Source organism: Pristiophorus japonicus, chromosome 5 (assembly GCF_044704955.1).
Source record: "Pristiophorus japonicus isolate sPriJap1 chromosome 5, sPriJap1.hap1, whole genome shotgun sequence".
Classification (NCBI taxonomy): domain Eukaryota; kingdom Metazoa; phylum Chordata; class Chondrichthyes; family Pristiophoridae; genus Pristiophorus; species Pristiophorus japonicus.
The window spans coordinates 295,742,403-295,886,581 of NC_091981.1; the positions used below are offsets into that span (position 1 = coordinate 295,742,403).

Sequence of the window (144,179 nt, forward strand, 5' to 3'; positions counted from 1 at the left end):
TTTTGAGCGATAAGGGAGTAAAAAGTTATGGGGAGCGGGCAGGGAAGTGGAGCTGAATCCATGATCAGATCAGCCATGATCTTATTGAATGGCGGAGCAGTTTCGAGGGGCCAAATAGCCGACTCCTGCTTTTATTTCTTATATTCTTATGTGCTCAAGGTCTCTGGAATGGGGCTGTGAACCCATGACCTTTTGACTCAGTGAGAAGAGTGCTACCCACTGAGCCAAGGATGATATTTAAACTTCAGTCCCCTCTGGGCTAGAGAGGGGGCAATCAGGAAGCATTGCCTCTCCTGTTCACTGTCTAGTATAACCTGCTGCCGTGAGTGCATTTACAGATACAATTTGAGGACAGAGATGTATTTAGTTCTGATGTCATGTTTCACGTAATAATATTAGACACATTGGCTCAGTGTGAGAGTGGAACTGTACCCTAGCAAGAAGTCGATCCCTAATGGGGAGAAATTTCCTTATGAAAGAGAAAAGGAAGCGCTCACTGAAAGGATTCATTAGACTGGAATGAGTATCATTAACTGGAAAGGAATAGATTCTCCCATATGTCGAACATCTGTCCTTTCTTCAGTCGATTGGTGTCTGTATGAAGTAGTCTCAATTATCTGTAGAACATTGGAGGTCTGCGATAATTCACCCTCATTGTATTAATTCTAATACACCCATTGGTCTCCATTCATCCCATTCTCTTCGCATTCAATACCCCACTCTATAGATTCCAATTTAACATTTCATTTCCTATTCACACCCATTATGTAGCTTCCAATAGAACATTCTCCTCGACATTCCCTCCGATACACTGGAATTCTTCTAGACCGAGTTAATCTCCCATTCACTTCCATTCTAATCGATTGCAATGGAATTATTTATGCCCAACTGTTAGACTGTAGATCTTGTCGTGACTCAGTGGGGTGCACTCTCATCTCTGAGTTAGAAGGTCGTGGGTTCAAGTCCCACTCCAAAAGACTTGAGCACAGAATCCAGGCTGACTCTCCCAGTGCAGTGCTGAGGGAGCGCTGCACTGTCAGATGTGCTGTCTTTCGGATGAGACGTTAAACCGAGGCCCCGTCTGCTCTCTCAGGCGGATGTTCTCCCCGGTGTCCTGGCCAATATTTATCACTCAACCAACATCACTAAACCAGATTATCTGGTCATTGTTACATTGCTGTTTGTGGGAGCTTGCAGTGCACAAATTGGCCGCATTACTTCCTACATTACATCAGTGAACACTTCAAAAAGTGACTGTAAAGTACTTTGCAACATCCTACGGTCATGAAAAGCATTATAAATGCAAGTTCTTTTTTCCATTAGGGCACTGTCTCTCAGTGTCACAGAACAGGAGCAGGCTCAAGTCTAGCTCCCAATCTGAGCCACACTCAACTAAGAGGCCCTTGTTCCTAGTTTGGATGTGATTATGTAACTGTATTGTTCATTTACTGTGTTATAATTTTACTATGTTACTATGTTAGATACATCCCAGTATCTCCAAAATCCTTATTAATAAGTGCTTTCAGGCTCATAATAACATTAGGAACAGGAGGAGGCCATTCAACCCCTCAAGCCTGTTCCACCATTCAATTAGATCATGGCTGATCTGCGACTCAACTCCATTTACCCTCCTTTGCTCCATATCCCCTGATACCCTTATCCAATAAAATCTACCAATCTCAGTCTCGAAAGCTCCAATTGCCCCCCCAGCACCCACAGCCCTTTGTGGGAGAGAGTTCCAGATTTCCAGTAGCCTTTGTGTGAAGAAGTGCTCCCTGATTTCACCCTGAACGGCCTGGCTCTAATTTTAGCATTATTCCCCCTTGTTCTGGAGTCTCTCCCCTGCCCCGACCAGAGGAAATAGTTTCTCTCTATCTACCCTATCGAATCCCTTCATTATTTTAAAGAACGCAGTCAGATCACCACAACAGATTCTAAACTGAAGGTTCTGATCAGGGATCACTCCCAAATCCTTTCCCACTTGGTGGTGGTGGTGGGGAGGGTTGGGGGGGGGAGGGGTGTGGAGGGCTCTGTTGATCAGCTGACAGATAGAATATCTGATGCTCGGAGACACGATCCGAGCTTCACTCATCTCCTCTCTCCCCGCACCCCCCTCCACCCCCCACCCCACCCCCGCCTCCCCCCCCTCACCCCACCCCCGCCTCCCCCCCCTCACCCCACCCCCGCCTCCCCCCCCCTCACCCCACCCCCGCCTCCCCCCCCTCATCCCACTCCCGGCCGATATGAACAGGTGAATAGCAAAGACCCAGCTGAATGCAGGAAATGGGTCGGCAACCCTCCAGGATGGTCCTGAAGTCTCTGGGAACGAATCTCCAGGATACAGTTACAAGCAGGAAAATCAGAAGAGAAAAAATCATAGGGACACTAAAAAAAATGGTGTCTTTTTTTGTTCATTTTCTTTGAACACTTTCGTTTATTGACTATGAAAATATTGGAGACGGGAAAACAGGTGGTTTGATTGGGTGGAGGTGGGAGGTCAGGTGATGAAACCTCCAGGAATATGTCCAATCAGAGTTGGAGACACGAGGAGACTCAAGCAAAAAGCATAGCGGCAGGTCTTAAACCAGACACGGGGCATGATATTTAACTAGCAGGCTCACAGATTGATGCACGCTAAACGTTGCAGTTTTATTTTTGTATACAATAACAGTAACTAAAGTGGCCGTGCGTTTTGAATTATCATTAGGCTGGACAATGACTGCAGTCTCATATATAATTAATCTCTTCTATTTATCTGATGTTATGAAGCCAATTTATTCCAACATCTTATAGGAGAACTTAAAGACACAGGTGGGGCTGAGCTGGTGGAAGCTTGGAAAAGGTAGCTTTTAAGGAACGTCTTAAAGGAGAGAGGCAGAGAGGGAGTGAATTCCAGAGCTCGGGGCCTAGGCAGCTGAAGGCATGGCCACCAATGGTTGAGTGATAATAATCAGAGATGCTCAAGAGGAAAAAATTGGAGGAGCGCAGACATCTCGGGGCTGAAGGATGTTACAGAGATAGGGAGGGGGCGAGGACATGGATGGATTTGAAAACAAGGATGAGAATTTTAAACTGGACGCGTTGCTTAATCAGGAAGTTTACGGAGGATGGAAGATGGGTGGCTGGTCAGGAGTGCGTTGGAATAATTGCGTCTAGAGGTAACAAAGGCATGGATGAGGGTCTCAGTAGCAGATGAGCTGAGGCAAGGGCGGAGATGGGCGATGTAATGGAGGTGGAAATAGGCAGTGATGGAGTGGATTTGTGGTTGGAAGCTCAGCTCAGGGCCAAATATGATGCCAAGATTGTGAACAGTCTGATTCAGCCTCAGACAATGACCAGGGAGAGGGATGGTGCCAGTGGTTAGGGAACGGATTTTGTGATGGGGATCGAAGATAATGGCTTCAGTCTTCCTAATCATTCATTGAAGAACATTTCTGCTCATCCAATACTGGATGTCGGACAAGCAGTCTGACAAATCAGAGGCAGTGGAGGGTTCGAGAGAGGTGGTGGAGAGGCAGAGCTGGGTGTCGTCAGCGTACATGTGGAAACTGACGTTGTGTTTTCGGATGATGTCACCTAGGGGCAGCATGTAGTTGAGAAATAGGAGGGGGCCAAGGATAGATCATTGGGGGACACCAGTGATAATGGTGCAGGGGTGGGTAAAGAAGCCATTGCAGGTGATTCTCTGGCTCCAACTGGATAAGAATGGAACAAGGCGAGTGCAGTTCCACCCAGCTGGATGACGGTGGCGAGGCTTTGGAGGAGGATGGAGTGGTCCACTGTGACAAAGGCTGCAGACAGGTCCAGAAAGACGAGGAGGGATAGTTTACCATGGCCACAGGCACATAGGATGTAATTTGTGACTTTGACCAGAGCATTTCAGTGCTGTGACAGGGACAGAAATCTGATTGGAGGTTCAAACATGGAGTTGCGGAAAAGATGGAAACGGATTTGGGAGGCAACAACATGTTCAAGGACTTTGGAGAGGAAAGGGAGGCTGGAGCTAGGTAGTTTGCAAGCACAGATGGGTTTTTTGAGGAGGAGGTGATAACTACAGATTGATGGAGAGGGGAACAGACCATTAATGGTATCAGCTAACATGAGGGCCAGGAAGGTCAGCAGTTTAGTGGGAATGTGGTAGACGGAGCAGGAGGTGGATCTCATGGACAAGTTGAGCTCGGAGTGGAGAATGGAGAGAAACTAGAGAAAGATGCGAGTTTAGGGCTAGGGCAGGGGGGAACCTTAGAGGAAGTTTGGTCCGGTGGGCTAGGGGAAGGAAGGGAAGTGGCAGAGGCAGCTGAAGGGATGGACTCAATCTTATTGACAAAGAAGTCCATGAGCTCCACGAACTTATTGTTGGAGGTGAGGGTGTAGGAGGCAGGGGAGATGGGTTTAAGAAGAGGGTTTGTAATTGGGAAGAGAAGCTGGGGTTTATCTTTGCTTGGAATAGTGTGCAGTTCTAGCAGAGCGGAACAGGACTCAATAGTATTTTATGTGGTCCTGCCAGATTTAGCACTGAATAGTTAAATTAGGTGTCCGGCATATGCATTCAAGTCTGCATCCCTTGGACTTAAGGGAGCAGTGATGGGGGCCATACCAGGGGGAACAACCAGGGGGAGAGAGAGTAATAGTTTTAATGGGGACAATTGACCAAAGATGGTGGTGAGGGTGTGGTTGAGCTGATCGGTAGTGTAATGTCTACACCTGGGAGTATGCTCACAGGTTTGTAGAGCAGCAAGATCAACTTACTAAAATAGTTGTAGAGTTGTTGAGTTGGGAGTGGCATAGCCAATCACGTGATGTTCACAAGACTCAATAAAACCCCAGCCAGTTGGGTTTAGGCCATCCATGATGAGGTATGCAGTTGTGAGCCTGGTGGATGAAATGGTAATGTGTAGTGTGATTGTTAAACCTTTTGCTAATAAACCAACTAGTTCTTAGTGGCAACGTGTTGCTGTGAATTCTTAAGCAAAGAACCCATGAAGCAAATACATTGCAGGTAGCTGCACAAATGTCATGGTGAATGGTGGGCCAAAGGCTGCACAGTTTGGAATTTGAAAGTGCAGTTGCAAGTGACTTGGGGAATTTTTAACAGGGCTGGACACAACAGGGTTGGGAGGGGGAAGGGGAGATGGATGGAAAGCCTTTATCTGTGATTGGCAGGATGGGAGTAGCGAGACCATGTAAGGTGGCAAGGTTGAGGAGCTGGTCATGAATGTGGGTACGGAAGTGTATATGGAGGGAGAGATTAAAGGGAGGATAGGAGGGCAGTGAAATCAGAGGAGAGAGAGCACGATGAATTGAGAGGAGGGTGAAATCACTGAGGGTTAGAAGTCGCTCGGTGCAGAGGCTGAGGGAGGAAAACGGTGAAGATATTGCAGAGAAATTGGGCGTGGTACTTGGATGGACCGTAGAGAATGTGGAGAAAGTGCTGGAGGAGTCGGGGGACAGACCAAGCCATGATTTGGTGATGAGAGCCACACCGTCACCACACCGGTTTGGGTAGGGCAGGTGGTGGAGGGTATAGCCAGGTGGGGAGGCCTCATTTAGGGATAAGGTATCTTCACACCTCAGCCAGGTTTCCGTCAAGGCCGTGATGCTGATGCAACCATCCACGATAAGCTCACGGATGGTCAGGGCCTTGTTCACAAGTGAACGGGGATTGTGGAGGGAGATGAGTAGAGGGGCAGTGATAGCTGGCCCACTGGCAGAGTCCACAAGGTCACAGTCATGCATTTACACATTCACTCACACTCACTCACATTCACATACGCACACTCACATTTACACACTCGCACATTTACACACTCACTCGTTTACAGACTCATTCACACTCACTTACATTCACATACTCACATGTACACACTCATGTATTTACACGCTCACACATTTACATACTCACTCGCACTCACTCACACTCATGCACACACACATTTACAGACACACATTTACACACTCACTCACGCTCACTCACATTCACATACTCACGCACATTTACACACACACATTTACACACTCGCTCACATTAATATACCCACACTCACATTTACACACTTACACCTTCACACACTCACACTCACTCACAGTTACACACTCCCACTACATTTACACACTTGAACTCACATTTATACATTCGCACTCACATTTACACACACACACTCAAACACACTCACACACACACTCACATTCACGCTCACGCTCACACACACACACACACACACTCACACTCACACATGCTCACACACACACACACGCTCACACACTCACTCACACACACACACACTCACACACACACGCTCTCACACACACACACTCACACTCACACACACACTCACACACACACACACTCACACTCTTACACACACACACACAAACACTCACACACACACACACACACACACACACACACACTCACACATACAGCACATTCAAACTCACATCCACATGTGAAGCGGCTGCTATCTTAGCCTCCGTCTAACTAAAAACAAAAAGCTTTGTCCCCTGTTTGTAAATGTTTCTTTCATATTTCACTTGAGAAATTTGATAACAGGTGCAACAATTCTGGTCAATCGCAGGGTGATCAACACATTGAGGAATCTGCTACCTTTACCTTTAATAGCTCAGCTCCCAGTGTGATGTCATCAGGAAATCAGAGCTGTCTGGCCTGCTCACTGTTAGCACTGTAGTATTGTTTAAATCAATAACTAGTCCTTCAGCAATAAGCTGACTTGCACTTTAATATCTGTGTCATAACAAGGTTACAATCCAGAGCAGTAAAATAACCCATATCAATTATAAACAGTGGTTTCGCGAACTGCATGGGTCCCATCAAACACTGCCAGAGTATGGGTTAGATACAGAGTAAAGCTCCCTCTACACTATCCCATCAAACACTCCCAGGGCAGGTACAGCAGTGGTTAGATACAGAGTAAAGCTCCCTCTACACTATCCCATCAAACACTCCCATTGCAGGTACAGCACAGGTTAGATACAGAGTAAAGCTCCCTCTACACTGTCCCATCAAACACTCCCAGGGCAGGTACAGCACGGGTTAGATACGGAGTAAAGCTCCCTCTGCACCATCCCATCAAACACTCCCAGATCCCCCTACACTAAACTAGTAATCCACAATCATCTAATGTAAACGAGTAACCCTCACCCACCTATAAATTAGCAACATACATCCACCTAATATAGACTGGTAACCCATACCGATCAATTGTAAAATCACTGAAAGAAAGAACTTGCACTTCTGTAGCGCCTTTTGACCAGAGGACATCCCAAAGTGATTTACAGCCAATGAAGTACCTTTGAAGTGTAGTCACTGTTGTAATGTAGGAAACACGGCACCCAATTGGCGCACAGCAAGCTCCCACACACAGCAACATTTAGTGTCATTGATTGAGGGATCAATATCGGCCAGGACACCGGGGATAACTCCCCAGCTCTTCTTTGAAATAGTGCAGTGGGATCTTTTACGTCCACCCGAGAGAGGAGATGGGGCTTCGGTTTAACGTCTCATCTGAAAGACGGCACCTCCGACAGTGCAGCGCTCCCTCAGCACTGCACTGAGCGTGTCAGCCTCAATTTTTGTGCTCGGGTCTCTGGAGTGGGGCTTGATGTGGATTGTGACTGTCCAGGACAGGACAACTTTAGGCAGAGACTTGAACAAAGCCATACTAAGCAATGCTGCCTCACACTCTGTGCACGAGATCCATCAATCTTTCCCGCGGGTCAAGAAAGCAGAGTGGAAGGACAAACCATCCTTATCAATGATGGTTTCCCACCTCCGAGTTCTGCCCCTAGTTTCGAACTCTCCCACAAATGGAAACATCGTCTCGACGTCTACTCAGGAGAACCCCTTCATCATTGTAAGGACCTCCATCAGGTCACCCACCCCAGCCATCTCTTTTCTAGAGAAAAGAGCCCCAGCCTGTTCAGTCTTTCAAATAGTAATAACCTTTCAGTTCTGGTATCATCCTTTTAAATCTTTTTTTTGCACCGTCTCCAGTGCCTCGGTATCCTTATTATCATAAGTCGACCAGAAGTATGTACTGTAGGAGCAAGGGTTCTCACACCCAGCCTCCAGGTAATGCATTTAGAGACTGGTGGCTGGTCTCAGTCTGCTCACATCGGTTATTGAGGTGTCTTCCTAAAGCGAGAGATTGTCAACGTCATGTTGGTCAGACAGAACCTCTAACCTCAGTAGCTTGGTTTGGGCAATAATTGATTTCCCCCCCACATTTCTTAAGATACCAGATCAGCCACGATCTTATTGAATGGCGGAGCAGGCTCAAGGGGCCAGATGGCCTTCTCCTGCTCCTATTTCTTCTGTTCTTATACAATAGAGGATAAGTAGGAAGGGACCAAAGATGGAATCCTGGGAACATGCTGGAGGCACGTGAGGGGAAACCATTAGAGATGTCATTACTGCACTGGGGAGAGATGGGAGCAGGAGCAGAAGATTAAGTGTGGAGAAGAGCTGGAGATGAGAATGGAATGGCCTATAGTGCAGAAGACTGAGGACTGGCCGTTGAGGGCAATCAGGGACATAGACCCACAGTTGCTGTCATGGAGAATATTACGGATATTTTTGACCAGGATGGTGCCAGGACCAACACAACAACAAGAACTTGTATTTATATAGCACCTTTAGTGTAGTGAAACATCTAATGGTGCTTCACAGGAGTGTTATGAGTTTAGAAAATTGACACCAAGCTGCATAAGGAGAAATAAGGAGAAATTAGGGCAGGTGACCAAAAGCTTGGTCAAAGGGCTAGGTTTTAAGGAGTGTCTTGAAGGAGGAAAGAGAGGTAGAGAGGCGGAGAGGTTAGGGAGGGAATTACAGAGCTTGGGGCCCAGGAAACAGAAGGCATGGCCACCAATGGTTGAGCGATTATAATTAGGGATGCTCAGATGGGCAGAATTAGAGGAGCGCAAACATCTCGGGGGGTTGTGGGGCTAGAGGAGATTACAGCGATGGGGAGGGGCGAGGTCATGGAGGGATTTAAAAACAAGGATGAGAATTTTGAAATCGAGGCATTGCTTAACCAGGAGCCAATTGTGGGTCAGCGAGCACAGGGGTGATGGGTGAGCGGGACGTGGGGCGAGTTGGGACAAGGGCAGCCGAGTTTTGGATCACCTCTACTTTATGTAGGGTAGAATGTGGGAGGCCAGCCAGGAGTGCGTTGGAATAGTCAAGTCTAGAGGCAACAACGGCACGGATGAGGGCTTCAGCAGCTGATGAGCTGAGGCAGGGGCGGACCTGGGCGATGTTACGGAGGTGGAAATAGGCAGATAGTTATGCTGCAGATATGTGGTCGAAAGCTCATTTCAGGATCCAATATGACACCAAGGTTGCGAACAGAGTGGTTCAGCTACAGAGTTCACATTTCAGTAGGATCATCGACCTGAAACATTAACTCTGTTTCTCTCTCCACAGATGCTGCCTGACCTGCTTGAGTATTTCCGGCATTTTCTGTTTTTATTTCAGTAACCCAGCATCCGCAGTATTTTGCTTTTGTATTGAGTAACTTGCCATTATTGCTTTCTGGTCTCGACATTTTGACTTCAATCTCATCGGACACGTCTGAAATTTTGGTAGCCAAAATTAACAAATGGTTAGCCAAAGTTTCAACTGCGGACTGGTATGGCCTGTTCTGGCCATCATAATTGGTCATCATTTATTTGGCCAATCGCAAATATTGGTAGCCATGTGGGCCACCAAAGTGGTGCCCAGAATTCATATCTTATAATCAATAATCTATCTATGTTATCATCATGATACATCTAAAAATAAAATCCAAACTGTTAGAATTAATTTTCTGTAGAGATCTTGTTCATTGTGAGGCCTACATCACAGACAAATTCGGCCAGCCTAATTACTGTTAGCAGAAGCATCCAATTATTCTGCCTGAAAAAATAATATACATATTATTGCTTATAGGAACTGACTGGATGGCCCTTTTTACCCAATTCAAGACAGTATCTCTTGACACCTGCCTCATCTGCCAACTGTATTATTCTGAGATTAAGTCTCTCGTTAATGTCAAGACTAGTTTCACACCCATGGTATTACAGGCCTCAGGCTTCAACATATGCTCAACCTGTATGGGTATTGAGCACCAATTAACATGCAGCAAAACTCAGCTGCAGATGTATACACACACACGATCAAATTCTGTGTGAGAGATGCACACTAGGCTAAGGATATTGGTTTGTTAAAAAAAAGACTTGGATTTATATAGCGCCTTTCACGACCACCGGCTGTCTCAAAGCGTTTTACAGCCAATGAAGTACTTTTGGAGTGTAGTCACTGTTGTAATGTGGGAAAGGCGTTTGCCAACTTGCGCACAACAAGCTCCCACAAACAGCAATGCGATAATGACCAGATAATCTGTTTTAGTGACGTTGGTTGAGGGATAAATATTGGCCAGGACACCGGCGATAGCTCTCCTGCTCTTCTTCGAAATAGTGCCGTGGGATCTTTTACATCCACCTGAGAGGGCAGACGGGGCCTCGCTTTAACATCTCACCTGAAAGACAGCACCTCCGACAGTACAGCACTCCCTCAGCACTGCACTGGAATGTCAGCCTAGATTTATATGCTCAAGTTCCTGGAGTGGGATTTGAACCCACAAATTTCTGACTCCGAGGCGAGTGTGCTACACACTGAGTCACAGCTGACAATTGAGTTTAGAAGGTTGAGGGGTGATCTAATTGAAGTGTTTAAATTGATGAAGGGATTCGATAAGGAGAGATGCAGAGAAACTATTTCCTCTGGTGGGGGGGAATCCAGAACAAGGGTTGGACAATCTTAAAATTAGAGCCAGGCCATTCAGGAGTGAAATCAGAAGGCACATTTTCAAACAAAGGGTAGGGAAAATTTGGAATTCTTTCCCCCAACTGTCAGTGGATGCTGGGGGGGTCAATTGTAAATTTCAACACAGAGATCGATAGTTTTATTAGGTATGGAATATAAAAGCAGGGAAGACCACACCAGGAGTACTGCTTACAGTTTTGCTCTCCTTATTTGAGGAAGGATATACTTACGTTGGAGGTTGTTCAGAGAAGGTTCACGAGGCTGATTCCTGAGATGAAGGGGTTGTCATAGGAAGAAAGGTTGAGCAGGTTGGGCAGGTTGGATTTCCAGAAGGCACTTGACAAGGTGCCACATAAAGGGTTACTGCACAAGATAAAAGATCACGGGGTTGGGGATAATATATTAGCATGGATAGAGGATTGGCTAACGAACAGAAAACAGAGAGTGGGGATAAATGGTTCACTCTCAGGTTGGCAATCAGTAACCAGTGGGGTGTTGCAAGGATCAATGCTGGGACCCCAACTATTTACAATCTATATTAATGACTTGGAGGAATGGACTGAGTGTAACGTAGCCAAGTTTGCTGATGATACAAAGATGGGAGGAAAAACAATGTATGAGGACAAAATCTGCAAAAGGACATAGACCAGGCTAAGTGAGTGGGCAAAAATTTGGCAAATGGATTATAATGTTAGAAAGTGTGAGGTCATGCACTTCGGCAGAAAAAAATCAAAGAGCAAGTTATTATTTAAATGGAGAAAGATTGCAAAGTGCTGCAGTACAGCCAGACCTGGGGGTACTTGTGCATGAAACACAAAAGGATAGTATGCAGGTACAGCAAGTGATCAGGAAGGCCAATGGTATCTTGGCCTTTATGGAGTAAAAATAGCAGGGAAGTCTTGCTACAGCTATATAAGATATTGGTGAGGCCACACCTGGAATACTACGTGGGATTTTGGTTTCCATATTTACGAAAGGATATACTTGCTTTGGAGGCAGTTCAGAGAAGGTTCACTCAGTTGATTCCGGAGATGAGGGGGTTGACTTATGAGGAAAGGTTGAGTAGGTTGGGCCTCTACTCCTTGGAATTCAGAAGAGTGAGAGGTGATCTTATCAAAACGTATAAGATTATGAGGGGGCTTGACAATGTGGATGCAGAGAGGATGTTTCCGCTGATAGGGGAGACTAGAACTAAGGGGCATAATCTTAGAATAAGGGGCTGCCCATTTAAAACTGAGATGAGGAGAAATTGTTTTCTCTCAGAGGGTTGTGGATCTGTGGAATTTGCTGCCTCAGAGAGCTGTAAAAGCTGGGACATTGAATAAATTTAAGACAGAAATAGACAGTTTTTTAAACGATAAGGGAATAAGGGGTTATGGAAAGCGGGCAGGGAAGTGGACCTGATCGGATCAGCCATGATCGTATTAAATGGCGGAGCAGGCTCGAGGGGCCGTATGGCTTTCTCCTGCTCCTATTTCTTATGTTCTTATGTTCTTATATTCATTGGAGTTTAGTAGAATGAAAGGAGATCTTATTGAAATGTATAAGATTCTGAGGGGTCTTGACAGGGTAGATGCAGAGAGGATGTTTCCCTTCATGAGGGAATCTAGAACTAGGGGGCATAGTTTCAGAACAAGGGGACACCCATTTAAGACAGAAATGAGGAGGAATTTCTTCTCTCAGAGGTTCGTGAACCTTTGGAATTCTCTACCCCAGGGAGTTGTGGAGGCTGGGTCATTGAATATATTGAAGGAGATTGACATATTTTTGAATGATAAGGAAGTCAAGTGTTATGGGGAGCGGGCAGAGAAGTGGAGCCATGATCTTATTGAATGGCGGAGCAGACTTGAGGAGCCAAATGGCCTACTCCTGCTCCTATTCCTTATGTTCTTATGTAAGGATCTGGAGCAACGATGGGTAAATAGAGTTGAGGTACAGATCAGCCGTGATCTAATTGGATGGTGGGACAGTCTCGAGGGGCTGAATGGCCTCCCTCTGGTCCTACGGTATTTATATCATGAGAATGGGTTGCATGAACATGAAGTAACTCCCCTCCAATAGCAGAAGGTAAAGCAGTGATCAGAGAACCGACACAGATCAGAAAGGACTGAGGTTCAATCCCACGGCCAGTGGTGAGTTAGCCAATCTCAGTACTACACTTGGCACCATTGACCCTGGATTATGGAAGGAAGAACATCCCTGATTGGGACCCAGTGCTACCCCTTCTGGAAGTGCGCACATGCGGGACATCTGCTGAGGCCAGCGATGCCCCACCCCAGCTCATTGCAAAATAGCCCACTACCAAAGAACGGTCACTTGAGAAGGTTCACCAGACTGATTCCCGGGATGGCGGGACTGACCTATCAAGAAAGACTGGATCAACTGGGCTTGTATTCACTGGAGTTCAGAAGAATGAGAGGGGACCTCATAGAAACATTTAAAATTCTGATGGGTTTAGGCAGGTTAGATGCAGGAAGAATGTTCCCAATGTTGGGGAAGTCCAGAACCAGAGGTCACAGTCTAAGGATAAGGGGTAAGCCATTTAGGACCGAGATGCGGAGGAACTTCTTCACCCAGAGAGTGGTGAACCTGTGGAATTCTCTACCACAGAAAGTTGTTGAGGCCAATTCACTAAATATATTCAAAAAGGAGTTAGATGAGGTCCTTACTACTAGGGGAATCAAGGGGTATGGCGAGAAAGCAGGAATGGGGTACTGAAGTTGAATGTTCAGCCATGAACTCGAATGTTCAGCCATGAATTCATTGAATGGCGGTGCAGGCTAGAAGGGCCGAATGGCCTACTCCTGCACCTATTTTCTATGTTTCTATGTTTCTATGTAATGGAGGGTGAGCAGCGCCAACACAACTGTAGCCCAGCTTCAAGACAGAGGGACAAGGGGACAGGCGGAGGACATTCAGCCCCTGGAGCCTGTTTCACCATTTAATTAGATCATGGCTGACAGGAGGAATGGGTTCAGTTGGGAAGAAATTCTTTTTGCAAATTGCCCTGTATTTTAAGTGCAGGCTCCACATTCCTTGGTGCTGTGACCACATGACTTACACCAAAATCTACATCATCAGCGCTGTGCAATGTGTTAACCCTTTCATTGATAAACCCTCTCCCATCGCTCCCTGCCCACGTTATTAATATTTTTTCTTTATTTCAGCCCAGCCATTTATCCTAGCACTGTTGTGAAGAAATGTTCCATTAACATTCGTCACTCAGTCTCACTCCCACACCGCTGCTGGTCCCCTGAAAGTCAGACTTGCATTTCTATAGTGTCTTTCACAACCTCAGGATACCCCAAACTGCTTTATGGCCAATGAAGTACTTTTTGAAGTATAGTCGCTGTTGTAATGTGGCAGACAATTTACGCACAGCAAGCTCCCACTAACAGCTCCTCACCCCACCCTACCTCTGTAACCTACTCCAGCCCTACAACCCTGTAAAATGTCTGCAATTCTGGCCTCTTGCGCATCCCCTATTTTCATCGCTCTGCCGGCGACCATGCCTTTAGCTGCCTAGGCCCTAAAGTCTGGAATTACCTCCTTAAACTGCTCTGCCTCTCTATCTCTCCTCCTTTAGGATGCGCCTTAAAACCTACCTCTTTGACAAAGCTATTGGTCACCTATCCTATTTTCATTTTTTTTTGTGATATTGGTTGAGGGATAAATATTGACCAGGATACCGGGGAGAACTCTCCTGCTCTTCTTCATAATAGTGCTATGGGATCTTGTATATCCACCTGAGAGGCTAGATAGGACTTTGATTTAATGTCTCATCTGAAAGATGGCACCTCCGACAGTGCGGCACTCCTTTGATACTACACTGGAGTGTCAGCCTAGATTTTGTGCTCAGTTCCCTGGAGTGTTCCCTGGAGTGGGGCTTGAACCCACAACCTGTTGATTCAGAGGTGAGTGTGCTAACAACTGAGCCCATAGGTTAGGTACCCATTTATAATTCTATGGTTTAATCTGAATTTAAACTGCTGACATCATCATTCCTTTTAGCATTTTTAACACCTGCAGTATGCTCCCTCTCATTCTTTTCTCCCAGTTCTGCCCAAGAGTTTTAGGCTCCTACATCGTCCTCATCTCCATGCAGAGGCTACACATGTGCTCTTTCTTGGTCATCAGGGCCATCTGGGGAACAGATGTGGGCTGAAAGGAGAGAAGGTGCTGCCGAGGTGATATAGCACAATAGAAGCAGAATAATGTTGGGATATAGAACAATGACTGTCCACCTCGCTAGTCCCCTCCCCCACCACCCTCTTCAGACTCATCTGTTTGAGACCCAGCTCACGCTGCCTCAATCCTCTTCCCATTCAATTCCTGACCAACCAGCCCCTCTTCCTGAACACTATACCTGCTGGTTGTCAATGGTTCCTTTTCCTCAGGCACCACTCTCTCCCCTTCAAAGCCACCATTATCATCCCCTCCTCAAAAAAAAATGGACAACTCCATTCTTGCCAATTATCAACCTGCCTCCAACCTCCCTATCCTCTCTAGGATCTTGAATGTGTTGTAACCTCACCTCCTAGTTCCATGTCCATGACTCCATTTAAATCACTCCAAATGGTCCGAACCAAACTCATGAGCAACATTCTCTGTGACTGTGGTTTTAATCCCCACTCATTCTCTCTGCATATCAATCACGCCATCCTCCGACAAAGACTCTCCTCCGTTGCCCAACTCTATCAAACTGGCCTTGCATGATCCTACTCCTACCTACCTGAACGTAGCCAGACATCTCCAGCAATGGCGTCTCTTCCCACCCTTACAGCATCAACTGCAGTCCCCCAAGGATCTATCCTAAGCCCCTACCCCTTCATTTACACATTACCCCTCAGCGACATCCTTCATAGATATAGGATCAGCTTCCACTCTCTCCCCTTCAAAATCCCCATTATGATTCCCCCATCTAATAAAAACACCATTGACAATTCCATCCTTGCCAATTATCAACCCACCTCCAACCTCCCTTTCCTCTCGAAGGTCTTGACTATGTTGTCACCTTAGTTCCACATGTGCCTCTTCTATCGCTCCATCACCTCTCTCGACCTCAAATGTCTCTGTACTGCCAGTCTGCTTGTCCGACATCCAGTCTTGAATGAGTCTTCCAGCTCAACATCTGCAAACCAAAACCATTGGTTGGGAATTTCCTCAGAGTGGCTGCTGCTCCACCACCATAACTTCGCCAGCAGTGTGGCAGAAACCCCCTGTGTGTCACACTATTGGCGGTTAGGCCACCAGGAGCCCCCGCTCTTGGATTTCTTCCATGACTCCACCTCCACCCTCTGCTCCTACAAAAACCTCCTCAAAACTTAACTCTCTGACCAAGGAAACATGGCAACAATGTGATAATGACCAGATAATCTGTTTCCTGATAATGTTGGTTGAGGGAAAAATATTGGTCAGGACACCAAGAACTGCCCTGCTTTTCTTTGAAATAGTGCAATGGGATCTTTTATGTCTACTTGAGAGCCCTTGGTTTAATATCTCATCCGAAAAACAGAATGCAAGTTGCTGTAGACACCTTTATGGTTACCATTTAATACAAAAACATATGGAAGCAAGGAAAATGGGATTTTGTTTAATAAAATCAAAGTCATATAACATCTGGTTCTTTATTGAAGCTTTCGAATGCTAGATGGAGCTCGATGGGACAGTTTTATTGCACATATCAGACTCCCTGCTGCTCCACAATTCTACAAGCTTAAGAAGCAAACATCAAAGTGTTTCAAAATATTTATATACATCTGAATCAACGGTGAGTATCAACAGGTTTTTATCTCTACAGCATGCGATAAATCCTATCATATGTGAGGTGGCAGGGGAAGGTCATTTTCCACCTGGTGACCTTAGACCTACCATATCGTGTGGCATTCTTCATAAAGAGGCTCCATGATGAGACACCAGCAACGGAATGCGCCTGTTCCCAGCAGTAATATTAATTAACAATCAAGTTCTTGCAGGGTCACCATTGCATTGGAGGTAAGGACAGCACTGACCACAGATACCAATACAGATATGGCCTAAGTGCATCCCGACCTCGGACCCCATGTGAAACCAGGATGACAGGTCTGCACGAGCAATCTTGGAACTACAACTTGTTTTCCATCCGAAGCGGCGAGGGGGGGGGTGGGGGGGGAGGGTTGGGGCAGCCACGCTACTGTCTTCACTGGTCCTTAAAATACAACCAGTTTGAAAGGAATATGTTCTCAGTATGCAACAGTGAGCCACGATCAATATTCTACAGGCGGTCAGCATCAATAATAATTCCAGGCAGCTCAGCATGTTGGCAAACACAATGGAGATAGTTTCTTCCATTCCTGCCAATTCTCTCCCCTTTCTTCCTGCAGCCGCTGCCCTCTGGTACGTCCCGATATGTTTGTGAGTCTGACCTCACCCAACACATGTACATGTACTCTCCAAGTGGTGTGGGGAGGGCCATTAAGGAGAGTCGCTGGATCCTGGCTAATTGCTCTCCCCCAGAGCCCAGAGACTGGTCATTAGTAGAACCCTAACTGGTACCCCAGCTAAGAGCAATGAACAGTGCCCAACACAACATGGCTGCAGTGTATACCATCTACAGGATGCACTACAGCAACTCACCAAGGCTTCTTTAACAGCACCTGTCAAAAACACAATCTCCGCCACCTCGAAGGACATGGGCAGCAGGTGCATGGGAACACCAATAGCTCCAAGTCACACACCAGAATGACTTGGAAATGTATCGCCGTTCCTTCATCGCCACTGGGTCAAAATCCTGGAACTCCTTCCCTAACAGCACTGTAGGAGCTCCTTCACCACACAGACTGCAGCGGTTCAAGATGATGACCCACCACCACCTACTCAAGAGCAACTTAGGATGGGCAATACATGCTAGCGGCAACCGTCCCAAGAATATATATTTTAAAACTCATATCTGGGACCTTCTGAGTCTTTATTATTGAGGCCACACCTGGAGTATTGTGTACAGTTTTGGTCTTCTAATCTGAGGAAGGACATTCTTGCTATTGAGGGAGTGCAGCGAAGGTTCACCAGGCTGATTCCTGGGATGGCAGGACTGACATATGAAGAAAGACTGGATCGACTAGGCTTATATTCACTGGAATTTAGAAGAATGAGGGGGGATCTCATAGAAACATAAAATTCTGACAGGATTGGACAGGTTAGATGCAGGAAAAATGTTCCCAATGTTGGGGAAGTCCAGAACAAGGGGTCACAGTCTAAGGATAAGGGGTAAACCATTTAGGACCGAGATGAGGAGAAACTTCCTTCACCCAGAGAATGGTGAACCTGTGGAATTCCCTACCACAAAAAGTTGTTGAGGCCAATTTATTAAATATATTCAAAAAGGAGTTAGATGTAGTCCTTACTATGAGGGGGAATCAAGGGGTATGGCGAGAAAGCAGGAATGGGGTACTGAAGTTGCATGTTCAACCATGAACTCATTGAATGGCGGTACAGACTCGAAGGGCCGAATGGCCTACTCCTGCATCTATTTTCTATCTTTCTATGTAAGCCATTTAGGACCGAGATGAGGAGAAACTTCTTCACTCAGAATTGTGAACCTGTGGAATTCTCTACCACAGAAAATTGTTGAGGCCAGTTTGTTAGATATATTCATAACATAAGAATTAGGAACAGGAGTAGGCCATCTAGCCCCTCGAGCCTGCTCTGCCATTCAACAAGATCATGGCTGATCTGGCCGTGGACTCAGCTCCACTTACCCGCCCACTCCCCGTAACCCTTAATTCCCTTATTGGTTAAAAATCTATCTATCTGTGATTTGAATACATTCAATGAGCTAGCCTCAACTGCTTCCTTGGGCTGAGAATTCCAGATTCACAACCCTCTGGGAGAAGAAATTCCTTCTCAACTCAGTTTTAAATTGGCTCCCCCGTATTTTGAGGCTGTGCCCCCTAGTTCTAGTCTCCCCTACCAGTGGAAACAACCTCTCTGCCTCTATCTTGTCTATCCTTTTCATTATTTTAAATGTTTCTATAAGATCACCCCTCATCCTTCTGAACTCCAACGAGTAAAGACCCAGTCTACTCAATCTATCATCATAAGGTAACCCCCTCATCTCCAGAATCAGCCGAGTGAATCGTCTCTGTACCCCCTCCAAAGCTAGTATAACCTTCCTTAAGTAAGGTGACCAAAACTGCACGCAGTACTCCAGGTGCGGCCTCACCAATACCCTATACAGTTGCAGCAGGACCTCCCTGCTTTTGTACTCCATCCCTCTCGCAATGAAGGCCAACATTCCATTTGCCTTCCTGATTACCTGCTGCACCTGCAAACTAACTTTTTGGGATTCATGCACAAGGACCCCCAGGTCCCTCTGCATCGCAGCATGTTGTAATTTCTCCACATTCAAATAATATTCCCTTTTACTGTTTTTTTCACAAGGTGGATGACCTCACATTTTCCAACATTGTATTCCATCTGCCAAACCTTAGCCCATTCGCTTAACCTATCTAAATCTCTTTGCAGCCTCTGTGTCCTCTACACAGCCCACTTTCCCACTAATCTGTGTCATCTGCAAATTTTGTTACACTACACTCTGTCCCCTCTTCCAGGTCAGCTATGTATATTGTAAACAGTTGTGGTCCCAGTACCAATCCCTGTGGCACACCACTAACCACCGATTTCCAACCTGAAAAAGACCCATTTATCCCGACTCTCTGCTTTGTTAGCCAGCCAATTCTCGATCCATGCTAATACATTTCCTCTGACTCCGCGTACCTTTATCTTCTGCAGTAACCTTTTGTGTGGCACCTTATCGAATGCCTTTTGGAAATCTAAATACACCACATCCATCGGTACACCTCTATCCACCATGCTCGTTATATCCTCAAAGAATTCCAGTAAATTAGTTAAACATGATTTCCCCTTCATGAATCCATGTTGCGTCTGCTTGATTGCACTATTCCTATCTAGATGTCCCGCTATTTCTTCCTTAAATGATAGCTTCAAGCATTTTCCCCACTACAGATGTTAAACTAACCGGCCTATAGTTACCTGCCTTTTGTCTGCCCTCTTTTTTAAAAAAGGGAGTTAGATGTGGCCCTTACGGCTAAAGGGATCAAGGGGTATGGAGAGAAAGCAGAAATGGGGTACTGAAGTGCATAATCATATTGAATGGTGGTGCACACTTGAAGGGCCGAATGGCCTACTCCTGCACCTATTTTCTATGTTTCTATGAGAGGGGGAATGAATGCTTAGCATTTCTTAAACCACTTATTTATATGCTCAAGATGTCCAATCCAAGAGTTGGCCTCAAGCACAGGTGGATGAAACGTGAAGATACGTGTCCTCTGCCCCAGCAAACATTTCCACCCCAGGACACCGGGACTTCCCCACCCCCCTCTATTTCCAACATTAACTATCCCACAGCTTTTCTGAGACAAGACATCGAGGGGAGCCCATACCCTAACTAGGAAGTGGATCAACACTGCCCAAGGTTAAAGCCGCAAGACACAAGATTCCATAATTCGGGGCTGGATTTAAATCTAGGTTCCCAAGGGGAAAGTCGACCACACACGGTCACTGATTGGACACATCGCGGCCCCACTGCACTTCCATGAGCCTTGACTGCCTTTTGCTAGAGCATGTCATTCCAGCTTGTCTGATCGTTCTTGGCAGCTCAGCCCATTTTACTCTTGTGTCTTGGTGCTCTGTTAACATGGGTGCCCAGCTCCCTATACATATTGGGCCGGATCTTGCTGGAGCAGGGCATTTCACCTCCTGCGCCATTAGTTAAGACTTTTTTTCATCCCCGTTCAGCCAGGTGAACAATTTTTGCACCATAACTTGCTGGAAGTACGAGCTATAGCGGCGAGGGCAACAGGGACCTCGGAACGGCGGGACGAACACTGCATCTCCTTAACCCATGAGATTTAAGGATTGAGAAACAGGAACAATGCAGAAGGGAATAGGGTACATTATTTCTCTTTCTGCACTTAATTTAACTCGAAAGAGTGGCAACAACGAGTGAAAGGGAGACAGAAAAAGAAAAACACACATTTGACATTTTTTAATCCGGAATGAGGATGACAGTTCCAACTGTCCCCATGCTGGGTTGGAGAGGTTGATTGTATCAACAATTACCACGTCGCTAAAAAGGCACTTGCACTCTTAATTACCAGACTTAACTTTCCGCGCCGGGTTTAATGGGCAATTAATGTGCAAGCCAGCAAGTTCTTAAATATAACAGGGAGGCTAAACGCAAAGCAAACGACGGAGCGGCGTAAATCGACCAGCCAGTTCCCGAGATTCACAAGTCACACCGTAGCTCAATCCTCTGAACTTGCTGGCCCAATTGCCTATCAATAACACCATGCGTCTTGAACAGGCCATTCTTTTCCCAGCAAGACCCAGCCCACCTTGGCTGGTGAGAGACCTGGCCGTCACGCTGGGTTGACGGATGCAACCGCTGCAGAATTCGGCGCAAGCCTTCCGGCTAAATAGCCGCTATCTGCCGAATGTACTGCCGCTGTGGATTTAATTGCTGGCAGCTTTGGGAAGAATGAGGGTGCAGAGTACAGTGTGTATACAGTGCCCCGAGGGCGTGTCTCAGAAGCGTGAACCCTCAGTGAACTGTACAGTACAACATAACTCATGTCACTGCACAGCCCCCTTGCGCCAGAAACAGCGTTGGAAGTTTAAAACACGAACCGAAGGAGCCCAGTTAGTGCAGACCAGACACCCTCAGGGTACAAGTACAAGGAGGGAATGGGAAGAGTTATAGGCACCCAGTGATGGTTACAACGCGCTGGTTGTAATCGCCTACACAACGCATGAGGTCATCCTCATCCCGGAAATATAAATAGGTGCATGCTTCACGCTTTCACCCGCCACCAGCATACGGCAGCTGCAGGAACAGATCCACTTCAGGTAACTACCACACGCAGTTTACTATGAATCGCTAGAGAGCATTATGTGCTTAAAATCGCGGGGTCCTTTCAGTTCAGCTACGTTCCGACTGATTTTCAGAAATTCCTGCGATGGAATTCTTTGCTGGGGGCCCAAGTTTGCATACAGGTTTCTACACACCCAAGATCTGGAATCTAATCGAGGGGTTTATATATAGAATACCAGATACCTAGGAGTGAATTACAGGCTGGAATCTAATACAGGGGTTCAGTTTTTTAAAATAAATAAATATATATTAGAGAATAGGGGATACCTGGGATTGAGTTACAGGCTGGAATCTAATCGAGTTGTGTCTCTGTTGCTATAAGGGTCACTTTTGTCCCAAGTTCGAGAACATAAGAATTAGGAACAGGAGTAGGCCATCAAGCCCCTCGAGCCTGCTCCACCATTCAACAAGATCATGACTGATCTGGCCGTGGACTCAGCTCCACTTACCCGCCCGCTCCCCGTAACCCTTAATTCCCTTATTAGTTAAAAATCTATCTGTGATTTGAATACATTCAATGAGCTAGCCTCAACTGCTTCCCTGGGCAGAGAATTCCACAGATTCACAACCCTCTGGGAGAAGAAATTCCTTCTCAACTCGGTTTTAAATTGGCTCCCCCGTATTTTGAGGCTGTGCCCCCTAGTTCTAGTCTCCCTGACCAATGGAAACAACCTCTCTGCCTCTATCTTGTCTATCCCTTTCATTATTTTAATTTTTCTAAGATCACCCCTCATCCTTCTGAACTCCAACGAGTAAAGATCCAATCCACTCAATCTATTATCACCTGGTGCAAGGGTCAAGGATGTCTCGGAGTGGGTGCAGGACATTCTAAAAAGGGAGGGAGAACAGCCAGTTGTCATGGTGCACATTGGTACCAAAGGCATAGGTTAAAAAAAGGGATGAGGTCCTACGAAACAAATTTAAGGAGCTAGGAGCTAAATTTAAATAGTAGGACCTCAAAAGTAGTAATCTCGGGATTGCTACCAGTGCCACGTGCTAGTCAGAGTAGGAATCGCAGGATAGCGCAGATGAATACATGGCTTGAGCAGTGGTGCAGCAGGGAGGGATTCAAATTCCTGGGGCATTGGAACCGGTTCTGGGGGAGGTGGGACCAGTACAAACCGGACGGTCTGCACCTGGGCAGTACCGGAACCAATGTCCTAGGGGGAGTGTTTGCTAGTGCTGTTGGGGAGGAGTTAAACGAATATGGCAGGGGGATGGGAACCAATGCAGGGAGTTAAGAAGGACATTAGCTTGGATGATGTGGAATCTATATGGGTAGAGCTGCAGAACACCAAAGGGCAAAAAACGTTAGTGGGAGTTGTGTACAGACCTCCAAACAGTAGTAGTGATGTTGGGGAGGACATCAAACATGAAATTAGGGGTGCATGCAATAAGGGTGCAGCAGTTATAATGGGTGACTTTAATATGCACATAGATTGGGCTCACCAAACTGGAAGCAATACGGAGGAGGAGGAGTTCCTGGAGTGCATAAGGGATGGTTTTCTAGACCAATATGTCGAGGAACCAACTAGGGGGGAGGCCATCTTAGACTGGGTGTTGTGTAATGAGAGAGGATTAATTAACAATCTCGTTGTGCGAGGCCCCTTGGGGAAGAGTGACCATAATATGGTGGAATTCTGCATTAGGATGGAGAATGAAACAGTTAATTCAGAGACCATGGTCCAGAACTTAAAGAAGGGTAACTTTGAAGGTATGAGGCGTGAATTGGCTAGGATAGATTGGCGAATGATACTTAAGGGGTTGACTGTGGATGGGCAATGGCAGACATTTAGAGACCGCATGGATGAACTACAACAAATGTACATTCCTGTCTGGCGTAAAAATAAAAAAGGGAAGATGGCTCAACCGTGGCTATCAAGGGAAATCAGGGATAGTATTAAAGCCAAGGAAGTGGCATACAAATTGGCCAGAAATAGCAGTGAACCCAGGGACTGGGAGAAATTTAGAACTCAGCAGAGGAGGACAAAGGGTTTGATTAGGACAGGGAAAATGGAGTACAAGAAGAAGCTTGCAGGGAACATTAAGACGGATTGCAAAAGTTTCTATAGATATGTAAAGAGAAAAAGGTTAGTAAAGACAAACGTAGGTACCCTGCAGTCAGAATCAGGGGAAGTCATAATGGGGAACAAAGAAATGGCAGACCAATTGAACAAGTACTTTGGTTCGGTATTCACTAAGGAGGACACAAACAACCTTCCGGATATAAAAGGGGTCAGAGGGTCTAGTAAGGAGGATAAACTGAGGGAAATCCTTATTAGTCGGGAAATTGTGTTGGGGAAATTGATGGAATTGAAGGCCGATAAATCCCCAGGGCCTGATGGACTGCATCCCAGAGTACTTAAGGAGGTGGCCTTGGAAATAGCGGATGCATTGACAGTCATTTTCCAACATTCCATTGACTCTGGATCAGTTCCTATGTAAACCCACTTTTTAAAAAAGGAGAGAAAACAGGAAATTATAGACCGGTCAGCCTGACATCGGTAGTGGGTAAATGATGGAATCAATTATTAAGGATGTCATAGCAGCGCATTTGGAAAGAGGTGACATGATAGGTCCAAGTCAGCATGGATTTGTGAAAGGGAAATCATGCTTGACAAATCTTGTGGAATTTTTTGAGGATGTTTTCAGTAGAGTGGACAAGGGAGAACCAGTTGATGTGGTATATTTGAACTTTCAGAAGGCTTTCGACAAGGTCCCACACAAGAGATTAATGTGCAAAGTTAAAGCACATGGGATTGGGGGTAGTGTGCTGATGTGGATTGAGAACTGGTTGTCAGACAGGAAGCAAAGAGTAGGAGTAAATGGGTACTTTTCAGAATGGCAGGCAGTGACTAGTGGGGTACCGCAAGGTTCTGTGCTGGGGCCCCAGCTGTTTACACTGTACATTAATGATTTAGACGAGGGAATTAAATGTAGTATCTCCAAATTTGCGGATGACACTAAGTTGGGTGGCAGTGTGAGCTGCGAGGAGGATGCTATGAGGCTGCAGAGCGACTTGGATAGGTTAGGTGAGTGGGCAAATGCATGGCAGATGAAGTATAATGTGGATAAATGTGAGGTTATCCACTTTGGTGGTAAAAACAGAGAGACAGACTATTATCTGAATGGTGACAGATTAGGAAAAGGGGAGGTGCAACGAGACCTGGGTGTCATGGTACATCAGTCATTGAAGGTTGGCATGCAGGTACAGCAGGCGGTTAAGAAAGCAAATGGCATGTTGGCCTTCATAGCGAGGAGATTTGAGTACAGGTGCAGGGAGGTGTTGCTACAGTTGTACAGGGCCTTGGTGAGGCCACACCTGGAGTATTGTGTACAGTTTTGGTCTCCTATCCTGAGGAAGGACATTCTTGCTATTGAGAGAGTGCAGCAAAGGTTCACCAGACTGATTCCCGGGATGGCGGGACTGACCTATCAAGAAAGACTGGATCAACTGGGCTTGTATTCACTGGAGTTCAGAAGAATGAGAGGGGACCTCATAGAAACATTTAAAATTTTGATGGATTTAGACAGGTTAGATGCAGAAAGAATGTTCCCAATGTTGGGGAAGTCCAGAACCAGGAGTCACAGTCTAAGGATAAGGGGTAAGCCATTTAGGACCGAGATGAGGAGAAACTTCTTCACCCAGAGAGTGGTGAACCTGTGGAATTCTCTGCCACAGAAAGTTGTTGAGGCCAATTCACTAAATATATTCAAAAAGGAGTTAGATGAAGTCCTTAGTACTAAGGGGATCAAGGGATATGGCGAGAAAGCAGGAATGGGCTACTGAAGTCACATGTTCAGCCATGAACTCATTGAATGGCAGTGCAGGCTAGAAGGGCCGAATGGCCTACTCCTGCACCTATTTTCTAGGTTTCTATAAAGGTAACCCCCTCATCTCCGGTATCAGCCTAGTGAATCGTCTCTGTACCCCCGCCAAAGCTAGTATATCCTTCCTTAAGTAAGGTGACCAAAACTGCACGCAGTACTCCAGGTGCGGCCTCACCAATACACTGTACAGTTGCAGCAGGACCTCCCTGCTTTTGTACTCCATCCCTCTCGCAATGAAGGCCAACATTCCATTCGCCTTCCTGATTACCTGCTGCACCTGCAAACTAACTTTTTGGGTTCCAAAAAGAGTTTCATGCACAAGGACCCCCTAATGAGCCACATTGCAGACTTGCCCATAATTCAGCACACCAGCAGTATGAGACACACCATTGTGATGTGGGACCAAAATCTCTCCAGGGCAATGCGGTGAGGCGCACTTTTCTGATTCTGGACATGGGAGCATGGTTAGGCTGGAGGGAATGTTACTGCATCTCACCCATCCTATAGAGGGCAGAGGCCGATGAAAGTCATAATACGAAAGGTTCATTAAATTAGGCTTTTTTATCTTGGGGCTGGGGATATAACTGCCATTTTGAAGGCGAAGAGTTGGCATGGTTGATTCAGGCAAATTGTGAAGGTCTCAAAAAGCAGGGGCTCCTGCTAAATATTGGAAAGATCGGGAACTAGAAGGGAAGCCAGACAGAGAGACCGCTGGAATAACTGAACAAGGAAACCCATCAATAGTGAGTTAAAGACAATCAGGTGTATTTCTAGAGAAAGAAGGGCAAAAAGGCAGGAACATAGAAAGTGCTAGGCGGGAGAAGACCAAGGTACATCCTGTTCATCTTCTACCATGCTGGTAGTCGCACGATACAATAATGGAATTGTTAACTAATCCTTGCAATCAATCCCCAACAATGAGTCTAGAAGAGAGCCAGACAAAAGGCAATGTAAACCCCAGGGGTGGTGAGCTTTGGGAACCTTGGCTCCAAAGTCATCTGTTCCGCCCAAGCCTGCAGCACTGAGCACATCATGTTTCAAATTACTCATGTACCATGTCCCTAAATATTGTTTTCTGAAAAGGCAGGGGAGACGGACACACTTTTCCTGTTCTAATAGCCAAGATCCAGCGGGAAGCTGTACTGGGCTGTAACCTGATTGGAAGCTTTACTGTGTCCATCAGTGGGGGCAGCAATGTACTGAGCATCAGCAGGCAGCAATGTTCGAGCAATAAGAACTTTTGTTACACGTTAGTGACAGACAATTAAACTTCAAAAGAATTCAATGATTCACAAAGGATTATCTTGGTTGATAGTGTTTCTCTTGCTGCATTCAATGTAATCCCATCTCCTCTAGACTCCTGATAGAGCAGTGTAGGAGCAGCTCTTTTACTTACTGAGGGAAGTACCTCCAATTAACCAAGCCCCAAACACCAATTACACTGTTCATATAGCTCACCTCCACTGCCAGCTGATCGCTTCAGTGAGATTATCAAGATGTTCTTGATGCTAAACGTCCCTAGGAGCAGAGGACACCTTTCAGTCGCTCTGCTTTTGCGATCTACAGCTCCGGCAATAACCCAAACCGGGCAACATTCATGGCTTCAATGCCAATGTCCAGAAAGGAGGCAAATTTGGTTCTACAACATTGCGCATTTCTTTTTTACTCAAATTAACATTTATATAGCGCCTTTAACATAAAAGCCCCAGGGCGCTTCACAGGAGCGTTACAAAACACCGAGCCACAAAAGGAGCTATTAGGGCAGATGATCAAAAGTTTGATCAAATAGGTAGGTTTTAAGGAGTATCTTAAAAAGAGGAGAGATAGAGAAGCAGAGAGGTTTAGGGAGGGAATTCCAGAGCTTATGCCCTTGGCAGCTCAAGGCAGGGCCACCAATGGTGCAGCGACTGAAATCAAGGATGCTCAAGAAGCCAAAATTAGAGGAGCGCAGATATCCGAGGGTTGTGAGGCTGGTGGAGATTACAGAGCTAGTGAGGTGCACATGGAGGGGTCTGAAAACAAGGACGAGAATTTTAAATTGGAGGTGTTGCTTAACGGAGAGCTAATGTAAGTCAGCGACAGGCAATGGGTGAGCAGAACTTGGTACGAATTAGGACACGGGCAGCAGAGTTTTGGATCTCAAATTTACGGAGGACAGAATGCGAGACTCTGGCCTGGACTGCGTTGGAATAGTCAAGTCGAGAGGTAACAAAGGCATCGATGAGGGTTCCAGCAGCAGATGAGCTGAGGCAGGGACAGAGTTGGGTGAAATAGGCAATCTTCGTGATGGCGCAGGCTCAACTCGGGGTCAAATATGACACCAAGGTTGCCAACAGTCTGGCTCAGCTTCAGGCAGTTGCCAGGGGGAAGGATGGAGTCGGTGGCTAGGGAAATGTGGCTTCAAATGTGATTTCTTAGGGCCAGCTCAATAAAATGTAGTATGCCCTTGTTGTACAAACCCTTGGCTTCTGTTGTACAGCCTTGGCCAGACCCCAGCTGGAGCACTGCATTCAGACTTGAGCACCACACAGTAGGAAGGATATATTGGCCTTGGAGCGGGTGCAGTGCACATTTATTATAACAATATGGGGGCTTAAAGGGTTAATTTATCAAGACAGGTTGCATAGACTTGTCTTGTATTCCCTTGCGTTAAGATTGAGGGGTGCTCTGATCGAGAGGTTCTGAATGTTCAAAGGATCTGATAGGGTTTTCCTCTAGTGGGGGAAATCAAGACTATGGGGACATCATAAAATTAGAGCTAGGTCATTTAGGAGGGAAATCAGGACGAGCTTCTTCACACAAAGGCAGCAGACATCTGGAGTTCTCTTTCCCCCACACCCCCATCTAAAAGGCTGAGAATGCTGTGACAATTGAAATTTTCAACACGGAGTTGGATAGATTTTAATTAGATAAGGGCATCAAGAGATATGGAGCTATGGTGGGCAAATGGAGTTGAGGTACAGATCAGCCGTGATCTAACTGAATGGCGGAGCAGGTTCGATGGGGCTGCATTTCCTCCTCCTGTTCCTATGTCCCTACACTCATTGTTCAGTTATAACACTATCTCCGTTGTACACCCCCTCCCCACCCCCAATCCTACTGTAAGTTTGTCACTCGCTCCATTATACACCCACCCTCGATTTAAAGCTCTTGGTTCAAAACCAAGATGAGGACAGTGGTTCGTTCATAAAAAAAATATAGATACGGTACAACAATTGCAAGCACAAATATCTAGATCACAAAATGTGTCAATGTGGTTGCTGGTGGCAAAGGATCCTTGAATCAACACTCGGGCACCAAGAGGCAAGCAATGAGCTTTTGCACGATCCAATAACCTGGTCTTCAACTTCCATGAAAAGCGGCAAACTCCCCATGATCCATCACAGTCACACTACAGATGTGCCCACCCTTAGAGGGTGCTTTGTACTTTAAATAAAAATATATGTACAATCACATTAAAGGACTTGTAAATTTATAGGGCCTTCATATTTCCTCAGATAATGAAGCAGTCCGTACCTGCATACAGCAAGACCTGGATATTTAGGCTTGGGCAGATAAGTGCCAAGTAAAATTCATGCTACACAAGTGCCAGGCAATAACTCCTGGGGGTAACCATTGGCCAGAAACTTAACTGGACCAGCCACATTAATGCCGTGGCTATAAGAGCAGGTCAGAGTCTGGGTATTCTGTGGCGAGTTGCTTACCTTCAGACTCCCCAAAGCCTTTCTACTACCGACAAGGAACAAGTCAGGAATGTGATGGAATACTCTCTACTTACCTGGGTGAGTGCAGCTCCAACACTCAAGAAGCTCAACACCATCCAGGACAAAGCAGCCCGCTTGATTGGCATCCCATTCACCACCTTAAACATTCACTCCCTCCACCATTGGCACACCGTGGCTGCAATGTGTACCATCGGCAAGATGCACTGCAGTAACTCGCCAAGGCTTCATCAACAGCACCTCCCAAACCCGCCATTTCCACCACTTATCAGAACATCCACCGCCAAGTTCCTCTCCAAATCACACGCCAACCTGACTTGGATTTAATATTGCCATTCCTTCATGGTCAATATTCTGGAACTCCCTACCTGACAGCACTGTGGGAGTACCTTCAGCACAGACTGCAGTGGTTCCAGAAGGCCCATCTCCACCTTCTATGGGTAACTAGGGATGGGCATTAAATGCCGCCTTGCAGGCAGCAGCCACATCTTCAGCATTATTATTTTTTAAATGAATGCCTCAGCGCAGCCCCAAGTGCTTTACAGCTAATTAAGTACTTTTGAAGTGTTGTCTGTTATAATGTAGGCCATTGCAGGAGCCAATTTGCACACAGCAAGATCCCACAAACAGCAATGATAAGATGATATTGGTTGAGGGATAATTATTAGCCATGTCACCTGGAGAACTCCCCTGCTCTTCTTCAAATAGTTCCATGGGATCTTTTATGTCCACCCAAGAGGGCAGATGGGGCCTTGGTTTAACCGCTGATCCACAAGATGGCAAGACAGTACTTAGCTTCATCTCAGAACAGTCACAGGCATGAAAACATACACCTCTTCTCAAACTCCTTCAATCAATTAAAAATCAATTTTTACACCCCAATTGGTTGCAAGACACTTTGGAGACACACTTCACATGAAAGTTTCCAAGACCCAGTCTACAGTAACAGCTAAATGCCCCGTAGACGTGTGTGACACGAGGTGCCCTCGGACCAAGAGTGGACACACAGGGACTCGCCCCCTAGTCCCCCATCTGGGTGCTTGCAAATATAAGAAAATGGAACGAGCAACCATTAAGTGCTTTCTTTCTTCTAACTTCTTTAACGTGGCTGCACAATTAGCAAGGTCGGAGGTGGAGGGCCAGTTCACCGGGAGGGGGTAGGCAGGGTACTGATCCTCCAGTACCCCTCCCATATTTGGCTGAGATTGGAAACTGTTAATGTAAAGCCCACAGCTCGCTGGCACAGGTTTGTGGTGCACTGCGCCAGTGGGCGGCGAGTTGTGATTGCTGCGTTGCGTCAGGGATGTCTCCCCCTCGGTTCAGCAGGCCGCTGATGCACTCTGCCTCGGTCACCGGCTACGGAAACAGCTGCAACACAAACTCCGGGGCCCACTCCACCGCTGTGTTCACCACGGCAAAAGCGGCTGCTCCCAGGGTCGCCGTCAGGCCCCACACCGCCATCTTGACCAGCTGGTTGGCCCCCGTCGGTGGAGCTGATGCCTCAGCGCGGGTGGCCGGCGAGCGAGGTTTCTCCCTGAACTGTTTGCGCAGCACGGTGTCAGGACGCTGCTGAGACGTCGCCACCTGGAAGTCCTGGAAGGTGCTGATGGCGATGCTGCAGAGGGAGAAGGGAAGCAGTTAACGCACAGCAATTACTGACAGCGACAACAAGATTTAGACCACAGGCAAAGCTCTCGATGCCAGGCCTCATCTACAGGTCAAATCCCACTCACAACAGTGTCTGGATGGGGTCTTCAAGAGGAGATTTACTCGAATGATAGCAGGGATGAGAGACTTCAGTTACGTGGAGAAGCTGGGATTATTCTGAGAGCAGAGAAGGTTAAGGGGAGATTTAATAGAGGTGTTCAAAATCAGGAGAGGTTTTGATAGAGTAAATCAGGAGAAACTGTTTCCAGTGGCAGAGGGTCGTTAACCAGAGGAAACAGATTTATGGTAATTGGCTAAAGAACCAGACGGGAGATGAGGAATTTGTTTTATTCAGTGAGTTATGATGATCTGGAATGCGCTGACTGAAAGTGCAGTGAAAGCAGATTCAATAATAACTTTCAAAGGGGAATTGGAAATATACCTGAAAGGGAAAAATTTGCTGGGCTGTGGGACTAATTGGCGAGTTCTTTCAAAGAGCATAGATGGTCAGAATGACCTCATCTGCTGCATGATTCCATGATTCAGGCTCTTGTGCTCGAATTTCAAGAGGCCTGTGTTTGATTCAAGGAGTTGTAGGAAAATTTGACACAGTAACAATGCTCTACAGCCAGATATCTTTGGTTTGTAAATGTGACTCTGTATTTGCTAATCGTGTTGCCTGTGATAGAACACCAGTACTGCACTTATCTTTAGAAACAGAAATTTGCAGCGCAGAAGACCATCGTGTCTTCGCCAGCCGACAAAGAGCCGCACAGCCCTCGGTCAGCAGCCCTGAAGGTTACATATAAATCTATGAACGATGAACAATGGCGGAAAGGTAAAGAGCACCCAGCCCAACCAGTCCGCCTCACACAACTGCAACACCCCTTGCACCGAAACATTCTACACTCCACCCCAACCGGAGCCATGTGCTCCTGGGAGAGGCAAAAAACAGATAAATACACAGGCCAATTGAGGAAAGAAAATCTGGGAAAATTCCTCTCCGACCCAACCAGGCGATCGAAACTCGTCCAGGAGATCACCCTGGCCGTATTAGATTCCCAGCAGTACTTACCATCGTATCTGCGCCAGCCAACAAGAGGTTATCCAATCTAATCCCACTTACCAGCTCTGGGTTCATAACCCTGCAGGTTACTGCACTTCAAGTGCCCATCCAACCACCTTTTAAATGTGGTGAGGGTTTCTGCATCCACCACTCTTCCAGGCAGTGAGTTCCAGACCCCCACAACCCTCTGCATAAAGAAGCCCCCCCTCAAATCCCCTCTAAACCTTCCACCAACCACCTAAAACTATGCCCCCTCATAATTGAACCCTCCACGAAGGGAAATAGGCCCCTATCTATTATATCCAGGCCCCTCAAAATGTTGTACACCTCAATGAGGTCTCCTCTCAGCCACCTCTGTTCCAATGAGAACAAATCCAACCTATCCAATCGGTTCTCATAGCTAAGATTCTCCATTCCAGGCAGCATCCTAGTAAATCTCCTCTATACCCTCTCCAATGCAATCACATCATTCCCATCCTACAGCGACCAGAGCTACATGCAGCATTCCAGCTGTGGCCTAACTGGAGTATTATAACAATTTAAGTATAACCTCCCTATTCTTGTATTCTATGCCTTGGCCAATAAAGGCAACCATTCCGTATGCCTTCTTAACCACCAGAATACCAAAGGGCAAAAAACGTTAGTGGGAGTTGTGTACAGACCTCCAAACAGTAGTAGTGATGTTGGGGAGGGCATCAAACATGAAATTAGGGGTGCGTGCAATAAAGGTGCAGCAGTTATAATGGGTGACTTTAATATGCACATAGATTGGGTTAACCAAACTGGAAGCAATACGGTGGAGGAGGATTTCCTGGAGTGCATAAGGGATGGTTTTTTAGACCAATATGTCGAGGAACCAACTAGGGGGGAGGCCATCTTAGACTGGGTGTTGTGTAATGAGAGAGGATTAATTAGCAATCTCGTTGTGCGAGGCCCCATGGGGAAGAGTGACCAGAATATGGTGGAATTCTGCATTAGGATGGAGAATGAAACAGTTAATTCAGAGACCATGGTCCAGAACTTAAAGAAGGGTAACTTTGAAGGTATGAGGCGTGAATTGGCTAGGATAGATTGGCGAATGATACTGAAGGGGTTGACTGTGGATGGGCAATGGCAGACATTTAGAGACCGCATGGATGAACTACAACAATTGTACATCCCTGTCTGGCGTAAAAATAAAAAAGGGAAGGTGGCTCAACCGTGGCTATCAAGGGAAATCAGGGATAGCATTAAAGCCAAGGAAGTGGCATACAAATTGGCCAGAAATAGCAGCGAACCCGGGGACTGGGAGAAATTTAGAACTCAGCAGAGGAGGACAAAGGGTTTGATTAGGGCAGGGAAAATGGAGTACGAGAAGAAGCTTGCAGGGAACATTAAGACGGATTGCAAAAGTTTCTATAGATATGTAAAGAGAAAAAGGTTAGTAAAGACAAACGTAGGTCCCCTGCAGTCAGAATCAGGGGAAGTCATAACGGGGAACAAAGAAATGGCGGACCAATTGAACAAGTACTTTGGTTCGGTATTCACTGAGGAGGACACAAACAACCTTCCGGATATAAAAGGGGTTGGAGGGTCTAGTCAGGAGGAGGAACTGAGGGAAATCCTTATTAGTCGGGAAATTGTGTTGGGGAAATTGATGGTATTGAAGGCCGATAAATCCCCAGGGCCTGATGGACTGCATCCCAGAGTACTTAAGGAGGTGGCCTTGGAAATAGTGGATGCATTGACAGTCATTTTCCAACATTCCATTGACTCTGGATCAGTTCCTATGGAGTGGAGGGTAGCCAATGTAACCCCACTTTTTAAAAAAGGAAGGAGAGAAAAAAAACAGGGAATTATAGACCGGCCAGCCTGACATCGGTAGTGGGTAAAATGATGGAATCAATTATTAAGGATGTCATAGCAGTGCATTTGGAAAGAGGTAATATGATAGGTCCAAGTCAGCATGGATTTGTGAAAGGGAAATCATGCTTGACAAATCTTCTGGAATTTTTTGAGGATGTTTCCAGTAGAGTGGACAAGGGAGAACCAGTTGATGTGGTATATTTGGACTTTCAGAAGGCTTTCGACAAGGTCCCACACAAGAGATTAATGTGCAAAGTTAAAGCACATGGGATTGGGGGTAGTGTGCTGACATGGATTGAGAACTGGTTGTCAGACAGGAAGCAAAGAGTAGGAGTAAATGGGGACTTTTCAGAATGGCAGGCAGTGACTAGTGGGGTACCGCAAGGTTCTGTGCTGGGGCCCCAGCTGTTTACACTGTACATTAATGATTTAGACGAGGGAATTAAATGTAGTATCTCCAAATTTGCGGATGACACTAAGTTGGGTGGCAGTGTGAGCTGCGAGGAGGATGCTATGAGGCTGCAGAGCGACTTGGATAGGTTAGGTGAGTGGGCAAATGCATGGCAGATGAAGTATAATGTGGATAAATGTGAGGTTATCCACTTTGGTGGTAAAAACAGAGAGACAGACTATTATCTGAATGGTGACAGATTAGGAAAAGGGGAGGTGCAAAGAGACCTGGGTGTCATGGTACATCAGTCATTGAAGGTTGGCATGCAGGTACAGCAGGCGGTTAAGAAAGCAAATGGCATGTTGGCCTTCATAGCAAGGGGATTTGAGTACAGGGGCAGGGAGGTGTTGCTACAATTGTACAGGGCCTTGGTGAGGCCACATCTGGAGTATTGTGTACAGTTTTGGTCTCCTAACCTGAGGAAGGACATTCTTGCTATTGAGGGAGTGCAGCGAAGGTTCACCAGACTGATTCCCGGGATGGCGGGACTGACCTATCAAAGACTGGATCAACTGGGCTTGTATTCACTGGAGTTCAGAAGAATGAGAGGGGACCTCATAGAAACGTTTAAAATTCTGATGTGTTTAGACAGGTTAGATGCAGGAAGAATGTTCCCAATGTTGGGGAAGTCCAGAACCAGGGGACACAGTCTAAGGATAAGGGGGAAGCCATTTAGGACCGAGATGAGGAGGAATTTCTTCACCCAGAGTGGTGAACCTGTGGAATTCTCTACCACAGAAAGTTGTTGAGGCCAATTCACTAAATATATTCAAAAAGGAGTTAGATGAAGTCCTTACTACTAGGGGAATCAAGGGGTATGGTGAGAAAGCAGGAATGGGGTACTGAAGTTGCATGTTCAGCCATGAACTCATTGAATGGCGGTGCAGGCTAGAAGGGCCGAATGGCCTACTCCTGCACCTATTTTCTATGTTTCTATGTTTTATCCACCTGGCCTGCTACTTTCAGGGATCTGTGGACAAGCACTCCAAGGTTCCTTTGTTCATCTACACTATTAAGTGGCCTACCGCTTAATGTGTATACCCTTTCCTTATTAGCCCTCCCAAAGTGCATTACCTCACACTTCTCCGAATTAAATTCCATTTGCTACTGCTCTGCCCACCTGACCAGTAGACTGATATCCTCCTGCAGTCCATGACTTTCTTCATTATCAACCACACAGCCAATTTTAATGTCTTCTGCAAACTTCTTAATCATACTCCTTATATTCAAATCTATATCATTGATGTACACCACAAAAGCAAGGGACCCAGTAATGAGCCTTGCAGAACCCCACTGGAAACATCCTTCCAGTCACACAAACATCCATCAACCATTACCCTTTGCTTCATGCCTCAGCCAATTTTGGATCCAACTTGCCACTTTGTCCTGGATCCCATGGTTTTAACCTACGTGACCAATCTACCATGTGGGACCTTATCAAAAGCTTTGCTAAAGTCCATATACACTACATCGTACACACTACTCTTATCGACCTTCCTGATCTTCCTTCAACAGATTTGTGCTGACTGTCCCTAATTAATCGTTGCCTTTCCAAATGTAGATTTATCCTGTCTTTCAAAATTTTTTCCAATAATTTTCCCACCACTGAGGTTAGGCTGACAGGCCTGTAATTACTCAGCCTATCCCTTTCTCCCTTCTTAAATAAGGGTACCACTTTAGCAATCCTCTGGCACCATGACCAAATCCAAAGAGGATTGGAAAATGATGGTCAAGGCCTCTGCTATTTACTTTTACTTCACTTAACAGCCTGTAATGCATTTCATCCGGGCTTGGCGACTTATCTACTTTCAAAGCTGCTAAACCCCTCAATACCTCCTCTCTGACTATGTTTATTTCATCCAGACTGTCACTTCTCCTTGATAGCAGCATCTGCATTGTCCCTTTCCTTTGTGAAAACAGAAGCGAAGTATTCATCAAGAACCATACCAACATCTTCCACCTCCACACAAAGATTACCCTCATGTCTTTAATAGGCCCTAACCTTTGTTTAGTTATCCTCTTGCTCTTAATGTATTTATAGAACATTTGGGTTTTCCTTAATTTTACTAGCCAAGAATTTTTCATGCTCTGAGCATTCCTAATATCCTTTTTAATTTTACCTCTGAACTTTCTGCATTCCTCCAAAGATTCTACAGTATCCTAGACATCCAGGGGGTTCTAGAATTGTTATACCCACCCTTTTTCTTTAAGGACACATGTTTGGCCTGAGCCTTCCGGATCTCCTCCTTGGATGCCTCCCACTGTTCAGACACTGATTTAACCACAAGTAGCTGTTTCCAGTCCACTGTGGCCAAATCACTCCTCAACTTAGCAAAGTTAGCTTTTCCCCAATTTGGGACTTTTATTTCTGGTCTATCCTTGTCCTGATCCATAACTAACTTGAATCTGACTGAATTATGGGCACTGACACCCAAGTGCTCTCCCACTAATACCCCTTCCACCTGCCCAGCTTCATTCCCCAAAACCAATTCCAAAACCACCCCCTCTCGTGTTGGGCTTGTTACATACTGACTAAAAAAGTTCTCTTGAATGCATTTTAGGAATTCTGCATACTATGGGCCCAAGTTTCCACAGGATAAAAAACGGGCGCCCCTCCAAGCTGGGCGCCCGTTTTTCGTGCGTAAAACGGCGCCAGAAAAAAAACGCGCTATTCTCAAGCGCTTTGCAGCTCCTTGTCTGATTGGCGCAGCGCCCAGGGGGGCGGAGCCTACACTCGCGCCGATTTTGTAAGTGGGAGGGGGCGGGTTATAATTAAATTAGCTTTTTTCCTGCCGGCAACGCTGCGCGTGGGCGTTGGAGCGTTCGCGCATGCTCAGTGTGAAAAAAATCATTGGCACTCGGCCATTTTTGTAGTTCTTTGTAGCTGTTTAATTTTTGAACATTTTTAAATAAAATCACATTGCCATCAGCACAATCTCCTGCCCCTCCCTCCCCTCCGTGGCAACAAACAGCTGTCTCTTTCCCCTCCCTCCCCTCAACAACAACCCGCTGTCTCCTTCCCCTCCCTCCCCTCCGCGGCAACAAACCGCTGTCTCCTTCCCCTCCCTCCCCTCCACAACAACAACCCGCTGTCTCCTTCCCCTCCCTCCCCTCCGCGGCAACAAACCGCTGTCTCCTTCCCCTCCCTCCCCTCCACAACAACAAACCGCTTTCTCCTCCGCCCCCCCCCCCTCCCGCTCAGCGGCGCGAACAGCTTTCTCTCCTCCCCCACTCCCGCTCAGCGGCAACGAACGGCTGCAGAATTCTCCCTGGCTGAAGCACTTTCACACAGGTAGGAAGATGGTTTATTTAATCTTTTCTTTGCTTAAAAATGTTTATTCAGGTTGGATTTATTTGTAGAAGTATAAATAAGGATTTATTGTAGAATTTAATGACTTCCCTTCCCCCCCCCACCTCATTCTGGACGCCTAATTTGTAACCTGCGCCTGATTTTTTAATGTGTAGAACAGGTTTTTTCAGTTCTACAAAAATCTTCACTTGCTCCATTCTATTTAGTTTGGAGTAAGTTTTCACTGTGAAAACTTTCAAATCAGGCGTCAGTGGCCGGACATGCCCCCTTTTGAAGAAAAAATTCTGTTCCAAAGTAGAACTGTTCTACCCGACTACAACTGCAGAAAAAAAAAATGTGGAGAATTGCGATTTCGAAGATAGTCCGTTCTCCACCAGTTGCTCCTAAAAATCAGGCGCAAATCATGTGGAAACTTGGGCCCTATATCCTTCACACTATATTTGTCCCAATCAATATTAGATAGTTAAAATCTCCTATTACTGCCCTACAGTTTTTGGACTTCACAGCAATTTGCCTACATATTTGCTCTTCCATCTCCCTCCCACTGTTTGGGGGTCTACAATACACGTCCAGCAGCGTGATCGTCCCTCTTATTTTTCAATTCGACCCATATGGCCTCATTGGATGATCCCTCCAACATATCATCCCTCCTCACCGCTGTAATAGTTTCTTTAATCAGTACCGCAACCCCCCACCCTTTTACCCCCTTCTGTCTTGTCTAAAAATTCTGTAACCAGGAATAATGATCCTGCCAAACCTGCCCCTTTTTCAGCCATGCTTTTGTAATGGCTATAATGTCATACTCCCGAGTGTCTGCCTGTGTGTGCTCTTAGCTTATCCGCCTTAGTCGCTATATTCCTTGCATTAAAGTATATACCATTCAGCACAGGTAATGAGTCGTCTGGGCTGAGAAAGATACATGGCACACTGAAGCTCCGCCCTCTGCTACATTATGGCAGCTTGTTGCATTGAGTAACCCCAAGGTTTCTTTCCTCTATTATCTTACTGCATATTAAAAACTTCATTTTCAACTATCAGACATCTGTTCCAAACATACGTTTCACTTAATTTATAGCCTCTGGTGCTACTTTCTTGGCGTATTCTGGTTTCAGCTTCTCTATACAATGTTTATTAAACTCATGCATTTTGATTGGGTCCCACTTCTATATTGTAAAGACCAAGCTTCTCTCGTCTTTCAGTCATCGTTTTACTCGATCAGTCTCGGTTTTAAGGTTAAAAACTCCTGGGAGAGGCAAGAAGAAATCTAATCTGGTCATGTTGCCCATAAGGGGAACAACTGGTGTCTTTAATGTACTAAAACCTCCCAAGGCGCTTCGCAGGAGCGTCAACTAAAATGACACCGAGCCACAAAGGAGATATTAGGAGACGTGACCAAAAGCTGGGTCAAAGAGATGGGTTTTAAGAAGTGTCTTAAAAGGAGGAAAGAGGAACCGATGCATGAGATATGGACATCGCTGGCAAGACCAGCATTTATTGCCTATCCCCAATTGCCCGTGAGAAAGTGGTGGTGAGTCGCCTTCTTGAACCGCTGCAGTCCATGTGATGAAGATGCTCCCACAGTGCTGTTAGGGAGGAAGTTCCAAGATTTTGGCCCAGTGACGATGAAGGAATGGCAATATATTTCCAAGTCAGGATGGTGTGTAACTTGGAGGGACATTTTCAGGTGATGGTGTTCCCATGCAGTTGCTGCTCTTGTCCTTCTAGGTGGTAGAGGTCGCGTATTTGGGAGGTGCTGCCGAAGAAGCCTTGGCGAGTTGCCACAGTGCATCATGTAAATGGTACACACTGCGCACAGCGGGTGCAGAAACGAACCAAACCATGTAAACTGGAAATGCATCATCGCAGTCACATCGGGGAGGGGCGATTCACCTGCTCTGTATGTGCATCAAGGTCCAGGTCAGTGATTGGAACGTGGGCAGATACAGCAGGAGCGGCGAGGTCAGGGCGAAGGAGCAGTGAGACTGTGGAGGGGTATAATCGGGGCCCATGGGAGGCACGAGTTCGGGGCCAGGGGTCGAACGGGCCAGCCCACACTGCGATGTGTGCGCGCACTAGGTCCGTGCAGCAGAGCAGGTCTCCAGTCATCTTGGGTAATCCTTCCCACTGGATCAAGACCTAGCTCTGTCAAGCCCATGTGGTGGCTGGAGTGCAACGGTCACCACACATTAAAAAAATCCACGCACAGGCATCTTCCACCCTTCAGGATGCAGTTCAGGACCTGGAATTTTAGGGCCTTCATTGGAACACCTGTGAACTTATCCTTTTTTGGCGTGGAAGCAAATCATCCTCGTTTCGAGGGACTGCCTATGATGACACACTGCAGCCACGGTGCGCCGATGATGGAGGGAGTGAATATTTAAGGTGGTGGATGGTGTACCAATCAAGCGGGCTGCTTTGTCCTGGATGGTGTCGAGCTTAAGAGTGTTGTTGGAGCTGCACTCATCCAGGCAAGTGGAGAATCTTCCATCACACTCCTGACTTCTGCCTTGTAGATGGTGGAAAGGCTTTGGGCAGTCAGGAGGGGAGACACTCGCCGCAGAATACCCAGCCTCTGACTATCTCTTATCGTCACAGTATTTATGTGGCTGGTCCAGTTAAGTTTCTGGTCAATGGTTAGCCCTAGGATGTTGATAGTGTGGGATTCAGCGATGGTAATGCCGTTGAATGTCATGGGGCAGTGGTTAGACTCTTGCTTGTTGGAGATAGTCATTGTCTGGCTCTTGTGTGGTGCGAATGTCACTTCCACATGTCAGCCCAAGCCTGAATGTCATCCAGGTCTTGCTGCATTCGGGCATGGACTGCTTCATTATCCGAGGAGTTGCGAATGGAACGGAACGCTCTGCAGTCATCAGCAAACACCCCCTCTTCTGAAGAAAGGTCATTGATGACGCAGCGGAGGATGGTTGGGCCTAGGACACTGCCCTGAGGAACTCCTGCAGCGATGTCCTGGGGCTGAGATGATTGACCTCCAACAACCACCTTCCTTTGTGCTGGGTATGACTCCAGTCAGTGGAGAGTTTTCTCCCATTCCCATTGACTTCAGTTTTACTCGGGGGTCCTTGATGCCACACTTGGTCAAATGCTGTCTTGATGATCATTCTCACCTCTGGAATTCAGCTCTTTTGTCCATGTTTGGACCAAGGCTGTAATATGGTCTGGAGCAGAGCGATCCTGGTAGAACCCAAACTGAGCATCGGTGAGGTTATTGGTGAGTAAGTGCCGTTTGATAGCACTGTCGATGACACTTTCCATCACTTTGCAAATGATTGAGAGTAGACTGATGGGGCATTATTGGCCTGATTGGATCGGTCCTGCTTTGTGTGGGCAGGACATACCTGGGAATGTTTTCCACATTGTCGGGTAGATGCCAGTGTTGTAGCTGCACTGGAACTAGAGGCATGGCTAGTTCTGGGCTCATAGACTTTGCTGTATCCAGTGCGCTCAATCGTTTCTTGATACCACGTGGAGTGAATTGAATTGGCTGAAAACTGGCTTTGGTGATGGTGGGGACCTTAGGAGGAGGCCAATATGGATTATCCACTCAGCACTTCTTGCTGAAGATGGTTGCAAACGCTTCAGCCTTGTCTTTTGCTCTTGCGTGCTGGGCTCCGCCATCTTTAAGGGTGGGGATATTCATGGAGCCTCTTCATCCTGTTAGTTATTTAATGGTCCAGCACCATTCACAACTGGATGTGGCAGGGCTGCAGAGCTTCGATCTGATTCTTTGAATGTGGGATCGCTGAGCCTGTCTGTAGCATGCTGCTTCCAGTGTTTAGCATCTCTCTCATCTGGAGGGAGGAGAGCACGCCGGGAGATCTCAGATGCAATAATCGTGACCATTTTTAAAAAAGGGGACAAGTCCGACTGCGGCAACTACAGAGGAATCTCCCTTTTATCAGCCACTGGGAAGGTCATCGCTAGAATCCTCCTCAACCGTCTTCTCCCTGTGGCCGAGGAGCTCCTCCCGGAGTCACAGTGCGGATTCCGTCCACTACGGGGTACAACAGACATGATCTTAACGGCACGACAACTGCAACGGAAATGCGGTGAACACCACCAACCCTTGTACGTGGCCTTTTGACCTGACAAAGGCCTTTGACACTTAAACGCGAGAGACTATGGAGCGTCCTCCTCCGTTTCGGCTGTCCCAAAATGTTTGTCGCCATCATCCGCCTACTCCACAACGACATGCAAACCATGATCCTGGCCAACAGATCCACCACAGACCCAATCCACATCCAGACCGGGGTCAAGCAGGGCTGCGTCATCACGCCAACCCTCTTCTCAATCTTCCTCGCTGCCATGCTCCACCTCACACTCAACAAGCTTCTCGCTGGAGTGGAGCTAAACTACAGTACCGGTGGGAACCTGTTCAACCTTCGTCGCCTCCAGGCCAGATCCAAGACCGTCCCATCCTCTGTCATCGAGCTACAGTACGCGGACAACACTTGCGTCTGCGCACAGAGAACTCCAAGTCATAGTCAGCATCTTCACCGAGGCATATGAAAGCATGGGCCTTACACTAAACATCCGTAAGACAAAAGTCCTCCACCAACCTGACCCCGCCACACAGCACTGCCCCCCCCGGTCATCAAGATCCACAGCGCAGCCCTGGACAACGTGGACAACTTTCAATACCTCGGAGGCCTATTATCAACAAGGGCAGACATAGACGACGAGTTCCAGGTCGGGAGCTCCAGGTGCGTGGAGAAAGTCAGGAGGTGCGACGCTGAGGCCTATAAAAAGGCCCAACGCGTCGGAGGAGGCTCGGGAGTTCCAGGTGTGTGGAGAGAGTCAGGAGGTGCGTCGCTGAGGCCTATAAAAAGGCCCAACGCGTCGGAGGAGGCTCGGGAGTTCCAGGTGTGTGGAGAGAGTCAGGAGGTGCGTCGCTGAGGCCTATAAAAAGGCCCAACGCGTCGGAGGCGGCTCGGGAGTTCCAGGTGCGTGGAGAGAGTCAGGAGGTGCGACGCTGAGGCCTATAAAAAGCCCCAACGCGTCGGAGGAGGCTCGGGAGTTCCAGGTGTGTGGAGAGAGTCGGGAGGTGCGTCGCTGAGGTGTGCTTGTGCAGCTACAGGGAGAAGGCAAAAAAGAAGTAGAATGAAATAGAAAGGTGACTTCACAGTCAAGAGGGTAAGTGATTGGCTATCCTGCAGTGGTGCAGCAGGGAGGGATTCAAATTCCTGGGGCATTGGAACCGGTTCTGGGGGAGGTGGGACCAGTACAAACCCGACGGTCTGCACCTAGGCAGAACCGGAACCAATGTCCTCGGAGGAGTGTTTGCTACTGCTGTTGGGGAGGAGTTAAACTAATATGGCAGGGGGATGGGAACCAATGCAGGGAAACAGAGGGAAACAAAATGGAGACAGAAGCAAAAGACAGAAAGGAGATGAGTAAAAGTGGAGGGCAGAGAAACCCAAGGCAAAAAACAAAAAGGGCCACTTTGCAGCAAAATTCTAAAGAGTCTAAGTGCATTAAAAAGGCAAGCCTGAAGGCTCTGTGCCTCAATGCGAGGAGTATTCGGAATAAGGTGGACGAATTAACTGTGCAGATAGCAGTAAATGGATACGATATGGCTGGCATCACAGAGACATGGCTCCAGGATGACCAAGGCTGGGAACTCAACATCCAAGGGTATTCAACATTTAGGAAGGATAGACAGAAAGGAAAAGGAGGCGGGGTGGCGTTGCTGGTTAAAGAGGAAATTAATGCAATTGTAAGGAAAGACATTAGCTTGGATGATGTGGAATCGGTATGGGTGGAGCTACGGAATACCAAGAGGCAGAAAACGCTAGTGGGAGTTGTGTACAGACCGCCAAACAGTAGTAGTGATGTTGGGGAGGGCATCAAACAGGAAAATAGGGGTGCTTGCAATAAAGGTGCAGCAGTTATCATGGGTGACTTTAATATGCATGTAGATTGGGCTAACCAAACTGGAAACAATACGGTGGAGGAGGATTTCCTGGAGTGCATAAGGGATGGTTTTCTAGACCAATATGTCAAGGAACTAACGAGGGGGGAGGCCATCTTAGACTGGATGTTGTGTAATGAGAGAGGATTAATTAGCAATCTCGTTGTGCGAGGCCCCTTGGGGAAGAGTGACCATAATATGGTTGAATTCTACATTAGGATGGAGAATGAAACAGTTAATTCAGAGACCATGGTCCAGAACTTGAAGGGTAACTTTGAAGGTATGAGGCATGAATTGGCTAGGATATATTGGCGAATGATACTGAAGGGGTTGACTGTGGATGGGCAATGGCAGACATTTAGAGACCGCATGGATGAACTACAACAATTGTACATTCCTGTCTGTTGTAAAAATAAAAAAGGGAAAGTGGCTCAACCGTGGCTATCAAGGGAAATCAGGGATAGTATTAAAGCCAAGGAAGTGGCATACAAATTGGCCAGGAATAGCAGCGAACCCAGGGACTGGGAGAAATTTAGAACTCAGCAGAGGAGTACAAAGGGTTTGATTAGGGCAGGGAAGAGAGAGTACGAGAGGAAGCTTACAGGGAACATTAAGACGGACTACAAAAGCTTCTATAGATATGTAAAGAGAAAAAGGTTAGTAAAGACAAACGTAGGTCCCCTGCAGTCAGAATCAGGGGAAGTCATAACTGGGAACAAAGAAATGGCAGACCAATTGAACAAGTACTTTGGTTCGGTATTCACTAAGGACGACACAAACAACATTCCGGATATAAAAGGGGTCAGATGGTCTAGTAAGAAGGAGGAACTGAGGGAAATCCTTATTAGTCGGGAAATTGTGTTGCGGAAATTGATGGGATTGAAGGCTGATAAATACCCAGGGCCTGATGGACTGCATCCCAGAGTAACTAAGCAGGTGGCCTTGGAAATAGCGGATGCATTGACAGTCATTTTCCAACATTCCATCGACTCTGGATCAGTTCCTATGGAGTGGAGGGTAGCCAATGTAACCCCACTTTTTAAAAAAGGAAGGAGAGAAAACAGGGAATTATAGACCGGTCAGCCCGATATCGGTAGTGGGTAAAATGATGGAATCAATTATTAAGGATGTCATAGCAGCGCATTTGGAAAGAGGTGACATGACAGGTCCAAGTCAGCATGGATTTGTGAAAGGGAAATCATGCTTGACAAATCTTCTGGAATTTTTTGAGGATGTTTCCACTAGAGTGGACAAGGGGGAACCAGTTGATGTGGTGTATTTGGACTTTCAGAAGGCTTTCGACCAGGTCCCACACAAGAGATTAATGTGCAAAGTTAAAGCACATGGGATTGGGGGCAGTGTGCTGACATGGATTGAGAACTGGTTGGCAGACAGGAAACAAAGAGTAGGAGTAAATGGGTACTTTTCAGAATGGCAGGCAGTGACTAGTGGGGTACCGCAAGGTTCTGTGCTGGGGCCCCAGCTGTTTACATTGTACATTACAATTAATTGCCTCGTCTAAATCATTAGTGTCTCCAAATTTACGGATGACACTAAGTTGGGTGGCAGTGTGAGCTGCGAGGAGGATGCTATGAGGCTGCAGAGTGACTTGTATAGGTTAGGTGAGTGGGCAAATGCATGGCAGATGAAGTATAATGTGGATAAATGTGAGGTTATCCACTTTGGTGCTAAAAACAGAGAGACAGACTATTATCTGAATGTTGACAGATTAGGAAAAGGGGCGGTGCAACAAGACCTGGGTGTCATGGTACATCAGTCATTGAAGGTTGGCATGCAGGTACAGCAGGCGGTTAAGAAAGCAAATGGCATGTTGGCCTTCATAGCGAGGAGATTTGAGTACAGGGGCAGGGAGGTGTTACTACAGTTGTACAGGGCCTTGGTGAGGCCACACCTGGAGTATTGTGTACAGTTTTGGTCTCCTAACTTGAGAAAGGACATTCTTGCTATTGAGGGAGTGCAGCGAAGGTTCACCAGACTGATTCCCGGGATGGCAGGACTGACATATCAAGAAAGACTGGATCAATTGGGCTTGTATTCACTGGAGTTCAGAAGAATGAGAGGGGACCTCATAGAAACATTTAAAATTCTGACGGGTTTAGACAGGTTAGATGCAGGAAGAATGTTCCCAATGTTGGGGAAGTCCAGAACCAGGGGTCACAATCCAAGGTTAAGGGGTAAGCCATTTAGGACCGAGATGAGGAGAAACTTCTTCATCCAGAGAGTGGTGAACCTGTGGAATTCTCTACCACAGAAAGTTGTTGAGGCCAATTCACTAAATATATTCAAAAAGGAGTTAGATGTAGTCCTTACTACTAGGGGGATCAAGGGGTATGGTGAGAAAGCAGGAATGGGGTTCTGAAGTTGCATGTTCAGCCATGAACTCATTGAATGGCGGTGCAGGCTCGAAGGGCCGAATGGCCTACTCCTGCACCTATTTTCTATGTTTCTATGTTTCCAACACCGCCTCCAGTGAGACAGCGCAGCCTTCGGCCACCTGAGGAAGAGAGCGTTAGAAGATCAGGCCCTCAAATCTGGCACCAAGCTTAAAGTCTACTGGGCTGAATTGATACTCGCCCTCCTGTATGGATCTGAGACGTGGACCATGTACAGTAGCCACCTCAAGTCGCTGGAGAAATACCACCAACGATGTCTCCGCAAGATCCTGCAAATCCCAAGGGGGACAGACGCACCAACGTTAGTGTCCTCGACCAGACCAACATGTCCAGCATCGAAGCAATGACCACACTCGACCAGTTATGTTGGGAGGGCCACATTGTCCGCGTGCCCGACACAAGACTCCCAAAGCAACCACTCTACTCTGAACTCCTACACGGCAAGCAAGCCCCAGGTGGGCAGAGGAAATGTTTCAAGGACACCCTCAAAGCCTCCTTGATAAAATGCAACATCCCTACCAACACCCAAGAGTCCCTGGCCAAAGACCGCCCTAAGTGGAGGAAGTGCATCCGGGAGAGCGCTGAGCACCTCGAGTCTCATCGCCGAGAGCCTGCAGAAAGCAAGCACAGGCAGCAGAAGGAGCGTGCAGCAAACCAGACTCCCCACCCACCCTTTCCTTCAACCACTGTCTGTCCCACCTGTGACAGAGACTGTAATTCCCATATTGGTCTGTTCAGTCACCTGAGAACTCACTTTTAGAGTGGAAGCAAGTCTTCCTCGATTTCGAGGGACTTCCTATGATGAGTCCTGTGTTGTAACTTCCCCAGGTTGGTACCTCAGTTTTCGGTACGCCTGGTGCTACTCCTGGCATGCTCTTCTGCACTCCCTATTGATAACAGGGTTGGTCCCCTGGCTCGATGGTAACGGTAGAGTGAGGGATATGCCGGGCCATGAGGTTAAAGATTGTGGTGGAATAGAATTCTGCTGCTGCTAATGGCCTACACCACCTCATGGATGCCCAGTTTTGAGCTGCTAGAACTGTTTTGAATCTATCCCATTTAGCACGGTGCTGGTGCCACACAACACGATGGAGGGTGTCCTCAGTGTGAAGATGGAACTTCATTTCCACAAGGATTGTGTGGTGGTCACTGCTCCCAATGTTGTCATGGATAGATGCATCTGAGACAGGTAGATTGGCGAGGACGAGGTCAAGTAGGTTTTTCCCCTCCTGTTGGTTCTTTCATCACCTGCTGCAGGCCCAGTCTGGCAGCTATGTCCTTCAGAACTCGGCCAGCTCGATCAGTAGTGGTGCTACTGAGCCACTCTTGGTAATGGACATTGAAGTCCCCAACCCAGAGTACATTCTGTGCCCTTGCAACTCTCAGTGCTTCTTCCAAGTAGTGTCCAACATGGAGGAGTACTGATTCATCAGCTGAGGAAGGGCAGTAGGTGGTAATCAGCAGGAGATTTCCTTGCCCATGCTTGATCTGAAGCCATGAAACTTCATGGGGTCCGGAGTCAATGTTGAGGACCCCCAGGGCCACTCCCTCCCGACTGTATATCACTGTGCCGCCATCTCAGGTGGGTCTGTCCTGATGGTGGGACAGGACATACCCAGGGATGGTGATGGAGGAGTTTGGGACATTGGCTGAAAGTCATACACTCAGAATTATACCTATGTCAGGCTGTTGCTCGACTAGTCTGTGGGACAGCTCTCCCAATTTTGGTACAAGTCCCCAGAGGTTAGCGAGGAGGACTTTGCAGGGTCGACTGGACTGGGTGTAACATTGTCGTGTCCATAGCCGGTGCCGAGGTCGATTACAAGTGGTCTGTCGATTTTCTTATTGTTTTTCGTAGCGGTTGTGTACAACTGAGTGGCTTGCTAGGCCATTTCAGAGAGCAGTCAAGAGGCAACCATATTGCTGTGGGTCTGGAGTCACATATTGGCCAGACCGGGTAAGGACGGCAGATTTCCTTCCCTAAGGGACATTAGTGAACCAGATAGAATTCCACGATAATCCAATAGCTTCATTGTCACCATTACTGATACTAGCTTTTTATTCCAGATTTATTTAATTAACTGAATTTAAATTCCCCAGCTGCCGTGTTGTGATTTGAACTCACGTCTCCAGATCATTAATCCAGGCCTCTGGATTACTGGCCCAGTAATATAACCATTATGGTATCATTCCCGAGGGAAGGGAATTTCAGAGCTTAGGGCCTAGGCAGCTGAATGGTGGAACAAAGGGAGTGGGAGGGATGCTGAAGAGGTCAGAACTGGAGAAGCACAGAAAGCCGGACGAGGTTAGAGATGGATGACAGTTTCAGAAGATGAGCTGAGGCAAGGGCAGAGACACGCAATGTTAGCGAGGTGGAGGGAGGCAGACTTGGTGATGGAGAGGATATGCGATTGGAACCTCAGCTCAGGGTCAAATAGGATGTCAAGCTTGTGAACGGTCTGGTTCACCTTCAACAACCTGATTAAGTTCCACAATTTGCTCAACTCACAAAAAATGCTGAAAGGTTCTATCAAGGCAATGGAAGGAACTTTGTCTTCCTTAAATCAGGGGAGCAATACCTAGTGGTGGGGAGGTCATACATAACCAGAAGAACCATAGATGGGCTCTGGGGAGACACGGCCTAATGGAAAATTCTTACTCAATTTGTTCTTGTGATGTGGGCGACCCTCATGAAGCCACTTTTAATGCCTACGCTAGGCCAGTTGAGAAAGTATCTAGTGTCGATCATGCAGTGTATATCTGGAGTCGCGCTGGGGTGATCGATTGCCTTCTCTGAAGGATGTTAGAGAACCAGTTGGGTTTTTAGTCAGTCAACTTTCAGTCATTTTTATCCTTCATAAATTTCACAACTTGCCATGGTGGGGTTTGAACTCACCAAAGTTACTAGGTCCAGCACCCTAATCACTAAACTACCAATCCCATTTGCAAGGTAATTCGGTAATAACCAGACAGTGCGTTTGTAAATGATCTGCTCACCTGGGATTTATGCATAAATCCACTTGGCAAAGAGCAAAACTCTAATTCAATTCAATCTTTTTTTAGAACAAGAGGGGAGGGTCTCGGCTGTCACTTGTCACTCTTACAGAATGGAGAAAGCGAAGGGATAATATGCACTACATTGTGTGGCAGACAGGAAGCAGCGAGTCGGGATAAACGGGTCCTTTTCAGAATGGCAGGCAGTGACTAGTGGGGTGCCGCAGGGCTCAGTGCTGGGACACCAGCTCTTTAAAATATACATTAATGATTTAGATGAAGGAATTGAGTGTAATATCTCCAGGTTTGCAGATGACACTAAGCTGGGTGGCAGTGTGAGCTGTGAGGAGGATGCTAAGAGGCTGCAGGGTGATTTGGACAGGTTAGGTGAGTGGGCAAATGCATGGCAGATGCTGTATAATGTGGATAAATGTGAGGTTATCCACTTTGGGGGCAAAAACATGAAGGCAAATATTATCTGAATGGCGGCAGATTAGGAAAAGGGGAGGTGCAGCAAGACCTAGGTGTCATGGTACATCAGTCATTGAAGATTGGCATGCAGGTGCAACAGTGAAGAAGGCAAATGGCATGTTGGCCTTCATCGCTAGGGGATTTGAGTATATGAGCAGGGAGGTCTTACTGCAGTTGTTCAGGGCCTTGGTGAGGTCTCGCCTGGAATATTGTGTTCAGTTTTGGTCTCCTAATCCGAGGAAGGACTTTTTTGCTATTGAGGGAGTGCAGCGAAGATTCACCAGACTGATTCCAGGGATGGCAGGACTGACATATGAGGAGAGATTGGATCGACTGGGCCTGTATTCACTGGAGTTTAGAAGGATGAGAGGGGATCTCATAGAAACATATAAAATTCTGATGGGACTGGACAGGTTAGATGCAGAAAGAATGTTCCCGTTGTTGGGGAAGTCCAGAACCAGGGGTCACAGTCTAAGGATAAGGGGTAAGCCATTTAGGACTGAGATGAGGAGAAACTTCTTCACTCAGAGTTGTTAACCTGTGGAATTCCCTGCCACAGAGAGTTGTTGAGGCCAGTTCATTGGATATATTCAAGAGGTAGTTAGATATGGCCCTTACGGCTAAAGGGATCAAGGGGTATGGAGAGAAAGCAGGAAAGGGGTACTGAGGTGAATAATCAGCCATGATCTTATTGAATGGTGGTGCAGGTTCGAAGGGCCTACTCCTCCACCTATTTTCTATGTTTCTATCAGATGCACAGCAGGGTGCTCAGCATCACGAGGTAGAATGATGAACATTTTGACGAGAAAGCCTTGTCCAAACAGTTCCTGTCCAGATGTTAACCCTGCCTCACTCTCAAAGTACCAGGAATTTCTGCCATTTATAATAACAAGCTTCACTAGTTAAAATAGTTACTGGGAATTCATCACGATGGAAGTTTACTTTTACAGCAGGTAGTGGGTTAGGTTTCAGCTTCCTGTGTAATGGAGAGTGATGACGCTGCTTTTCTTTTCAGCAATATCAATGACATTAGGGTTAGATCAATATAAATCCAGTTCAAATTACACAAACTGGCAAAATTGAAGCTTCACTTTTTATGTTAAGAAAAATGAACCAAAGAGGATGCAATTGCATCATCAGCTTAGAAACAATGACAGTTCAATGACAACACAAAATGGCCGACAAGGACATCATTGCCTCCGGAACAGCTCAGGCCCACGGGAATCCTGACAGGACTCTCTTCAATATAAGAGTACAAGACCCACGACTGCACCGATCGCCATTCTCATCAACTGATCAATGCAAAGACTCACTACCACACTGATCTCCGCCCTCATCAATACAGGGACTCACGACACCGATCGCCATCCACATCACTGGTCAACATTCCTTGTTCAAATCAATCATACTGCAGGAGAAGATGCCTGGGTGACAGATATTCCATCAGGCTTCACACCCCAGATTTAGGAAGGGTGGGAGGCAAGAGAGAGGGTGTGGGAGAATAAATAAAAATTGCCAGGGTTCTTGCTCCAATTGCTATCCAAAGATCTCTGCTGGAAACGGCCACTTGAGAATGTCAGGCAAGTACAGGACAGAGCTCAGTAATACCCTGCTGACAATCAGTAATAATCACAAAACAAACTATCACTGCGCACCCAGCATCGCGAGGAGAAGCAATTTGCGGTGCTTATTTGCTTTTTTAAAAAAAAAATCATCCCTTGCTACTTTTTATTCCTCCACCAAACAGAACAGAAATGGTCACTGCGCAGAATTCAAAGACCCGACGTGTTATATTAAACTGCAGTTGAGACAAGTGTTTCCCAAGTTGATTGTGCTGACTCGGCAGTGACAGGCCGGATGCTCGGCGATGTCCCAGTTATTGCTGCGTTCTGAAGGTGAAGCTGCAGCAGGGTAGTGTGCTGTAGTGCAGTGCGCAAGGAGATTAAATTCGAGAGAGAGGAAGAATGGGAGAAGGCACAATGAATGAAGCTCGCAGTGAATAAAGCTGAATAAATGAAGAGGTTGAATCAGAGCCAAGTCAACGCTCATTGTGATCTGGCTCTTTTCCAACTCATTTTCTTATTACAATACTCTGCCCAAGAGTGCATGCAGATACAGCTTGACAAAAAACACACAATTAACTTCCCTGGTCATTGCTGTATTGGCTGATCTCAGCCAGCAGTGCTACAGTTAGTCTCGGTGCCTCTGCACCAGGGAGGTAGAAAAGACAAACAGGCAAGAGTTTGTATGCAGTGCCCCCCATTTCTGCAATACGAGATGCTGACTTCCCACAGTTAGTTAAATAGATTGCTGACAATCACCCACCAGCAATGGTTACTTGGTCAGCACCCAGTGGGACAAAGGAGAAGAAAATGGCTTTTCTTTTTAAAGTACAAAAAAAAAACAAGGGCCATTTGACTCTTTGTCTTTGTGTCAGTGCAGTCTCCCCCACCGGACCCAATGACTCGAAGCCCACTCCTTCGCTCTTTAGCAGTATAATTTGATATTTTTCTTGAATCTCGTAATCAACTCCTCTTCAATTCGACATTAAAATGCAGTCCATATTCTAACAATCTTACAGCACAGGTGGCCATTCTGCCCATTGTGCCTGTGCCAGCTCTTTGAAGGAGCTCCCAATTCATCCCACTCCATGCTCTTTCCATAAAGCCCTACAAAATGTTTCCTATAACTATTTATCCAACTCCCTTTTGAAAGTTACTATTGAATCCTTCAGGCAATGCATTCCAGATTGTAACAATTGCTGAGTTAAAAACATTTTCCTCATCTAATAAGAACACTGAAATAAAATCCTCCAGTACCACCTCCAAGTTTGTAACCAACTCACTGACTAAGATCATTAAACAGACACAGGTGAGGAAAGGCCATTTGGGTCAGAGTCACTCATCTCCAGACCAGAATCAAAGGATATGGCGATAGTGCAGGCAAGTGGAGTTGAGGTTGAAGATCAGCCATGATCTCATTGAATGGCGGAGCAGGCCCGAGGGGCCGAATGGCCAACTCCTGCTCCTATTTCTTACGTTATGACCTCATCACAGCCTTGATCCAAACATAGACACAAGCGCTGAATGCTAGAGAGGGGAGCAAGTAGCTGCCCTCAACTTCAAAGCAACATTTGACCGAGTGTGGTATCAAGGAGCACTTGTAAAACTGAAGTCAATGAAGGTAAAAGGGCTGGAGTCATACTTGACTCCGAGGAAGATGCCTGCGCTCGTCAGAGGCCAGTCATCACAGCACCAGGACATCAGTTCAGGAGACCCTGTCCGTGGCCCAACCAACTCCAGCTGCTTCATCCATGACCTTCCCTCCATTAAGGTCAGGAGTGGGGCTTACATTGACAATCCCAGTGTTCACCTTCATTCACAACTCCTCGGATGCTGAGGTAGCTCATGTTAGCCTAGTACAGGACCTGGATGGTTAACACCATGGCCTGTGCTGATAAGTGGTAGGTAACATTTACGCCACATAAATGCCACGCAACTATCATCACCCGGACGTCTGCCCCTGACCTTCAATTCCACCATCACCGAGTCTCCATCCATCAACTTCTTGGGGTAACCCCACGGACCAGGTGGTGAACTGGAACTGCCATATTAACATCATGGCAACAAGAACAGGGCAGAGGCTGGGTGCTGTGCGATGAGTGGCTCACCTTCTTCTGACCCCTCAAAGCATATCCACCATCTACAAGGTTCAAAGTGCCAATACTCAGCCCGAGTTCACTACACAATAGGTAACAGTGCGCGTGCACACACACACGCACACACTTTTAAAAAGAAAAATCTTGCCTTTTGCGTAGTTGAAGTGCTGCTTGTTTTGCAAGCTCTGGGGGTGGGTAGTTGGAAAACAGCTCCTCCGCTTTGATGATCAGCACCTCGTAAGGAAGGTCCTGTGGTATCTTGGACAGTAGCTGATGGACGCTGGCCATGTCACAGTCGCACGTCAGAACTTCCTTCTCCCTGTGCAACACAATCTGAAACAAGGCAGTCAGTCAGTCTCAGGGTTGTGCCTTTCACATACCGCACAATTGACAAGTTTCCCTCAATGACTTGTCAGGCTCCCCATTGGGGTAATTGGGAAAGGTATCCAGTAGGGTCTCCGGTTCCATTCTCAGTCTACACCAAGTTAACTGATCTCAGCGAGGGCTGCAGTTTGCATGTCATTATGAAGGAAGAATATTCGGCTTAACTTCGTTCATTCATCTAGCATGACCTTCAAGTCCATCCATTGCAGCATCCAGCTGGTTCCATGATCCCAGGGATTTTGCCCCCACCACTCTATCCAGGTCATTTCCCGCTCCCTCAAAGTCACACACCGTTTCCCGCTCCCTCAAAGTCACACACCGTTTCCCGCTCCCTCAAAGTCACACAATGTTTCCCGCTCCCTCAAAGTCACACACCGTTTCCCGCTCCCTGGCTGAGAGGCAGGCAGTCGTGACAAATTTCAACTATTGTTCTGTACCCAAACCAGTGTTTTTTTCCCCTATCCTCCCACTTTGATCTCCGGATGTGGGTGATGCTGGCAAGGTATTGCCCATCAGAGAGAGGATGGTGATGGGCTTAGTTGGGTAGCAATTGTTTTTATAGTGCTGGGCCACTGCAGAGGTGTTAAGAGTCAGCCATGTATTGTGGGACTGGAGTCACATGTAGGCCAGACTAGGTCAGGGCGGCAGGTTCCTTTCCCTGAAGGACATTCGTGAAATAGTTCGGTTTTCATGACAATCGGCCAATTTGAACTCATGACCTCTGGGTTGCTATAACCACTATGGGTGCTGCACCATTCCTCCTGCCCCTACATTAGAAGTTACAACACAAGAACAGGCCATTTGACCCAACCAGCCTGTGTCAGCCTTTACCCTCCATGCAAGCCGCTTGGGAAGCCTACGCTAAAACTCTGCTCTCCTACAACAAAGCTTGGCCAAGTGATGATTGTTCTTTGGGAGTATGGCGGCTGGGGGGGGGGGGGGGGGGGGGCGGGGGGGTGGGGGGCGATTTACAGTCAAGCCCTATTTCGTTCGCATGCCACACCCACAGTGCAGCAGGTGCCATTCGGTTGTGATCAGAAGCAGTAACCCTTGCTGCGTGACGCCTCCCCCACCCAACCACCCCCCCACCCATCACCCCAAACCAGGGGTGCCGAGGCCAGCTATGGTGTCACTGCTACTGGCCCCAGCTGACATCAGTTAATTCACCATAGTCTGCTCCATGACTTTGCACCACACTGGGCCCCGCCTCTTGTTCACTCGGTTACCATTAACTACCTATTTGACAGCTGCAGCCTTTCACAGGTTGAAGAGAGAACCCTGGACTGCCCATATGCCGCAGACACCAGCCTTAAGAGTAATGGACAGAAACAATCTCTTCCAAGGTGCCATACATGGGCTGCAATGCCACGCGTCATTCCCGTCCGCCCAGCGACCAGGCACGGACACGCAGCCGCCCCTTGGAGTACAGTGAACAGTTCTGGTCTCCACATTACAAAAAGGATAGAGAGGCACTGGAGAAGGTGCAAAAAAAGATTTACAAGGATGAGATCAGAATTGAGAGGTTAAAACTATCAGGAAAGACTGTACAGGCTGGGACTCTTCTCTAGAAACGAGAAGGCCGAGGGGTGATCCAAGAGATCTTTACAATATGAAAGGTTAGGCATAGAGAAAATGTTTCCACTTGTGGGGCAGTCCAAAACTAGGGCCCATAAATATAAGATAGTCACAAATAAGGAATTCAAAAGAAACTTCTTTAAGCAGAGAGTGGTGAGAATGTGGAACTTGCGACCACATGGAGTGGTTGAGGCGAATAGCACAGATGCATTTAAGGGAAAGCTATACAAGTACAGGAGGGAGAAAGGAATAGGTGGTTAGGCTGATGGGGTTAGATGAAGCAGGGTGAGAGGAGGCTCGAGTGGAGAATAAACAGTGGGATACACTAGCTGGGACAAAGAGCCCGTTTCCACGCTGGAGATTTGATGTAATTCCGACAAGCCGCTGAACACAAGGAGCAGAGAAGTACCAGGCTGGGTGTTCAGGGACTCAGGTGGGCACACGCCACTACGTACCGCTGCCGCAAAGTAGACCGCCATCAGTGGGTGACTCGCCAGGAAGAAGTCGTAGAGCCGGACGGTATGCCGGAACTCGGAGAGGACGTGACCGTACCAGGTGATCAGCCAGCTCAGGGCAAAGATGGTGCCAACCTCAGCCCTGAATCGGAGACACAAGACAGCTTCAGCCAGGGAAATTACTCTCACTTAAAGCAAGAAAGAACCTGCATTTATATAGCACCTTCCACACCCTCAGGACCTCACAGCATTTCACATCCAATGAGTTACTTTGAAGTGTAGTCACAGTCGTCGTGTTGACAAGTGTGGCAGCCATTTCCAACACTGCAAGGTCCCACAAACAGTAAATCAGATAAATGACCAGCTAATTTATTTTTGTGGTGTTGGTCCAGGGATCAATGGTGAGCAGGACACCCTGCTCTTCTTTGAATAGTGTCATGAAATCTATTACACCCCTGCACAGACTGACTGACAGGTCTAGGTTTAATGTCTCATCCAAAATACGGCACCTCCGACAAAGCAGCACTCTCTCGGTGTGCTGAAATGCTGACCTAGGCTATCTGCTCATGTCTCTGGAGTGGGGCTTGATCCCATGACCTTCTGCCTCAGGCCAAGATCATTTATTCAGATGTTAGCATCTCTTACCAATGTTGTCACTCAGTTTGTTTAGCGCAGTGGTACAATATCCTTTTGGGGGGGGGGGGGAAGGGAAAAGACCAGATAAAAATAACGCTAGAATATTGGCAATATCCTTGAGTGAATCTTATGAGGAAAGGCTGGGCCTGTACTCATTGGAGTTTAGAAGAATGAGAGGTGATCTTATTGAAACATACAAGATTCTGAGGGGGCTTGACAGGATAGATACAGAGGATGTTTCCCCTCATGGGGAATCTAGAATTAGGGGGCATAGTTTCAGAATAAGGGGTCGCCCAATTAAGACGGAGATGAGGAGGAATTTCTTCTCTCAAGAGGGTCGTGAATCTTTGGAATTCTCTGCCCCAGGGAGCTAGGTCATTGAATGTATTCAAGGCTGAGATAGGCAGATTCTTGAACTATACGGGAGTCCAGGGATATGGGGAGCGGGCAGGAAAGTGGAGTTGAGGTCAAGATCAGATCAGCCGTGATCTTATTGAATGGCGGAGCAAGCTCGAGGGGGCATATGGCCTACTCCTGCTCCTATTTCTTATGATATTCTTAACTAACAAGGGCATTAACACAATCCCAGGGTTTGTAAACAATAGGTATTTCACTGCAAGTTTAGGTTTGGATACAAAAGCCATCAGTTGTATTAAAGCTTCCCTCCCCTCCCACATTCCTCCTCCTGAAAACATTGACCCATGCCAAGGTGCAGTCCCACAAGGGCCAGCCATCCTCCACTGCCTAGCCCAAGAGGCCCTACTTTGCATACGAGCTTAGTGTCCAGGAGCAATATGACTGTTGTCGTAGTAGTTTTCACTGCTTATAATGGGCGTTTTGGGATCAATGCAATTAGCCTGCTATAAACACTGGATGATGCATCATCTTTGAGAGAGTGAGAGAGCGAATTGGAAGAGAGAAGGAAAACAGCTGACTGGATTCCAATTCTATCCCAACAGTTACTGTTAGCAAAGTTTAACTTGGAAAGCGATCAACAGATGGTCTGTCTGGTTGAAGAATCGGGAGCTAGTAAACTGCAGGAGGGACAGGATTTCTATAACTGAGCCATGCATACGATTCTAGTTCAGAATAGGTGATTGTTAATAATGAAATAGACAGTGGGTGCAAAACCAACAGAATGAACCATAGAGGGATTTAAATACATACAGGTTGAACCTCCCTTATCCAGAACCACCCCTCGTCCAGAACCATTCCCGGCCACTGGGTGGCGCACGCGCAGAACTCCGACATGAACAAATTGAAGTCCTTCCTCGCTGCTGACTCCCACAGTCTACCGCCCTCCCCCATGATCTCTCTGCCGCAATTCCAGCCCTGATATCGCCTTGCTCAGGATCTGTACCATCCAATTGAACATGACCACCCCTCATCCGGAAAAATCCCTTATCCAGAACAGGCCAAGTCCCGAGGGCTCCAGATAAAGGAGGTTCAACCTGTATATTAGAACAAGGTGCAAAGGACTTCTTGACCTGGCCAAAATAGCTGGCGCGCTCAACATGTTCCAGTCAGCGGCTGTGTCATTTCATGGCAAATGGTTAGCGCTATTGGCATCTGTCTGTGATAAGCGAGGATGGTGAAAGTGGTAGGGACTGTATCAGTCAAATGCATGCCGCCCAACCTTTTTTGTTCGACTTAATGTTCACATGCGCATACATCCAGCAGAGCTCACTGACCTTGTCTTTCTGCCCTCCTGAGCCCATGAACACAAAGCCAAATAATGCTCCCACAACTGACCAGATACCGATCAGTCAACTCTGCACAGGCCACACACTGACCCCATGTCCTTCCCATATCTCACCACTGTACCATGTGAGATATTTACCATCGAGCCTTGGGAGAGCCATGCTAAAGCTTTGGAACACATTTTATTGCTTAAACTGGTCCAATAGCTAAATTGTCCAAGTTATTAAGGTCGTTTTTGAATTTTAAAGATTCAGTTCATGGTACATTACAACAAATGTTCAAAAGTATTTAATTGGCTGCAAAGTGCTTTGGGATGTCCTGAGGTCAGGAACGACACGAGAAATGTAATTTTTAAAATACACCAGATTCTGGCATCCCAGCCTCCAAACTCAACCTAAAGCTCTTGCCGTATCCTCTCTGTACACCAAGTCCCGCTCATCCATCACCCAGTCCTTCCTGTCCCCCACCTCATCAAACTTAAAATTCTCATCCTCGTGTATAAATCTCTTTATGGCCTCTCCTCCTCTCCATGTCTGTAACCACTTCCAGCCCAACAACTCCTCCCAATTCACTGCTCCTCCGAATTTGGCCTCTTGTGCAAAGCCCTCCTTTTGCCCCACCATTGGCAGCCATGCTTTCAGCCACCTGGGCCTTCTGCTCCCGAACTTACTTCCTAAAGCCTACGGCCTTTGCAGCTCTCTCTCCTCCTTAAAGGCCACCTCTTTGGACAAGCTTTTGGTCATCCCGCCCAATATTATCTTCGTTGGCTTGGCATCTTCTTTATTGCCCCCTTGCACCTCTGAAGTGCCTTCAAATATTTTTCTATGTTAAAAGCGTGACTTAAAATAGGGTTGTACTGCTGCAGTACTAGGTCTCCACACTGGAGGCAGACAGTGAGGTACATAAACAGTAGATCTCCATCTGCAGGCATTTAATGGGTAGAGCAGTAATTCAGATTCATTAGTTTGATTTTTTTCCATTTGGCACTAGCCTCCTACACTTTTGCCCACTGCAGCAGTCTGTAGAGTAAGTACCAGCGTGCTATTTGAACACAGAGGGCATCGCAACCAAGTTCAATCTTATTCTCACCGGACATCCACTTCCACCACGATAACAAGAATGTTTTCCTCTCCCTGGCCAAATGTAGCACTCCAACCCCTGCACAGTTCAACAAGTCATAGAGTCGCATACATAATCAAGGCTGATACTGCAGTACAGTGCTGAGGGAGTGCTGCATTGTTGGAGGTGTTGTCTTTCGGATGCCACATGAAACCGAGGTCTCTCAGGTGGATGTAAAAGATCCCAAGGCCACTATTCAAAGAGCAGAGCAGTTCGCCCCTTGCTGTGAGCAAATTGACTGCTGTATTTCCAGTTACAACAGTAACGCCTCTTCACAAGTACTTCATTGGCTGGAAAGCGTTTTGGGATTCCCCGAGGGCATGATAGGTGCGATAGAAATGCAAGTTCTTTCTACTTCTGGTTTCAAGAGCTCTCTTTCTCTTGAACACCCCAGAGTAAGAAAGTAGTCCAAAATCCACCCACCATCGCAGGCTGCTCTTCCAGACTCCCTGGTGAATGGTTATGGAAGGGTTATGGAATGGCAGTAGGGGGCGGTGGGGCAGATGGATAGCTCCTCTCCTTAGCCAAGAAGATGGGTTACTCAGGACAACTTCTTTTTTTCTCCTTGTTTGGGTAAAGTTCTGATACCTCTCCAAGTGGCCATTATTCGGGGTGGGGGGGGGGGGGTGTTAGTCTCCATGGTGAGGTGAGCATATGCAGGCTATTTAATCGCTGGCACATCACAATCAAACCCTATTCAGTCTTTGCCCACACACGTACACTCACTCTCTAGCACTAACACTTACTCAGCCAGGCACCGAGACTATCTATAATATGCCTTGCCCAGATCTGGGATCCAATTGGAGGCCCTGGTCTGTACGATCCAGCCATTCACTGAGCACATTGGTGGGGTGGGGGAGGCCCAGTCAGGAAGAGATAAGGTTACTAAAGAAAGTTTGGCAAAAACAGAAGCCTCACCTCTGCATGAAGTTGTGGAGTGCTGGCTTCACTCGCTCCAGAATTGGCATTAGGTAGTTTAAGATATGTTTAGTGCTGTCCATTGTCGGATCCATAAAATCCCTGTACAAAAGAGAGAGAAGAGTTACCCTTTACCTCACTCGTCACCACTAAGCACACACTGTGCCCTGCAGCAGGCATGTGCTGTACCAGGATGGCATGACTGGCATCAGTACTCATCATGATCCTCCCAGCAGGCTTCAAACCACCATTCCTCATTGCCAACTTCCCCCACTCCTATTCTCAAGCCGTCGATTTCTTGCCAGGTTATATCGTTTCTCAGGTTCCCTCTGGTAATTCGCCTATTATCCATGCGTTGACCTTATTTGTCTATTCCACTGCAGGAGCCATCACACTCCAGCCTGATCCTCGTCTTACCCGCATGCGTGCATCTCTAGCAGAGCGGAGCACAGTTGGTCTCCCCCACCAACCCCCCTTCCCATTCCTGATCCAGGGATTCGCAGAACAATTGTCTGGCTCAAATCGCATTACACCACAGACTAAAGATCAAATGTGGGGCTTAGAACATATGAAATAGGAGGAGTAGGCCATATGGCCCTTCGAGCCTGCTCCGCCATTCAATAAGATCATGGCTCCCCTGCCCACTCCCCATAACCCCTTATTCCCTATCGTTTAAGAAACTGTCTATTTCTGTCTTAAATGTATTCAATGTTCCAACTTCCACAGCTCTGAGGCAGCGAATTCCACAGATTCACAACCCTCAAAGAAATTCCTCCTCATCTCAGTTTTAAATGAGCGGCCGCTTATTCTAAGATTATGCCACCGAGTTCTCGTCTCCCCCATCAGTGGAAACATCCTCTCTGCATCCACCTTGTCAAGCCCCCTCATAATCTTAGACGTTTCAATAAGATCATCTCTCATTCTTCTAAATTCCAATCAGTAGAGGCCCAACCTCCTCAACCTTTCCTCATAAGTCAACCCCCTCATCTCCGGAATCAACCTAGGTGAACCTTCTCTGAACTGCCTCCAAGGCAAGTATATCCTTTTGTAAATATGGAAACCAAAACAGCACGCAGTATTCCAGGTGTGGCCTCACCAATACCCGATATAACTGTAGCAAGACTTCCCTGCTTTTATACTCCATCCCCTTTGCAATAAATGCCAAGATTCCATTGGCCTTCCTGATCACTTGCTGTACCTGCAGACTAATCTTTTGTGTTTCATGCACAAGTACCCCCAGGTCCCGCTGTACTACAGCACTTTGCAATTTTTCGCCATTTAAATAATAACTTGCTCTGTGATTTTTTTTCTGCCAAAGTGCATGACCTCACACTTTCCATTATACTCCATCTGCCAAATTTTTGCCCACTCACTTAGCCTGTCTATGTCCCTTTGCAGATTTTGTGTCCTCCTCACACATTGCTTTTCCTCCCATCTTTGTATCGTCAGCAAACTTGGCTACGTTACACTCAGTCCCTTCTTCCAAGTCGTTAATATTGATTGTAAATAGTTGGGGTCCCAGCACTGATCCCTGCGGCACCCCACTGGTTACTGATTGCCAACCCGAGAATGAACCATTTATCCCGACTCGCTGTTTTCTGTTCGTTAGCCAATCCTCTATCCATGCTAATATATTACCCCCAACCCGTGAACTTTTATCTTGTGCAGTAACCTTTTATGTGGCACCTTGTCAAATGCCTTATGGAAGTTCAAATACACCACATCCACTGGTTCTCCTTTATCCACCCTGTTTGTTACATCCTCAAAGAATTCCAGCAAATTTGTCAAACATGACTTCCCCTTCATAAATCCATGCTGACTCTGCCTGACTGAATTATGCTTTTCCAAATGTCCTGCTACTGCTTCCTTAATAACGGACTCCAACATTTTCCCAACCACAGACGTTAGGCTAACTGGTCTATAGTTTCCTGCTTTTTGTCTGCCTCCTTTTTTTAAATAGGGGCGTTACATTTGCAGTTTTCCAATCTGCTGGGACCTCCCCAGAATCCAGGGAATTTCGGTAAATTACAACCAATGCATCCACTATCCCTGCCGCTACTTCTCTTAAGTCCCTCGGATGCAAGCCATCAGGTCCAGGGGATGTATCCGCCTTTAGTCCCATTATCTTACTGAGTACCACCTCCTTCGTGATTGTGATAAGTTCCTCCCCCCCCCATAGCCCCTTGACTATCCACTGTCGGAATATTGTTAGTGTCCTCTACCGTAAAGACTAATACAAAATATTTGTTCAGAATTTCTGCCATCTCCATGTTCCCCATTACTAATTCCCCAGTCTCATCCTCCAAGGGACCAACATTTACTTTAGCCACTCTTTTCCTTTTTATATATCTATAGAAACTCTTGCTATCTGTTTTTATATTTCGTGCTAGTTTACTTTCATAGTCTATCTTCCCTTTCTTAACCATTTTTTGTGTCATTCTTTGCTGGCTTTTAAAAGCTTCCCAATCTTGTGTCTTCCCACTAGTTCTGGCCACTTTGTAAGCCCTTGTTTTTAATTGGATACCGTCCTTTATTTCTTTCGTTAGCTACCGATGGCTCTTTTTTTTTATACCCTTTCCTCTTCACCGCAATACATTTTTCTTGAGAGTTGTAAAATATCTCCTTAAATGTACACCACTGTTCATCAGGCTTCCTGGCTTCTACTCTTTATGCAGAGAGTGGTTAGAATGTGGAACTCACTACCACAAGGAGCTGAGGCAGATAGCACAGAAGCATTTAAGAGGAAGCTGGACACAAAAAATTAGATCTTGTTTTAGCATTACCTGCGAAAAACACAGAAAAATAGCAGCAATGATAAACTGTGTCTTTTTACAGTAGTAAAACTTTACTTGCTCTTGGTACAATAGAAAATAACAGTTTGTAACTATGTGCTGAAACTAACACATAATTCATTCTCTTATTTTTTTCAAACCACCATGGGAGTTATCTGCCACAATAACTCTCTTTAGAGATTCCAGACAGTCTGTCGTCGCTCCAATGCTCCAGAATAAACCTGTACGCATATCTGAACCAATCACACGATATTCATATCCGAATTGAGTGTCTTAGCTCCACCCTGAATTCACTGCCTGGTGACCAACTGATAAATTAGTTAAGCTGTGATAATTTTCGGAAGGATGTCATTGCCATGGAGAGGATGCAGAGCCGATTTACCAGAATGGTGCCAGGGATGAAGGACATTAGTTGTATGGAGAGACTGGATTGATCTGCTAAGTGCAGAGAAGGTTAAGGGGTGATTTAATAGAAACGTAGAAAATAGGTGCAGGAGTAGGCCATTCAGCCCTTCGAGCCTGCACCGCCATTCAATAGGATCATGGCTGATCATTCACCTCAGTACCCCTTTCCTGCTTTCTCTCCATACCCCTTGATCCCTTTAGCCGTAAGGGCCATATCTAACTCCCTCTTGAATATATCCAATAAACTGGCATCAACAACTCAATGCGGCAGGGAATTCCACAGGTTAACAACTCAGTGAAGAAGTTTCTCCTCATCTCAGTCCTAAATGGCCTACCCCTTATCCCAAGACTGTGTCCCCTGGTTCTGGACATTCCCAACATCGGGAACATTCTACCCGCATCTAAACTGTCCAGTCTCGTCAGAATCTGATTCTTTTCTATGAGAGCCCCTCTCATCCTTCTAAACTCCAGTGAATAAAGGCCCAGTTGATCCAGTCGCTCCTCATATGTCAATCCAGCCATCCTTGGAATCAGTCTGGTGAACCTTCGCTGCACTCCCTCAATAACAAGAACGTCCTTCCTCAGATTACGAGACCAAAACTGAACACAATATTCCAGGTGAGGCCTCACCAAGACCCTGTACAACTGCAGTAAGACCTCCCTGCTCTTCTACTCAAATCACCGAGCTATGAAGGCCAACATGCCATTTGCCTTCTTCACCACCTGCTGTACCTGCATGCCAACCTTCAATGTCGAGAACTGAATCATGACACCCAGGTCTCGTTGCACCTCCCCTTTTCCTAATCTGCCGCCATTCAGAAAATATTCTGCCTTCGTGTTTTTGCCACCAAAGTGGATAACCTCACATTTATTCACATTATACTGCATCTGCCCACTCACCTAACCTATCCAAATCACCCTGCAGCCTCTTAGCGTCCTCCTCACAGCTCACACCCCACCACCCAGTTTAGTGTCATCTGCAAACTTGGAGATATTACACTCAATTCCTTCATCCAAATCATTAAATGTAAATTGTAAAGAGCTGGGGTCCCAGCACTGAGCCCTGCGGCACTACACTAGTCACTGCCTCCCATTCCGAAAAGGACCCAGTTATCCCAACTCTCTGCTTCCTGTCTGCCAACCAATTCTCTATCTACGCCAGTACATTACCCCCAATACCATGTGCTTTGATTTTGCACACCAATCTCTTATGTGGGACCTTGTCAAAGGCCTTTCGAAAGTCCAAACACAACACATCCACTGGTTCTCCCTTGTCCATTCTACTGGTTACATCCTCAAAAAATTCCAGAAGATTTGTCGAGCATGATGTCGCTTTCATAAATCCATGCTGACTTGGACCGATCCTGTCACTGCTTTCCAAATGCGCTGCTATTTCATCCTTAATAATTGATTCCAACATTTTCCCCACTACTGATGTCAGGCTAACCGGTCTATAATTACCCGTTTTCTCTCTCTCTCCTTTTTTAAAAAGTGGTGTTACATTAGCTACCCTCCAGTCCATAGGAACTGATCCAGAGTTGATAGACTGCTGAAAATGATCACCAATGCATCCACTATTTCTAGGGCCACTTCCTTAAGTACTCTGGGATGCAGACTATCAGGCCCTGGGGATTTATCGGCCTTCAATCCCATCAATTTCCCCAACACAATTTCCCACCTAATAAGGTTCCTCCTTCTCACTCGACCCTTGGTCTCCTAGTACTTCCGGAAGGTTATTTGTGTCTTCCTTCGTGAAGACAGAACCAAAGTATTTGTTCAATTGGTCTGCCATTTCTTTGTTCCCCATTATAAATTCACCCGAGTCCGACTGCAAGGGACCTACGTTTGTCTTCACAAATCTTTTTCTCTTCACATATCTATAGAAGCTTTTGCAGTCAGTTTTTAATGTTCTTAGCAAGCTTCCTCTCGTACTCTATTTTCCCCCTCCTAATTAAACCCTTTGTACTCCTCTGTTGAATTCTAAATTTCTCCCAGTCCTCAGGTTTGCTGCTTTTTCTGGCCAATTTATATGTCTCTTCCTTCAATCTAACACTATCCTTCATTTCCCTTGTTAGCCACAGTTGAGCCACCTTCTCCGTTTTAGTTTTACTCCAGACAGGGATGTACAATTGTTGAAGTTCATCCATGTGATCTATAAATGTTTGCCATTGCCTATCCACCGTCAACCCGTTAAGTATCATTTGCCAGTCTATTCTAGCCAATTCACGCCTCATACCATCAAAGTTAGCTTTCCTCAAGTTCAGGACCCTAGTTTCTGAATTAACTGTCACTCTCCACCTTAATAAAGAATTCTACCATATTATGGTCACTCATCCTCAAGGGGCCTAGCACAACAAGATTGCTAATTACTCCCTTCTCATTACACATCACCCAGTCTAGGTTGGCCAGCTCTCTAGTTGGTTCCTCGACATATTGGTCAAGAAAACCATCCCTTATACACTCCAGGAAATCCTCCTCCACCGCATTGCTACCAGTTTGGTTCGCCCAATCTATGTGTAAGTTAAAGTCGCCCATGATAACTGCTGTACCTTTATTGCACACATCCCTAATTTCTTGTTTGATGCTGTCCCCACCTCACTACTACTGTTTGGTGGTCTGTACACAACTCTCACTCGCGTTTTCTGCCCTTTGGTATTCCATAGCTCCACCCATACCAATTCCACATCATCCAAGCCAATGTCCTTCCTTACTATTGCATTAATTTTGTCTTTAACCAGCAACGCCACCCCGCCTCCTTTTCCTTTCTGTCTATCCTTCCTGAATGTTGAATACCCTTGGATGTTGAGTTCCCAGCCTTATTCAGCCTGGAGCCATGTCTCTGTGATGCCTATTACATCATATACATTAACTGCTATCTGCATAGTTAATTTGTCCACATTATTCTGAATACTCCTCGCATTGAGGCACTAAGCCTTCAGGCTTGTCTTTTTAACACACTTTGCTCCTTTAGAATTTTGCTGTAATGTGGCCCTTTTTGTTTTTTGCCTTGGGTTTCTCTGCCCTCCACTTTTACTATTCTCCCTTCTATCTTTTGCCTCTGTCTCCCTTTTATTTCCCTCTGTCTCCCTGCATAGGTTCCCATCCCCCTGCCATATTAGTTTAATCCCTCCCCAACAGCACTAGCAAACACTCCCCCTAGGACATTGGTTTCGGTCCTGCCCAGGTGCAGACCGTCCGGTTTGTACTGGTCCCACCTCCCCCAGAACCGGTTCCAATGCCCCAGGAATTTGAATCCCTCCCTTCTGCACCACTCCTCAAGCCACGTATTCATCTGAGCTATCCTGCGATTCCTACTGACTAGCACGTGGCACTGGTAGCAATCCTGAGATTACTACTTTTGAGGTCCTATTTTTTAAATTTAGCTCCTAGCTCCCTAAATTCAGCTCGTAGGATCTCATCCCGTTTTTTTTACCTACATCGTTGGTACCTATATGCACCACGACAACTGGCTGTTCACCCTCCCTTTTCAGAATGTCCTGCACCCGCTCCGAGACTCCTTGACCCTTGCACAAGGGAGGCAACATACCATCCTGGAGTCTCGATTGCGGCCGCAGAAACGCCCATCTATTCCCCTTGCAATTGAATCCCCTATCACTATAACTCTCCCACTCTTTTTCTTGCCCTCCTGTGCAGTAGAGCCACCCACGGTGCCATGAACTTGGTTGCTGCTGCCTTCCCCTGATGAGTCATCCCCCCCCCCCCCCCACCCCCAACAGTATCCAAAACGGTGTATCTGTTTTGCAGGGGGATGACCGCAGGGGACACCTGCACTACCTTCCTTGCACTGCTCTTCCTTTTGGTCACCCAATTCCTATCTGGCTGTGTACCTTTTACCTGCGGTGTGACCAACTCGCTAAACGTGCTATTCACGTCATTCTCAGGTGTATAGAGTAAATAAGGAGAAACTGTTTTCACTGCAGGATGATCGGTGAAAGGGTGGTGAAAACAGATTCAATAGTAACTTTCAATGGGGCATTGGATATACATTTGAAAATGAGAGATTTGCAAAGCTCTGGAGAAAAAGCTAGAAGTGAGGCTAATTGGCTATTTCCACATGCACAGTGGGCAAAATGACCTTCTGTGCTGCATAATTCTATGATTTCTGTGATCAAAGCTGCTTTTTATTTTAAAAACCTTTACGTACAGATAACATAAAATGTGAGGTGTTAGAAGTGGAAAAACTCTCAGTGGTGTGGTGGGGGCACAAATCGGAGGTTATGGCTGAGGCATATTGTCGGGACAGTGTAGAGGGTTCTTCACTCTGACTATACTGATCTGGACATTTGGCACAAAAATTCACACAATTTCTTTTTAAACTGTGATTATCCCTAGTATTGGTACGATTAGTGGTCATGAGATATTTTATGACCCACTAGAATTGGCGGTCAAGACCGTATTTTAATGTTGCAGCCAAAGGAACAGGGTATCCTTCAGAGCACCATGGTGTCTGACTGCCCGCACCCATCCTTCAGAGCACTATGACTGCCTACGTTAGATATTTCCCCAGGTCTGTGTCTTCCCCCCCACCCTTCAGAGCACCATGGTGTCTCGACTGCCTACGTTAGATATGTCCCCAGGTCTGTGTCTCTCCCCCATCCCCTCACAGGAACACAACGATCCCACAAGATGATCGACCGATCGTTCCCAGCACACGTCACTGAAGTCCACATCTCGTGGTGTAAACCGCACTGGACTGGTGTTGACAGGGCTCAGGGTGGAATTCTAGTCCCAGTTAGTGGCTCTTCACCTGAGGTGATGGGAAGAAAGTATCTCCATCAGTGCGATGGCCATCCTTTCACCGACGACCAGCAGGAAGGTCACGACGATGTCGTGGTAGCCCTGATAATAGTGAAGCTGGAGGTTCCCTTGTAAGATGTAGAGAATGACATTGATCAGCTGCTCTTGGAGGACTCCTCGCTGCTCCGACCGCATGCCTGTGAAGAACAAACGTGTGAAAATAAATAAAAATGGGGAATAAAATCAGACATTTACAGCACAGAAGGAGGTCATTTCAGCCCATCGTGTCCGCGTCGACTAACAAAGAGCTATCCAGCCAAATCCCACTTTCCAGCTCTCAGTCCGTAGCCCTGTCGGTTACGGCACTTCAAGTGCCTATCCAAGTACTTTTTAAACATGGTAAGGGTTTCTGCCTCTACCACCCTTTCAGGCAGTGAGTTCCAGAACCCCACCACCCTCTGAGTGAAAACATTTCCACTCAAATCCCCTCTAAACCTCCTACCAATTACTTTAAATCTATGCCCCCTGGTTGTTGATCCCTCTGCCAAGGGAAATAGGTCCTTCCTATCCACTCTATCCAGGCCCTTCATAATTTTATACACCTCAAGCTGTATACATATTTAGTTTCAATCTGGTTCACAAACGGGATAGTTTCTGTCTACATCACAAAAACTGCATTCAAATCTGACCCACGTGTTAGCACTGTCAACTTGTGGATTCAAACACATTCCAGACCTAGAATTTGAGGTGTAATATTCCAGACTTTTCACAGCCATCACAGAGAATAACACGAGCCAAACAACTTCCCTGTCCTTCGCATTGTACTGAATTCCAACTGACCAAACTTTCCCCCATTAGACTTCTAATATATTAACCCCCCAACCCCGCCCCCCCGGTCACTCCCTGTACAATCCCAATTCGAGAAAGAACAGCAGGGAAAGACCGTGCTGCACTCTTTGTTTCTTCTCCCAGTCTCTGCCTCACCTATTCATATATAGATAGGGTAGTACGATGGTCTGGTTACTAGGCTAGTAATCCAGAGGCCGAGACTAATGACCCAGAGAACAAGAGTTCCAATTCCACCAAGGTAATTTGAGAATTTGAATTCAGGTTACAATTAAAATCTGAAAATAAAAAGCGGTCAGTAAAAGTGACCATGAAGATGTCGAATTGACAAAACCGCAACGGGATCACTGATACCCTTTAGGGACAGAAACCTACCGCCGTTACCCGTACTGGTCTACATGGAATTCCAGTCCTACAGCAGCATGGCTGACTCTTAACTGCCCACAGAATTCAATTGATCAAACTGCCATGACGGGATGTGAACTCGCATTCTCTGGATTATTCGTCCAATAACGAAACCACTACACTACCGTACCGTACCCCAAGTCTATTTATCCCCTCTCCCGCCCTGTGGATTGAAAGGAGGGAGATCTAGCCTCCATTCATTAGTTTCCCCAACAGTACGGCCAATATCAACACTTCACAACACAGGGTATCACGGACACGCATCCGTTGCCCAGTGCTCCGCAGCAACTCCCAATTCTGCGCAAGGTCTCATTCCACCCCGCCGGCTCCTGCTCTGCTCCGCCCAGCCCAGCCCCGCTCAGCCCCCCTCGTCCCCCACCCTCGCTCGCCGATCCCCGCTCCGCCTCGCCCATTCCCACTCCACCTCCACCTCCCCGACCCCCGCTCAGCACCCCCTCCTCACCCCCGCGCTCAGTCCCCCTTCCCCCCACTCAGCCCCGCTCTGCACCCCCGACCATTCATGCTATTCGCATTAACCACTCCTTGTGCTCCACAGTCTAATAACTCTCTCTGGGTAAAGAGGAGTTTCCTGAATCCCTTATTGGATTTATTAGTGACTGTTATGACCCATAGTTTTGGACTCTATTACAGTGGTTCATTATTCTGCATTTTAAGATTACTAGGAATGAATCATTAAATTACAGCTATCATTACAAATGTACCAAAGGACACACTCAAAATTCAGCAAGAATCCACCAGACAACACAGGCCAGGCTTGTTTAGACAAGCGAAGATTATTTGTAAAGCAGAGCCCAACGTTAGAGACTCCACAATGAATCTTGGCGTGCTTACCATGTGGAAACCTGCGCAGCGACCGTTGGACATCCATGAGCACCTGGCTGTAGTCTTTGTGGCCTTCCCTTATGTCTTTGCCTTAAAAGACAATTATACGTCAGATTTCAAAGCAGGACAGCAGCCACACTTACAACACCTTGGGTTTTTTTTAATATAAAGTGGGGATTTCCTTCAAGGCATGCAGCCCTCCCCAACCTGATCCCAGACCTGCAAGAGCATGTGCATGAGCTGTGCCTCGACTCTCTGGTTGTCCCCGACTTGGTCAGGGGAAGAATACAGTTGTCTCCCCGTGACAACATGGCTGGGAACAGCGCTCGCAGTGCGAGGAACTGCCCGACCGCATGTGGGCAGCCCATGATGCTGATCTCTGTGCCGTTATTTATGTTGGGATTTAAGGATGTCACTTGGATAAACTATCTGCAGGATGATGCCAAGGATGGGAAGCTATACTTCTGAGGAGAGACTCGAGATAATGGAACTATTTCCACTGGAGCAGAGAAGGCAGAGAGGAAGTTTAATATAGAGTTTTTCTAAATGATGAAGGAGTTTGATAGTGAATAGGGAAAGACTAGTTCTTCTGGTTGGAGAGTCAGTGATGAGGGATCAGTATTTTAAAATTGTTACTGAGAGTGAGAAGTACTAGAAGCAGTTTTGTTAGTGGGAGATTTGAGCATGGACTGCTTTACAACACGAGCGGTTGATGCGGAAACATTTGTATCATTTCAGCATAAAATGGATAAATATTTCAAGCAAAGGAAGCTGGAGGGCTGGGGAGGGGGGGGGGGAAGGGGGGAGGGAAACACCAGGGAGTTGATTTAGGGTCAGTCATAAAGTCATTGTGTCATTATGGCACAGGAGGCTGCCATTCAGCCCATCGAATCCATGCTGGCTCTGTAGAGCAAACCAGTTAGTCCCATTCCCACGCTATACCCCCATAACCCTGCAAGTTTATTTCCCTCCAGTGCCCATCCAATTTCCTTTTAAAATCATTGATCATCTCTGCTTCCACCACATTTGTTGGCAGCAAGTTCCAGGTCATTACCACTCGCTGCATAAAAAAGTTGTTCCTCACATTCCCCTGTATCTCTTGCCCAAAACCTTAAATGTGTGTCCCCTAGTTCTTGTACCATCAGCTAATGGGAACATCCTTTCTCTGGCTACCTTATCGAAACCCGTCATAATCTTGCTATCAAATCTCCCCTCAACCTGCTTTGCTCCAAGGAGAACAATCCCAGCTTCTCCAACCTATCCTTGTAGCTAAAATCCCTCATTCCTGGAACCATTCTGGTAAATCTCTTCTGCACTCTCTCAAGGACCTTCACATCCTTCCTAAAGTGTGGTGCACAGAACTGGATGCAATACTCTAGTTGTGGCCTGACCAGAGCTTTATAAAGCTTTTGTAAATACCTCTATTTATGAATCCCAAGATCCCATATGCTTTGCTAACTACTCTCTCAATATGTCTTGCCACCTTGAAGCATCTGTGCACATGAACCTCCCAGGTCCCTCTGTTCCTGCACACTCTTTACAACTGTGCCAATAACTATACAGAGCCTCTTCCTATACCTTTTGCCAAAATGCATCAACCTCACACTTCTCTATTAAATTCCATCTGCCACTTGTCTGCTAGCCTATATGTCGATTGGTATCATCCTCACTGTTTGTCACATCTCCAAGTTTGGTATCAGCAAATTTTGAAATATTACTATGTATTCCAGTATCAGTCATTTATATATATCAAAAAAGCAATGATCCTAGCACTGAGCCTTGGGGAACACCACTAGTCTACCATCCTCCAGTCTGAAAAACAACCATTTATAATTCGCTGTTTTCTGTCCTTAAGTGAATTTCTTATCCAAGCTGACACTGACCCTCCTATTCCATGAGCCTCAATTTGTTAACCAGCCTTTTATGTGGTACTTTGTCAAATGCCTTCCCGAGATCCATATCGACAACATCCATTGCAATCTCTTCATCAAAAAATGCAATTAGATTAGTCAAACACGATCTGCCTTTTACAAATCCGTGCTGGCTCTCCTTAATTAGCTTAAACCTCTCCAAGTGCTGGTAATTTTTTCGCTTACTATTGCTTCTAAAACCATACCCACCCATTGATGTTAAACTGACTGGTCTGTAGTTACAAGGATTGCCCTTGCACCCTTTCTTGAACAAGGTGTCATATTTGCCACTTTCCAATCCTCGGGCACCTCCCCTAGTATCTAGAAGATTATAGCAAGCCCTTCCACTATCTCTACCTCCACTTCCCTTAGCAACCTGGGATACAAGCCATCCAGGCCTGGCAACTTATTCACTCTAAAGCATATCCAGCCATTGCAGTACATTCGGCCTATCAATTTTCACTCCAACCATTACCTCTACCATCTTTGCTTCTAACAATATTTTGTCAGCATCCTCTTCCTTAGTAAACACCAATACAAAGTACTCATTAAGTATTCTAGCCTTGCCCTGCGACTAAGCGTATATCACCTTCTTTGACTCCAATACGCCCCACCCGCCTCTCACTATTAAACTGCTGGTAAAATATTTTTGGGTTACACAACATAAAAAATAGGAGTCGTCGGCCATTTGGCCCCTCGAGCTTGCTCCGCCATTTAATAAGATAATGGCTGATCTAATCTTGGACTCCGCTCCAATTTCCTGCCCGCTCCCCCCAACCCTTCACTCCTTTATCATTCAAAAATCTGTCTATCTCCACCTTAAATTTATTCAATGACCCAGCCTCCACAGCTCTCTGGGGCAGAGAATTCCATAGATTTACAACCCTCAGAAGAAATTCCTCCTCATCTCAGTTTTAAATAGGCGTCCACTTATTCTGAAACTATGCCCCTTCGTGCTAGATTCCCCCATGAGGGGAAAACATCCTCTCTGCATCTGCCTTGTCGAACGCCCTCAGAATCTTAAGTTTCAATAAGATCACCTCTCATTCTTCTAAACTCCAATAAGTATAGGCCCAACCTTTCTTTATAAGTCAACCCCTTCATCTCAGAAATCAACCTTCTCTGAACTGCCTCCAATGCAAGTATAGCCCTCCTTCAAGGAGGCCCTCAAAGCCTCTGATAAAATGCAACATCCCCACCGACACCTGGGAGTCCCTAGCCAAAGACCGCCCTAAGTGGCGCTGAGCACCTCGAGTCTCATCGGCAAGCACATGCAGAAGCCAAGTGCAGGCAGTAGAAAGAGCGTGCGGCAAACCTGTCCCACCCACTCTTTCCCTCAACCACTGTCTGTCCCACCTGTGACAGGGATTGTGGTTCTTGTATTGGACTGTTCAGCACTTAAGAAATCATTTTTTTTTAAAAAAGAGTGGAAGCAAGTCTTCCTCGAATCCGAGGGATTGCCTATGAATGAATCCCTCCTTAAATAAGGAGACCAAAACTGTATGCCATACTTCACGTATGGTCTTACCAATACCCTGTACAGTTGTAGCAGGACTTCCCTGCGTTTATACTCCATCCCCTTTGCAATAAAGGCCAACATTCCATTTGCCTTTGATTACTTGCTGTACCTGCATACTCATGTATAAGGACTCCCTGATCCCTCTGTACTGCAGAATATTGTAATCTCTCACCATTTAAATAATAATTTGCCTTTTTATTTTTCCTGCCAAAGTTTTTCCCACATTATTTTCCCACATTATACTCCATCTGCCCAATGTTTGTGCACTCACTGAGCCGGTCTATATCCCTTTGCAGATTTTGGGTGTTATCACAACTTGCTTTCCCACCCATCTTTGTATCATCAGCAAATTTGGCTACATTACACTCAGGCCCTTCATCAAGTCTCACTTCCCATCACTGGCATCGCTCATCTTGGGCACAAAAATTCACAAAAAAACCCCCACAAGTAATTAACACACAGCGGGAGCCCAAAATGGATCGGAGCAGGATTGAATCGCTACAGAGGAAGCTCTGTAAAACAATAACGGGGCGAGGAATTTCCCCACGCTCTCGCCTTACCTGGTTTGGGAGGTAGGTTGTAAACATTTACGTTCAGCAGCTTTGGCCAGACCTTTCTGCGGATCTCATCGGTCAGGAGCCCACCCTCACTAACCGCAGACCGCCGGAGAGTCTCCACATCCACCGGATCATCGTTCAGGGCCTGGTGGATGGCCACCAACTTCCGCTTTTTCTTCGATTCAGGTTCTGTTGAGTGAAGAATGTGGTCAGTACTCAATGCAGAATGTGTCACTAGAATTTCAGTAAAGCACAATCGCAGATGTGGGAAATTTTCACACAGCGCCCATATGAACTGTGGCAGCGCAAGTGCAGATTCTTCCAAACTTCAGTGGTGTCTGGAGAGTATTTAGAGCTGTTCAACTCAATGTGTAGCACTCTCACCTCAGAGTCAGAGGTAGTGGGTTCAAGTCCCACTCAATAGACTTGAGCACATTATCTAGGCTGACACTTCCAGTGCAGTGCTGAGGGATGGTACACTGTCGGAGGTGCCGTCTTTTGGATGAGATTTGAAACCGAAGTCTCATCTGCCCGCTCAGGTGGCCGGAAAAGAACTCATGGCATTGTTCAAAAAGGCACTGGGACTTCTCCACGGTGTCCTGGGGCCAATATTTAGCCCTTAACCAACATCACTAATCTCTGGTTATCAGATTGTCTTGCTGTGTTCAAATTGGCTCCCATGCTTCCTACATTACAACAGTGACTGCACTTCGAAAGTATTTCATTGTCTGTGAAGCGCTTTGGGGCATCCTGAGGTTGTGAAAGGCGCTATACAAATGCAAGATTCATTCTCTCTTTCACAACTGATCTCTGAGCTAAACCAACCAAGTCCCTTATCACTATCAAGTGATTCTTGCTGGAACAACACCTCACGCTTGACTGCGACACAACACTGCCGCGGATTCTGCATGAAGAGCGTCCAAGAGATAGGGTGGCAACCAGTGGCCGTGGAACACTAGCTCAGTGAAGCATCAATGCCTCCGGCTGAGGAGGAACTGAGGGCAGGTAAGAGAAAGGCGGGGGGGGGGGGGGGGGGGGGGGAGAAACTAACCACATTCACAACAAACCCATTCAACCTTGAAAGGACAACGACATTTCTGTGACGGACTATCTGCCAGCATCAGGCAAGCCTTTGCTTTTCTTAGAAATCCAGGTGAGGTGTCGACAGCTCAAGGTCGAAAAAGGGTGGAGAGAAACTAAAACCAGAACGTGTGACTAGGCTACATCAAATTTGGGGTTTAAAAGCCTGAAGATTCATCAGGAAGGAAAGGCTGATTGAAGTAAGGACTTCCAGACTTTTAAGATGCTGTAAATGAGCAGGGGCGAGCACAATTATTTTTGATTCAAACACAAGACAGGATTCAGGGAGAGTAATGACATCCACAAGGGAATATTTCAGTTTAGAGGGAGTAAACAAAAAGTAACGAGGAGCACTGACCCCAGCAGTTTCAGTGAGAGAGAGGAGAGAGAGAGAGAGAGAGAGAGAGAGAGAGACAATTGTAACAGAGCAAAGGCAGTAAGACGTAGAGGTGAGCGATATTGCGCTTTAATGTACTAAACTATACACTAATACAAGGGGAAGCTAATAACACTGCCCAATCCCTTCAAATGAATTACTGTTTTATAATGCACTCCTGCCTTGGTATATATTTCTTAGCAATATTATGCTTAATATCTAAAACGAAGCATTGAAGCAATTAGCTGCTCTGTCCCCGACCTTCAAATGCTCCCTTTGAGAGAGAACTACTGACATTCCAAAAGAAGGTGCCTTTCGATCGTACTTTATCATATCCTCAGGCCGTCCCAAAACATCACCTTATGTATCACGTTATTTGCTATTTCAATATCAAAAAATTGCCATATTATGTCCTAGTATATTTAGTTTGCATGCTATGTATCAATACACTTACTGTTTGCATATTGTATATCAATACTATTTACTTATTATGCTTTACAAGAATTTTTTCTAAAATATTCAGTTTCTGAATGTGGACGTCACTGGCAAAGCCAGCGCAAGTAACCCACCCGGAGAGACTCTATTAATAGATTACTGGACCAGTGTCATAACCACGACACCACAGAACCGCTGTTTGCATATGATGTATCAATACATTTACTGCTTAACTATCAATATATTTACTGTCTGCATTTTATATCCCAATATATTTACTACTCGAGGCAACCCCCTCCCCCTCTCCTTACCCGAGCTCCCCTCCAGAGACCCCCACTTCAACTCCCCTACCGAGCAGTCTACCTGAACTCCCACTCCCCTACCGAGCCCCCTACCTGAACTCGCCCTCCCAAGCCCCCTAGCCCCCTACCTGAACTCCCCCTCCCCTCCCGAGCCCCCTCAGGAAGCATTTACCTACATTTGGTAAAGCATGGTTCAATCAAGCAGAGTCATCGTGGTTTTATGAAAGGGAAATCATGTTTGACAAATTTGCTGGAGTTGTTTGAGGATGTAACGAGCAGAGTGGATAAAGGGGGAACCAATGGATGTGGCGGATTTGGATTTCCAGAAGACATTCGATAAGGTGCCACATAAAAGGTTACTGTACAAGATAAGATCTCATGGGGTTGGGGGTAATATATTAGCACGGATAGAGGATTGGCTAAGTAACAGAAAACAGTGAATCAGGATAAATGGGTCATTTTCCGGTTGGCAAACAGTGACTAGTGGGGTGCTGCAGGGGTCGGTGCTGGGGTCTCAACTACTTACAATCTATATTAATGATTTGGATGAAGGGACCGAGTGTAATGTAGCCAAGTTTGCTGATGATACAAAGATGGGTGGGAAAGCAAATTGTGAGGAGGACACAAAAAATCTGCAAAGAGAGATAGACAGGCCAAGTGAGTGGGCAAAAATTTGGCACATGGAGTACAATGTGGGAAAATGTGAGGTTATCCACTTTGGCAGAAATAATAGAAAAACAAATAATAATTTAAATGGAGAAAAGTTGTAAAATGGAGAAAAGCAGTACAGAGAGACCTGGGGTCCTTGTGCATGAAATACAAAAAGTTAGTATGCAGGTACAGCAAGTAATCAGGAAGGCAAATGGAATGTTGGCCTTTATTGCAAGGGGGATAGAGTATAAAAGCAGAGAAGTCCTGCTACAACTGTATAGGGTATTGGTGAGGCCACACCTGGAGTACTGCGTGCAGTTTTGGTCTCCATATTTAAGGAAGGATATACTTGTATTGGAGGCTGTTCAGAAAAGGTTCACTAGGTTGATTCTGGAGACGAGGGGGTTGACTTATGAAGATAGGTTGAGGTTCAGAAGAATGAGAAGTGATTCTATTGAAACATAAGAGAATGAGGTGGATGCAGAGGGGATAGTTCCACTCATAGGGGATACTAAAACTAGGGGACATAGTCTTAGAATAAGGGGCCGCCCATTTAAAACTGAGATAAGGAGACATTTCTCCTGAGGGTTGTAAATCTATGGAATTCTCTGACCCAGAGACCTGTGGAGGCTGGATCATTGAATATTTAAGGCGGAGATAGACAGATATTTGAGCGATAAAGGAGTAAAGGTTACAGGGAGTGGGCAGGGAAGTGGGGTAGAGTCCATGACCAGATCAGCAATGATCTTATTGAATGACGGAGCAGGCTCGAGGTGCCAATGGCCTGCTCCTATTTCTCATGTTCTTATGTACTGATCTCCCCCTCCACTCCCGAGCTCCCACCCCTTCCTGAATTCCTCCTCCCCCCGCACCCCCTCTTTTCCCCCCTCCAGAGTTCCCACACCTTCCTAAATTCCTCCTCCCCCCCCCCAGCCCCCTCTTTCCCTCCACCCCCCCTCTTTCCCTCCACCCCAACCCCCACCCCTCCCTCCCTCTCGATCCCCCGAGCACCCCCTCTCTCTCTCCCCCTCCCCTCCTCTCCCCTCCCCACCCCCCTCCCCTCCTCTCCCCTCCCCACCCCCCCCCCCTCCTCTCCCCTCCCCTCCCCACCAACTCTCCTCTCCCACTCCCCTCCCCACCCCTCTCCTCTCCTCTCCTGTCCCCCTCCCCCCCCAACCCCTCTCCTCTCCCCCTCCCCACCCTCTCCTCTCCCCCTCCCTCCCCACCCACCCCTCCCCCGAGCTCCCTCCCCACCCCCGAGATCACTCCCCTCCCCCGAGCTCACTCCCCTCCCCCGAGCTCACTCTTCCCCCCCCCCCCCCCCCGAGCTCCCTCTTTCCCCCCCCCCGAGCCCCACCCCCCCCCGAGCTCCCTCTCTCCCTCCCTCCCTTCCCCCCGAGCTCCCTCTCTCTCTCCCTCTCCTCCCCCCCCCCACCGAGCTCACTCTCCCTCCTTTCCCCCCCCCCCACAACCGAGCTCCCTCAATACCCGAGTCCCCTCTCTCCCTCAATACCCGAGTCCCCTCCCTCTCTCCCTCATTACCCGAGTCCCCTCCCTCTCTCCCTCATTACCCGAGTCCCCTCCCTCATTACCCGAGTCCCCTCCCTCATTACCCGAGTCCCCTCCCTCATTACCCGAGTCCCCTCCCTCATTACCCGAGTCCCCTCCCTCTCTCCCTCATTACCCGAGTCCCCTCCCTCTCTCCCTCATTACCCGAGTCCCCTCCCTCTCTCCCTCATTACCCGAGTCCCCTCCCTCTCTCCCTCATTACCCGAGTCCCCTCCCTCTCTCCCTCATTACCCGAGTCCCCTCCCTCTCTCCCTCATTACCCGAGTCCCCTCCCTCTCTCCCTCATTACCCGAGTCCCCTCCCTCTCTCCCTCATTACCCGAGTCCCCTCCCTCTCTCCCTCATTACCCGAGTCCCCTCCCTCTCTCCCTCATTACCCGAGTCCCCTCCCTCTCTCCCTCATTACCCGAGTCCCCTCTCTCCCTCATTACCCGAGTCCCCTCTCTCCCTCATTACCCGAGTCCCCTCCCTCTCTCCCGCATTACCCGAGTCCCCTCCCTCTCTCCCTCATTACCCGAGTCCCCTCCCTCTCTCCCTCATTACCCGAGTCCCCTCCCTCTCTCCCTCATTACCCGAGTCCCCTCCCTCTCTCTCATTACCCGAGTCCCCTCCCTCTCTCCCTCATTACCCGAGTCCCCTCCCTCTCTCCCTCATTACCCGAGTCCCCTCCCTCTCTCCCTCATTACCCGAGTCCCCTCCCTCTCTCCCTCATTACTCGAGTCCCCTCCCTCATTACCCGAGTCCCCTCCCTCTCTCCCTCATTACCCGAGTCCCCTCCCTCTCTCCCTCATTACCCGAGTCCCCTCCCTCTCTCCCTCCCTCATTACCCAAGTCCCCTCCCTCTCTCCCTCAATACCCGAGTCCCCTCCCTCTCTCCCCATTACCCGAGTCCCCTCCCTCTCTCCCCATTACCCGAGTCCCCTCCCTCTCTCCCCCATTACCCGAGTCCCCTCCCTCTCTCCCTCATTACCCGAGTCCCCTCCCTCCCTCTCTCCCTCATTACCCGAGTCCCCTCCCTCTCTCCCCATTACCCGAGTCCCCTCCCTCTCTCCCTCATTACCCGAGTCCCCTCCCTCTCTCCCTCATTACCCGAGTCCCCTCCCTCTCTCCCCATTACCCGAGTCCCCTCCCTCTCTCCCTCATTACCCGAGTCCCCTCCCTCTCTCCCCATTACCCGAGTCCCCTCCCTCTCTCCCTCATTACCCGAGTCCCCTCCCTCTCTCCCTCAATACCCGAGTCCCCTTCCTCTCTCCCTCCCTCAATACCCGAGTCCCCTCTCTCCCTCAATACCCGAGTCCCCTCCCTCTCTCCCTCATTACCCGAGTCCCCTCCCTCTCTCCCTCATTACCCGAGTCCCCTCCCTCTCTCTCTCCCTCATTACCCGAGTCCCCTCCCTCATTACCTGAGACGCCTCTCCGCCCAGCGCTCGAGGCGCTAACGGCCGCCGGGTATATCCCGCTCACACTGGTCTTCCTGCCTCGCTTTCCGCTCATTTGGCCCACCTTCTACTGTTACTTTATGCAGGAATATTTTACAGAGCGGCTGGCGGAGGGCTCGTTGCCGCCATCCCTTGCTCCCCCTCTTCCCCGCCCGGCTCCCCTCACCGGCCGCCGCGACCCGCTGACCAACCGAGCGCCCGCCCCTTTACCGCCCTTTGATTGGTGGAGCCCACCCACTCCCTGCCGAGCTTCTTGGTGAAACTTCGAATCTCCGCATGTTGATTGGGCATTCCCCGTGTCAATCATTCGCGGCGGCCTCGCCCCTTTACGCCGCGCGGTCTCAAAGGTTTCTGACAGTTGCAGTGCCCATCCTTCGACGGCGTGACGTTGAGCCCATTTTAGTCACAACCATCACATAATGTCAAAATTAATATTTGTAGGGCTCCCTGGATTGCTCAGTCGTCAACTCTGCTACTGAATCATTCTGCACAGCTGTTATTGCAACTGCCCCGAAATTAATTGACCAGAAGACCTACGTAAAGGGGATAAGAGTTCCTATAATGTGCACTTCTAAACCAGTATGTAAGAAGCTCAACAAGGGAGGATTCGCTCTGGATCAAGTAATGGGGAATGACCCAAAGCATAAAAGAAAAGTAGAGGAACGTCTAGGCAATAGTGACCATAATATAATATGCTTCAAGATAAGAATTCAGAAGTACATAACAACTTGTATTTATATAGCGCCTTTTACATAGTAAGATGTCCCAAGGCGTTTCACGGGAGTGTTATAAGACAAAATAAATAAATCTGACACTGAGCCACACATGAAAAAATTATGGCAGATGAGCAAAAGCTTGGTCAAAAATATAGGTTTTAAGGAGCATCTTAAAGGGTGAAGAAGAGGTAGAGAGGCAGAGAGGTTTAGGGAGGGAGTTCCAGAGCTTGCGCCCAGGCAGCTGAAGGCACGGCCACCGATGGTTCAACAGTTATAATCAGGGATGGTCAAGAGGGCAGAGTTTGAGGAGCACAGATATCTCGGGGGGTTGTGGAGCTGGAGGAGATTACAGAGAAAGGGAGGGACGAGGCCATGGAGGGATTTGAAAACATGGTTGAGAATTTTGAAATCGAGGCGTTGCTTAACCGGGAGCCAATGTAGGTCAGCGAGCACAGGAGTGATGGATGAGCGGGACTTGGTGCGAGTTAGGACTTGGGCTGCCATGTTTTGGATGAACTCAAGTTTACGTAGAATGTGGGAGGCCAGCCAGGAGTCCGTTGGAGTAGTCAAGTCTAAAGGTGAGAAAGACATGGATGAGGGTTTCAGCAGCAGATGAGCTGAGGCAGACGGGCAGAGGCGGGCAATGGTAGGGAGGTAGAAATAGGGCGGTCTTAGTTATGCTGCGGATATGCAGACGGGAGCTCATTTCAGGATCAAATATGACACCTAGGTTGCGAACAATCTGGTTCAGCCTCAGACAGATGTTAGGGAGAGAAATGGAGTCGGTAGTGTAGGATTTCTGAATCTCTTTGGGCTTACATTTGACAGCAAGATGATTCTTTCAGAACAATTGGCACAGTTTACTAAAAACACATACATGCATTTAACAGCAGTCGTCAAATATCCTATAGATCTACCTTAGTTACAACAGAGATACAATGAGGTTATAATAAAAAGCGATATATGTTACACCCCTTTTGCTGGCTGGTTTGGACACACGGCATGCTGATTTGGCTGGTCTTCAACAGGAGGTCTTTTGCCGTGTGTCCAGCAGGGAGAGAAGAGAGAGAAAAGTTCCTGGTTTGCGTTTTTTATATTCCTCAAGGCCATTGTCCTCAGAAAGTCTCCCGATTGGACTTTGATTCCAGGGCAGCTTCTTATTGGCTCTCCTCACATATGTGGCTGATTAGTTTAAATGGCTTTCCAATACACAAAACCCATGCGGCAGCTCTGGGAGCTTTCATTTTGTCTCTTACAAAACTTAGCCCATGCTGGCAATCTGTGGCCTTCCATTTTATCGCAACACAAATAGGTCTTTCAGTTAATCTACACTTTTAACATTTATACATACACATAATCAATTTTAATCATTAATAAACACTTTTATTCTTACAAACTCCCCACCTTGAGGGGGAAAATATCCTTATTGACCCCTCATATATCGTAAGCATTGAGGGGAGAGGAAGAAAAGTGGGTGGCCTGTCTTGGTCCCCACTTCGTAAGGTGTAGGGGATTTACTATAGTCCGATAACATCTCCAGCGGAGACTCTCCCCTTCCCGTATCTTCAGTGTATCGTCACTTCTCGAAGCACATTGATGATTGATGATGTTCGTGAGTCATGCTGCAGCTCCCGGTTCTCCATCTTCCCTCCGCTTCGATCTTGGCCAGTGTCGCCCTGACAACCGTGAGGATCCGTAACATGGTCTGTGGGAAACAAGATCAGTGCTGTATTTACTCTTTGCCAGTTTTTAACTGATTAATGTGAAACCACTTCTTGTACTTAACACACTTCTTCCCCGGTAACTGAACCAAATAAACCGCGGGGTTCAATCGGTCTATAATCTTATGCGGTCCCCACCACCTGGGCTCAAAGCAGCTTCTTTTTCCCATAATTTGAAATCATTACTGAGTCTTCCACCTCGTATACAAAGGGACGTACTTTCTTGTCAAAGTACCTTTTAATTTGTCTTCTTGACTTATCCAATGTGGTGGCCACAAATCAATTGATCTGATCGGTGTGATCTATCGCTTGTTCCAGCCACTTGGTATTCCAGCCTGGTGTTCTCGAGAGCCTCCCTGTAATGGCCTGATATGGGGAGACCCCTGTTGTTCTATGAGGTGTGGACCTCATTGCCATTAAGCACATTGGCAGCATGTTAGCCCATTGAGTGGGGTGGTCCGCGCACAATTTTTTAAACATTAACTTGAGGGTCCTGTTCCCCCTTTCGACCCCTCCGGACGACTGGGGGAGCTGAGCAATATGTAATTTGTGTTTTATCCCCAACATTTCCTGCAGGTGGGTAAAAATTTTACCGGTAAAGTGTGAACCTTGATCGCTGTCCACTTGTACTGGTACTCCCCACCTACAAAACACATGATTCAATTGTGTTTTGTCTGCTGTGATTGCGGTGTTGGAGCGGCAGGGGAATGCTTCGATTAATTTAGTGAATTGATCCACCACCACTAGAGCATGCTGAAAATTGCCTTGCGCCTGTGGAAGTGGCTCAATGAAGTCTATCTGGAGGTGAGTCCATGGCCCTTGAGGTGGGGGTGTGCTTTGAAGCAAGGCTTGGTTAGTGCATGCGGGAGGATTGTGTTGCAGGCACGGTAGGCCTTGTGCCACATATTGGTCGATTGTTTCCCTCATGGAAGGCCACCAAGCTGTGAATGCTACCTTGTAGAAGGTTACCAGGGCCGAATAGTGCCCTGCTGTGGGTGGGAGTGAAAGAGGGAGAGCAGTTCCTGACCCACCTCTGGTGGAACACACACCACCGGGCAGGCGTTTGGCTTTCTTTTGAATATCAGTAACTGCCCATCTGGGTCAGAGGCAGTGGCTAGTATGGTACTGGGAGCCCAGGCTGTTGGTTGAGGAAGGGATCTGCCTTCCTCGTGCCAGGTACTTACAACAGCATATGACCAGTATTGCTGCTGCAGGGATTTAAATCTAGGTGATCTTTTGTGGAGGCCTTGCTAACAGCATTGCAGGGCTCAACAACTATATCCTCTATCTCCCCATCAATCGCAGCATCCTTGGCTGCTCTGTCTGCTCTGGAATTCCCCTCACTATGTGGACCCCCTTTTCTATGGGCTGCTACCTTTCCTATGAAGCAGGGCTGGGATCGCTGTTCAAGGTATGACCTGAGCAGGCGTAACCAGGGCCTTACCGTCTATTGTACGATAGTCATTTTTGTGGTATAGGGGCAAGGAGAGCATTGTGTTTATAGCATAGGCACTATCTGACCAAATATTCACCTGTCTATCTGAGGTTTCCTTCACAGCAGTTAGCAGTGCGGTGATTTCTGCACATTATGAAGACTGTGTCTGTTGCATCTTTGCTGGATGGTTCTTTCTGGCAATGCCACAGCATACCCGGTGTGAGGGGATCCTTCAATGTGATATGAGGACCCATCGATGTAAACATCTGGGGCACCCTGTATGGGCTCTTTCTGCACAGGATGGGTCTCAAAGTTAATCAGGGGTAACGGACATTCATGCGGGTCCCCCTCATAGATCAGAAATTGTGGCAGCAAGGTGGTGGGTTTGGAAATGGTATCAATGTCTCTTTCCATAAATTCCAATGTCCATTTGCTGAGGCGCTGAGAGGAAACTAATGAATCTCCAGGTTTCATCAGTAGTTTCAGAGGTGTGTGTCCGCTGTGCAGGATTGTAGCCTGTAACCCAGTAATAAAGGTAAAGTGATGTACCGACCAGAAGGCGGCCAGTAGGTGGCGCTCGCATGCGGTATACATCTTTTCTGCCCCCTGCAGGATTCGAGACGCATATGCAATGGGCTGAAGTCGATCAGCTCGCATTTGGCTCAGAACTGCAGTGAGGCTTTGCCCCGACCTCCAAATGGAAGGGCTGCATGGGGTCAGGAGGGACCAGACATGCAGCCTGTATCACTGCAGTTTTTAATTTAGCCACAGACTGGGTGTGGGCATCAGTCCATGCCGGGCGTATGTCATCACCCTGCAGTTTTATTAAATCATAGAGGGGCTTAGCACACTCTGCAAAGCCTGGGATAAAGTTCCTTTGGTACCCCACCAAATCCAAGAATGATTGTAGGGCTTTTCGAAGTGGGTAATGGCAGTCACTGTATTATCTCCACCTTGTGAGAGTCAGGGGATGATCCCTCTGGAGAAATGGACACTCCTAGAAAGGGGACCCATTCTTTTACTAATTGAGCCTTACGGGGATTCACCTTTAGTCCCGCCTGAGCCAACAATGTCAAAAGTTCATGCAAAAGGGACAGATGCTCCTCCATGCTGTCAATTGCCAGCAGTGCTGCAGCAAGCAGGTAGGGCGGGAAAAGTCTTTTAAAATTGCAGCCATTCTTTTGTGGAATATCGTGGGGACATTGTGGAACCCCTGAGGCAAGCATGTCCAGGTGTAGCCCTGGTCCTCAAATGTGAATGCAAATTTGTACTGGTCTGCCCCTTTAACAGGGATATTCCAGAATCCATTGGCGATGTCGAGGGTCGAGAAGTACTTGGAACCAGCAGGAATTTGAGATAATATGGTGGGAGTTTGTCTTACTACCGGTGAGCAGGCTGGTGTTACAGAATTTAACTTTCTGTAATCAATAGTCAGTCGCCAGCTGCTATCAGGCTTTTTAACCGGCCATGCGGGTGAATTGGTCATGAAAGTGCATATCCTAAGCACACCCTGCTCGACTAGGGATTTTATGTTGTCTCGGATGTAAGGGTGACTCTCCCTTGGGATGGGGTACTGTTTAGTGAATGAGTGGGGGGTGGGTCCCTCAATAGATTCCTTGCCTGCCATTTCTCCACAGTCATGCTTGCATGTGGCAAAAACCGCTCGGTGTTCCCGAATTAATTTTGCCGCAGCTTCATTTTCGCAACCTGGAGCGTCATACTCCGATGACTTTTTAATAGCAAAAACCGAGTGAGCATCTGAAATTTCTATCACTCCTGCCTTATCTCCCAATCCCATCCAAACACAGTCCTGGTTATAGTCTATCACCGCGCCATACCGATCCAACACATCAGTGCCTAAAATTCCCCTTCCGTCGGGGGTGGTCATCAGCATCGGTGCTGGGACCTGAAGTTCAGTGGCCTTCCCTGTATATGCGGTGGTTGTATCACCGTTAAACCCTTTAAGGGTCATATCAACCTTGCCCGCATGGCGTTCAGGGCATGGGGTGTGGATGATGGTAACGGCTGAACCAGTATCGATAAGCATACTCTGCTGTCTGCCCCCAAGAGCTACTGGTCTCCCGCTACCATCACGTCGGAACCCCACTTCCGACCAATCTTTGGGGGCCGAACCCTGTCATAAGGTCGATCCTGGAACGGGTCTCTCTAATGAGTGTACCGGTAAATGATTTTGCATCCTCCCCGTGGCAATTTGAGTTTGTGTAAGGGTTATCAATTGATCCAATCTTTGATCTGTCCCAGAGGGCTTGGATTCAACCCTCGGGAGGTATCGATGTGTTGCATCATGGTTCGGTGCTGGTCTGGGTCTGCTGCAGTCTTTTGCTAGGTGGCCGACCTTTTTACAATCAAAGCACTGTGCCTTAAAGGGATAGTTTCGAGATCCCTCCACCATTGACACTGGTTTATTTGCAGTGGGCGGTGACTTCCCCTTTAACTGGTCTTTTACCATCTCCCAGGCAATGTGAGCGCTGGTCTCTATATCTGTCCACTGATTGGTGGGCCTCATGGCTATTCCCAGGGTGGTTTTAACGAAAGGGTGGAGTTGAGTCAGGAACATCGATTTAAATTGTTCCTGATTCTTTCCTACTGTGGCATTTGCGGGTGCCTGGTTCTGCATACGTTGATAGATATCGTACAGGCGATTACTGAAGGCTCTAGGGGTCTCTTCTGGACGTTGCTTGGTCTGATTAAGCAGAGCCACAAAGTTCAAGTTTCGGATCCCTAAATGGTTTAGGATCTCGGTCATGAGTACATCGGCCACAGTGGCAGGCTGGAGAGCTGCTTCTGGCAGATTATCTTTTAGGGAAGTGGAACAGGCCACAAAGAGGACTCGTGTTAAATCTCTCTCTTCCAACTCGGGGTGACCCCTCCTGAAATTTGCCCACCTCCTATTAACTTCCAGTGGGTCGTCCCCATCATTAATGGGCCCCAACTCGTGGTTACACACCGTGGCGTCAGCACCAGATGTGGGTCATGAGTCAGTATGATTACTGGTGATGTTGCCGTGCGCATTGCATCCTGGTGGTTACTGTCGTGTATTTCACCATCTTGCAATGACAATAGTTATGTAACTGTAACTCATGCACACTGTACCTGTACCCTTGAAATGCACACCCTGACCACAGGGGGTGAGCTTGCGGGAGACACGCCTCACCTGGGTTTCCAGGTACAAAAGGGGAGGTCCCACCCAGGGTCAGCACTCTTTGGTCCTGGGAATAAAGTGAAGGTCACAGAGTGACCGTGTCTGATATATAAATGCCTCGCATGAGTTTGTAACAAGGTGCAGAGACACTACATCTGGCGACGAGAAACGGGAATCACCAAACCACGAGGATGGCCACCGGTGGCACAGAGGAACGTTACTGTGTGGGTGAGGACTGGGACGACTTTGTGGGAAGACTCCAGCAGAGCTTTGTCACAAAGGATTGGCTGGAAGAGACAGCGGCTGAGAAGCGGAGGCTGCATCTACTGACCAGCTGAGGACCACAGACGTATGCGCTGATGAAAGACCTGCTCGCACCCCAAAAGCCAGCAGACAAGTCTTTCGAAGAGCTCAGCCAGCTGATCAGTGAGCATCTCAAGTCGACAAGTAGCGTACACGTGGCCCAGCACTGGTTCTACTCTCACCGGCGTCGGGAGGGTCAAAACGTCTCTGACTTCGTGGTGGAACAGCGGCGTTTGGCCAGTCTCTGTAAGTTCTCCGATGCCTGCAGGGGGGAGATGTTAAGGGACTTTTTCATCGAGGGCATTAATCATACCGGCATTTTCAGGAAGCTCATAAAGACTAAGGATTTAACTTTAGAATGGGCGGTGTTGATAGCTCAGACCTTTATGGCAGGGCAAGAGGAGACCAAGCTAATTTACACACGCAGCCCTGGTTTTAACATTGCGATGAACCAGGGAGTTAATGTTGTAAAAGTGATACAGAACCCCGCAAACAGGCAAGGGCAATTCGACACTGCTCAGGCAGCAACAAGCTCGGGTGGGCCTGCAACAGGGACAATGGAAAGGGGATCGGCAATTCACGCCATCATGAGGAACAATGCATCCCGTGATGGGACCATTAACACCCTCCATCAGAGTACATAGAAACAGCCAAATGGGCCATCAGAGAGGAATGCCTGGGAATAGTCATTTTGTTAACAGTAATCTCAGCTCATGCTGGAGGTGTGGGGGTAGACACACTGACAAAAGCTGCAGGTTCCAACTTTACACCTGTAGGATTTGTAATGTTAGTGGACACTTGGCCAGGATGTGCAAAAAGGCAGTAGCGAGGCTAGTCTGTGAGACAGAGGAACTAGACGAGGGGTCTGCAATGCAGGATGAGGCCTGGGGAACAACCATGGATGCTGAAGTTCAGGGAGTTCATGTGGCTGACGTCCACAGCTCGTACACTAAAACGCCACCCATGATGATGAAAGTCTTACTGAATGGCATCCGGGTGCACATGGAGCTGGATACGGGAGCTAGCCAGTCACTCATGGGCGCCCAACAATTTGAGAGACTATGGCCACACAGAGCTAGCAGGCCCAAACTGGAACGCATTGAGACGCAGCTACGTATGTACACCAAAGAGATCATCCCAGTGCTGGGCAGTGCAAACTTGGTGGTAACGCACAATGGATTACAGAACCGGCTGCCACTCTGGATTGTTCCGGGAAATGGCCCCGCGCTTTTGGGGAGGAGTTGGCTAGCTGAGATGAATTGGAAATGGGGGGATGTGCACACCATTTCATCCGTGGAGTGAAGTTCATGCTCGCAGGTATTGTAAAAATTCGAGTCACTCTTTCAACCCGGTGTCGGAACATTCAAGGGCACTAAAGTAGTGATACACATCGCTCCGGACGCCGGACCAGTGCACCACAAAGCCAGAGCGGTGCCGTACGTGATGCGTGAGAAAATTGAAAGTGAACTGGACAGGCTGCTCAGAGAGGGCATAATTTCGGCCGTTGAATTCAGCGACTGGGCAAGTCCCATCGTTCCCGTCCTCAAAGCAGATGACTCGGTTGGAATTTGTGGCGACTACAAAGCCACCATCAACCGAGTGTCGCTGTAAGACCAATACCCGCTCCCGAGAGCGGAGGACCTCTTTGCCACGCTGGCAGGTGGCAAGCTGTTCACGAAACTGGACCTCACTTCGGCCTACATGACTCAGGAACTGGCTGAAGATTTCAAGCTTCTGACCATCACGACGCACAAAGGATTATTTGTCTACAACTGGTGCCCGTTTGGCATTCGTTCGGCAGCGGCTATCTTTCAGCAAAACATGGAAAACTTGCTCAAGTCCATCTCTGGAACGGTCGTATTCCAAGGCAACATCCTTATAACGGATCGAGACACCGAGGAACACCTCCGCAACCTGGAGGAGGTGCTACGCCGATTGGACCGGGTAGGCTTGCGGCTGAAAAAGGCCAAGTGTGTGTTTTTGGCCCCAGAGGTCGGGTTCCTGGGCAGGAGGGTTGCCGCAGATGGTATCCGGCCCACTGAATCAAAAACTGAGGCGATTCGCCGGGTGCCCAGGCCCGGCAACACGTCGGAGTTGCGATCATTCCTGGGACTTTTGAACTATTTTGGGAACTTTCTGCCGAACTTAAGCACATTGTTGGAGCCGTTACACATGATCCTCCGCAAAGGTTGTGAATGGTTTTGGGGGGATTGTCAAGAACGGGCTTTCAATAAGGCGAGGAGCCTGCTGTGTTTCAACAAACTGTTGACTTTGTATGACCCCTGTAAAAAACTGGTTTTAACATGCGATGCGTCACCCTACGGGGTTGGGTGTGTATTGCAGCAGGGTAACGATGATGGCCAACTCCAACCGGTGGTTTAAGCCTCCCAGGCAGAGCGTGGATACGGCATGGTCGGGAAGGAGGCACTCGCGTGTGTGTACGGTGTGAAAAAGATGCACCAGTACCTTTTCGGTAGACGGTTCGAGCTAGAGACGACCACAAGCCGTTAACATCCCTGTTGTTCGACAGCAAGGCTGTCAATGCTAACGATGGGCCCTCACACTGGCTGTGTATGACTACACCATACAGCACTGGCCAGGCACCAACAATTGCGCTGATGCACTCAGCAGGCTCCCACTGGCCACCACCGAGGGGGCGTCGGAGCAGAATGCCGAGATGCTCATGGCCGTTGAGGCTTTTGACACTGCGGGCTCCCCCATCACAGCCCGACAGATTAAACTCTGGACCAACAGGGACCCCCTCCTATTCATGATAAAGAAATGTGTCCTGACTGGGAATTGGACGTCCGCACACAGGGCGTACCCCGAGGAAGTCGGGCTGTTTCACAGACGGATGGACGAACTCTCCATCCAAGCCGACTGCCTGTTATGGGGCAGCTGGGTAGTCATGCCCCAGAAAGGAAGGGAAGCGTTCATCAGGGAACTCCACAGCGAGCACCCTGGCATCGTGCTAATGAAGGCCATTGCCCGGTCACATGGTGGCCGGGGATTGACTCAGACCTGGAACACTGGGTTCGCAGGTGCACGACGTGTGCCCAGCTGGGCAATGCCCCCAGGGAGGCTCCACTCAGCCCGTAGCCCTGGCCCACCAGGCCATGGTCACGCATTCATGTGGACTATGCGGGCCCCGTTCATGGGGAAAATGTTCCTGATCGTTGTTGATGCATACTCAAAGTGGATCGAATGCATCATATTGAACTCGTGCACGACATCCATCACTGTGGAGAGTCTGCGTACGGTTTTCGCGACCCACGGCTTGCCGGACATCCTGGTCAGCGACAATGGCCCGTGTTTTACCAGCCATGAATTCCAGGAGTTTATGTCGAGCAATGGGATCAAGCACGTCCGGACAGCGCCGTTCAAGCCGGCTTCCAATGGCCAGGAGGAATGGGCGGTGCAAGTCATAAAGCAGGGCATGCTACGCATCCAAGGACCCTCCCTTCAGTACCGCCTATCGTGTCTCCTGCTGGCCTACAGGTCCCGGCCGCACTCGCTCACATGAGTCCCGCCAGCGGAACTCCTCATGAAACGCACGCTCAAGACGCGGCTATCCCTCATTCACCCAGACCTGGCAGACATTGTTGAGGGCAAGCGCCAGTCCCAAACCGAGCTCCATGATCGAGGCTCAAGGGGGAGGTGTATAGAAATAGATGACCCGGTATTTGTTCTTAACCATGTTTTGGGATCCAAGTGGTTTGAGGGCACCATAATCGGCAAAGAAGGAAACAGGGTCATGGTGGTCAGACTAAACAATGGGCAGATATGCTGCAAACACTTGGACCAAGTAAAGACAAGGTTCAGTGCAGACACGGAGGAACCTGAAGAAGAGCATGATGAGATAGCACCCACACCACTGCCAGCGGACGAGCAACAAAGACAGCCCTCAGCCAGCACAGTCCCTGCGGCCAGCCCAGACAGGCCGGAATCACCTCAAGTGACAGAGATGCGTGCTGAGGCTCAGCCACCAGAGCCACAACTGCAGCGCTCCACGAGAGAGCGTCGACCACCCGACAGACTTAACCTCTGAAACTAAAAGACTTAAGGGTGGAGGTCATGTCATGTATTTCACCATCTTGCAATGACAATAGTTATGTAACTGTGACTCATGCACACTGTACCTGTACCCTTGAAATGCACACCCTGACCACAGGGAGTGAGCTTGCGGGAGACACTCCTCACCTGGGTTTCCAGGTATAAAAGGGGAGTTCCCACCCAGGGTCAGCACTCCTTGGTCCTGGGAATAAAGTGAAGGTCACAGAGTGACGGTGTCTGATATATACATGCCTGGTGTGAGTTTGTAACAAGGTGCAGAGACACTACATTTACGACTGGTTCTTGTGCCTCCAAGGTATCCCATTCTACATCACTCTCCTGGGGATTATACTGACTTCCTTCCTCTTCCCAATCTGTTTCCCCCTTGTCCCCTTCTGCTGTCTCTGTTATGGCTCCCCGTGTTACTGTGGATACCAGGGCCTGCTGCTCCCCAACTTACTCTTTAGCCTCGCTATTTCTAGTTGGCACTGGGAGTGATCTGCCTCCCTATGTGGCTTCTTAATGACTTTTCTGAATGCACCTCTTGCATCTTCTATCTCTTGCTGGAGCCTCAAGTTTTCCAATTTATATTTTTTTAACTCTAATTTGTTTGCATTTGCTTCAACAATGGCTGCGGTGGCATTTAAGTTTGAAAGGCTTTGTTGCTGTAGCAGTGAAGCTGCCTGTTCAGCCCCTTTTTCTAATTGCTTAATACTGTGGTTTAAGCGACCAATTTCTTGTCTTAAATGCTGTATTTCTCGCTCTTTTAACTGCTTCACAAGTTGGAGGCCTTCTTCCGTTTGCTGTTTTATACCTTCAATCTTTCTTTCTTTTCACTGAATCACTTTTACTTGCAATTCTTTCAAATCTTGTATCACTTTAGCGTCTTGCCTCTTTAATTCCTCATCTCTCCTGGCACAATAAAAAGCGCTAAACGCCACGAGACTGTTTGCCTGTTTTGATCTCGGCTCTCCCCTATCTACACTCTCCTGGATAATTCTCACCACCCCCCCCAAATGACGCAGGTCCACCCTCGTGCTGTGCCTGCGCCCTTAACTCTTCTGCATCTTGTATCGGAAGCTTTTTGGACAACCTCTCCTGATAAACTAACTCAACATTACTTTTTATTGTTGGCTTTCTGTCCATGACCGATCCCTTCATCCTGTGTCTTTTGAATATAACTACTAGTGGATCCCCACTTAAAAAGTTACAACCTACCCCACTATCGAGACAACTGCTCCCCTAAGGCGCAACTCACGATCCATTTAATTGTTTCAATTATAATCGCAACACAGGTTAGAATCGCAACTCTCGAGATTTCCAATTGTTCAAAATAATCATCGAAAAGCTGTCTCGCCAGCTGCCCGCATTCTCCACCAATTTTGTAGGATTTCTGAATCTCTTTGGGCTTACATTTGACAGTGAGATGATTCTTTCAGAACAATTGGCACAGTTTATTAAAAATACACACATGCATTTAACAGTAGTCATCAAATATCCTATAGATCTACCTTAGTTACAACAGAGATACATAAGAACATAAGAATTAGGAACAGGAGTAGGCCATCGAGCCCCTCGAGCCTGCTCCGCCATTCAATAAGATCATGGCTATAATACAATGAGGTTATAATTTTTAAAAAAGCGATATATGTTACGCCCCTTTTGCTGGCTGGTTTGAACACATGGCATGCTGATTTGGCTGGTCTTCAACAGGAGGTCTTTTAGCATGTGTCCAGCAGGGAGAGAAGAGAGAAAAAAGTTCCTGGTTTGCGTTTTTTATATTCCTCAAGGCCATTATCCTCAGAAAGTCTCCCGATTGGACTTTGATTCCAGCGCAGCTTCTTATTGGCTCTCCTCACATATGTGTCGGTTTGGTCTGACTCAGCCATCTCTGATTAGTTTAAATGGCTTTCCAATACACAAAGCCCATGCGGCAACCCTGGGGGCTTTCATTTTGTTTCTTACACAACTTAGCCCACACTGGCAATCTGTGGGGTTCCATTTTATCTCAACACAAACAGGCTTTTCCGTTAATCTACACTTTTAACATTTATACATACACATAATCAATTTTAATCATTAATATACACTTTTATTCTTATAGTAGCTAGGGAACGTAGTTTGTGGCCGGGACCAAAGACAATGGCTTCGGTCTTCCCGATATTTAATTGGAGAAAATTCATGCTCATCCAGTACTGGATGTCGGACGAGAGGAGTGGTAGTGGGTAGAGCTTGGTGTCATCAGCACACATGTTGAAAGTGTTTTTGGATGATGTCGCCAAGGGGCAGCACATAGATGAGGAGAGGGTCAAGGATAGATTCTTGGGGAATACCAGAGGTAATGAACAATGCAGGAGTGGGAAGAGAAGCCATTGCAGGTGATTCTCTGTCTACGATGAGATAGATAAGAATGGAACCAGGCGAGTGCAGTCCCACCCAGCTGGACGATGGTGGAGAGGTGTTGGAGGAGGATGGAGTGGTCAAAGGCTGCAGACAGGTCCAGGAGGACGAGGAGGGATAGTTTACCTTTGTCATTTGTGACTTTGATGAGAGCCGTTTCGGTACTGTGGCAGGGGCAGAAACCAGGTTGAAGGGACTCAAACATGGAGTTCCGGGAAAGATGGGCACAGATTTGGGGGGCAACAACATGTTCAAGGACTTTGGAGAGGAAAGGGAGGTTGGAGATGGCAAGACAAACACCAGGATAATAGATTAGAGAAAGTGTGATGTTGAGGGGCTGAGAATCGATCTTGAGAAAATAAAATGAACAACAATTTTAGCAGATGGGAACCATTTAAAACGGTGTTCAACAGAGTCCAGGAAAATATATTGCATTAAAAACAAAAACAAACTGAACACTAATGCGACACCATGGATGAATAAAGACATAAAGGAAACATTGAGGATAAGGAAAGAGACATACTCTAAGTACATGCACAGCAGGGGAGAGCATGAGAAGGTAGAATACAAAGAGATTAATCGAGAAGTCAAAAAAAAATTAGGATGACAAAGAGGAACTATGAAATTAAATTACCAAGGAACACAAAACAAAATAGTAAATAATCTAATAACATAAATTTTAAAAAAGTAAAGTCAGGATGGGAATAGGTCCATTATGGACAGAATAAAATCACAGGCATCGACAGGGAAATGACAGAAATATTAAATAATTATTTTGCTTCAGTATTTACCAGGGAAACGATCAGGTGGACATGAGATTAGAAATCATTCAAAACAAAAAGTGGAGAAATATTAAACAAATTAATCAAACTCAAAGAGGATGAAACCCCTGGTCTGGATGGACTGCTTCTGCACATATTAAAAGAATCCTGGGAAGAGATAGCAGAGGTACTATTACACATATTTAATAATTTGTTGGAAAAAGGTGTCGTTACAGAGGACTGACCTCTGATTGGCCAATAGCCAACCTTACACCGATATATAAGAAAGGAGTTAAAACATGTCCTTGAAAGGAGAAGGCTGAGAGGTGACCTAATAGAGGTCTTTAAAATTATGAAGGGTTTTGATAGAGTAGATACAGAGAATATTTCCACTTGTGGGGAAAAGCAAATCCAGAGGCCATCAATCTAAGGTAGTAACCAAGAATTGAAATAGGGAATTCCGAAGGAATTTCTTTCCCTCAGAGAGTGGTGAGAATGTGGAACACGCTACCACAGAAGCGAATAATATAGATGCATTTAAGATAAAGCTAGACAAGCGGCAGAAGTGAACAGAGGGTTATGATGATAAAGTTAGATGAGGAAAGACGGGAGGAGGCTCGAGTGGAGCATAAATGCCGGCATGGACTGGTTGTGCCAAATGGCCTGGTTCTGTGCGATACTATGTATTGTGTAAATACAGGCCCGAAGATTTCAGCCTTCACTCAGTAGGTAACATCCCTCACCTCTGAGTCAGAAGGTCGAGGGTACAAGTCCCACACTTGAGCACTTAATCTTGGCTGACATACCCAGTGCAGTAGTGCTGCACTCTTGTACGGGCAGTACTGAGAGGGCGCTGCACTGTCAGAGGAGCAGTACTGAGGGAGCACTGTACTGTCGGAGGGGCAGTACTGAGAGGGAGCTGCACTGTCAGAGGAGCAGTACTGATGGAGCGCTGTACTGTCGAAGGGGCAGTACTGAGAGGGCAGGGCGCTGCACTGTCGGAGGGGCAGTACTGAGGGAGCACTGTACTGTCGGAGGGGCAGTACTGAGGGAGCACTGCACTGTCAGAGGGGCAGTACTGAGAGGGCAGGGCGCTGCACTGTCGGAGGGGCAGTACTGAGGGAGCACTGCACTAACAGAGGGGCAGTACTGATGGAGCGCTGTACTGTCGGAGGGGCAGTACTGAGAGAGCGCTGTACTGTCAGAGGGGCAGTACTGATGGAGCGCTGCACTGTCGGAGGAGCAGTACTGAGAGAGTGCTGCACTGTTGGAGGGGCAGTACTGAGAGGGCAGTGCACTGTCAGAGGGGCAGTACGGATGGAGCGCTGTACTGTCGGAGGGGCAGTACTGAGGGAGCACTGCACTGTCAAAGGGGAAGTACTGAAGGAGCACTGCACTGTTGGAGGGAAAGTACTGAGGGAGCACTGCACTGTCGGATGGGCAGTACTGAGGGAGTGCTGCACTGAGGGAGCACTGCACTGTCGGAGGGGCAGTACTGAGGGAGTGCTGCACTATCGGAGGGTCAGTACTGAGGGAGTGCTGCACTATCGGAGGGTCAGTACTGAGGGAGTGCTGCACTGTCAGACAGGCAGTACTGAGGGAGCGATGCGCTGTCAGAGGGGCAGTACTGAGGGAGCGCTGCACTGTCAGACAGGCAGTACTGAGGGAGTGCTGCACTGTCGGACCTGCAGTACTGAGGGAGTGCTGCACTGTCGGAGGGGTAGTACTGAGGGAGTGCTGCACTGTCGGGGCGGGGGGGGGGGCAGTACAGAGAGAGCACAGCACTGTACTGGTTCTGTCCAACCTCATATCCTCTCCATCACAAAGACCAACGACTTTCATCTCTGTAATATCACCCATTTCAGCCCCTGTCTCAGCCTGACTGCTCCTCAAACCCTCAACCTTGCTTTTGTTACCTCTACAATAGACTATTCCAGTGCAATCACCGCCTGCCTCTCACCTTCCACACTCCATAAACTTGAGTAAAGCCTGTTATTCCTATCCTTACTGACACTGAGTCCCGTTCACCCATCACCCCTGTGCTCGCTGATCGACATTGACTCCCGGTCCGGCAACGCCTCAATTTTAAAATTCTCATCCTCCTGTACAAATGCACCCTTGGACTGGTCCTTCCCTACCTCTGTAACCTGTAACCTCCTCCATTCTTACAACCCTTTGACAACTCTGCACTCCTGCAATTCTCCACTCCCTTCGAATCCACCATTAGCGGCCGTTCCTTCAGCCATCGAGGCTCTGAGCTCTGGAATTCCCTCGCTATGGGCCCAAGTTTCCACATGATTTGCGCCTGATTTTTAGGAGCAACTGGTGGAGAACGGACTATCTTAGAAATCGCAATTCTCCACATTTTTTTTTCTGCAGTTCTAGTCAGGGAGAACAGTTCTACTTTGGAACAGAATTTTTTCTTCAAAAGGGGGCGTGTCCGGCCACTGACGCCTGATTTGAAAGTTTCCACAGTGAAAACGTACTCCAAACTAAAGTAGAATGGAGCAAGTGAAGATTTTTGTAGAACTGAAAAAACCTGTTCTACACATTAAAAAATCAGGCGCAGGTTACAAATTAGGCGTCCAGAACGAGGTGGGGGGAGGAGGGAAGTCATTAAATTCTACAATAAATCCTTATTTATACTTCTACAAATATTATACAAATAAATCCAACCTGAATAAACATTTATAAGCAAAGAAAAGATTAAATAAACCATCTTCCTACCTGTGTGAAAGTGCTTCAGCCATCGTTTGAAGGAAACCGCCGTTTGTTGCCGCGGAGGGAGGGGAGGGAGGGGAAGGAGACAGCGGCTTGTTGCCGCGGAGGGAGGGGAGGGAGGGGAAGGAGACAGTGAGAAGGGAAGCCTCAGTGCTGATGGCAATGTGGTTTTATTAAAAAATGTTCAAAAATTAAACAGCTACAAAGAACTACAAAAATGGCCGAGTGCCAATGTTTTTTTTCACACTGAGCATGCGCGAACGCTCCAACGCGCACGCGCAGCGTTGCCGGCAGGAAAAAAACTAATTTAAATAGTACCTGCCCCCTCCCACTTACAAAACCAGCGCGAGTGTAGGCTCTGCCCCCCTGGGCGCCGCGCCAAACAGACAAGGAGCTGCAAAGCGCTCGAGAATAGCGCGTTTTTTTTCCGGTGCCGTTTTAGGCGCGAAAAACGGGCACCCAGCTCGGAGGGGCGCCCGTTTTTTATCCTGTGGAAACTTGGGCCCAATATCTCTCTGTTTCTCCTTCTCTCTCTCCTCCTTAAAACGCACCTCTGTGTCCAAGCTTTTAGTCACCTGTCACAATATCTCCTCATATGCATGCCTCAGTGTCGATATTTAACTGATTACGCTCCTGTGATGTGATGTGACCTGAGATGTTTTGGAGCTTTAACCGAGAAATTCAGTAGCTGTGCACCAGCTGTTACCACTGGGTTGCTGCAAAAAGATGGCGGCCGCCTTGCTTCCACCCGCCGGCCACCATTTTGGTAAAGGCCATGGCACTGCCATTGGCAGCGCTGGCCCCTGGAATGTCAATGAGCACAGCGTGTCGTCAATCAGCATGCATTGCCGACTTGACACCACGTCTGCAAACTTTGACCTTTTCGCTCTGTTTAACTCCAGATCCTAAGCAGGCTCAGAAAAGCGTGTCTGAAACAGCCCTGCAGAGATGCTGTCAGCGCTTCTTAAAGGGACACACACACCTTTCAGGTGAGTTTGGATTTAAGCTTTTGGGCTGCTTTTTTAAAATATTTTATTGAAATAGTGCAATAGAAGTTAAAAGTGTTCGGGGACTGCAGGGAGTGCTGCTGGATGCTTGCAAGGCCTCGGATGGTAAAGAAAGGCCTCTGAGCAGACAGAAAATGCCGGAAATACTCAGCAGATCAGGCACAATCTGTGGCGAGAGAATCATCATCATCATAGGCAGTCCCTCGGAATCGAGGAAGACTTGCTTCCACTCTTAAAATGAGTCCTTAGGTGACTGAACAGTCCAATACGAGAACCACAGTCCCTGTCACAGGTGGGACAGATAGTCGTTGGGGGAAGGGGTGGGTGGGACAGGTTTGCCACACGCTCTTTCCGCTGCCTGCGTTTGATTTCCGCATGCTCTCGGCGATGAGACTCGAGGTGCTCAGCACCCTCCCGGATGCACTTCCTCCACTTAGAGCGGTCTTTGGCCAGGGACTTCCAGGTGTCAGTGGGGATGTTGCACTTTATCAAGGGAGGCTTTGAGGGTGTCCTTGTAACGCTTCCTCTGCCCACCTTTGGCTCGCTTGCTGTGAAGGAGTTCCAAGTAAAGTGCTTGCTTTGGAAGTCTCGTGTCTGGCATGCGAACAATGTCTCCGGTCATAGATGCTGCCTGACCAGCTGAGTATTTCCACCATTTTCCGCTTTTTTTCAGATTTCTATCATCCGCTTGAGGAAGGTGTAGAACAGGAAGAAACAGAAGGAAGGATGCAACCCAGACAGTCCCTTTCTGGGCAGGATATCCGGGATTACATCATCTGCCAGTGACCACACCAATTCCCCTTTAACATTAGTCCCACCCCTTACCTTCCCTCCGTTACTCACCAGCACAGCATCCTCTTGGTCACAATGCAGAAATAAAAGCCATCACAAACCAACCTTCGAATCCAACTTTATACATCTATCCATCCAACATGTCTTCAAGAAATCAACTCATCACCCGTATGCATTCCCTTAGTGACTGCCTTGTGTGTGCCTTTGCCGATACTACTGATGTCACCCAGTGCTACCCCAGTGGCTGCAGCATGGATAGTGCAAGGCCACTGACCCTTACTGGGGGACACTGCAAATGGTCAGCCTTGGGGAGTTGGTCACTTGGAGTGTAAAATAAAGTGATGGTCTTTCTTCTTCGTTGTCGTTTTCTTGTTCTCCTCCTCCTCCCTCACCGCCTCACCACCTCTCATCCTCACCTCCCCACCTCACCCTTCCTCAACACCTCCCCGCCTCACCCTCCCCACCTCCCATCCTCACCTCCCCACCTCACCCTCCCTCACTTCCCCACCTCACTTTCCCTCAACACCTCCCTCCCTCACCGCCTCCCCACCTCACCCTCCCTCACTGCCTCCCTACCTCCCATCCTCACCTCCCCACCTCACCCTCCCTCAACAACTCCCCACCTCACCCTCCCTCAACACCGCCCCACCTCACCCTCCCTCAACACCGCCCCACCTCACCCTCCCTCAACAACTCCCCACCTCACCCTTCCTCAACACCGCCCCACCTCACCCTCCCTCAACACCTCCCCGCCTCACCCTCCCCACCTCCCCACCTCACCCTCCCTCAGCACCTCCCCACCTCACCTTCCCTCAACACCTTCCCACCTCACCCTCCCTCACTGCCTCCCTACCTCCCATCCTCACCTCCCCACCTCACCCTCCCTCAACACCTCCCCACCTCACCCTCCCTCAACACCTCCCCACCTCACCCTCCCTCAACACCTTCCCACCTCACCCTCCCTCACCGCCTCCCCACCTCCCATCCTCACCTCCCCACCTCACCCTCCCTCAACAACTCCCCACTTCCCATCCTCACCTCCCCACCTCAACCTCCCTCAACAACTCCCCACCTCACCCTCCCTCAACACCGCCCCACCTCACCCTCCCTCAACAACTCCCCACCTCACCCTCCCTCAACAACTCCCCACCTCACCCTCCCTCAACAACTCCCCACCTCACCCTCCCTCAACACCACCTCACCTCACCCTCCCTCAACACCTCTGCATCTCAACACCTTAACACCTCTCCACCTCACCTCCCTCAACACCTCCCCACCTCACCTCCCTCAACACTTCCCCACCTCGCCCTCCCTCAGCACCTCCCCACTTCACGATCCCTCAACGCCTCACCCTCCCCACCTCCCATCCTCACCTCCCCACCTCACCCTCCCTCAACAACTCCCCACCTCACCCTCCCTCAACACCTCCCCACCTCACCCTCCCTGAACACCTCCCCACCTCACCCTCCCTCAACACTCCCCACCTCACCCTCCCTCAACACCTCCCCGCCTCACCCTCCCTCAACACCTCCCTGCTTCACCCTCCCTCAACACCTCCCATCATCACCTCCCCACCTCACCCTCCCTCAACAACTCCCCACCTCACCCTCTCTCAACACCTCCCCACCTCACCCTCCCTCAACACCTCCCCACCTCACCCTCCCTCAACATCTCCCCACCTCACCCTCCCTCACTGCCTCCCCACCTCCCATTCTCACCTCCCCACCTCACCCCACCTCACCCTCCCTCAACACCTCCCCACCTCACCCTCCCTCAACACCTCCACATTACCTTGGATGATGTAAAATCTATATGGGTAGAGCTGCAGAACACCAAAGGGCAAAAAACGTTAGTGGGAGTTGTGTACAGACCTCCAAACAGTAGTAGTGATGTTGGGGAGGGCATCAAACATGAAATTAGGGGTGCATGCAATAAAGGTGCAGCAGTTATCATGGGTGACTTTAATATGCAGATAGATTGGGCTAACCAAACTGGAAGCAATACGGTGGAGGAGGATTTCCTGGAGTGCATAAGGGATGGTTTTCTAGACCAGTATGTCGAGGAACCAACTAGGGGGTAGGCCATCTTAGACTGGGTGTTGTGTAATGAGAGAGGATTAATTAGCAGTCTCGTTGTGCGAGGCCCCTTGGGGAAGAGTGACCATAATATGGTGGAATTGTACATTAGGATGGAGAATGAAACCGTTAATTCAGAGACCATGGTCCAGAACTTAAAGAAGGGTAACTTTGAAGGTATGAGGCATGAATTGGCTAGGATAGATTGGCGAATGATACTTAAGGGGTTGACTGTGGATGGGCAATGGCAGACATTTAGAGGCCGCATGGATGAACTTCAACAATTGTACATCCCTGTCTGGCATAAAAATAAAAAAGGGAAGGTGGCTCAACCGTGGCTATCAGGGGAAATCAGGGATAGTATTAAAGCCAAGGAAGTGGCATACAAATTGGCCAGAAATAGCAGCGAACCCGGGGACTGGGAGAAATTTAGAACTCAGCAGAGGAGGACAAAGGGTTTGATTAGGGCAGGGAAAATAGAGTTCGATAGGAAGCTTGCAGGGAACATTAAGACGGATTGCAAAAGTTTCTATAGATATGTAAAGAGAAAAAGGTTAGTAAAGACAAACGTAGGTCCCCTGCGGTCAGAATCAGGGGAAGTCATAACGGGGAACAAAGAAATGGCAGACCAATTGAACAAGTAATTTGGTTCAGTATTCACTAAGGAGGACACAAACAACCTTCCGGATATAAAGAGGTCAGAGGGTCTAGTAAGAAGGAAGAACTGAGGGAAATCTTATTAGTCAGGAAATTATGTTGGGGAAATTGATGGGATTGAAGGCCGATAAATCCCCAGGGCCTGATGGATTGCATCCCAGAGTACTTAAGGAAGTGGCCTTGCAAATAGCGGACTCATTGACAGTCATTTTCCAACATTCCATAGACTCTGGATCAGTTCCTATGGAGTGGAGGGTAGCCAATGTAACCCCACTTTTTAAAAAAGGAGGGAGAGAGAAAACAGGGAATTATAGACCGGTCAGCCTGACATCGGTAGTGGGTAAAATGATGGAATCAATTATTAAGGATGGCATAGCAGCGCATTTGGAAAGAGGTGACATTATAGGTCCAAGTCAGCATGGATTTGTGAAAGGGAAATCATGCTTGACAAATCTTCTGGAATTTTTTGAGGATGTTTCCACTAGAGTGGACAAGGGGGAACCAGTTGATGTGGTGTATTTGGACTTTCAGAAGGCTTTCGACAAGGTCCCACACGAGATTAATGTTCAAAGTTAAAGCACATGGGATTGGGGGTAGTGTGCTGACGTGGATTGAGAACTGGTTGTCAGACAGGAAGCAAAGAGTAGGAGTAAATGGGGACTTTTCAGAATGGCAGGCGGTGACTAGTGGGGTACCACAAGGTTCTGTGCTGGGGCCCCAGCTGTTTACATTGTACATTAATGATTTAGACGAGGGGATTAAATGTAGTATCTCCAAATTTGTGGATGACACTAAGTTGGGGGGCAGTGTGAGCTGCGAGGAGGATGCTATGAGGCTGCAGAGTGACTTGGATAGGTTAGGTGAATGGGCAAATGCATGGCAGATGAAGTATAATGTGGATAAATGTGAGGTTATCCACTTTGGTTGTAAAAAACAGAGAGACAGACTATTATCTGAATGGTGACAGATTAGGAAAAGGGGAAGAGCAAGAGACCGGGTGTCATGGTACATCAGTCATTGAAGGTTGGCATGCAGGTACAGCAGGCGGTTAAGAAAGCAAATGGCATGTTGGCCTTCATAGCGAGGGGATTTGAGTACAGGGGCAGGGAGGTGTTATTACAATTGTACAGTGCCTTGGTGAGGCCACACCTGGAGTATTGTGTACAGTTTTGGTCTCCTAACTTGAGGAAGGACATTCTTGCTATTGAGGGAGTGCAGCGAAGGTTCACCAGACTGATTCCCGGGATGGCGGGACTGACATATCAAGGAAGACATAGATCAACTGGGCTTGTATTCACTGGAGTTCAGAAGAATGAGAGGGGATCTCATAGAAACATTTAAAATTCTGATGGGTTTAGACAGGTTAGATGCAGGAAGAATGTTCCCAATGTTGGGGAAGTCCAGAACCAGGGGTCACAGTCTAAGGATAAGGGGTAAGCCATTTAGGACCGAGATGAGGAGAAATTTCTTCACCCAGAGAGTGGTGAACCTGTAGAATTCTCTACCACAGAAAGTTGTTGAGGCCAATTCACTAAATATATTCAAAAAGGAGTTAGATGTCGTCCTTACTACTAGTGGAGATCAAGGGGTATGGCGAGAAAGCAGGAATGGGGTTCTGAAGTTGCATGTTCAGCCATGAACTCATTGAATGGCGGTGCAGGCTCGAAGGGCCGAATGGCCGACTCCAGAACCTATTTTCTATGTTTCTATGTTTCATCTCACCCCCACTCTGCCCTATTTTAAAACCTTAAAACCCAACTCTTTGACCAAGCTTTTGGTCACCTCTCCTGATAACTCTTTCTTTGACTGATTTTAAAATTCTGATCCTTGTTTTCACACCCTTCCATGGTCTCGCCCCTCCCTATCTCCGTAACCTCCCGACTACCAGCTCTAGAATCCTCCTGGATATCTGCGCTCCTCCAATTCTGCCCTTTTGAACATCTCCGACTCTCATCGCTCCACCATTGGAGGCTGTACCTTCATCTGCCACAGCCCTTGGCTCTGAAATTTCCTCCCCAAACCTCTCTACCTCTCCCTCCTCCTTTAAGACACCCCTTTGATCAAGCCTTTGGTCGCCTGTCCCAATATCTCCTTATGTGGCGTGGTGTCAAATGTTGTTTTATACCACTCTTGTGAAGCACCTTGGGATGTTTTACTACATTAAAGGCGAAAGAAAATAAAAGTTGTTGTTGTTATTAACATAAAAACATAAGAATTAGGAGCAGGAGTAGGCCATCCGGCCCCTCACGCCTGCTCCAGTCAATGAGATCGTGGCTGATCTTCTACCTCAACTCCACTTTCCTGCATTTTCCCCAAATCCCTTGATTCCCTTAATATCCAAAAATCTATCTATCTCTGCCTTGAATATGCTCAATGACTGAGCCTCCACAGCCCTCTGGGGGCAGAGAATTCCAAAGATTCACCACCCTCTGAGTGAAGAAATTTCTCCTCATCTCAGTCCGAAATGGCCGACCCCTTGTTCTGAGACTGTGCCCCCTGGTTCTCGACTCCCCAGCCCGGGGGAAACGTCCTCCCTGCATCTACCCTGTCAAGCCCTGTAAGAGTTCTGCATGTTTCAATGAGATCACCTCTCATTCTTCTCAACTCGAGAGAAAGAGGCCTAGTCTACTCAATCTCTCCTCATAGGACAATCCCCCCCCATCCCAGGAATCAGTCTGGTGACCCTTCGTTACGCTCCCTCGAAGGCAAGTGTATCCTTCCTTGGGTAAGGAGACCAAAGCGGCACACAATGCTCCAGGTGCGGTCTCACCAGGGCTCTATATAATTGCATCCTTTGGCAGCCTTGTCTTTGATTATGCCTCTGTCCTGGGATGTTTTCCTGCATTAAATGTACATTGTAGTTGTCCCCTCCCTCGGCCAGAATGGATGAGGCTGATTGTCACGACCCAAATGCTGCCGCAGTTGAAACTTTACAACTGCAGCTGTGAAGTGAGCTCAGCTAAGAATGGCATTTTTGGGACCTTCCGGTCCGTATCATTTAACTAAACCGTTGGGAGAGCTATCATTGCATTACCTGAGCTCAACACCATCACCGGAAGAATGTTCAGCAGTCTTTCTGGATCATCTCACCTGGAATACTGACAACTGCCTCGGGACAACAGGCTGAGTCCGATCACTTCTACTCCAGGCCATCGGGTGGCAGTGTTATCAAACGCACAGCTCCTGCTCACAGGGACAATCTCCGGAGTCTCTGCTCAACAGCACGATAAAACCTGCATGTGTACAACATGCTCATCAGAGTAAAACGTCACAAGGCACTTCACATGAGCATGACGAGACAACCATTGACACAGAGATATTAGGGCAGCTGACTATAAGTTGTCAGCTGCAAGTCAGAAGGTTGTGGGTTCAAGTCCCACTCCAGGAGCTTGAGTACAATATGACACTCGCAGTGCAGTACTGAGGGAGCACCGCACTGTCGGAGGGGCAGTACTGAGGGAGCCTTCGCTGCGCTGTCAGAGGGGCCGTACTGAGGGAGAGCTGTACTGTTGGAGGGGCAGTACTGAGGGAGAGCTGTACTGCCGGAGGGGCAGTACTGACGGAGTGCCGCACTGTTGGAGGGGCAGTACTGAGGGAGCACCGCACTGTCGGAGGGGCAGTACTGAGGGAGCGCCACACTGTCGGAGGGGCAGTACTGAGGGAGTGCTGCACAATCGGAGGGGAAGTACTGAGGGAGGGCCGCACTGTCGGAGGGGCAGTACTGATGGAGTGCTGCACTGTTGGAGGGGCAGTACTGAGGGAATGCTGCACTGTCAGAGGGGCAGTACTGAGGGAGCGCTGTACTGTTGGAGAGAGTACTGAGAGAATGCTGCACTATTGGAGGGTCTGTACAAGGGGGCGCTGCACTGTTAGAGTGGCAGTATTGAGGGAGCGCTACACTGTCGGAGGGGCAGTACTGAAAGAGTGCGGCACTGTCTGAGGGGCAGTACTGAAGGAGTGCTGCATTGTCTGAGGGGCAGTACTGAGGGAGTGCTGCACAGTCGGAGGGTCAGTACTGACGGAGTGCTGCACTGTCGGAGGAGCAGTACTGAGGGAGTGCTGCACTGTCGGAGGGTCAGTACAGTGGGAGTGCTGCACTGTCGGAGGAGCAGTACTGAGGGAGTGCTGCACTGTCGGAGGGGCAGTACTGTGGGAGTGCTGCACTGACGGAGGGGCAATACTGAGGGAGTGCTGCACTGTCGGAGGGGCAGTACTGAGGGAGTGCCGCACTGTCGGAGGGGCAATACTGAGGGAGTGCCGCACTGTCGGAGGGGCAATACTGAGGGAGTGCTGCACTGTCGGAGGGGCAGTACTGACAGAGCGCCGTACTGTCGGAGGGGCAGTACTGAAGGAGTGCTGCATTGTCTGAGGGGCAGTACTGAAGGAGTGCTGCATTGTCTGAGGGGCAGTACTGAAGGAGTACGGCACTGTCACGAAGGGACAGTACTGAGCGAGCACCGCGCTGTCGGAGAGGCAATACTGAGGGAACGCCACACTGTAGGAGGGACAGTACTGAGGGAACACTGCATTGTCGAAGGGGCAGTACTGAGTGAGTGCTGCATTGTCGGAGGGGGAGTACTGAGTGAGTGCTGCACTGTCGGAGGGGCAGTACTGAGGGAGCACTGCATTGTCGGAGGGGCAGTACTGAGTGAGTGCTGCACTGTCGGAGGGGGAGTACTGAGTGAGTGCTGCACTGTCGGAGGGGCAGTACTGAGTGAGTGCTGCATTGTCGGAGGGACAGTACTGAGTGAGTGCTGCACTGTCGGAGGGGGAGTACTGAGTGAGTGCTGCACTGTCGGATGGGCAGTACTGAGGGAGCACTGCATTGTCGGAGGGGCAGTACTGAGGCAGTTCTGCACTGTCGGAGGGGCAGTACTGAGTGAGTGCTGCACTGTCGGAGGGGCAGTACTGAGGGAGCATTGCATTGTCGGAGGGGCAGTACTGAGGCAGTTCTGCACTGTCGGAGGGGCAGTACTGAGGGAGCACCGCACTGTGGGAGGATCAGTACTGGGGGAGTGCTGCACTGTCGGAGGGGCAGTACTGAGAGAGCACCGCACTGTGGGAGGATCAGTACTGGGGGAGTGCTGCACTGACTGAGGGGGTGTACTGAGGGAGTGCTGCACTGACGGAGGGGGCAATACTGAGGGAGTGCTGCACTGTCGGAGGGTCAGTACAGTGGGAGTGCTGCACTGTCGGAGGTGCAGTACTGAGGGAGTGCTGCACTGTCGGAGGGTCAGTACAGAGGGAGTGCTGCACTGTCGGAGGAGCAGTACTGAGGGAGCGTTGCACTGTCGGAGGGGCAGTACTGAGGGAGCACTGCATTGTCGGAGGGGCAGTACTGAGGCAGTTCTGCACTGTCGGAGGGGCAGTACTGGGGGAGTGCTGCACTGTCGGAGGGACAGTACTGAGAGAGCACCGCACTGTGGGAGGATCAGTACTGGGGGAGTGCCGCACTGTCGGAGGGGCAGTACTGATGGAGTGCCGCACTGTCGGAGGGGCAGTACTGTCAGAGCGCCGCACTGTCGGAGGGGCAGTACTGAGGGAGTGCTGTACAGTCGGAGGAGCAATACTAAGGGAGTGCTGCACTGTCGGAGGGTCAGTACAGTGGGAGTGCTGCACTGTCGGAGGAGCAGTACTGAGGGAGTGCTGCACTGTCGGAGGGTCAGTACTGAGGGAGTGCTGCACTGTCGGAGGGGCAGTATTGAGGAAATGCTGCACTGTCGGAGGGACAGTACTGACGGAGTGCTGCACTGTCTGAGGGGTAGTACTGAGGGAGTGCTGCACTGTCGGAGGGGCAGTACTGAGAGAGTGCTGCACTGTCTGAGGGGCAGTACTGAGGGAGTGCTGCACTGTCGGAGGGGCAGTACTGAGAGAGTGCTGCACTGTCGGAGGGTCAGTACTGAGAGAGTGCTGCACACTCCTTTCTGACACTTCCTCTTACCTCCCCTGAACCATGACCTCACTCCTGAACATCAAGCCATCATTTCCCAGACCGTCACTGAACTTAACTCCTCTGGGGATTTTCCCTCCACAGCCACCAACCTCATTGTTCCCCAACCCCACAAAGTCCACTTCTACCTACTTCCCAAGATCCACAAACAGGACTGCCCCGGTAGACCCATCGTTTCAGCCTGTTCTTGCCCCACAGAACTCGGGCTCGAGGGGCTAGATGGCCTACTCCTGTTCCTAATTCTTATTTCTTCCTATCTCGACTCTATTTTTTCTCCCCTTGTCCACTCTCTTCCCACCTACATCCGCGACTCTTCCGACGCCCTCCGTCACTTTAACAGTTTCCAGTTTCCCGGCCCCAACCGTCTCCTTTCCACCATGGACGGCCAATCCCTCTACGCCTCCAGGATGGCCTGAGGACGCTCCGCTTCTTCCTCGAGCAGAGGCCCAATCAGTCCCCATCCCCCACCATCCTCCTCCGCCTGGCTGAACGTGTTCTCACATTGAACAACTTCTCTTTTAACTCCACTCACTTCCTCCAAATTAAAGGTGTTGCTATGGGAACCCGCATGGGTCCCAGCTATGTCTGCCTTTTTGAGAGATATGTGGAACATTCTTTGTTCCAGTCATACTCGGGTTCCCTCCCTCAACTCTTTTTCCGGAACACTGATGACCATGTTGGTGCCGTTTCCTGCTCTCGCCCTGAACTTGAAAATTTCATTCACTTTGCATCCAATTTCCACCCTTCCCCCACCCTCACCATCTCCGACTCTCCCTTCCCTTCCTCGACTTCTCCGTCTCCATCTCTGGGTATAGGCTTTCGACCAGTATCCACTATAAGCCCACTGACACCCACAGCTACCTGGACTGCACTTCCTCCCACCCCGCATCCTGTAAGGACTCCATTCCATTCTCCCAGTTTCTCCGCCTCCGTCGCATACTGGAATTCCACCTGGAATTCTGTGTACAGTTTTGGTTTCCATATTTACGAAAGGATATACTTGCTTTGGAGGCAGTTCAGAGAAGGTTCACTAGGTTGATCCCGGGGATGAGGGGGTTGACTTATGAGGAAAGGTTGAGGAGGTTGGACCTCTACTCATTGGAATTCAGAAGAATAAGAGGTGATCTTATCGAAACGTATAAGATTATGAGGGGGCTTGACAAGGTGGATGCAGAGAGGATGTTTCCACTGATGGGGGAGACTAGAACTAGAGGGCATGATCTTAGAATAAGGGGCCGCCCATTTAAAACTGAGATGAGGAGGAATTTCTTCTCTCAGAGGATTGTAAATCTGTGGAATTCACTGCCTCAGAGAGCTGTGGAAGCTGGGACATTGAGTAAATTTAAGACAGAAATAGACAGTTTCTTAAACGATATGGGGATAAGGGGTTATGGGGAGCAGGCAGAGAAGTGGACCTGAGTCCATGATCAGATCAGCCATGATCGTATTAAATGGTGGAGCAGGCTCGAGGGGCCGTATGTCCTACTCCTGCTCCTATTTCTTATGTTCTTGTTCTTATCTGCTCTGATGACGCCACCTTTCACACTAGTGCCTCTGACATAGAAACATAGAAACATAGAAAATAGGTGCAGGAGTAGGCCATTCGGCCCTTCGAGCCTGCACCACCATTCAATAAGATCATGGCTGATCATTCACCTCAGTACCCCTTTCCTACTTTCTCTCCATACCCCTTGATCCCTTTAGCAGTAAGGGCCATATCTAACTCCCTCTTGAATATATCCAACAAATTGGCATCAACAACTCTCTGCGATAGGGAATTCCACAGGTTAACAAGTCTCTGAGTGAAGAAGTTTCTCCCCATCTCAGTCCTAAATGGCCTACCCCTTATCCTTAGACTGTGTCCCCTGGTTCTGGACTTCCCCAACATCGGGAACATTCTTCCCGCATCTAACCTGTCCAGTCCCGTCAGAATTTTATATGTTTCTATGAGATCCCCTCTCATCCTTCTAAACTCCAGTGAATAAAGGCCCAGTCGATCCAGTCTCTCCTCATGTGTCAGTCCAGTCATCCCGGGAATCAGTCTGGTGAACCTTCGCTGCACTTCCTCAATAGCAAGAATGTTCTTCCTCAGATTAGGAGACCAAAACTGAACACAATATTCCAGGTGAGGCCTCACCAAGGCCCTGTACAACTGCGGTAAGACCTCCCTGATCCTACACTCAATTCCCCTAGCTATGAAGGCCAACATACCATTTGCCTTCTTCACCGCCTGCTGTACCTGCATGCCAACTTTCAATGACTGATGTACCATGACACCCAGGTCTCGTTGCACCTCCCCTTTTCCTAATCTGTCGCCATTCAAATAATATTCTGCCTTTGTGTTTTTGCCACCAAGGTGGATAACCTCACATTTATCCACATTATACGGCATCTGCCATGCATTTGCCCACTCACCTAACCTGTCCAAGTCATCCTGCAGCCTCTTAGCATCTTCCTCACAGCTCACACCGCCACCCAGCTTAGTGTCATCTGCAAACTTGGAGATATTACATTCAATTCCTTCATCTGAATCATTAATGTATATTGTAAAGAGCTGGGGTCCCAGCACTGAGCCTTGCGGAACTCCACTAATCACTGCCTGCCATTCTGAAAAGCACCCATTTATCCCAACTCTCTGCTTCTTGTCTGCCAACCAGTTCTCTATCCACGTTAGTACATTACCCCCAATACCATGTGCTTTAATTTTGCACATCAATCTCTTATGTGGGACCTTGTCAAAAGCCTTTTGAAAGTCCAAATATACCACCTCCACTGGTTCTTCCTTGTCCACTCTACTAGTTACAGCCTCAAAAAATTCCAGAAGATTTGTCAAGCATGATTTTCCTTTCATAAATCCATGTTGACTTGGACCGATCCTGTCACTGCTTTCCAAATGCGCTGCTATTTCATCTTTAATAATTGATTCCAACATTTTCCTCATGACTGATGTCCGGCTAACCGGTCGATAATTCCCCGTTTTCTCTCTTCCTCCTTTGTTAAAAAGTGGTGTTACATTAGCGACCCTCCAGTCCATAGGAACTGATCCAGAATCAATAAACTGTTGGAAAATGATCACCAATGCATCCACTATTTCTAGGGCCACTTCCTTAAGTACTCTGGGATGCAGACTATCGGGCTCCGGGGATTTATCGGCCTTCAATCCCATCAATTTCCCGAACACAATTTCCCGCCTAATAAGGATATCCTTCAGTTCCTCCTTCTCACTCGACCCTCGGTCCCTTGGTACATCCAGAAGGTTATTTGTGTCTTCCTTCGTGAAGACAGAACCAAAGTATTTGTTCCATCTTTTCCTCTTCCTTTTTCCTCAACAGAGGATTCCGCTCCGCCGTGGTTAACATGGCCCTCGACCGTGTCCGTTCTATTTCCCTCACCTCTGCTCTCACCCCTTCCCCTCCCTCTCAGAACCTTGACAGGGTTTCCCCTGTCCACACCTTTCACCCCACCAGCCTCCGTGTTCAACCGATTATCCTCCGCCATTTCCACCACCTCCACCTCCACCAATCACATCTTCCCCTCCCCTCCCCTCTCAGTATTCCAAAGGGACCGCTCCCTCCGCGACACCCTGGTCCATTCCGCAGTCACCCCCAGCACCCCCTCTCCTTCCCACGGCACATTCCCGTGCAAGTGCAGGAGATGCAACACCTGCCCTTTTACCTCCTCCCTTCCCACTATCTGGGTCCCCAAATACTCCTTCCAGGTGAAACAGCGATTTACTTGTACTTCTTTCAATTTAGTATACTGTGTTCACTGCTCACAATGTGGTCTCCTCTACATTGGGGAGTCATAGAAACACAGATAGAAACATAGAAAATAGGTGCAGGAGCAGGCCATTCAGCCCTTCTAGCCTGCACCGCCATTCAATGAGTTCATGGCTGAACATGAAACTTCAGTACCCCCTTCCTGCTTTCTCGCCATAACCCTTGATCCCCCGAGTAGTAAGGACTTCATCTAACTCCCTTTTGAATATATTTAGTGAATTGGCCTCAACTACTTTCTGTGGTAGAGAATTCCACAGGTTCACCACTCTCTGGGTGAAGAAGTTTCTCCTCATCTCGGTCCTAAATGGCTTACCCCTTATCCTCAGACTGTGACCCCTGGTTCTGGACTTCCCCAACATTGGGAACATTCTTCCTGCATCTAACCTGTCTAAACCCGTCAGAATTTTAAACGTTTCTATGAGGTCCCCTCTCATTCTTCTGAACTCCAGTGAATACAAGCCCAGTTGATCCAGTCTTTCTTGATAGGTCAGTCCCACCATCCCGGGAATCAGTCTGGTGAATGTTCGCTGCACTCCCTCAATAGCAAGAATGTCCTTCCTCAAGTTAGGAGACCAAAACTGTACACAATATTCCAGGTGTGGCCTCACCAAGGCCCTGTACAACTGTAGCAACACCTCCCTGCCCCTGTATTCAAATCCCCTCGCTATGAAGGCCAACATGCCATTTGCTTTCTTAACCGCCTGCTGTACCTGCATGCTAACCTTCAATGACTGATGTACCATGACACCCAGGTCTCGTTGCACCTTCCCTTTTCCTAATCTGTCACCATTCAGATAATAGTCTGTCTCTCTGTTTTTACCACCAAAGTGGATAACCTCACATTTATCCACATTATACTTCATTTGCCATGCATTTGCCCACTCACCTAACCTATCCAAGTCACTCTGCAGCCTAATAGCATCCTCCTCGCAGCTCACACTGCCACCCAACTTAGTGTCATCTGCAAATTTGGAGATACTGCATTTAATCCCCTCGTCTAAATCATTAATGTACAATGTAAACAGCTGGGGCCCCAGCACAGAACCTTGCGGCACCCCACTAGTCACTGCCTGCCATTCTGAAAAGTACCCGTTTACTCCTACTCTTTGCTTCTTGTCTGACAACCAGTTCTCAGTCCACGTCAGCACACTACCCCCAATCCCATGTGCTTTAACTTTGCACATTAATCTCTTGTGTGGGACCTTGTCGAAAGCCTTCTGAAAGTCCAAATATACCACATCAACTGGTTCTCCTTTGTCCACTTTACTGGAAACATCCTCAAAAAATTCCAGAAGATTTGTCAAGCATGATTTCCCTTTCACAAATCCATGCTGACTTGGACCTATCATGTCACCATTTGCCAGATGCACTGCTATGACATCCTTAATAATTGATTCCATCATTTTACCCACTACTGAGGTCAGGCTGACCGGTCTATAATTCCCTGTTTTCTCTCTCCCTCCTTTTTTAAAAAGTGGGGTTACATTGGCTACCCTCCACTCGATAGGAACTGATCCAGAGTCAATGGAATGTTGGAAAATGACTGTCAATGCATCCGCTATTTCCAAGGCCACCTCCTTAAGTACTCTGGGATGCAGTCCATCAGGCCCTGGGGATTTATCGGCCTTCAATCCCATCAATTTCCCCAACACAATTTCCCGACTAATAAAGATTTCCTTCAGTTCCCCCTCCTTACTAGACCCTCTGACCCCTTTTATATCCGGAAGGTTGTTTGTATCCTCCTTAGTGAATACCGAACCAAAGTACTTGTTCAATTGGTCTGCCATTTCTTTGTTCCCCGTTATGACTTCCCCTGATTCTGACTGCAGGGGACCTACGTTTGTCTTTACTAACCTTTTTTCTTTACATACCTATAGAAACTTTTGCAATCCACCTTAATGTTCCCTGCAAGCTTCTTCTCGTACTCCATTTTCCCTGCCCTAATCAAACCCTTTGTCCTCCTCTGCTGAGTTCTAAATTTCTCCCAGTCCCCAGGTTCGCTGCTATTTCTGGCCAATTTGTATGCCACTTCCTTGGCTTTAATACTATCCCTGATTTCCCTAGATAGCCACGGTTGAGCCACCTTCCCTTTTTTATTTTTTTACGATTGTTGTAATTCATCCATGCGGTCTCTAAATGTCTGCCATTGCCCATCCACAGTCAACCCCCTAAGTATCATTCGCCAATCTATCCTAGCCAATTAACGCCTCATACCTTCAAAGTTACCCTTCTTTAAGTTCTGGACCATGGTCTCTGAATTTACTGTTTCATTCTCCATCCTAATGCAGAATTCCACCATATTATGGTCACTCTTCCCCAAGGGGCCTCGCACAATGAGATTGCTAATTAATCCTCTTTCATTACACAACACCCAGTCTAAGATGGCCTCCCCCCTAGTTGGTTCCTCAACATATTGGTCTAGAAAACCATCCCTTATGCACTCCAGGAAATCCTCCTCCACCGTATTGCTTCCAGTTTGGCTAGCCCAATCTATGTGCATATTAAAGTCACCCATTATAACTGCTACACCTTTATTGCATGCACCCCTAATTTCCTGTTTGATGCCCTCCCCAACATCCCTATTACTGTTTGGAGGTCTGTACACAACTCCTACTAACGTTTTTTGCCCTTTGGTGTTCTGCAGCTCTACCCATATAGATTCCACATCATCCAAGCTCATGTCTTTCCTAACTATTGCATTAATCTCCTCTTTAACCAACAATGCTACCCCACCTCCTTTTCCTTTTATTCTATCCTTCCTGAATGTTGAATACCCCTGAATGTTGAGTTCCCAGCCCTGATCATCCTGGAGCCACGTCTCCGTAATCCCAATCACATCATATTTATTAACATCGATTTGCACAATTAATTCATCCACCTTATTGCGGATACTCCTTGCATTCAGACACAAAGCCTTCAGGCTTGTTTTTTTAACACCCTTTGTCCTTTTAGAATTTTGCTGTACAGTGGCCCTTTTTGTTCTTTGCCTTGGGTTTCTCTGCCCTCCACTTTTCCTCATCTCCTTTCTGTCTTTTGCTTTTGCCTCCTTTTTGTTTCCCTCTGTCTCCCTGCATTGGTTCCCATCCCCCTGCCATATTAGTTTAAATCCTCCCCAACAGCACTAGCAAACACTCCCCCGAGGACATTGGTTCCGGTCCTGCCCAGGTGCAGACCGTCCGGTTTGTACTGGTCCCACCTCCCCCAGAACCGGTCCCAATGCCCCAGGAATTTGAATCCCTCCCTGCTGCACCACTGCTCAAGCCACGTATTCATCTGCGCTATCCTGTGATTCCTACTCTGACTATCACGTGGCACTGGTAGCAATCCCGAGATTACTACTTTTGTGGTCCTACTTTTTAATTTAGCTCCTAGCTCCTTAAATTCGTTTCGTAGGACCTCATCCCTTTTTTTACCTATGTCGTTGGTACCAATGTGCACCACGACAACTGGCTGTTCTCCCTCCCATTTCAGAATGTCCCGCTCCGAGACATCCTTGAGCGTAGATTGGGTGACCTCTTTGTGGAACACCTCCATTCAGTCCACAAGTGTGACCCTGAGTTTCCAGACGCCTGTCAGTTTAATTCTCCACTCCCACTCTGACCTCTCCATCCTCGGTCTCCTCCACTGTTGCAACGAAGCTCAACGCAAGCTCGAGGAACAGCACCTCATCTTTCTTTTAGGCACTTTACAGCCTTCTGGACTCAACATCGAGTTCAACAATTTCAGAGCATAACCGCTGCCAATCTTTGGCTTCCTCCCACACCCCCTCCCCCCCCCTTAAAGAGTGTTTCTTTTTCTCCTTGTCTGAAATGGCAGCTGGTCATTATCCTGCCATTCACACCCTATCTCGACTAATGTTTTTCTAACTCCTGGCATTACCATTTGAATTTGGGCCATCATCCCTTTTGTCTCTCTAATTACTCCTGCCTTCCACTCAATCACAGAGCTTCCCTTTTGTTCTGTCTCCCCCTCCCCCTTTCAGTGCTTGTTAAGAATCTGTTCTTTTCGAACATTCTCCAGTTCTGACGAAGGATCATCGACCCGAAACGTAAACTCTGTTTCTCTCTCCATAGATGCTGCCTGACCTGCTAAGATTTCCAGCATTTTCTGTTTTTATTGCAGTTTATGTTGTGTATTTTGACTTCCAGAAGGCATTTGATAAGGTGCCACATTAAAGATTACTGCACAAGAGCTCACGGGGTTAGGGGTAATATATTAGCGTGGATAGAGGATTGGCTAACTAATAGAAAACAGAGAGTCGGGCTAAATGGGTCATTTTCAGGTTGGCAAACTGTAATTAGCGGGGTTCCACAGGGATCGGTGCTGGGTCCTCAACTATTTACAATCTATATTGTCATTATTCCGCCATTCACACTCTATCTCGACTAATGTTTTTCTAAGTCCTGGCATTACCATTTCAATTCGGTCCATCATCCCTTTTGTCTCTCTAATCTCTCCTGTCGACCACCCTATCACAGACGTTCCCTTTTGTTCTATCTTCCCCTCCCCCTTTCAGTGCTTGTTAAGAATCTGTTCTTTTCGAACACTCTCCAGTTCTGACAAAGGGTCATCGACCCGAAACATTAACTCTGCTTTCTCTCTCCACAGATGCTGCCTGACCCGCTGAGATTTCCAGCATTTTCTGTTTTTATTCTATATGAATGACTTGGATGAGGGGACCGAGTGTAATGTAGCCAACTTTGCTGATGATACAAAGATAGGTGGGAAAGCAAATTGTGAGGAGGATACAAATCAAAGGGTAAGGTTTTTTTTCTTTCTTTGTCCTTACTACAGTTCTTTGACTCTGGGATTTACAGGAACAAAATGTACACGACACAAAGGTTTAGGTTTGACCCAAAACTATTAGTTTATTAAAACCAACAAAACACGGACAAAACCCCTGTGAGATTTGGTTGAAACATACAATCACTCAATCCGGCTGGTCATCACCGATGTGGATTGTGGGCCCTGGAGCTGGGAATGACCGGTCCCCGTCCGTCTTCACCTGACTGCCGCAGTCCTCGAGAGCGAGAGAGTGTTTTCCTGTGTGATGTCCCTGTCGATGTCCTTCCGCCTTAAAGTCCTTTTGTCACAAAGCCCTCCCCCAACCGTAGTTTCAGTTGCTGGGCTGCTGAATGGCCGACATTCACACATCATCCGCCGGTAATTCAACCAGCGGAGATATGCAGAGTCTGCCAGATTGATGATGACTCCTCATCTTTGTTTCCCGCTCCCTGAAGTACTCTTTGAATGTGGTTTCCCTCTTACTGCTGATGGGTGTGTCTGGTCGTCGGCTCGCAGATAAACCTTTCTCTGATTCAGGCCATGAAGTTAATCTGACCCCATTGTTTGAATGAAACCCAGAGCATTGTCCCGATGCTAATTTCTCCCATCGAAATCAATCGGAACTCGCTCAAGATTCCAGGCCACATATTTCCATGAATGCTCCTTTTCATAGTCAATCAGAAAAGCTTTAAAACATTCCAATGTCCAGTATCAATGTCCTTCATCGATTCAAAACCGGTAGTTGGCTGTCGCTTTTTCCTGTGCTTCAAGTTCTAGTCTCCAGACCCTGGCATCTTCCTGTGCCCTGAGCCAAATATCTTTGCGAGCCTTACTGTTGCATATCTGTAAAGCATGCACTCCCATGTTCTGCCACCAGGGAGCGCATCCCCTGAAGTCCCAAGGGATCCCAGCATCCCTTGGGAGCACTGTATATAAGCCGGTCCCTAAGGCCTGTTCCTCACTTTGGAGTGTCTTAATAAAGACTGAGGTCACTGTTACTTTAACCTCCCTGTGTGTAGTCTCATCTGTGTTTGGAACACAATAACTGGCGACGAGTATACGAATCCAACGCAAAGATGCAGCAAACTGAGGGCATCCTGGAGAAGTTCTGGTGAGGACTGGGAACCCTATGTCGAACGGCTAGACCAGTACTTTGTAGCCAACGAGCTGGATGGAGAAGGAAGCGCTGCAAAAAGGAGAGCAGCCCTCCTCACGGTCTGCGGGCACCGACCTACAGCCTCATGAAGAATCTTCTGGCTCCAGTGAAACCCACAGATAAGTCGTATGAGGAGCTGTGTACACTGGTTTGGGAGCATCTTAATCCGTGGGAAAGTGTGCTGATGGCGAGGTATTGGTTCTACACGTGCCAGCGATCTGAAGGTCAGGAAGTGGTGAGCTACGTCACGACCTAAGGCGACTTGCAGGACAATGTGAGTTTGATGGCTACCTGGAGCAGATGCTCAGAGACTTTTTTGTACTGGGCATTGGCCACGAGACCATCCTATGAAAACTTTTGACTGTAGAGACACCGGCCCTCAGTAAGGCCATTGCGATATCACAGGCATTTATGTTCACCAGTGATAACACCAAACAAATCTCTCAGCACAGAAGTGCTAGCAATGTTCATAAATTAACTGGAACTGTGGTTGCGAGCAGAAATGTACAGGGCAGAAACCACGAGTCTGCAACTGCCAGCAGGCCTCAGGTGACCCAGATGACTCAGAGTCCGCAACAAAGGATGAATGCAAGGCAATTCACACCTTGTTGGCATTGTGGAGGCTTCCATTCAGCCTATTCATGCCGCTTCAAAGGGTATGTTTGCAAGATCTGTGGAACAATGGGGCACCTCCAAAGAGCTTGCAGATGAGCTGCAAGCTCTGCAAAACCTGCTAACCACCATGTGGCAGAGGAAGATCGGTCCATGATGGATCAAAGCAATTTCGAGCCTCAGAGAGAGGAGGCAGATGCTGAAGTACACAGGGTGCATACATTTTCGATGAAATGTCCACTTATAATGCTAAATGTAAAATTGAATGGCTTACCCGTAGCCATGGAACTGGACACTGGCACTAGCCAATCCATCATGAGTAAAAAGATGTTTGAGAGAGTGTGGTGCAACAAGGCACTCAGACCAGCCCTGAGCCCCATCCACACACAACTAAGAACGTACACCAAAGAGCTCATCACTGTCCTGGCCAGTGCCATGGTCAAGGTCACCTATGAGGGCTCGGTGCACGAACTGCCACTCTGGATTGTCCCAGGCGATGGCCCCACACTGCTTGGAAGGAGCTGGCTGGGCAAAGTCCGCTGGAACTGGAATGACATCCGAGCGCTATCACATGTCGATGAGGCCTCATGTACCCAGATTCTTAACAAATTTCCTTCCCTTTTTGAGCCAGGCATTGGAAACTTTTCCGGGGCGAAGGTGTGGATCCACTTGGTCCCAGAGGCACGACCCATTCACCACAATGCGCGAGCGGTACCTCACATGATGAGGGAGAGAGTGGAAATCGAGCTGGACAGGCTGCAACGCGAGGGCATCATCTCCCCAGTGGAATTCACCAAGTGGGCCAACCCGATTGTTCCAGTACTCAAAAGTGATGGCACGGTCAGGATTTGCGGTGATTATAAAGTAACTATTAATCATTTCTCGCTACAGGACCAATTCCCGCTGCCCAAGGCAGACGACCTATTTGCGACGCTGGCAGGAGGCAAGACGTTCACCAAGCTCGACCTGAGTTCGCCCTACATCACGCAGGAGCTGGAGGAGTCTTCGAAGGCCCTCATCTGCATCAACACGCACAAGGGACTGTTCATCTACAACAGATGCCCATTTAGAATTCGGTTGGCTGCAGAGATCTTCCAGAGAAACATGGAGAGCCTACTTAAGTCGGTACCACACATGGTGGTTTTTCAGGAAGACATATTGGTCACGGGTCGGGACACTGGCGAGCACCTACAAAACCTAGAGGAGGTCCTCCAGCGATTGGATCATGTAGGGTTGCGGCTGAAGAGGTCGAAATGCGTCTTCATGGCAACAGAAGTGGAGTTTTTGGGGAGAAAGATTGCGGCGGATGGCATTCGGCCCATAGACGCCAAGACAGAGGCTATCAGGAACGCGCCCAGGCCACAGAACGTCACGCAGCTGCGGTCGTTCCTGGGACTCCTCAACTATTTTGGTAACTTCCTACCGGGTTAAGCAGCCTCTTAGAGCCCCGACATGTGTTATTGATTAAAGGTGAGACCTGGGTATGGGGAAAAAACAAGTAATTGCTTTTGAGAAAGCCAGAAACATTTTATGCTCCAACAAGCTGCTTGTATGGTATAACCCGTGTAAAAGACTTGTGCTAGCATGTGACGCATCGTCGTACGGAATCGGATGTGTATTACAACAAGCTAACGTTCTGGGGAAGTTGCAACCTGTCGCCTATGCCTCCAGAAGCTTGTCTAAGGCCGAGAGGGCCTGCAGCATGATTAAGAAAGAGGCATCAGCGTGTGTGTTTGGGGTAAAGAAAATGCATCAGTACCTGTCTGGCCTCAAATTTGAGCTGGAAACTGATCACAAGCCCCTCATATCCCTGTTCACTGAAAACAAGGGGATAAATACTAATGCCTCAGTCCGCATACAAAGGTGGGCACTCACGCTATCAACGTATAACTATACCATCCGCCACAGGCCAGGCACCGAGAACTGTGCGGATGCTCTCAGTCGGCTACCATTGCCCACCACGGGGGTGGAAATGGCACAGCCTGCAAACTTGTTGATGGTGGCGCAGCCCGCAGACTTGTTGATGGTCATGGAAGCATTTGAAAATGATCAATCACCTGTCGCGGCCCGCCAGATTAGGACTTGGACCAGCCAAGATCCTCTGCTATCCCGAGTAAAAAACTGTGTACTGCATGGGAGCTGGGCCAGCACCCTCGTTGAAATGAAGAGCAAATCAAGCCGTTCCAGCGGCGAAAGGGCTGCCTGTTGTGGGGTAACCGCGTAGTACTACCAAAAAAGGGCAGGGAGACGTTCATCTCGGATCTCCACAGCACACATCCGGGTATAGTAATGATGAAAGCGATAGCCAGATCCCACGTGTGGTGGCCCGGTATCGACTCTGACTTAGAGTCCTGTGTACGGCAATGTGTGTGCTGAGTTGAGCAACGCGCCCAGAGAGGCACCACTAAGTTTGTGGTCCTGACCCTCCAGACCATGGTCGAGGATCCATGTCGACTATGCGGGCCCGTTTCTCGGTAAAATGTTCCTGGTGGTGGTGGATGCTTTTTCAAAATGGATTGAATGTGAAATAATGTTGGGAAGCACCACCACTGCCACCATTGAAAGCCTGAGGGCCATGTTTGCCACCCACGGCCTGCCTGACATACTGGTCAGTGACAACGGGCCATGCTTCACCAGTGCCGAATTTAAAGAATTCATGACCCGCAATGGGATCAAACATGTCACCTCGGCCCCGTTTAAACCAACCTCCAATGGGCAGGCAGAGCAGGCAGTGCAAACAATCAAACAGAGCCTTAAACGAGTCGCAGATGGCTCATTCCAAACCCGCCTGTCCCGAGTACTGCTCAGCTACTGCATGAGACCCCACTCGCTCACAGGGGTGCCCCCGGCTGAGCTACTCATGAAAAGGACACTTAAAACCAGACTCTCGCTTGTTCACCCCAACCTGTATGATCAGGTAGAGAGCAGGCGGCAGCAACAAAATGTCGTGCCACTGTGTCACGGGAAATTGATCTGAATGACCCTGTGTATGTACTAAACTATGGACATGGTCCCAAGTGGATCGCAGGCACGGTGATAGCTAAAGAAGGGAGTAGGGTGTTTGTAGTCAAACTAGACAATGGACAAATTTGCAGAAAGCACCTGGATCAAATGAGGCTGCGGTTCACAGACTGCCCTGAACAACCCACAGCAGACACCACCTTTTTCGAGACCACAACACACACCCAAAGGATCAACGACACCACCCCGGACCAGGAAATCGAACCCATCACGCCCAACAGCCCAGCAAGGCCAGGCTCACCCAGCAGCCCTGCAGGGCCAACAACACGCCAGCCCAGCGAGGGCACAGCCAACACACCAGAACAGACATTTGTACCGAGGCAGTCCACCAGGGAAAGAAAGGCTCCCGACCGCCTCACCTTGTAAATAGTTTTCACTTTGACTTGAGGGGGGAGTGATGTTGTGTATCTGTAAAGCATGCACTCCCATGTTCCACCACCAGGGAGCGCATCCCCTGAAGTCCCAAGGGATCCCAGCATCCCTTGGGAGCACTGTATATAAGCCGGCCCCTAAGGCTTGTTCCTCACTCTGGAGTGCCTTAATAAAGACTGAGGTCACTGTTACTTTAACCTCTCTGTGTGCAGTCTCATCTGTGTTAGGAACACAATACTTACAAAAGAGACATAGACAGGCTAAGTGAGTGGGCAAACATTTGGCACATGGAGTATAATGTGGGGAAATGTGAGGTTATGCACTTTCGTAGGAAAAATAAAAAAGCAGATTATTATTTAAATGGGAAGAGATTACAAAATGCGGTGGTACAGAGGGACCTGGGGGTCCTTGTGCATGAAATATAAAAAGTTAGTATGCAGGTACAGCAAGTAATGAGGAAGGCAAATGGAACGTTGGCCTTTATTACAAGGGGGATAGAGTATAAAAGCAGAGAAGTCCTGCTACAACTATGCAGGGTATTGGTGAGGCCACACCTGGAATACTGCGTACAGTTTTGGTCTCCTTATTTAAGGAGGGATATACTTGCATTGGAGGCTGTTCAGGGAAGGGTCACGAGGTTGATTCTTGAGATGAGGGGGTTGACTTATGAAGAAAGGTTGAGCAGGTTGGATCTATACTCATTGGAGTTTAGAAGAATGAGAGGTGATCTTATTGAAACGTATAAGATTCTGAGGGGGCTCGACAAGGTGGATGCAGAGAGGATGTTTCCCCTCGTGGAGGAATCTAGAATTAAGGGGCATAGTTTCAGAATAAGCGGTTGCCCATTTAAAACGGAATTGAGGAAGAATTTCTTCTCTCAGAGCGTTGTGAATCTGTGGAATTCTCTACCCCAGAGAGCAGTGGAGGCTGGGTTATTGAATATATTTAAGGGGGAGATAGACAGATATTTGAATGTTCAGTGAGTCAAGGGTTATGGGGGACGGGCAGGGAAGTGGACTTGAGTCCGTGATCAGATCAGCTATGATCTTATTGAATGGCGGCGCAACTCGAGGGGCCTCATGGCCGACTCCCGCTCCTATTTCTTATGTTCTTTTTAATTAGTCCCACTCCCCTGCTCTTTCCCTGTAATTTTGCAAATTTTACCTTCTCACGTATACTCGCTGTGCTCGCTGCCCTACATTGGTTCCCGGCTGAGCAACGCCTCAATTTTAAAATTGCCATCCTTGTTTTCAAAGCCCTCTATGGCCTCGCCCCTCCCTATCTCTGTGACCTCCTCCAGCACTACAACCCTCCGAGATATTCGCTCCGCCAATGGGGGCCATCCCTTCAGCTGCTTGTGCCCTAAGCTCTGGAATTCCCTCTCGAAACCTCTCCGCCTTTCTTTCCTCCTTTAAGACGCTCCATAAAATTGACCTCTTTGACCAAGATTTTGGGCCATTTGCCCTAATGTCTCTGGTCCGGTGTCAGATTTTGTTTGATTATGCTCCTGTGAAGTGTCGTGGTACATTTTACTACATTAAAGGCAATGGAGCCTCTTATCAACAAAGGCAGACTTGATGCGGAGATTCAACATTGCCTCCAGTGCGTCAGTGCAGCCTTCGGCCGCCTGAGAAAAAGAGTGTTCGAAGACCAGGCCCTCAAATCTACCACCAAGCTCATGGTCTACAGGGCTATAGAAATACCCGCCCTCCTGTATGGATCAGAGGCATGGACGATGTACAGAAGACACCTCAAGTCGCTGGAGATATATCATCAACGATGTCTCCGCAAGATCCTGCAAATCCCCTGAGAGGACAGGTGCACCAACATCAGTGTCCTCGTCAAGGCTAACATCCCCAGCATTGAAGCGCTGACCACACTCGATCAGCTTCGCTGGGCAGGCCACATAGTTCGCATGCCAGACACGAGACTCCCTAAGTAAACGCTCTATGCGGAGCTCCTTCACGGCAAATGAGCCAAAGGTGGGCAGCGCAAACGTTACAAGGACACCCTCAAAGCCTCCCTGGTAAAGTGCGACATCACCACTGACACCTGGGAGTCCCTGACCGAAGACTGCCCTAGATGGAGAAAGTGCATCCGGGAGGGCGTTGAGCTCTTCGAATCTCAACGTCGCGAGCGTGTCGAGGTCAGGCGCAGGCAGCGGAAGGAACGTGTGGTAAACCAGTGCCACCCCCTCTTCCCCTGACGAATGTCTGTCCCACCTGTAACAGGCTCTGTGGCTCTGGTATTGGACTGTTCAGCCACCAAAGAACTCACTTCAGGAGTGGAAGCAAGCCTTCCTCGATTTCCGAGGGACTGCCTATGATGATGATGATGACTGTCTGAAAGGAAGCTGAGTCAATAGTCACTTTCAAAACGTGAATTGTGTATATAATACCAATAACAAACACATTTAAAAGATATTGAGCCGGTTATTTTTAAGCAGTGACGTGCATTGCTTACATTTTCTTTAATCAAAAATGCGGAGCACGAACACAAAAGCACAAACTCCATCCCAAGCCCGAAGGCGAAACCCTTGAATTGCCATGTGCATGTCTTGCGATTGGACTACATTTCCCAAGAGGCAGTTCGCCCACTTAGCGCACGCGTGTGAGCAGCCGAAAAGGGGGCGGGGCCTGTGGTCGCGGGGCGGGGCTGCACTGTGGCCCCGGGGAGGGGAGGGGGGATGACGTCGCCGCCCCCCCTCTCAGGCGCGGGGCGTGGTGAGCGAGTCCCCGCGAGCGGGTCAGGTGGACAGGTTGCTCGCGAGCCCGAATCGCCAGTCGCTGACCCCCTGACCCCCCCCCCCCCCCCCCCTGTCCCCAGGGGCAACCGGAGAGCGTGAGTGAGACAGGGCAGCAATCCCCGCCGGCACCATGAGCGGCCCGAGGGCCGCCGGCGGCGGCGGCGGCGGTGGTGGTGACTCGGTGAGCAGCCCGGAGGCGGGCACCGTGAGGCGGCGCGGACACGGTGCCGGAGCGGCGGCGGGCAACAAGGCGACCCGGACCCTGAGCCACAAGGATCTGAAGAAACTGAAGCAAGAGGAAGAAAACAGCGAGGCAACTTGGCTGAGGTAAAACTTTATATCAGTGCTCTGCGAAACCCCCAGAACAGGGTCTGTATCTGCACTACTGTAGTGTAAACCCCCAGAACACGGTCTATATCTGCACCACTCTAGTGTAAACCCTCAGAACACGGTCTGTATCTGCACTACTGTAGTGTAAACCCTCAGAACACTGTCTGTATCGGCACTACTGTAGTGTAAACCCTCAGAACAGGGTCTGTATCGGCACTACTGTAGTGTAAACCCCCAGAACAGGGTCTGTATCTGCACTACTGTAGTGTAAACCCCCAGAACAGGGTCTGTATCGGCACTACTGTAGTGTAAACCCCCAGAACAGGGTCTATATCTGCACTACTGTAGTGTAAACCCTCAGAACACGGTCTGTATCTGCACTACTGTAGTGTAAACCCCCAGAACACGGTCTATATCTGCACCACTCTAGTGTAAACCCTCAGAACACGGTCTGTATCTGCACTACTGTAGTGTAAACCCCCAGAACACGGTCTATATCTGCACCACTCTAGTGTAAACCCCCAGAACACGGTCTATATCGGCACTACTGTAGTGTAAACCCCCAGAACACGGTCTATATCTGCACCACTCTAGTGTAAACCCTCAGAACACGGTCGATATCTGCACCACTCTAGTGTAAACACCCAGAACACGGTCTATATCTGCACTACTGTAGTGTAAACCCTCATAACACGGTCTGTATCTGCACCACTCTAGTGTAAACCCTCACAACACGGTCTGTATCTGCACCACTCTAGTGTAAACACCCAGAACACGGTCTATATCGGCACCACTCTCGTGTAAACCCACAGAACACGGTCTATATCTGCACCACTCTAGTGTAAACCCCCAGAACACGGTCTATATCTGCACTACTGTAGTGTAAACCCACAGAACATGGTCTATATCGGCACTACTGTAGTGTAAACCCCCAGAACACGGTCTGTATCTGCACTACTGTAGTGTAAACCCTCAGAACACGCTCTATATCTGCACTACTGTAGTGTAAACCCCCAGAACACGGTCTATATCTGCACTACTGTAGTGTAAACCCCCAGAACACGGTCTATATCTGCACTACTGTAGTGTAAACCCACAGAACACCGTCTATATCTGCATTACTGTAGTGTAAACCCTCAGAACACGGTCTAAATCTGCACTACTGTAGTGTAAACCCCAGGAACACGGTCTGTATCTGCACTACTGTAGTGTAAACCCTCAGAACGTGGTCTATATCTGCACCACTCTAGTGTAAACCCCCAGAACACGGTCTATATCTGCACCACTCTAGTGTAAACCCCCAGAACACCATCTATATCTGCACCACTCTAGTGTAAACCCCCAGAACAGGGTCTATATCTGCACTACTGTAGTGTAAACCCCCAGAACACGGTCTATATCTGCACTACTGTAGTGTAAACCCTCAGAACACCGTCTATATCTGCACTACTATCGTGTTAAACCCCCAGAACACGGTCTATATCTGCACTACTGTAGTGTAAACCCACAGAACACCGTCTATATCTGCATTACTGTAGTGTAAACCCTCAGAACACGGTCTAAATCTGCACTACTGTAGTGTAAAGCCACAGAACAAGGTCTATATCTGCACTACTGTAGTGTAAACCCTCAGAACAGGGTCTATATCTGCACTACTGTAGTGTAAACCCTCAGAACACGGTCTATATCTGCACTACTGTAGTGTAAACCCCCAGAACACGGTCTATATCTGCACTACTGTAGTGTAAACCCACAGAACACCGTCTATATCTGCATTACTGTAGTGTAAACCCTCAGAACACGGTCTAAATCTGCACTACTGTAGTGTAAACCCCAGGAACACGGTCTGTATCTGCACTACTGTAGTGTAAACCCTCAGAACGTGGTCTATATCTGCACCACTCTAGTGTAAACCCCCAGAACACGGTCTATATCTGCACCACTCTAGTGTAAACCCCCAGAACACCATCTATATCTGCACCACTCTAGTGTAAACCCCCAGAACAGGGTCTATATCTGCACTACTGTAGTGTAAACCCCCAGAACACGGTCTATATCTGCACTACTGTAGTGTAAACCCTCAGAACACCGTCTATATCTGCACTACTATCGTGTTAAACCCCCAGAACACGGTCTATATCTGCACTACTGTAGTGTAAACCCACAGAACACCGTCTATATCTGCATTACTGTAGTGTAAACCCTCAGAACACGGTCTAAATCTGCACTACTGTAGTGTAAACCCACAGAACAAGGTCTATATCTGCACTACTGTAGTGTAAACCCTCAGAACAGGGTCTATATCTGCACTACTGTAGTGTAAACCCTCAGAACACGGTCTATATCTGCACTACTGTAGTGTAAACCCCCAGAACACGGTCTATATCTGCACTACTGTAGTGTAAACCCTCAGAACACCGTCTATATCTGCACTACTGTCGTGTTAAACCCCCAGAACACGGTCTGTATCTGCACTACTGTAGTGTAAACCCCCAGAACACGGTCTATATCTGCACCACTCTCGTGTAAACCCCCAGAACACCATCTATATCTGCACCACTCTAGTGTAAACCCTCAGAACAGGGTCTATATCTGCACTACTGTAGTGTAAACCCTCAGAACACGGTCTATATCTGCACTACTGTAGTGTAAACCCCCAGAACACGGTCTATATCTGCACTACTGTAGTGTAAACCCTCAGAACACCATCTATATCTGCACTACTGTCGTGTTAAACCCCCAGAACACGGTCTGTATCTGCACTACTGTAGTGTAAACCCACAGAACACCATCTATATCTGCACTACTGTAGTGTAAACCCCCAGAACAGGGTCTATATCTGCACTACTGTAGTGTAAACCCCCAGAACACGGTCTATATCTGCACTACTGTAGTGTAAACCCTCAGAACACCGTCTATATCTGCACTACTATCGTGTTAAACCCCCAGAACACGGTCTATATCTGCACTACTGTAGTGTAAACCCACAGAACACCGTCTATATCTGCATTACTGTAGTGTAAACCCTCAGAACACGGTCTAAATCTGCACTACTGTAGTGTAAACCCACAGAACAAGGTCTATATCTGCACTACTGTAGTGTAAACCCTCAGAACAGGGTCTATATCTGCACTACTGTAGTGTAAACCCTCAGAACACGGTCTATATCTGCACTACTGTAGTGTAAACCCCCAGAACACGGTCTATATCTGCACTACTGTAGTGTAAACCCTCAGAACACCGTCTATATCTGCACTACTGTCGTGTTAAACCCCCAGAACACGGTCTGTATCTGCACTACTGTAGTGTAAACCCCCAGAACACGGTCTATATCTGCACCACTCTCGTGTAAACCCCCAGAACACCATCTATATCTGCACCACTCTAGTGTAAACCCTCAGAACAGGGTCTATATCTGCACTACTGTAGTGTAAACCCTCAGAACACGGTCTATATCTGCACTACTGTAGTGTAAACCCCCAGAACACGGTCTATATCTGCACTACTGTAGTGTAAACCCTCAGAACACCGTCTATATCTGCACTACTGTCGTGTTAAACCCCCAGAACACGGTCTGTATCTGCACTACTGTAGTGTAAACCCCCAGAACACGGTCTATATCTGCACCACTCTCGTGTAAACCCCCAGAACACCATCTATATCTGCACCACTCTAGTGTAAACCCTCAGAACAGGGTCTATATCTGCACTACTGTAGTGTAAACCCCCAGAACACGGTCTATATCTGCACTACTGTAGTGTAAACCCTCAGAACACCGTCTATATCTGCACTACTATCGTGTTAAACCCCCAGAACACGGTCTATATCTGCACTACTGTAGTGTAAACCCACAGAACACCGTCTATATCTGCATTACTGTAGTGTAAACCCTCAGAACACGGTCTAAATCTGCACTACTGTAGTGTAAACCCACAGAACAAGGTCTATATCTGCACTACTGTAGTGTAAACCCTCAGAACAGGGTCTATATCTGCACTACTGTAGTGTAAACCCTCAGAACACGGTCTATATCTGCACTACTGTAGTGTAAACCCCCAGAACACGGTCTATATCTGCACTACTGTAGTGTAAACCCTCAGAACACCGTCTATATCTGCACTACTGTCGTGTTAAACCCCCAGAACACGGTCTGTATCTGCACTACTGTAGTGTAAACCCCCAGAACACGGTCTATATCTGCACCACTCTCGTGTAAACCCCCAGAACACCATCTATATCTGCACCACTCTAGTGTAAACCCTCAGAACAGGGTCTATATCTGCACTACTGTAGTGTAAACCCTCAGAACACGGTCTATATCTGCACTACTGTAGTGTAAACCCCCAGAACACGGTCTATATCTGCACTACTGTAGTGTAAACCCTCAGAACACCATCTATATCTGCACTACTGTCGTGTTAAACCCCCAGAACACGGTCTGTATCTGCACTACTGTAGTGTAAACCCACAGAACACCATCTATATCTGCACTACTGTAGTGTAAACCCCCAGAACAGGGTCTATATCTGCACTACTGTAGTGTAAACCCCCAGAACACGGTCTATATCTGCACTACTGTAGTGTAAACCCTCAGAACACCGTCTATATCTGCACTACTATCGTGTTAAACCCCCAGAACACGGTCTATATCTGCACTACTGTAGTGTAAACCCACAGAACACCGTCTATATCTGCATTACTGTAGTGTAAACCCTCAGAACACGGTCTAAATCTGCACTACTGTAGTGTAAACCCACAGAACAAGGTCTATATCTGCACTACTGTAGTGTAAACCCTCAGAACAGGGTCTATATCTGCACTAGTGTAGTGTAAACCCTCAGAACACGGTCTATATCTGCACTACTGTAGTGTAAACCCCCAGAACACGGTCTATATCTGCACTACTGTAGTGTAAACCCTCAGAACACCGTCTATATCTGCACTACTGTCGTGTTAAACCCCCAGAACACGGTCTGTATCTGCACTACTGTAGTGTAAACCCCCAGAACACGGTCTATATCTGCACCACTCTCGTGTAAACCCCCAGAACACCATCTATATCTGCACCACTCTAGTGTAAACCCTCAGAACAGGGTCTATATCTGCACTACTGTAGTGTAAACCCTCAGAACACGGTCTATATCTGCACTACTGTAGTGTAAACCCCCAGAACACGGTCTATATCTGCACTACTGTAGTGTAAACCCTCAGAACACCATCTATATCTGCACTACTGTCGTGTTAAACCCCCAGAACACGGTCTGTATCTGCACTACTGTAGTGTAAACCCACAGAACACCGTCTATATCTGCACTACTGTAGTGTAAACCCTCAGAACACGGTCGATATCTGCACCACTCTAGTGTAAACACCCAGAACACGGTCTATATCTGCACTACTGTAGTGTAAACCCTCATAACACGGTCTGTATCTGCACCACTCTAGTGTAAACCCTCACAACACGGTCTGTATCTGCACCACTCTAGTGTAAACACCCAGAACACGGTCTATATCTGCACTACTGTAGTGTAAACCCACAGAACATGGTCTATATCGGCACTACTGTAGTGTAAACCCCCAGAACACGGTCTGTATCTGCACTACTGTAGTGTAAACCCTCAGAACACGCTCTATATCTGCACTACTGTAGTGTAAACCCCCAGAACACGGTCTATATCTGCACTACTGTAGTGTAAACCCCCAGAACACGGTCTATATCTGCACCACTCTAGTGTAAACCCTCACACCACGGTCTATATCTGCACTACTGTAGTGTAAACCCACAGAACATGGTCTATATCGGCACTACTGTAGTGTAAACGCACAGAACACGGTCTATAACTGCACCACTCTAGTGTAAACCCCCAGAACATGGTCTATATCGGCACTACTGTAGTGTAAACCCCCAGAACACGGTCTGTATCTGCACTACTGTAGTGTAAACCCCCAGAACACGGTCTGTATCTGCACTACTGTAGTGTAAACCCTCAGAACACGGTCTATATCTGCACCACTCTAGTGTAAACCCCCAGAACACGGTCTATATCTGCACCACTCTAGTGTAAACCCTCACACCACGGTCTATATCTGCACTACTGTAGTGTAAACCCCCAGAACATGGTCTATATCGGCACTACTGTAGTGTAAACCCCCAGAACACGGTCTGTATCTGCACTACTGTAGTGTAAACCCCCAGAACACGGTCTGTATCTGCACTACTTTAGTGTAAACCCCCAGAACACGGTCTGTATCTGCACTACTGTAGTGTAAACCCCCAGAACACGGTCTATATCTGCACCACTCTAGTGTAAACCCTCACACCACGGTCTATATCTGCACTACTGTAGTGTAAACCCCCAGAACACGGTCTGTATCTGCACTACTGTAGTGTAAACCCCCAGAACACGGTCTGTATCTGCACTACTGTAGTGTAAACCCCCAGAACACGGTCTATATCTGCACTACTGTAGTGTAAACACTCAGAACACTGTCTATATCTGCACTACTGTCGTGTTAAACCCCCAGAACACGGTCTATATCTGCACTACTGTAGTGTAAACCCACAGAACACCGTCTATATCTGCATTACTGTAGTGTAAACCCTCAGAACACGGTCTAAATCTGCACTACTGTAGTGTAAACCCCAGGAACACGGTCTGTATCTGCACTACTGTAGTGTAAACCCTCAGAACGTGGTCTATATCTGCACCACTCTAGTGTAAACCCCCAGAACACGGTCTATATCTGCACCACTCTAGTGTAAACCCCCAGAACACCATCTATATCTGCACCACTCTAGTGTAAACCCCCAGAACAGGGTCTATATCTGCACTACTGTAGTGTAAACCCCCAGAACACGGTCTATATCTGCACTACTGTAGTGTAAACCCTCAGAACACCGTCTATATCTGCACTACTATCGTGTTAAACCCCCAGAACACGGTCTATATCTGCACTACTGTAGTGTAAACCCACAGAACACCGTCTATATCTGCATTACTGTAGTGTAAACCCTCAGAACACGGTCTAAATCTGCACTACTGTAGTGTAAACCCACAGAACAAGGTCTATATCTGCACTACTGTAGTGTAAACCCACAGAACAGGGTCTATATCTGCACTACTGTAGTGTAAACCCTCAGAACACGGTCTATATCTGCACTACTGTAGTGTAAACCCCCAGAACACGGTCTATATCTGCACTACTGTAGTGTAAACCCTCAGAACACCGTCTATATCTGCACTACTGTCGTGTTAAACCCCCAGAACACGGTCTGTATCTGCACTACTGTAGTGTAAACCCCCAGAACACGGTCTATATCTGCACCACTCTCGTGTAAACCCCCAGAACACCATCTATATCTGCACCACTCTAGTGTAAACCCTCAGAACAGGGTCTATATCTGCACTACTGTAGTGTAAACCCTCAGAACACGGTCTATATCTGCACTACTGTAGTGTAAACCCCCAGAACACGGTCTATATCTGCACTACTGTAGTGTAAACCCTCAGAACACCATCTATATCTGCACTACTGTCGTGTTAAACCCCCAGAACACGGTCTGTATCTGCACTACTGTAGTGTAAACCCACAGAACACCGTCTATATCTGCACTACTGTAGTGTAAACCCTCAGAACACGGTCTAAATCTGCACTACTGTCGTGTTAAACCCCCAGAACACGGTCTGTATCTGCACTACTGTAGTGTAAACCCACAGAACACCGTCTATATCTGCACTACTGTAGTGTAAACCCTCAGAACACGGTCTAAATCTGCACTACTGTAGTGTAAACGCACAGAACAAGATCTATATCTGCACTACTGTAGTGTAAACCCCCAGAACATGGTCTATATCTGCACGACTGTAGTGTAAACCCACAGAACATGGTCTATATCGGCACTACTGTAGTGTAAACCCTCAGAACACGGTCTATATCTGCACCAGTCTAGTGTAAACCCCCAGAACATGGTCTATATCTGCACTACTGTAGTGTAAACCCCCAGAAAACGGTCTATATCGGCACTACTGTAGTGTAAACCCCCAGAACACTGTCTATCTGCACTACTGTAGTGTAAACCCCCAGAATACTGTCTGTATCTGCATTACTGTAGTGTAAACCCCCAGAACACTGTCCATATCTGCACCAGTCTAGTGTGAAACACTGTTCACTGGGTATAAAAGACCCTAAACTGAGATTATATATCTACTAAACAGAAAATGCTGGAAATCTCAGCGGGTCGGGCAGTATCTGTGGAGAGGAAGCAGAGTTAACGTTTTGGGTCGATGACTGGAGAGACGATCGTTCACACCCTATCTTGACTAATGTTTTACTAACTCCTGGCATTACCATTTGAATTTGTGCCATCAGCCCTTTTGTCTCTCTCATCTCTCCTGTCTTCCAACCTATCACCGATTTTCCCTTTTGTTCTTTGTTCTCCTCTCCCTTTCAGTGCTTGTGAAGAATCTGTTCTTCACAATGAGTGAAGAATGAGAGGTGATCTTATCGAAATGTATAAAATTATGAGGGGGCTTGACAAGGTGGATGCAGAGCGGATGTTTCCACTGATAGGGGAGCCTGGAACTAGAAGGCATGATCTTAGAATAAGAGATCACCCATTTAGAACTGAGATGAGGAGAAATTTGTTCTGAGGGTTGTGAATCTGGAATTCGCTGCCTCAGAGAGCTGTGGAAGCCGGGACATTAAATAAATTTAAGACAGAAATAGACAGTTTCTTAAACGATAAGGGGTTATGGGGAGCGGGCGGGGAAGTGGAGCTGAGTCCATGATCAGATCAGCCTTTTCAGAATGGCAGGCAGTGACCAGTGGGGTGCCACAGGGTTCAGTGCTAGGACCCCAGCTATTTACAATATACATCAATGATTTAGATTAAGGAATTGAATGTAATATCTCCAAGTTTGCAGATGACACTAAGCTGGGTGGCGGTGTGAGCTGTGAAGAGGATGCTAAGAGACTGCAGGGTGACTTGGACAGGTTAGGTGAGTGGGCAAATGCATGGCAGATGCCGTATAATGTGGATAAATGTGAGGTTATCCACTTTGGTGACAAAAACAGGAAGACAGAATATTATCTGAATGGTGACAGATTAGGAAAAGGGGAGGTGCAATGAGACCTGGGTGACATGGTACATCAGTCATTGAAGTTTGGCATGCAGGTACAGCAGGCGGTGAAGAAGGCAAATGGCATGTTGGCCTTCATAGCGAGAGGATTTGAGTATAGGAGCAGGGAGGTCTTACTGCAGTTGTACAGGGCCTTGGTGAGGCCACACCTGGAATATTGTGTTCAGTTTTGGTCTCCTAATCTGAGGAAGGACGTTCTTGCTATTGAGGGAGTGCAGCGAAGGTTCACCAGATTGATTCCCGGGGAGGCAGGACTGACGTATGAGGAGAGACTGGGCTTGTATCCACTGGAGTTTAGAAGAATGAGAGGGGATCTCATAGAAACATATAAAATTCTGACGGGATTGGACAGGTTAGAGTCAGGAAGAATGTTCCTGTTGTTGGAGAGTTCCAGAACCAGGGGTCACAGTCTAAGAATAAGGGGTCGGCCATTTAGGACCGAGATGAGGAGAAACTTCTTCACTCAGAGAGTGGTTAACCTGTGGAATTCTCTACCACAGAAAGTTGTTGAGGCCAGTTCGTTGGATATATTCAAAAGGGCGTTACATATGGCCCTTACGGCTAAAGGGATCAAGGGGTATGGAGAGAAAGCAGGAAAGGGGTACTGAGGTTGAATGATCAGCCATGATCTTATTGAATGGCGGAGGAGGCTCGAGGGGCCATATGGCCGACTCCTGCTCCTATTTCTTATGTTCTTTTTGAACACACTCCAGTTCTGACGAAGGGTCATCGACCTGAAACGTTAACTCCGTTTCTGTCTCCACAGATGCTGCCTGACCCGCTGAGATTTCCAGCATTTTCTGTTTTTATTCCAGATTCCAGCATCTGTAGTATTTTGATTTTATGTTATATATCTCTACACTTGGTATAAAACTGCACATTGGGCATAAAATATTCTAAATAATTAAACATGGGCAGAGGGCTGGGGAAAGACCCAAAGCAATTGAATGTAACTATAATGGCTATTAAACATCCTAAACAGAGCCACCATAACCGTACTTGGGGATTAACCTGCATCTTGCATGTTTCTGATCGACCTAAACACCGTTTGATTGGAATATGGGGAGATTTGCTTGTGGTAAGGAAAGAATGTGAAAGATGCAGAGAGCTGCATCTTTCAAAATCTTTGAGAGCAGCTGTTACAAGGCGTACACTGAATTCAGCTGGCTACGGTAAAACAGGAATCGATGTTAACTTTTACACTTAACCTACACACTAATATACATTAGCATAACATAGAAACATAGAAAATAGGTACAGGAGCAGGCCATTCGGCCCTTCGAGTCTGCACCACAATTCAATATGATCATGGCTGATCATTCAACTTCAGTACCCCACTCCCACTTTCTCTCCATACCCCCTGATCCCCCGAGTAGTAAGGACTTCATCTAACTCCCTTTTGAATATATTTAGTGAATTGGCCTCAACTACTTTCTGTGGTAGAGAATTCCACAGGTGCACCACTCTCTGGGTGAAAAAGTTTCTCCTCACCTTGGTCCTATATGGCTTACCCCTTATCCTTCGACTGTGACCCCTGGTTCTGGATTTCCCCAACATCGGGAACATTCTTCTTGCATCTAACCTGTCCAGTCCTGTCATAATTTAATATGTTTCTATGAGATCCCCTCTCATTCTTCTAAATTTCAGTGAATTTAAGCCTAGTCGATCCAGTCTTTCTTAATATGTCAGACCTGCCATCCTGGGAATTAGTCTGGTGAACCTTCGCTGCACTCCCTCAATAGCAAGAATGTCCTTCTTCAGTTTAGGAGACCAAAACTCTACACAATATTCAAGGTGTGGTCTCGCCAAGGCCCTGTACAACTGCAGTAAGACTCCTATACTCAAATCCTTTCGCTATGAAGGCCAACATGCCATTTGCTTTCTTTATTGCCTGCTGTACCTGCATGCCTACCTTCAGTGACTGATTTAGCATGGCACCCAGGTCTCGTTGCACCTCCTTTTACTAATCTGTCACCATTCAGATAATCTGCCTTCCTGTTTTTGCCACCAAAGTGGATAACCTCACATTTATCCACATTATATTGCATCTGCCGTGCATTTGACCATTCTTCTAACCTGACCAAGTCACCCTGCAGCCTCTTCGCATCATCATCACAGATCACACTGCCACCCAGTTTAGTGTCATCTGCAAACTTGGAGATATTACATTCAATTCCTTTGTCTAAATCATTAATGTATATTGTAAATAGCTGGGGCCCCAGCACTGAACCTTGCGGCATCCCACTAGTCACTGCCTGCCATTCTGAAAAGGACCCGTTTATTCCCACTCTTTGCTTCCTGTCTGCCAACCAGTTCTCTACCCACGTCAATACATTACCCCCAGTACCATGTGCCTTAATTTTGCATACTAATCTCTTGTGTGGGACCTTGCCAAAAGCCTTTTGAAAGTCCAAATACACCACATCCACTGGTTCTCCCTTATCCACTCTCCTAGTTACATCCTCAAAAAAGTCTAGAAGATTTGTCAAGCATGATTTTCCTTTCATAAATCCATGCTGACTTATACTGAACCTGTCACTGCTTTCCAAATGCGCTGCTATTACATCTTTAATAATTGATTCCAGCATTTTCCCCACTACTGATGTCAGGCTAACCAGTCTATAATTCCCTGTTTGCTCTCTCCCTCCTTTTTTTTAAAAAGTGGGGTTACATTAGCTACCCTCCAGTCCATAGGAACTGATCCAGAATCCATGGAATTTTGGAAAATGATCATCAATGCATCTACTATTTCTCGGGCCACTTCCTTAAGTACTCTGGGATGCAGACTATCAGGCCCTGAGGATTTAGCGTCACAGACCGGGTACACAACTACACTAACTTGAGGGAGGTGCAATAAAGTGAACTGGCTGAGGTAAAGGAGGAGCACAGAATAACTTGCTTTGCACAACTATATACCAAATATTAACCGCTTTAAAAGTTTTTTTTTAAACCTTATAACTAATAGAAGTATGCACTGCAACAGAGAGCACAGCAAGGCAGACTAGAGTAACTCAGGAGGGATTGACATCAACTAGTGTCAGCTGTGGCTCAGTGGGTGGTACTCTTGCCTCTCAGTCAGAAGGTTGTGGGTTCAAGCCTGACCCCTCAATCAACATAGCAAAAACAGAGTATCTGGTCATTATTATGTTACTGTTTGTGGGAGCTTGCTGTGTGCAAGTTGGCTGCTGCGTTTCCCACATCATAACAGTGACCACACTACAAACGTTCTTAATTGGCTGTGAAGTGCTTTGAAACGTCTGGTGATTGTGAAAGGCGCTATATAAATGCAAGTTTTTCTTTTATACACTGTTTAAAGTTGCTTCATTATAACTATTTGCTATAAATCTTGCATTCTGAGCGTAACTGCAAATTCAAATGGGTACAGCAGGGCAGTGGACTAAGGTAATGGGAGCATTGAGTTATTACACACTTTAATTGATTTTAAAGATATGGAATGTCGCAGTTATACGTTGTAAGGAAGGCTGTCCGGCTGAAGAAATAAATACATTTAGTATAATCAATAACGGTGAAAGTGGCAGGGAGAGGGCTACGGTGAGTAGTGTTAATAATTTAGTACAGTGGTAGCCAGGCTTAGGAAAGAGAAATCGCTGTATTTAAATGTGTAATATGCTCTTTAATTATCTCAAACTACTCACCACAAGTGACATACTAGTACTTCATCTTGGTGTAATGTGATGTAAAATGCACACCACAGGCACAACCCCAGTTAAATGATTTATAAACAATGAGGATAGTAACAGACATCGACAGACTGGTAAAATGGGCGGACACAAGGCAGATCTAATTTAACGCAGAGAAGTGTGAAGGGATACATAGAAAATAGGAGCAGTAGTAGGCATTCGGCCCTTCGAGTCTGCACCGCCATTCAATCTGATCATGGCTGATCCTCTATCTCAACACCATATTCCCGTTTTTTCCCCATACCCCTTGATGCCTTTTGTGTCTAGAAATATATCTATCTCCCTCTTAAATATATTCCGTGACTTGGCCTCCACAGCCTTCTGTGGTAAAGAATTCCACAGGTTCACCACCCTCCTGAGTGAAAACATTTCTCCTCATCTCGGTCCTAAATTTCCTACCTCGTATCCTGAGACTGTGACCCCTTGTTGTAGACTTCCCAGCCAGGGGAAACATCCTCCCCGCATCCAGTCTGTCCAACCCAGTCAGAATTTTATACTTTTCAATGAGATCCCCTCTCATTCTTCTAAATTCTAGTGAATACGGACCTAGTCGACCCAATCTCTCCTCATACGACAGTCCTGCCATCCTGGGAATCAGTCTGGTGAACCTTCGCTGCACCCCCTCTATGGAAAGTATATCCTTTCTTAGGTAAGGAGCCCAAAACTGCACACAATACTCCAGATGTATAACTGTAGTAAGACATCCTTGCTCCTGTACTCAAATCCTCTTGCAATGAAGGCCAACATACCATATGTACACAAATCTTTGAAGGCAGCAGGACAAGTTGAGAAGACTGTTTTTAAAAATAAAAAATAAATAGGATCCGTGGCTTAATTCATTGAGGAATTGAGTACAAAAGGAAGTTTTGCTAAACCTTTATATAAACTCTAGTTCGGCCTCAGCTGGAGTATTGTGTTCAATTCTGGGCCCTGCACTTCAGGAAGGGTGTTCAGGCTTGGGGAGGGTGTGTAGGAGATTTACCAGAATGGTTCCAGGGATGAAGGACTTCAGTTACGTGGAGAGACTGGAGAAGCTGGGGTGATTCTCCTTGGAGCAGAGAAGATTAAGGGGCGATTTGATAGAGGTGTTTCAAATCGTGGCTGGTTTTGATGGCGTAAATAAGGTGAAACTTTCCAGTGGCAGGCGGGTCGGTAACCAGAGGAAACAGATTTAAGGTAATTGGCAAAAGAACCAGAGGCGAGATGGGAAACAATTCTTTGCACAGCGAGTTGTTGTGATCTGGAACGCGCTGCCTGAAAGGGCGGTGGAAGCAGATTCAACAGTAACTTTCGAAAGAGAGTTGGATAAATAGACAGGACTGTAAGGAAAGAGCGGGGGAGTTGGATTAATTGGATAGCTGAAACAAAGATACGATTTAAGCACGATGGCCCAAATGGCCTCCTTCTGTGTTGTATCCACCAAAGAACTCGCTTCAGGAGTGGAAGCAAGTCTTCCTCGATTCCGAGGGACTGCCGATGATGATGATCGTTCTATAAGTTTACTATTGGGCATGTTTCAAATTAAAATGGGCATATTGGGGAAACTGCACAGATGATCAGTTACTGGCATCCTAGTTGCAGCCTCCGCTGAGATTGATTGACTCCGGTCAGGGACCGATTTTCCTCATGACTTGCTCCAATTTTTTTGGAGTAAGTTTTTTCTGGCGCAAGTTTAAAAAAAATGCCGTTTTCCCCAACAAAAGTTGCTCCAGAGTAAGTCAGCTAGGTTAAATTTTTTAACTTGTTTTTTTTCAAAAGGGGGCATTCCCATACACTTAATCCACTTTTGGCCATTTATGCCATTTTTGGCCAGTTAAAAGTTACTCCAAATCCACTTAGGTCAGTGTCTGTGGCCAGCTCTGAAAAACGTTGCGGGCAGCTTACAAATCGCCGCAGGTAGGACCTGCACCAAGCAGCAAACAATCAATATAAAAGTTCAAATAACTACATAAAAATAGGGTAAACAATTGAACAACAATTTAAAAAATTGTATTAAACCCTATCTTTAGTTGAAATCGGCCAGGGAAGGCGGCGGGAAGGGAGCGGAAAGGCTGGTCTCAGCGGAATCGGGAGGGGGGATGGAGAGGAAAAGCTACAAAGTGCTTCACAATGTGCTGCTCGAAATCAAAGTCCTCCAGGTTGAGCGGGAAGATGATCTCGCCCATTGGGCACTTTTGGCTGTCAATGCTCTCCTCTCCGGTGTCCTGTGAATTCTCCTTGCCATTCTGGCTCTGCACCAAGTCAATGCTCTGTCAAGCCCATGCCTGCTCTCTGCAAGAGCACTTCAGCTCGTCCCATTCCCCCGCCCTTGTCAAAAGGGCCACAGCCCATCTGCCACTAAAACTCACATGTCCCTTCATCACCTCCAGACTCCATTACTCCAATGCGATCCTTCGATATCAGAGTGTGCGGCAGGCCACTCAGCCCGGGATACGGACGGCGTGCTTCGGCCCATCCCAGACAGCACCGGGCTGCGAGGAGCTACTGCACATGCACGCACACTCTAGTGCGCATGTGCAGAGGCGCCGGCAGTGTTTGCTGCACAGGACTGTAGCTCCACCCCCCACCCCACGAGAAACGCCACACTAGGACCCAGGACACACAGCAGAGCGGCCGGTTCCAGCGCACAAAGTCGGTGCATTTACGGTAAGTGCGCCGAAAAAACTGCTTGGGAAAAATCTAGCCCCATATACAGGAACGTATATGTCTATAACAATGGGGAGGCAGCAGACACTTTTAGTAATCAACAAAACTGAGAACATAAGAGCATAATAACTGCATTTAAGGAGGCCATTTTATATTCTGTAGCCACAGGAACTTGCATGTGCCTAACTACCATAAAAGCAAACCAATGTCTGTTTGTACACTGTAAAACAGTTATAAATTGGAGAGAGGAGGAGAAAAGCAGAGTATAACCATGGCAGATTCCGATGGAAACTGCTCACACATGGAAAGCAAGGTTCTCAACTCAGAGGATGAAACTTGGGAACAGTGTGATGGGGGAAGTGGTGAGAGAAATGTATAAAGGGTATAACATGCCAGCATGCAGCAGCAGTAACCGGAGAGAGAGACAGCTAGGAGTGAGCAAGGATGGAGGCACTGGCCAGTCAGAATGATTTTGTCCAGGCAAAACAGCAAGGGGGAGGAGAATCTGTCTATTGGTTTGAGAAACAGTGTGAAGAGGAGCTCGAGAGGAGTGGTAAGTTCAGGAGATGTGTTCTCGTGACCAGAAAAATAGGGAATGGAAGAAATTCAGGTAAGCGAGATTCTTCTCTGGTCCTGATGGTGATGATGTGTGGGAGCTGGGGAGGGGGTGATATCGGGAGGCTGTGAGTTGTAAGAACATGCTCCATTTCAGCTGATCGTGCTCGCAATCCCAAGGCTGTGGGAGTAAATTCCAAGGTTTGTAAAGGAGGCTTCTTTTAGCAGAAGGGTCAATGTATCCTTCACTTTCGCTGGTGGAAATGGCCTGTGCCAATGGGCAGTACGGCCCATTCTTGCTTCTGTGGAGTGTACCCGAGTATAACTGTTCCCTTTCCTTGCCTCCTATTGTGCAGGAACTCCCTCCGCCAGACTAAGATTGCTTTGCACTCGACCTGCATGGCAAATCTGGCTTTCTTCCAAAATGGAAAAGGGCCATTGAGGTGGGCTTCGAGATTCCTGTTAGTTCAATAGCTGAAGCCTATTTCAAGCTGGAAGGAGCATTTGGTGGAATACACACCTTTCCTGCCTCAGTGCAGCAAGGCTTAGATAGTTGTCATTAAATACACCAAGGGCAGTGGAGTTCAGTTTCAAAAGAAAAAAAATCAATACAGCAAATCACCGACGGCTTGAAAGATACTTTGGCTGTTTTTTTTCAAACTGGAGATGGAGAAAGATCACAAATGTTCTCATTGAAGAGAATTTAAAGTTTTGTAACTTTGTCCAAAGTGACCGAATCAGAACATTGTCCTTTCATCTCTGGAACCTGAGTTCTGAATCCATCCTCTGGCGTTGTAAAGATCCCGAATGAGATGGTTTTAAGTCAGTCTCCATCTACTGGGTCTGAATCCAGAGCACACAGTCGCAGTGATGCGGGAGGGATTCTATCTTTAGACACGTGTATTTTTTTGGCCCAAATTCAGGACTGAAGATATCTCCCATTTGTTTTGACCATATTAAGTTTCAAGGTCAATACACCAACATTAGTCTCCAACTGTTTAGTTGTGAAAGAGAATGAGCACTTGGAGAAAGTTGAAGACTGAGTCGTTGCTTCAAGGCTGGATGAGCCGCATCAATAAACCTTTGTTGAGTGCTTGTTGGGTAATGTCAGCGTAGCACCGTTGGGAACACTTGGACTTGCAGTAAGTCTGTTGTGTGTTCAAGCAGCACTCCTGGATTTGAGCACACAATCCAGGCTGACCCTGCAGTGCTAGGCCGGCTGAATGCTGCATCGCAAGCACTGAGTACCGCCTTTCGGAGGAGATGTTAAGGAGGCCCCTTCTGCTAAGTCAGGTGGATGCAAAGGATCCAACAGCACTATTCAAAGAAGAGCAGGGGAGTTCTCTGGTGACTTGGCCAGAATTTCCCACCAACAAAAAAAGTTAACACTTATGGGCACCAACGATAGCATCAGTTGGTGCCCACAAGTGGTCCGAATGCATCACCTTTGTGGAAGTTGTCTCGCATTTCCCAATATCCACTTGTATGATGACGTTGGATATATTCAAGAGGGAGTTAGATGTGGCCCCTACGGCTAAGGAGATTAGGGGGTATGGAGAGAAGGCGGGAGTGGGGTACTGAAGTTGCATGATCAGCCATTATATTGAATGGCGGTGCAGGCTAGAAAGGCCGAATGGCCTACTCCTGCACCTATTTTCTATGTTTCTATGTAACTCTGGTGTAACAGTCCCTTGAGACCTGAAACAACTAACTGTTTACTGTTTCAATCCCTCCGATAGAGTACAACAAAAGTTCACCAGACTGATTCCTGGGATAGGGGGATTGTCCTGTGAGGAGAGATTGAGTAGACTAGGCCTATATTCTCTCGAGTTTAGAAGAATGAGAGGTGATCTCATTGAAACATACAAAATTCCTACAGGGGTTGACAGGATAGATACAGGGAGGGTGTTTCCCCTGGCTGGGGAGTCTAGAACCAAGGGTCACAGTCTCAGAATAAGGGGTCAGCCATTTAGGACCGAGATGAGGAGAAGCTTCTTCACTCCGAGGGTGGTGGATCTTTGGAATTCTTTACCCCAGAGGGCTGTGGATGCTCAGTCTTTGAGTATATTCAAGACAGAAATGGATAGATTTTTGAATATTAAGGGAATCAAGGGATATGGGGATCGTGCAGGCAAGTGGAGTTGAGGTAGAAGATCAGCCATATTGAATGGCGGAGCAGGCTCGAGGGGCCGAATGGCCTACTCCTCCTAATGCTTATGTTCTTATGTACTGAAGAAACACTTGGTCAGATGAGGTCTGGGACAAATCAACCAATAAGCTGTTTTATTTCACTTTTGGGTTAACTTACAGCACAGCAGTTATGATCAGACTTGTTTAATTTAAACAATACAACTTATCTTTACATAATGAGACAAAATAAAGAAGCAGGGGTCACAGTCTCAGAGTAAGGGGTTGGCCATTTAGGACTGAACACACCATAACTCCCGACATCAGCAAGTCCTCTTACTTGATCTGAAATGTAGGGACCAAGTTTCGGCCTGAGTTGCTCCTGTTTTTTTGGAGCAACTGGTTTAGAATGGAGTATCTTAGAAATTGCAATTCTCGGCATTTAGTTTGCTCCAGTTCTAGTCAGTTAGAACAGTTTCAGTTTGGAACAGATTTTTTTTTCAAAAGGGGGCGTGTCTGGCCACTTACGCCCGTTTTGAAAGTTTAGGCAGTGAAAACATACTCCAAACTAACTTAGAATGGAATATGTGTAGATTTTTGTACACTCAGAAAAACTTTGTCTACACTTAGAAAATCAGGCGTAAGGAATGGGTGGGTGGGGTTTAAAGGGAAGTTTACAAACATTAAACACTTCAGTTTTACAAATAAAGAGCCATCATCAATAATAAATGTTAAATACACCAATAAATCAATCAAAAAAAATTAATAAAAAAAGAGGAGGAGGAGGAGGGGGGGGAGGAGAGGAGGAGGAGGGGGGAGGAGGAGGAGGAGGAGGAGGAGGGGGAGGAGGGGAGGAGGGGAGGGGAGGAGAGGAGGAGGAGGAGGGGGAGGAGGAGAGGAGGAGGAGGGGGGGAGGAGAGGAGGATGGGGGGAGGAGAGAAGGGGGGGAAGGAGAGGAGGAGGAGGAGGAAGGAGAGGAAGAGGAGGAGGAGGGGGGGGAGGAGAGGAGGAGGGGGGTGGGGGAGGAGGAGGAGGGGGTGGAGAAGGAGGAGGGGGGAGGAAGGGGAGGAGGGAGGAGGAAGGAGAGGAGGAGGAGGGGGGAAGGAGGAGGAGGAGGGGGGGAGAGGAAGAGGAGGAGGAGGAGGGGAGGAAGGAGAGGAGGAGAAGGAGGGGGCGGAAGGAGAGGAGGAGGAGGAGGAGGAGAGTGGGAAGGAGAGGAGGAGGGGGGAGGGGGGGGAGGAGAGGAGGAGGGGGGGGTGAAGGAGAGGGGAGGGAGGGGGGGAAGGAGAGAAGGAGGAGAGAGTGAATGGCCGGACCCAAGACCGGGGGGTGGGGGGGGAGGGAGATCTGGGGGGAGGGCGGGTCGCGGCGATCGGGGGGGGTGGGTCGTGGAGATCGGGGAGGGGTTCGCCGAAATCGGGGGGAGTGGGGGTCGGGGAAGGGAGGGGGGAGAGAGAGTCGCGGAGGTCGGGGGAGGGAGGGGGGAGAGAGAGTCACGGAGGTCGGGGGAGGGAGGGGGGGAGAGTGAGTCGCGGAGGTCGGGGGAGAGAGTGGGGAGAGAGTCGCGGAGGTCGGGGGAGGGAGGGGGGAGAGGGTCGGGGAGGGAGGGGGGAGAGAGTCGCGGAGGTCGGGGGAAGAGAGTCGCGGAGGTCGGGGGAGGGAGGGGGTAGAGAGTCGCGGAGGTCGGGGGAG

The 144,179-nt window shown here is 47.8% G+C and overlaps 2 protein-coding genes across 3 annotated transcripts in view; one reads left to right on the plus strand and one right to left on the minus strand.

Annotated features, from left to right (window-relative positions):
• Positions 1 to 25,185: 25,185 nt before the first annotated feature.
• LOC139264772 (TBC1 domain family member 20) lies at positions 25,186 to 79,932 on the minus strand. The gene is made up of 8 exons (XM_070881888.1): positions 79,728 to 79,932; positions 73,917 to 74,102; positions 69,937 to 70,017; positions 67,844 to 68,030; positions 59,879 to 59,980; positions 55,505 to 55,646; positions 53,239 to 53,423; positions 25,186 to 30,920 (listed from the first exon to the last, which is right to left on the minus strand). Exons 1-8 carry the CDS (start codon positions 79,816 to 79,818, stop codon positions 30,662 to 30,664), a joined length of 1,233 nt encoding a protein of 410 aa, XP_070737989.1. The 5' UTR covers positions 79,819 to 79,932; the 3' UTR covers positions 25,186 to 30,661.
• A 43,997-nt stretch (positions 79,933 to 123,929) lies between these two features.
• The window catches only part of LOC139264773 (diacylglycerol O-acyltransferase 1-like), a 155,605-nt gene continuing 135,355 nt past the window's right edge, over positions 123,930 to 144,179 (plus strand). For both annotated transcript variants that reach the window (XM_070881889.1, XM_070881891.1), the window contains exon 1: positions 123,930 to 124,315. In XM_070881889.1, coding sequence (XP_070737990.1) covers positions 124,119 to 124,315 — 197 coding nt within the window. In that variant the 5' untranslated portion in view covers positions 123,930 to 124,118. The remainder of the gene's footprint in view (positions 124,316 to 144,179) is intronic.

Excerpts from the sequence above, each read along its gene's own strand:
- LOC139264772 (XM_070881888.1), bottom strand. The coding sequence starts at position 79,818 with ATGAGCGGAAAGCGAGGCAGGAAGACCAGTGTGAGCGGGATATACCCG. Across the intron at positions 59,981-67,843 it reads CTTTCTTCCCATCACCTCAG|GGATTTTATGGATCCGACAA; the intron begins GTGAAGAGCCAC and ends TCTTTTGTACAG. Across the intron at positions 53,424-55,504 it reads CGGTCTACTTTGCGGCAGCG|ATTGTGTTGCACAGGGAGAA; the intron begins GTACGTAGTGGC and ends GCCTTGTTTCAG.